Source organism: Mirounga angustirostris, unplaced genomic scaffold, assembly GCF_029215605.1.
Source record: "Mirounga angustirostris isolate CCGP_5_RB_7025 unplaced genomic scaffold, mMirAng1.0.hap1 SCAF_15, whole genome shotgun sequence".
NCBI classification, from domain to species: Eukaryota; Metazoa; Chordata; class Mammalia; order Carnivora; family Phocidae; genus Mirounga; species Mirounga angustirostris.
This window is the reverse complement of record NW_026991723.1, coordinates 44,614,046-44,752,912: the sequence shown is the minus strand read 5'-3', so window position 1 is coordinate 44,752,912 and position 138,867 is coordinate 44,614,046. Positions and strand designations below refer to the sequence as shown.

The 138,867-nt window shown below is 41.3% G+C and overlaps 3 protein-coding genes, 2 long non-coding RNA genes, 2 other non-coding genes and 2 pseudogenes across 12 annotated transcripts; 4 read left to right on the top strand and 5 right to left on the bottom strand.

Moving 5' to 3' along the window:
- Nucleotides 1-24,087: 24,087 nt before the first annotated feature.
- LOC129046039 (uncharacterized) lies at nucleotides 24,088-48,289 on the bottom strand. Its single transcript, XR_008506715.2, has 3 exons — nucleotides 48,101-48,289; nucleotides 36,942-36,985; nucleotides 24,088-26,379 (listed from the first exon to the last, which is right to left on the bottom strand). It is a non-coding gene; the product is annotated as an uncharacterized LOC129046039 (long non-coding RNA).
- LOC135362769 (uncharacterized) lies at nucleotides 42,319-46,529 on the top strand. The gene is made up of 3 exons (XR_010407941.1): nucleotides 42,319-42,740; nucleotides 46,007-46,215; nucleotides 46,410-46,529. It is a non-coding gene; the product is annotated as an uncharacterized LOC135362769 (long non-coding RNA).
- A 952-nt stretch (nucleotides 48,290-49,241) lies between the features above and the next one.
- Nucleotides 49,242-67,439, top strand: PLIN2 (perilipin 2). Of its 4 annotated transcripts, none has more exons than XM_045882471.3 (9): nucleotides 49,248-50,075; nucleotides 51,455-51,506; nucleotides 51,591-51,786; nucleotides 53,212-53,294; nucleotides 54,080-54,365; nucleotides 55,210-55,391; nucleotides 57,060-57,194; nucleotides 58,101-58,391; nucleotides 67,021-67,439. In XM_045882471.3, exons 2-9 carry the CDS (start codon nucleotides 51,477-51,479, stop codon nucleotides 67,162-67,164), a joined length of 1,347 nt encoding a protein of 448 aa, XP_045738427.1. In that variant the 5' UTR covers nucleotides 49,248-50,075; nucleotides 51,455-51,476; the 3' UTR covers nucleotides 67,165-67,439. The 4 variants fall into 4 exon arrangements, with proteins under 4 accessions (XP_064435469.1, XP_045738427.1, XP_045738426.1 ...); XM_045882470.3 differs by having other exon boundaries at nucleotides 49,249-50,071; XM_064579399.1 differs by lacking the exon at nucleotides 57,060-57,194 and having other exon boundaries at nucleotides 49,242-50,071.
- Nucleotides 67,440-71,845: 4,406 nt separating this feature from the next.
- On the top strand, nucleotides 71,846-121,784 carry HAUS6 (HAUS augmin like complex subunit 6). Of its 3 annotated transcripts, XM_045882467.3 has the most exons (17): nucleotides 71,847-72,215; nucleotides 76,113-76,208; nucleotides 78,447-78,525; nucleotides 79,745-79,877; nucleotides 84,650-84,797; nucleotides 87,103-87,168; nucleotides 87,633-87,681; nucleotides 90,709-90,879; nucleotides 92,650-92,843; nucleotides 93,999-94,125; nucleotides 94,796-94,898; nucleotides 109,550-109,631; nucleotides 114,579-114,645; nucleotides 114,904-115,089; nucleotides 116,925-117,060; nucleotides 118,560-119,606; nucleotides 120,883-121,784. In XM_045882467.3, exons 1-17 carry the CDS (start codon nucleotides 72,088-72,090, stop codon nucleotides 120,942-120,944), a joined length of 2,874 nt encoding a protein of 957 aa, XP_045738423.1. In that variant the 5' UTR covers nucleotides 71,847-72,087; the 3' UTR covers nucleotides 120,945-121,784. The 3 variants fall into 3 exon arrangements, with proteins under 3 accessions (XP_045738424.1, XP_045738423.1, XP_064435468.1); XM_045882468.3 differs by lacking the exon at nucleotides 87,103-87,168 and having other exon boundaries at nucleotides 71,846-72,215; XM_064579398.1 differs by lacking the exons at nucleotides 71,847-72,215; nucleotides 79,745-79,877.
- LOC123850203 (gamma-glutamylcyclotransferase-like) lies at nucleotides 74,633-75,232 on the bottom strand (annotated as a pseudogene).
- LOC123849672 (large ribosomal subunit protein mL42-like) lies at nucleotides 81,374-81,904 on the bottom strand (annotated as a pseudogene).
- On the top strand, nucleotides 114,327-114,457 carry LOC123850343 (small Cajal body-specific RNA 8). Its single transcript, XR_006792306.1, has one exon. It is a non-coding gene; the product is annotated as a small Cajal body-specific RNA 8 (non-coding RNA).
- A 4,115-nt stretch (nucleotides 121,785-125,899) lies between the features above and the next one.
- On the bottom strand, nucleotides 125,900-127,507 carry RRAGA (Ras related GTP binding A). The gene has a single exon (XM_045882469.3). It carries the CDS (start codon nucleotides 127,237-127,239, stop codon nucleotides 126,298-126,300), a length of 942 nt encoding a protein of 313 aa, XP_045738425.1. The 5' UTR covers nucleotides 127,240-127,507; the 3' UTR covers nucleotides 125,900-126,297.
- Nucleotides 127,508-130,958: 3,451 nt separating this feature from the next.
- On the bottom strand, nucleotides 130,959-131,089 carry LOC135362770 (small nucleolar RNA SNORA63). Its single transcript, XR_010407944.1, has one exon. It is a non-coding gene; the product is annotated as a small nucleolar RNA SNORA63 (small nucleolar RNA).
- Between the last annotated feature and the right edge of the window lie 7,778 nt (nucleotides 131,090-138,867).

Sequence of the window (138,867 nt, the reverse complement as noted above, 5' to 3'; positions counted from 1 at the left end):
TTGATAGGGGCCATGTTGAATGTGTAGATCAATTTGGAGAGTATTGACATCTTAACAGTATTAAGTCTTCCAATTCATGAACATAAGATATCTTTCCACTTATTTAGGTCTTTTAAATTTTCTTTCAATTTTTGGTTTTCAGAGTACAAGATTTGCATTTGTTTTGTAATGTATTCCTAAGTATTTTTTTTCTGTTAGATTTTATTTATTTATTTGACAGAGAGAGACACAGCGAGAGAGGGAACACAAGCAGGGGGAGTGGGAGAGGGAGAAGCAGGCTTCCCGCGGAGCAGGGAGCCCAATGCAGGACTCAATCCCAGGACCCTGGGATCATGACCTGAGCCAAAGGCAGATGCTTAACTGACTGAGCCACCCAGGTGCCGCCTAAGTATTTATTTTTTGTTGCTATTATAAATGCAATTGTTTTCTTTTTCCTCATTTCATTTTTGGATTATCCCTTTCTAGTGTTTAGAAATACAACTGGGTTTTGTTGTTGTTGTTATTATTATTAGTGATCTTGTCCCCTACAACCTTGATGATCTTATTTATTAATTCTAATAGGTTTTTCAGTGGGTTCCTTAGGATTTTCTATATACAAGATCAGGTCATCTACAAACAGATATTGTATTACTTTTTTTCCAATCTAGATGCCTTTTTGTTTCTTTTTCTTGCTTAATCGCCTTTGTTATAAACCCCAGTACAATGTTGAATAACAATGGCAAAAATGTCTTATTTATGATGTTAGGGGAAAAGCATTCAGTCTTTTACTATTAAGTATGATATTATATGGGGCTTTAGCTATTTTCTTTTTTTAGTTTTTTTTATACCTTTTTTTTTTTCCTTGAGAGAGAGAGAGAGCACGAGTGGGAGGAGGGGCAGAGGGAGAGGGAGAAGCAGGCGCCCCACTGAGCAGGGAGCCTGACATGGACCTTGATCCCAGGACCCTGGGATCATGACCTGAGACGAAGACAGATGTTTAACCAACTGAGCCACCCCGGCGCCCTTTAGCTATTTCTATAATACCAATACATACCCCAGTAGAGATGTTCAGGCTGAGAACAGAAACATAGAATAAAACTCAGAAGAAAGACCAGGGTTACATTTGGAAATCCTTAGTATTCATATATAGTTGAGGTTATCAGAATTAATATGGTGGTCCAGGCAGTGTGCATAGGATGAGAAGAAGGCTGGGGATAGACCTTTTGGGAAACATCAATTTTCAATGGACAGAGACTAAGAGAAACACTCAGAGCAGTAATTTTTGAGTTTGGGTCATTGAGAGTTACCTGCGGAATGTTATAAAAATACAAATTCCTGGGGCACCTGGGTGGCTCAGTTGGTGGAACGTCCGACTCTTGATTTTGGCTTGGCTCAGGTCATGATCTCAGGGTTGTGGGATCGAGCCCCGTGTCAGACTCTGTGCTGAGTGGGGCATCTGCTTAGGATTCTCTCTCTCCCTCTCCCTCTGTCCCTCCTCACATGTGCTCTCTCTCTGTCTCTCTCTTGCCCTCTAAATAATAAATAAATAATCTTTAAAAAAGAAAAGACAAATTCCCAAGTGCTATCTCAAGTAATTCTAACAAGGAGGGTTTGGCCTTAGTTCCACAAGTTAATTTGTTACTCTAACCCCTTTGATCTGGACCTTTGTTTTCAATACCTATTTTGCCTTGAACACCTGTTTGTCTTTACTGAGAAGGTGATAGGCTGACTCTTGAAGAATTACTGAGTTGCGAGGGCAGCATCAACCAATCAGCCAAACTAGAGACAGTTTGGAGGGTGGCCTAATATCTAAGTCATCAGATTGGTCGCCCAGTCTTGTCAGCCACACTAGGAATATCTCTCAAGTCTGCCTCCTTCCATTTTTCCCACTTCCTTAGTTATTCATCCTCTTGGTCCTGGTCTGTAGCATTTGCCTACTTGGTCTCCATCTTTCCTCTGTAGCTGCCTCTTTGCTGCCACCAAAATTATCTTTCATTTATCACATTATATTTGTTTTTTGTTTTTGGTTTTTTTTAAGATTTTATTTATTTATTTTACACAGAGAGAGCGAGCGAGCACAAACAGGGGGAGCAGCAGACAGAGGGAGAAGAAAACTCCCCGCCAAGCAGAGGATCATGACCCAAGCCGAAGGCAGCCGCTTAAGCAGCTGAGCCACCCAGGCACCCCATATCACATTATATTTGTGTTGGAAACCTTTGACTATTCCCAGTTCGGTGCAAAGGTTCTTCACCTTATTCTAGCACACCTTCCCAGCATCAGCTCCTACCACCTTTCTCCTTGTATCCCACAATATAAATGTATTGCCCTTCTATTGCCTTCTTCCTCATTCCTTGCACAATAATCTTTGATGTCCTTCAAGATCCCCCTTAGGTGACCTCTTCTATGAGGCTGCCCCTGATGGTCCCACAATGACTTAAGGACTTAGCCAAGGGAATAACCAATGTGATCCTTAGTCGATCCAGAAGGAAAAAACCAGAACTTTAATTCTTTTCTTACTCTTTTAAATGTGTGTGTGTGTGTGCGTGTGTTTGTGTGCATGCACGCGTGTATGTTTTTTCAATGCAAAGGCAGAACACTGCAGTGGATTCTGAAGCTAAGCTGCCTGGACTCAAATGCTGGCTCAGCCACTTGCTAGCTGGGTTTGATGTGATCAAGTTACTTAACCATTCTGTGTCTCAGTTTTCTCATCTGTAAAGTGGATATTGTTCCAACTACTTATCACTGCATTACAAACTACTGTAAGAGTTGGAGACTTAATACTTCATTATTATCTTCCAAAGTTTTGGAGGATAACTGGACTCTGAGCAGTTCTCATTTGGGATCTCTCATATGGTTGCAGCCATATGTTGACTGGGGCTGGAATTATCTGTAGGTTTCTTCACTCATGTACCTCATACCTGGGTTAGGAGGGCTTTAACAGCTGGGGCCACTCAGGTATTTCTCCAGTGTCCAACTTGTGTTTCTTCACATGACATCAGACTTCCCCTAGAACAAGGCATTTAGTAACATAACCTCAGAGGTCCCCAAATGTCACCCCTGCATTCTATTAACCAAGCAAGTCACCAAGATCAGGTCAGCTTCAAGGGGTGAGGAATTAGACCTCCTGATGGAAGGCATGTCAAAGAATTGCCAGCTATTTTTAGAACACCATGGGTATAATAATAGTACTTACTTTGGGGTTGTTGTGAGGGTTGACTGAGCTACTATTTGTAAAGCATTTAGAACCATGCTTGGTACTTGGTAGTGCCATATATATACATAGTTTTAGCTCCTATTATTATGAACATGAGTATAATTTATAGATACAATATACTTAGGTGAATGCTCAATATTTTTATAATGGAGACACACAATTTTGAAGACTGCTGCTTAGTGTCATTTACCAAATTTTTGTTATTGAGTATTAGTGTCCTTCTGAACCCACTCCTCTGTGAATTCCTCAAGGTCAGGGACTTTGTCAAAGTTTTTCTTTATTCTTCAGTGTCCAGTACAGTGCCTAGCACATGGAAATTGCTTAGTGATTTTTTTTTTTTAATTAAATGGGTGGACGGGTGTCTGGATGGCTCAGTCCTTAAGTGTCTGCCTTCGGCTCAGGTCATGATCCCAGCGTCCTGGGATTGAGCCCCACATCAGGCTCCCTGCTCTGTGGGAAGCCTGCTTCTCCCTCTCCCACTCCCCCTGCTTGTGTTCCCTCTCTTGCTGTGTCTCTCTCTGTCAAATAAATAAATAAAATCTTTTAAAAAATAAATAAATAAATGGGTGGAAAGAATGAATGGAATAAGGTGACATTGCCTGGAACCAAAGGGGTTCCCGGGACAGAGAACTTTCAGTGCTAAAACCAAGAAAATCTCAGGCAAACCAGAACAAATTGGTCACTTTAAGAATAAATGAATGAATGCATTTTCCAAAAGAGACCAAAGTTGAAACATAACGGTGAGGTGAGGTTCCTAGGCCAGCCCATTCAATCTTGGTAAACTCATAAACTCATAATCATAGTAAGATTAATAAATAAATAAAATAAATAAATAAACATAAAATCATAGTAAGACTTTTTTTTTTTTAAGGCTTCGAGTTTTGTTTCTATCTTTGCTTTTGTTTCTTCTTCTACTACTTCCTCTTCAAATGAAACCTTACTCGAGCACAATATATATAAAAGAGGCAAACTGGACACTGACTGATGTGCAGAAGGGAGCACCTGGGGTTTTGGCTTTGGCCTTCTCTTTCCTTCTGTCTCTCCCTTTAGAAGCCCCTAAAGCACCACTGAAAAATCCTAGGGCATTACCTTGAAAGCCACCTATGTAATGATTCATAGCCCCAGGGCCCCTGGAAGGGCCTGCAGTTTGACCGTTTGGCCCTTCTTAATCTTATATTCTACATCCTGCAGCCTCTGTCTGGCACAGTGGTAGGAGATGGGTGAGACAGGTGGACTGCCCCAGGGCAATAAAGGGGAGAGTGGGGGAGGTTTCTAGCCAAGGAAAGGAGCTGCGCCAGATCTTTATAGGCTCCCTCAGAAACAGGAACAGGAGCATTTATGAAAAGGAAATAGTATCGGCACCAGAGGGCTCAGCAGCAAGAGGAGAGAAGCAGAAGGGGCCGCTGGTTTGTGCTGTCATTTGCAAGTGAGGAACTGATTGACTTTATAAACATTCTATCATCCCTGACTATGTTTTTAAAGTTTTTTTTTTAATTTTTTTTTTAATTTATTTATTTGAGAGAGAGAGAGAGAAACAGCATGAGGGGGGATAGGGTCAGAGGGAGAAGCAGGCTCCCCGCTAAGCCGGGAGCCCGATGCGGGACTCGATCCCAGGACTCCGGGATCATGACCTGAGCCGAAGGCAGTCGCTTAACCAACTGAGCCACCCAGGCGCCCTGTTTTTTTTTTTTTTAAGATTTTATTTATTTACTTGACAGAGACACAGCGAGAGAGGGAACACAAGCAGGGGGAGTGGGAGAGGGAGAAGCAGGCTTCCCACGGAGCAGGGAGCCTGATGCGGTGCTCGATCCCAGGACCCCGGGATCATGACCTGAGCCGAAGGCAGATGCTTAACGATTGAGCCAACCAGGCGCCCCTAAAGGTTTTTTTAGAAAAATATATTTTATTTGTTTATTTGACAGAGAGAGAGAGAACACAAGGAGGGGGAGGGTAGTCAGAGGGAGAGGAAGAAGCAGGCTCCCCGCTGGAACCTGGGATCATGACCTGAGCCGGAGGCAGTTGCTTAACCGACTGAGCCCCCCAGGTGCCCCTTCATCCCTGACTATTTTAAGAGAACGAGCTCTTCTGTGTATTAAGACCCTCGTACACGTCAATAATCTTTGTCACAGTAAATCCACTTCTCATAATTTTCACTAAAGACACTCTCAGAAATATGTGCAGGGCGCCTGGGTGGCTCAGTTGGTTAAGCGACTGCCTTCGGCTCAGGTCATGATCCTGGAGTCCCTGGATCAAGTCCCACATCGGGCTCCCTGCTCGGCAGGGAGTCTGCTTCTCCCTCTGACCCTCCCCCCTCTCATGTGCTCTCTCTCTCATCTCTCTCTCAAATAAACAAATAAATAAATCTTTAAAAAAAAAAAAAGAAATATGTGCAAAGATATAAACAAGGATATTCACTGCAGTTTTTTAATAATAAAAGTCTCTAGGAGGACATGATAACTGAGCTGAAGGTAAAAGGGTGAATTGGATTTAAGTAGGCCTATTGGGAATACAAAGAGGAGAAGCTGTTCCATGGGTGGGGGTGGTTTGGGGAGAGAACAGCATGCACTAAGGTACTGGGATGTGACAGACTCCGGTGTATTGGGAAATTATAAGAAATTGGGAATGACAGGAGAAAAGGAGACATTGTAAATGGGGGAGGGGATGAAGCTGGAAAAGAGATCAGAGGCAGAGAGCAGAAAAAAAGTGTAATTCCTCTTGCAAAAATCACAGTACTTTTACTCGGGTGAAAAACAGTCTTCAGGTTGGCATGTCTACAGAGAGATAAGAACTCTACCTCTGTGTGCAGGAAATTCAAATCAAGGGAAGCAGTGAACTATCCTTGAGTTTAAATATTATTTGCAACAATAAAACAAAAGATGAATGATTATGTTACTTTGATGTTGTATGTAATCTTTTTTTTTTCAAAGATTTTATTTATTTATTTGACAGAGAGAGAGACAGCAAGAGCAGGAACACAAGCAGGGGGAGTGGGAGAGGGAGAAGCAGGCTTCCTGCCGAGCAGGGAGTCCGATGTGGGACTCGATCCCAGGACCCTGGGATCATGACCTGAGCCGAAGGCAGTCGCTTAACCAACTGAGCCACCCAGGCGCCCTGTTTTTTTTTTTTTTTTTAAGATTTTATTTATTTACTTGACAGAGACACAGCGAGAGAGGGAACACAAGCAGGGGGGAGTGGGAGAGGGAGAAGCAGGCTTCCTGCCGAGCAGGGAGCCCGATGCGGGGCTCGATCCCAGGACCTTGGGACCATGACCTGAGCCGAAGGCAGACGCTTAACGACTGAGCCACCCAGGCGCCCCTGTAATCTTCTTTATATATAATACATTGGTCAAAGTTCAAGAACTGGTTATCTTTATAAAAACATCTCTTTGCAAGATCATCGCGACAGTTCAAGAATTACTTGGGTAATAAGTTTTATTTCTTATGCAAAAAAGTTATGATTTTAGCCAAGTTGACTGTACAACAAAATTCTCTGTATCCTCAGTGGATTTGTGTTCATTTGCATAAGAAGAAATTGTTCCAAATTTGTCATGATCACATGACCTGCCATGATCTGCATCTTCTTGCTGCTTCTACCGCTACCTAATCATCTCAAAGGAAGCTTTTTGTCTTGCCACCTCCTACTTCATTGTTCTCTAACCACAGAGACCAAGACCAACCGTCACACTTCACCCCTCACAGCGTTTCTTGCATTAACAAACACTGGGCCAATGGCAGAACTGCTCACAGGTGAAAGTTTGTCAGACTCAACTGACCGATGAATTGAAACAATCCGCGTTGTAAAAAGTCCCTCTGTAGGCCTCAGATACCTAAGAGTCTCAGAGGTATGTAATGGGTTCTGCAGAAGCAATTCTTGAGGGGAGAAGTCTTGTAACGTGAAATCGTAAGATTATAAAGCTTTGGAGCTGTGTACTAGTGTGCATTTCAGAAATGATCTTATCCAGCTCCCTACGGATGAAACAGCTGAAGCCTGGGCAGGCAACGTGGTGACCTTGGGCGATTTACTTATTTTTCCTTGGCCTCGTTTTTCTTTTCTTTTCTTTTCTTTTTTTAAAGATTTATTTATTTATTTTTTGACAGAGAGAGAGAGAGAGTGAGAGAGGGAACACAAGCAGGGGGAGTGGGAGAGGGAGAAGCAGGCTTCCCGCGGAGCAGGGAGCCCGATGCGGGGCTCGATCCCAGGACCCCGGGATCATGACCTGAGCCACCCAGGTGCCCCTGGCCTCGTTTTTCTTATCTATTACATTGATCTGAGCGGTACCCACACCTCAGAGGGTTACTGTCAGGCATAAAGGAGAGAAGGCAAGTAACTTAGAATGGTGCTGAGCCCAGATACGTCATTCAATAAGTGTTTGTTGCTATGACAGTAGGTACAGCAACGGAACAGGATTTCCTGAATCTGCTATTACTTTGCAACCAGCTCCCCAAGTTCCTCCGTTTATCAATCTGTGAAATGAGGCTGGACTAAGTCTGGTTCAGGTTGTGCTGTGGGGCCTCAGGGCTCCTCCGAAGGACTGTAGGAGGGCCTGGCGAGCCTGTGGGTGGGGGCTGACTAGCCACTCTCCCTCAACCAAAGCTGTTATCTTTCCTCTTACTCCTTAGATTTTTTTGAATAAGAGTTCTGGGTGGCTCAGCCAGTTACGTGTCTGCCTTCGGCTCAGGTCATGATCTCAGGGTCCTGGGATTGAGCCCCCTGCATCGCTCTCCCTGGTCATCAGGGAGTCTGCTTCTCCCTCTCCCTCTGGCCCTCTCCTCAATCATGCTCTCTCTCTCTCTCAAATAAATAAATAAATAAAATCTTAAAAAAAAAAGTTCTGGGGCACCTGGGCGGCTCAGTCGGTTAAAGCGTCTGCCCTCAGCTCAGGTCATGATCCCGGAGCCCTGGGATCGAGTCCCGCATTAGGCTCCCCGCTCAGTGAGTCTGCTTCTCCCTCTCCCTCTGCCTTACCCCCGCCCCCCGCTCGTTCTCTCTCTCTCTCAAATAAATAAAATCTTAAAAAAAGAGTTCTGCTTAAAAAATAAGCAAATAACTCTGTAACAAGATAATCTTTAAGAGTCTTTCAGCTCGGGGCGCCTGGGTGGCTCAGTCGTTAAGCGTCCGCCTTCGGCTCAGGTCGTGATCCCAGGGTCCTGGGATCGAGCCCCGCATCGGGCTCTCTGCTCAGCGGGGAGCCTGCCTCTCCCTCTCCTACTCTGCCTGCTTGTGTTCCCTCTCTCACTGTCTCTCTCTGTCAAATAAATAAATAAAATCTTTAAAAAAAAAAAAAAGAGTCTTTCAACTCAAGATTCTATGGTTTTGCAACAATCACACTATGTTCTTCTGTTATTATAGTTTCAAAATAAAGACAAGGGTTTTAAAGTTTTAAAGATAAGATTAAGTTACGACTCTAGGCGCAAAGCTAGGACAGAACTCTAGGTCTCCTGACACTAAGGAAGAGACGTGATAATCTCTTGAGGCTAATGGGAAGGAGATTCTCAAATGATTAATGCTCAGTAATGGTTATGGACATTCTCATGTCTTGCTTACAGGGAAATAAATCCTGCATTTTTCTTCTTAGTTTCTTGAATCATTCAAGGGTATATATTCTTTTGGACAGGGCTGATGACTATCTGCTCTATGATTACATTTATTACCCAATCTTTTCTGAGTAAACTGAAAATTCAAGCTTGCTGAACTATAGTTTATTGAGAAAGAGGAACTTAAGGAGAGATTTGACCAGCACATCTACTCGGATTTAATTTTTAGAAGGTTATAGAGTGGTTTTGCCACACTACTAAAATATCCAGGTGAGGATTTGTATATTTCAGATGTAATTCCCTGATATAGTCCTAATTTTCAGTGAACCCACGTCAGTGTCAAAGCTCTAATCAGGGGCACCTGGGTGGCTCAGTCGGTTAAGCGTCTGCCTTCAGCTCAGGTCATGATCCCAGGGTCCTGGGATCGAGCCGTGTTGGGTTCTCTGCTCAGCGGGGGGCCTGCTTCTCCCTCTCCCTCTGCCGCTCCCCCCCGGGCTCCCCTCAAATAAATAAATAAATAAATTCTTCAAAAAAAAATTTTTTTAAGGGGCACCTGGGTGGCTCAGTCATTAAGTGTCTGCCTTTGGCTCAGGTCATGATCCCAGGGTCCTGGGATCGAGCCCCGCATTGGGCTCCCTGCTTGGCGAGAAGCCTGCTTCTCCCTCTCCCACTCCCCCTGCTTGTGTTCCCTCTCTCGCTGCATTTCTCTCTGTCAAATAAATAAACAAAATCCTTAAAAAAATAAAAAAATTTTAAGTTCTAATAAAAAAGAGATTGTAGTTATGTCAAAATATTAAATAAGTGAAATTTGTTGGCACACAATAAGCTTATAGTATATTTTCTATTGGGTTATTACAAGTAGTCTTGTTATCCCTACATTTCAGACTTTCCCAGGATAAAAAATGTTTAGGTTTACAAGTACTATATCAGATTCCAGTATGTAAATTCCAAACTGTCCTTTCTGCCTTGCCTTTTCAAGTGTCTCTGAACTAATGTTTCCATTGTATGAAATAGTTTAAGGGCATTGACTTTCATCAGATAAGAAATGTAACCCCAGAAAGTACGCAACTTTCTACTGTATAATTTTTTTTTTATTTTAAGATTTTATTTTTAAGTAATCTCTACACCCAAGGTGGGGTTCAAACTCATGACTTCGAGATCAAGAGTCACATGCTTCACTGACTGAGCCAGTCAGAGGCCCATCTACTGTATAATTTTAATTCTCATGTAGAACACACTTAGTTCAGACTGTTACAAGGTGTTGTAGTCAACATAACAGATCTAAATGTAAATGAAATAACATGCTTCTGCATTTTCATGAAGATTTTATTAAAACCTAAATTTCATACTAATGATTCTTACACATGCATTTTTTCCCCCATAGGGTGGAAAGTACCGTACATACAATGAAAAGAAAATCTTTTGTCTAACCATGACCCCTATCTCTCAGTTCCCCTACCTGGAGATGACCACTAGTCCCAGTTTCTTCTCTTTTCTTTTTTTAAGATTTTATTTATTTGTCAGAGAGAGAGAGAGAGAGGCAGACGGAGGAGCGATGCAGGCTCCCCACTGAGCGAGGAGCCCAGTTCGAGACTCGATCCCAGGACTCTGGGATCATGACCTAAACCAAAAGCAGATGCCTGAGCCACCCAGGCATCCCATAGTCCCAGTTTCTTATCTATCCTTTCAGAGATATTTAATGCATTTTCTAAAAGATTTATTTATTTATTTCAGGGGGTGCAGAAGGAGGGAGAGAATCTCAAGCTGACTCCCTGCTGAGCTTGGAGCCCAAGGCGGGGCTCGATCTCACAACCATGAATCATGACCTGAACCGAAACCAAGAGTTGAACACTTAACCCACTGAGCCACCCAGGTCCCCTTTTAATGCATTTTTCTGAGATAATCGTAGATATAAGAAAGCAAAACTTTAATATACCTTATTTTATTTGATCCAAAAAAATTTAACGGGTGCAGAGGATGTTTCCTCCTTGATCACAGAAGCATAAATGGAGGCTCAGAGAAATAAATCAAGCATTATAACTGTTCTATAATATTATTTTTTAAGATTTTATTTATTTATTTTAGAGAGAGTGGAGAGCAGGGTGGGGACAGAGGGAGGGAGAAGAGAGAGAGAATCTCAAGCAGACTCCCCACTGAACGGGGAGCCGGACATGGGGCTTGATCCCAGGAACCTGAGATCATGACCTGAGCCGAAGGCAGACACTTAACTGACTGAGCCACCCAGGTGCCCCCCCATTCTACAATTATTAAGTTGATCGCATAGTTAGGTCTTTATTAAGCACCTCTTATGTGTAATGGAGGATAGAAGAAAGGCAGGCAGGGGCTAGGGACCCTGTCCTACGAGGAAACTACCCTTAAAAGGAAAAGACCCCATCCTGTTATCGCCCAATAGTCACCACCCTGGAAGGAGCCCTCCACCCTCTCCCATGGGAACGACTACCTGATAGGTAGATGAGCGTGTGGACAAAAACCTATTTGGGTGGCAGGTACAGGGTTAATCAGATGAAACAGCCTGCCCACAATCTCATAAAAACCCCTAGACTTAGAAACTCCGATGGCAACCCTCTCAGGTCCCTTCCCTCTCCAGGAGCTTTGTATTATATCTCAATAAACTTTGCTTTGCGGCCCACCACTCCTCGTCTGGTCTACTTCCAAGCAGCGTGACCAAGAACCTCGGCCACTAAAGGAAAAGCAATCCTGAAACACATGTAAGCCTTGGGTTGAGGGGCAGAAATGGGACTCCCAAGTCCAAATGCACTGTACCTAGGGCTCTTTCTATCACTTGGAGCGGTTCTTAAATGCTTCCGTTTAAACAACAGAACGTTTTAAAACCAGGGGAGGCTTTTTTACAGTGTAAACATGTTTAATGAGAAATGTTAATTCACGAGAGTATCGTGTCCCCAACACCATTCCGCGACAGCTGAGGACAGCAGAAGGAGAAACGTGAAGGTTGGCTTTTGTAACTGTAGTAGCTGCCTGCCTCAGCATCGAGGTTTTCGTTTTAAGGATTTCTTAGGAAACCCCAACTCTTACAAGGAAGTGTTGTTTTTGGTTTAATGTTTATCCTGCTGGTGCGCTCCACCCTTAAATGATCTTAGTGACTAATAGGACTGGCAGCTCGCTCACTTAGCAGATGCGAGGTCGCCTTACTGGCTTGTTTTTTGTGCCTTCTGCTAAGTTGCAGTTGCAGACAAATCGAGACGAACTTCTTTAAATCAATGAAAATAAGCCACAATGCACTTGCTCTCTGATTTTCACGTTGGCCTGGAACGGGGGCCTCACCTACAAGTCATATGGTCAGTGAGTGGTTTTATGTCCCCTGACAGGGGGCCCTCCCCTGCCACCACAGGTGACTCAGAAGGCAGGGAACAGGAAGGCATGAGATTCATGTGACAAGCCATTGGCCTTCACCAGGACAAACAAAGCAGGTGGGATGTCTCACCCCAGCCCTCCAGCTTTATGTTGCATTTTGGAGATTTTTTTTTCCCCCTCCTCCAATTGCTTTGAATCTTCTCTTTGACCTAATTTCATCTGCGGAAAAATGCTGCCCGGAAGGGCCTGCTGAGATTTTGTCTGGGCCTGCCTCCCTGAGGAAGGCCAGCAATCTGTTTGCACACGAAGAATGGAAAAAATGTTTCTGTGCTTCAGAGATTACTGGCCGCACTCTTCCCAACATGAATCAATTCCTTCCAGCAGGGCTCATTTTCATTAGCTGGGAGAATGAAGCTGTCAGGATTCAGTAGTCGAGCTCGAGATTTTGAGAGACCATACTCGGTACTTTTCTCCGCCAGGTTTAAGTCTTTGTTTTGCAAGGTGTGGCCTGAGGGCCACCTACAGGAGGATCACTGAGATTAAGGAACGGTTATCTCTACAGAAGGACCTGGGTATCTGATTTTAACTAGCAGTGCAACTCGTTTGCATGCACAGAATGAACTCGGCTAAATCCGAGTGCTTTCATTAGCAACAGCCAGAGGGGGCAGTCCTAGGGAAGAGCTGTGTTGTTAATGTCACCCTGTCCTCACCTCTCTGTTTGCCCGTCCTCCTCAAAACGCCACTTGTGGGGCGCCTGGGTGGCTCAGTCGTTAAGCATCTGCCTTCGGCTCAGGTCCTGATCTCAGGGTCCTGGGATCGAGCCCCGCATCAGGCTCCCTGCTCCGTGGGAAGCCTGCTTCTCCCACTCCCCCTGCTTGTGTTCCCTCTCTCACTGTGTCTCTCTCTGTCAAATAAATAAATAAAATCTTTAAAAAAAAAAACAAAACCGCCACTTGTAACAGTGTAGTGTGTCCCTCTAGAAGGAAAGAGTGGAGAGAGGAGGAGCTAAGGAAACTGCAATGTTCTCTCTGGATTGTCCTGGTGTAGGAATGAGCCACCCAGGGGCCCCTAAAATAGGCATTTCTGAAAGGACTGGTTTTAGAAAGCAGTGGACCAAAATGCTCAAGAATCACTGAGGAAGGGGCACCTGAGTGGCTCAGTCGGGTAAGCGTCTGCCTTTGGCTCAGGTCCTGATCTCTGGGTCCTGGGATAGAGCCTGCTCAGCAGGGAGTCTGCTTCTCCCTCTGCCTCTGCCCCTCCCCCCGCCTGCACACGCGCGTGCTCTCTCTCTCTCTCAAATAAATAAAAACTTTTTTTTTAAAAGATTTTATTTATTTATTTGAGAGAGAGCACATGAGAGTGGGGAGGGTCAGAGGGAGAAGCAGACTCCCCGCCGAGCAGGGAGCCCGATGCGGGACTCGATCCAGGCACTCCAGGATCATGACCTGAGCCGAAGGCAGTCCCCCAACCAACTGAGCCACCCAGGCCCCCCAATAAAAACTTTTTTTAAAGTATGTTTTTAATAACATAAAGGTTGTATTTGCCTATTTCGTGCGTTGACTTTCGCACTCATTATCCAAAATCAATGTTGGGTAAAACTGATGGCCTGGGTAACTTAGTGGATAGTGGTGTGTTTACTGAGATAGAAAACATGGGAAGACTAGCCTAAGGGCAAGGGAAGACTTTGATTTTGGATATGTTGATTTTGCGGTGTCTGTGGGACATCCACATGGAGTTGGTATGAAGGCATTTATGGATAAGCTCAGCAGAGAGCTTTGAACTGGATGTCTGTACAATCAACTCTTCCCTATAGGCGAAACGGGTAGCAATTATGCTTCTTACCTACACCCTAATTCTCCCATGTAAGTTACATCTCTCATACATTCTTTTTTGGCCCAACGATACATAGTCAAGGATACACTTACCATCATGTAACCTTGGACAAGTTACAAAAGCCTCTGCGTTTCTCAATTTTCTCATCTATAACACGAGGGTAAAGAACTTTTATTATTGCTGTAAGGATTAAAGGACTTAATGCATGTTAAATGCTAAGAATAGTGCATGGGGGGTGTCTGGGTAGCTCAGATGGTTAAGTGTCTGCCTTCGGCTCAGGTCATGATCTCAGGGTCCTGGGATTGAGTCCCGCATCGGGCTCTCTGCTCCTTGGGAGCCTGTTTCTCCCTCTGCCTCTCTCTCTCTGTCTCTCATGAATAAATCTTTAAAAAAAAAAAAAAAAAAAGAATAGTGCATGGGACACAGAAGCACCTGTACTTTTCTTTGTAGTACTTAACACAATTGTTAGCATATAAAATGGTCAGGTTATGAGGTCTGTGAGAGTTTGGGTCTGCATCTCTGCAGTATCCCTGGCACTGGTACATGGTAGATGCTCAATACATGTTTATTTGATGAATTCATAAGTATATTTTTCAGAGTCATGGTTGCACCATTGTGAATTCCATTCCATATTTAAGCTGCCCTTGATTTAACTCAGATCAACAGGTTGGATAAGTTCACTGTGACTTGTTCTTTGCTTTGTACTGTGTTATTTCGTCCAAAATTCCTATGATGGCGCACATACACAAGGGGTCAGTAAGTGTTTGGGGGTTGGTTTATTGAATGATCCTGGACTCTTGTCCCAACTTTGCTTGTTGGCAGATACAAGGCAAAGAGAAAAATTAGGGAAGTAACTCGGGTTACAGAGGTCAAATCATTACTTGGACTTTTTGCAGTATAGTCTGCCATCCATTGGAACCTCCCTGCTTTTGTCCACCACTGGTCTGAAAAATCAGATAGCCCTAGGCAGGAGCCTAATGACCAGTAACTGACTATTTCATTATCTCAAGTACTATAGATAGCATTAAATTCCATACATGCCCCAAATCAGGTAGTAGTGTAATCAAAAGTATCTATTTCATCTTGTGTTCTGCACATGGATGGGTAAATATTCACTATTGTTTGTTGTGCCAAAATCATAACTATATCAGAGCACCAATAATTCACTAGCTGTGTAGCTTTGGGTATGTTATTTCTCTCTGGAAGTAAATTTCTCATGGATAAAATTAAGAGCTTGGATTCTGGTCTAAGGTTTCTTTCATTTCTAACATCTTTTTTTCCCTTCTATATACTTCAGTGCACCAGACCCCAAAATTATGTTTTGTTCAGCTTTCACCTCTATTCACAGGGGAAAAATAAGTTTCCATCTTTCCATATATCTGTAGGTAAACTTTTTTTTTATTTGCTTATGTTACTACAACAGACTTTTTCTTGAAAATAGAATACTGAAAATATAGACTTCTTTTTCTGTTTGGCCATTAGATGTCGCTCAACATCCAGGAAGTGTAAGAAACCAGGCGTGTATTCTAAAAACCCTTTTTGGTCCCCCAGGACCCACCCCTTCCCACGGTCTGAATCTATGGTTTGCTTAGTCATGGATTCGCATTTGTGCATCAGTGCCTCACTGTATGTAACCCCAAATCCCCTCAGCCACCCAGAAAACATGTTTTCCAACTGTCCTGATTTTGCCATTTCAGTCAACACAGAGTTGGTGAACATTTGGCTTCCTACATACCAGGATCAAGACACTCCATGGCCGAATTCCTTCCAGGCCTAGCTCACAGGTCAACTCCTCTGCGAAGCCTCATCTGACCCTCCTTCCTAACCCAGAGTACTGCAGGAAAATCTTTGTCACAATGCTTTTGTATTGTGTTTATTTACAAATCTCTGAAGGGATTCCAAATCTCCTTCATAATATCCAATCAATGTACATAGAGAAGCCATTTTTACCCAGGAGATTGACAAATAGCCACCATTTTGTTTTTTATTTTTAAGATTTTACTTATTTAATTGTCAGAGAGAGAGAGAGAAAGCACAAGCAGGGAGAGTAGCAGGCTGAGGGAGAAGCAGACTCCTCACTGAGCAGGGAGCCCAATGTGGGACTCGAGCCCAGGACCCCGGGATCATGACCTGAACTGAAGGCAGACGCTTAACCGACTGAGCCACCCAGGCGTCCCTCCACAGTTTTGATAATATACTTGGTTGAGGGTAACAGGCATTCTCATACATTCTTTGTGGGAGTGTATACTGGTTTATGCTTTCTGGAAGACACTTTGGCAATATCTGCCAGGATTTTAAATAGACAGCAATTCTTCTAGACATTTGTCCTAGTGATAGATAATACTTGCACACATGCACAAATATCTCTATAAGAAGATATACTGCAAAATTGTGGCAGCAAAAGACTAGAAATGACCTAAATGTCCATTAACAGGGAACTGGTTAAATTGTACATCTTACAGTGAATTACCATGCAGCTGTTAAAAGAAGGAAGTGTATTTATAGGTGTCAATATAAAATTATCTGCAAAATATATCATTACAAAATGGCAAGGGGGGGCGCCTGGGCGGCTCAATTGGTTAAGCATCCAGCTCTTGATTTCAGCTCAGGTCATGATCTTATGGGTCACAAAATCGAGCCCCACATGGAGCTCTGTGCTCAGGGGAGAGTCTGCTTAAAAGATTCTCTCCCTCTACCCCTCCCCAACTCATTCTAGGAAACATTCTCTCTCTCAAATAAATATTTTTTAAAAACCCTAGGAAGTAGGCATTTATTGTTATCACCGTATTACAGATAAAACTGAGGCAAAGAGAAGTGAAATAATTTGTCCAAATGCTAGTTATTAGAAGAACTGATATTTAAACCCAGATAGTCTTGATTTCAGGAGACTAGCTCTTAATCATTACACCCCATTTATGTGTTGTAGTGCAGGAGATCTAGGGGTGCTTTAGAAAAGCCTGGTAATGTGGGCTGTATCTGGCAGGAGAATTGGGAGCTAAAGACCAAGGATGGAAGAGAGATTTTCTTCCCATTCTACACCAGTGCTTCTCAGCCTTGGCTGCCTATTAGGATCACCTGGAGAGCTTTTTTTTTTTTTTAAGATTTTATTTATTTTTTTGACAGAGAGAGACACAGCGAGAGAGGGAACACAAGCAGGGGGAATGGGAGAGGGAGAAGCAGGCTTCCCATGGAGCAGGGAGCCCGATTCCAGGACTCTGGAATCATGACCTGAGCCGAAGGCAGACGCTCAACAACTGAGCCACCCAGGCGCCCCACCTGGAGAGCTTCTAGAACTCCTGTTGTCTGGGCCCGTTTCAGGTGACATAGATGATGAGACTCTCTGGGAGAAGGGCCAGGCACTGGTATTTTATTCAGAACTTCCCGAGTGATTCAAATGTGAAGTTGGCCTTAAGAATCACTTTCTTTACCTTTTTGTATCATTTGAATTAAAAAAAAAACAAAACATTTTTGGGGGGCGCCTGGGTGCCTCAATCGGTTAAATGTCCAACTCTTTTTTTTTAAGATTTTATTTATTTATTTGAGAGAGAGAATGAGATAGAGAGAGCATGAGAGGGGGGAGGGTCAGAGGGAGAAGCAGACTCTCTGCTGAACAGGGAGACCGATGCGGGACTCGATCCCGGGACTCCAGGATCATGACCTGAGCCGAAGGCAGTCGCTTAACCAACTGAGCCACCCAGGCGCCCTTTTTTTAAGATTTTATTTATTTATTTGACACAGAGAGAGAGCACAAGTAGGCAGAGAGGCAGGCAGAGGGAGAAGGAGAAGCAGGCTCTCCACTGAGCAGGGAGCCCGATGTGGGGCTCGATTCCAGGACTCCGGGATCATGAGCTGAGCCGAAGGCAGCCGCTCAACTGACTGAGCCACCCAGGCACCCCCAAGTGTCCAACTCTTGATTCTGGCTCAGGTCACAGGTGGTGAGATCTAGCTCTGCTTGGGACTCCGCACTCTCCTGCTCCCTCTGCTCCTCCCCCTGCTCACTCTCTAAATAAGTAAATAAAATCTTCAAAAAAAGAAAAAAAAAATTTAAGTAGGCTCCACACCCAAGGTGGGGCTTGAGCTCACAACCCCAAGATCGAAAATCACTTGCTCTACTGACTGAGCCAGTCAAGCACCCTTTAATTTTAATTTTACTTTTAAATTTTTGTGAGTAAAGCAATAGAAGTTTATTAAATGAAGATACAGAAAAAGTTCTCAAGAGTGAGAGGGGTCCCCACAGGGTGGCCCCAATTTTTTTTTTAAGTAAACTCTATGCCCAACATGGGACTTACATTCATGAACCCGAGATCGAGAGTTGCATGCTCTGCTGACTGAGCCAGACAGTGGCCCCTGAATTTTTTTTTTTTAACAATAGTGTTACTTTAAAAAGAATCTCACAAGGGAGCATTATGTCTTATAACACAGATCTCTGGCGAACATAGTTTCCTGGTTGACACACTTCTTTATTGTGCAAAAAATGATCTCTTTGAAATGTGATGTATTAGATGGGTTAATTTAGCAAAAACAAAACATTTAGATTTTTGCCAAAACTTCTTTATGTACATACTTCAATTGTCAAATTACCCGTAACCCGATATAATGGAGTTCATTCTATTTCCTTATAATAATATAAAAAGCCTTCTGGCCTGGGGCGCCTGGGTGGCTCAGTTGGTTAAGCAACTGCCTTCAGCTCAGGTCATGATCCTGGAGTCCCGGGATCGAGTCCCACATCGGGCTCCCTCCTTGGCGGGGGGTCTGCTTCTCCCTCTGACCCTCTTCCCTCTCGTGCTCTCTGTCTCTCATTCTCTCTCTCAAATAAATAAATAAAATATTAAAAAAAAAAAAGCCTTCTGGCCTAACATGTCCTTAATATAATATTGATTTGCAGGCTATATCTGTTTCTTACTAAAATAGTGACCATCAGGGGCGCCTGGCTTGTTAAGCGTCTGCCTTCGGCTCAGGTCATGATCCCAGGGTCCTGGGATCGAGCCCCGCATCGGGCTCCCTGCTCAGCCAGGAGCTTGCTTCTCCCTTTCCCACTCCCCCTGCTTGTGTTCCCTCTCTCGCTGTCTCTCTCTGTCAAATAAATAAATAAAATCTTTTTTAAAAATTAAACAATAAAAAATAAAATAGTGGCCAACAGAATTATTTAAATATATCTTATTTTTCTGTTCCTGGCATCTTCATTCCTCTTTCCTTCATTGTATTATTTTGCACAAAAGCAGCTTTGTGGTCTCATGTATAAAAGAGCAGAGGTGCCAGGGGTCCCTGGGTGGCTCAGATGGTTGAGCGTCTCCTTCTGCTCAGGTCATGATCCACAGGTCCTGGGATCGAGCCCCATGTCGGCCTCCTAGCTTGATGGGGAGTCTGCTTCTCCCTCTCCCTCTGCCTCTCCCCCGTTTGTGCTCTCTCTCTATCTCTCTCTCAAATAAATAAATAAATCTTAAAAAAAAAAAAAAAGAGTGGTGTCAAAAAGAAGTTAGCAATTTACAGATAAAATGCTTTCAGAAGGGCGCCTGGGTGGCTCAGTTGGTTAAGCGACTGCCTTCGGCTCAGGTCATGATCCTGGAGTCCCGGGATCGAGTCCCGCATCGGGCTCCCTGCTCAGCGAGGAGCCTGCTTCTCCCTCTGACCCTCCCCCCCTCATGTGCTTTCTCTCTCTCATTCTCTCTTTCTCAAATAAATAAATAAAATCTTTGAAAAAGAAAAAAAAATGCTTTCAGAAATGATTTAAGTTCGTTCGTCATAATTCGTCCTGTTGATGTATAACAGCTAAACATGGGCTTTCCAGAAAACTCCAACGAAGTAGGACACACCTTTTTTTTTTTACCCAGGGGTAAAAATTTCATGCCAGGTCAATAATTAACAGGTCTTAGGCTCATAAACTGAAAAGATTTGGGATGAGGCAGGATAATGGTAAGCTTGAGTGCATGTTTGGCAGGCTTGAGATGGGGAAGGCAAATGTTGGCCTGAGAGAAGACAGGTGGTGCTAAGCACGGCAGCTAGTAGGTAGGTGATCAAAGGCCCAGTGATACCCCAAGACCCGTGGGTAGTCCCTACCCCCTTACAGTAGGTGGCTTTTTGATCATTAAATTGACATTCTCTGAGGTATTTCTTTCTCCTCTTGGGAAAAAAATCTGGTATTCACCACTTCCACCCACTTTCATTCCTCAGAGTGTTGCTGTTTATACCTGAGCAGTGCTTTAAAATCACTTTTAACTGGTTGTGTATTTTACAATTTGCACAGGGAAACTGAGGCACGGTCGAAGACTGTCCTATGAAGTTGAGTGCTCCAGCCTAACCTACCACACATTTCAGTACAGAACCTTGAGTGTAATCATGGTCATGGTGAACTTTGGTTTCATCAGATGAAGACTGAATATCAGCACTGCAATTTGTGGGCGTGTGTGCGAGTGCGAGGTGGGGGGAAGGGTGGAGGGAGAGGGAGAGAGAGAATCTTAAGCAGGCTCCCCACTAGCGCAGAACCCAAAAAGGGGCTCAGTCTCACAACCCGGAGATCATGACCTGAGCTGAAATCAAGAGTCGGTTGCTCAACCAACAGGCCACCCAGGTACCCCTCAGTACTGCAATTTTTATTTAACCACAGGTGGATTACTTATTTGTTCTCTCACTTTTTTTTTTAAGATTTTATTTATTTGTCAGAGAGAGAGAGGGAGAGAGAGACAGAGAGCAAGCACAAGCAGGGGGAGTGGCAGGCAGAAGGAGAAGCAAGCTCCCCGCGTAGCAAGGAACCCGGATGCAGGACTCGATCCCAAGACCCTGGGATCATGACCTGAGCTGAAGGCAGACGCTTAACGACTGAGCCACTCAGGCGTCTCTCACTCTTTTTTTTAGATAAACTCTATACCCAGTGTGGAGCTTGAACTCATGACCCCGAGATCAAGATTTATATGCTCAGGGTGCCTGGTCTGGCTCAGTTGGTTAAGGGACTGGCTCTTGATTTCAGCTAAGGTCTTGATCTCAGCTCAGGTCTTGATCTCAGGGTCATGAGTTCAAGCCCCATGTTGGGCTCCATATTGGGTGTGGAGCCTACTTAGGGAAAAAAAAAAGGAAGAGTTAAAAAAGAGTCCCATGCTCCACTGACTGAGCCAGCCAGCTGCCCCCTTAATTGTTCTCATTTTTAAAAATTTATTTAAGTAATCTCTGGGGGTTGTAATCAAACCCAACATGGCACTTGAACTCACAACCCCGAGATCAGAGCCTCACACTCTTCCAACTGAGCCAGCCAGTCACCCCTGTTCTCATTTTTTAAGTTAAAAAAGCCCTTCAATAAGAGGCTCTCATTAACTTCTCGTAGGGTTGTTACCAGAAAAAGAGAAACCCAGTTATAGTCTAAATATTTCTTGCTACCTCAACAACAGATCTAAAACAATGGTGGGCTACAATAAAAATAGAATCATGGAAAATATGCAATGCTAATTTAGCACAGAACACTTATAACCAATTTATCTGATATGCCACCAGAGCAACTAAACTTTTATTGAATAAACGGTTATTGAATATCTGCCTTTTTGTTTAATTTTCCTCCTGATTTATAGTTAATAAATATATTTGGATACTGTGTGTCCTATGTGTCAGGCAATATGGTAGGCACTTTCATGTGTCACCTCATTTAAGCTTTCCTCTGGCTTCCCACTTGGATTCCCCTCCTCCAAACTGCCTTTTTCCTCCTGGTAGCTCATATTTTGCCTCTGACTCCTATTCCTTTCCTCTGTTATTTACTCTGTTCCCATTAGTTTTCTCTCTGTTTCACCACTCAGTCCTTGGACACTGTTATTTTTTCTGGGACCCCGCCTCCATGCCATCTTTTGCCTCTTTGCCTGCTTTCTGTGTATATTGATCAATGTGAAGAAAATTCATGGGAAAGTTACAAATAGGTTTTCTTAAAACACCTTTTTAAAAGATCTATCTATTTATCTTAGAGAGAGAGCGCACAAATGGGGGGAGGTGCAGAGGGAGAGAGAGAGAGAGAGAGAGCATCTCTAGTAGACTCCCCGCCAAGCACGGAGCCCACCGTGGGGCTTGATCTTAGGACCCTGAGATCATCATGACCTGAGCCAAAAGCAGGAGTTGGATGCTTATCCAACTGAGCCACCCAGGTGTAGAAGTTATAATTACCACCAACAATGTATGAGTTCTTGGTGTCCATATACTCGCCATTTAAAACATTGTAGCTGGGACGCCTGGGGGGTTCAGCTGGTTAAGCGTCTGCCTTCGGCTCAGGTAATGATCCCAGGGTCTTGGGATCGATCCCCTCATCAGGCTCTCTGCTTGGGGAAGCCTGCTTCTCCCTCTCCGTTTTTGTCTGCCCACCGCTCCCCCTGCTTGTGCGTGCTCTCTCTCTCTCTCTCTCTCTCTCTCTGACAAATAATAATAAACATTGTAGCTACTCTGCTGGGTATGTTTTGGTACCTCATTCACTTTTACGTTGCAATTTCCTGATGGCTAGTGATGTTGAGCTCCTTTTCCTATGCTCCTGGCCACTCACTTATCTTCTTTGGTGAAGTGACCATCCAAATCTTTTGCCTATTTATTTTATTTTTTTAAATTTATTTATTTGACATAGAGAGAGAGAGACAGAGAGAGAGCACAAGTAGGGGGAGCGGCAGAGGGAGAGGGAAAAGCAGGTTCCCCGCCGAGCAGGGAGCCCGACGTGGGGTTCGATCCCAGGACCCTGGGATCATGACCTGAGCAGAAAGCAGACGCCCAACGACTGAGCCACCCAGGCGCCCCTCTTTTGCCCATTTTAAAAATGAGGTTTTGTCTTTTTATTATTGAATCGTAGGAATTCCTTATATATCTTGGATACCAAACCTTTATCTGATACATGCTTTGCTAATACTTATTCCCCCATGTGTGGTTTGCCTCTTCACATCCTTAAGGGTGTCATTTGATGACCAGAAGTTTTCAGGGTTTTTTGTTTTTTTGTGTTTTTTTTAGATTTTATTTATTTATTTTAGAGAGCGAGAATGGGGGGAGGAGTAGAGGGAGAGGGTCAAGCAGACTCCACACTGACTGCAGAGCCTAACACGGGGCTCCATCACAAGACCCCGAGATCATGAACTGAACCGAAATCAAGAGTTGGACGCTTAACCCACTGAGCCAACCAGGCGCCCCTTGTTATGAGTTTTTCATTTTATTGTGCTGTGATCTGAGGATCTGGTTATATAATATTGATTTTTTTATTTTTGGACACCTTTTTGGGTGACTACATTGTCAGTTTTACTAAATGATCATTGTGTGCTTTAAAAGTATGTTTTTTTCTCTAATTGTTGGCTTCAGAGCTCTCTCCTAGTCCTTTGAGGAAGTGTTTTGTGTTGTACAAATTTCATACCCTTAAAATATTTTTTTGGCATAAGTTCTCATTTTTTGAAATACGTTGTAATCTCCTAGCTTGTCATCCTTGTGGGATGGCAAGGAGGCCAGTGTGTGACTCAAACACAATAAGGGGGAGAGGAGTAGGAGTTGAGGTCAAAGAAGCAATAGGGCCAGATCACGTCTTCAAGGCTCTGGATTTTACTATGAGTGAGTTGAGCCATCATTAAGGGTTGTGAGCAGAGGATTACACAGATGTGCTGAGAACAGAATAGGATGTGGGGGTGGGGTTCTGTAAGAGACTATTACAGAAGGCCAGACAAGAGAAGATGATGGTTTGGCTTAGGGTGTATAGAAAGAAAAGATGAGGGGCGCCTGGGTGGCTCAGTTGTGAAGTGTCTGCCTTCAGCTTAGGTCATGATCCCAGGGTCCTGGGATCGAGCCCCACATCGGGCTCCCTGCTCAGTGGGAAGCCTGCTTCTCCCTCTCCTACTCCCCAGGCTTGTGCTCCTACTCTCATTCTCTCTCTCTGTCAAATAAATAAATAAAATCTTTTAAAAAAAAGAAAGAAAAGATGAGGAAGGTCTGAATTCTGGAAATATTTTTTTTTTAAAGATTTTATTTACTTATTTGAGAGAGAGAGTGAGAGAGAGAAGGAGCACAAGAGGGGGGAGCGGGAGAGGGAGAAGCAGACCTGCTGAGCAGGGAGCCCGATGCGGGACTGGATCCCGGGACTCCAGGATCATGACCTGAGCTGAAGGCAGTCGCTTAACCAACTGAGCCACCCAGGCACCCCTCTGGAAATATTTTGATAATAATGCCAAGAGGCAACAGATTTTAGTTAATAGTTTAAATGTGGGGTGTGAGAGAAAGAGAGGATTCAAGGATGATTCTTTTTTTTTTTTAAGATTTTATTTATTTATTTAACAGAGAGAGACAGCGTGAGAGGGAACACAAGCAAGGGGAGTGGGAGAAGGAGAAGCAGGCTTCCCGCCGAGCAGGGAGCCCGATGCGGGGCTCGATCCCAGGACTCCGGGATCATGACCTGAGCCGAAGGCAGACGCTTAACCATCTGAGCCACCCAGTGCCCCTCAAGGATGATTCTAAGATTTTTGGTCAGAACTATTGCAAGGATAAAGTTACTGATTACACAGCAGGGTGGGGGTGAGGAGATATATATATATGTATGTTATATATATAAATAAATATAAATATCTGTATATATATCTGTATTTTTATATATATACAGTTGTGCAAGAGAAAAATGATATATGTATATATACAGATGATATATATACAGATATATATATATATATACAGATTTTATACATATGTATGTGTGTGTGTATATATATATATACATATCTGTAAGCTCTATACAGGAATAGCCCGTATCTTCTTTCTTTGCAACCTCTCAATAGCCTTCATTATCAGAATCCCAACAAATATAATAATGTTAACAGTTAATATGTATCCAGTATTTTTGTGCCAGGCACAGTACCATTAATGTAAATGTAAATTTAATCTTTTAATGTACATTTATATTTGATCATTTAATCTTTACACAAACCTAGGTGATAGGTCCTATTGTTATCCTCATTTAGACGTATGGACAACTGAGCCCTGTAAAAGTGAAATAACTTGTTCAAGTTTGCATAACTAGTCAAAAGGAAAGCTGTTTTCTTTTTCCTTTTGTAAATTTTCTCCAGATATAGCTCCTTACTTTTTCTTTAAAAACCATTCTTTGTCTTAATTTTTGAACAGATGACAGTTATGCAGTTTAAAAATGAAATGACAAGTTTCTCTTTCAAATGTTTTTTCTCAGCCATCCACTTCCCCTCCCCCTGAAAATCAATCTTATTAGTTTCTTGAGTATTCTTTCGGAGATATTCTATTTCCTAAACAAGCAGATATAAAATAGAACATAGTTTCATCCTTTTTGTGTTTTTCACAAAGGGTAACATCCTTTATACACTGCTTTGTACCTTGTTTTTCCACTTGGATAACTTTCTATGTGATTATACCATAATTTACTTAACAGGTCCCCTATTGGGAGACACTTAGTATACGTCTAGTCATTTGTTATTATCAACAGTTCTGCAGTGAATTACCTTGTATATATACCACTGGCCAGGGTGAAAGCTGGTACCAAAACCTTGATCTGTCTGACCTTAAAGCTACTTGACCTCCCACAGCGCACTGCCTCCCCATATGTTGCTGATTGATTCGAGAGGGTGATTCTTCTTAACTCCTCTCGATTTTATGAGAACATGTCTTCACCCCTGTGACTCTTGGCTCCCAGCTCCAGGTGTAAATGTTGGAGGATGGCAGGGTTCTTGTCTCATGAAGTCGAAGAATGAATCTTGCGGACACAAAAGGGTGAAGTGAAGTCAAAGTTTATTAAGTGAAGGTGAGAGCAGAAAGGAAAGAAAAAGCTCTCTAGAGTGCGAGGGGTCCCGGAATGGGTTGCCGCTGAGGGCCTTTAGGGGAGTCTTGTCTTGAGAACTGACTGGGAAGCTTGTGGCCTTGAGATTCTGGTGTCTTGGATGTTTTCTTATCTCTTGTTCTGCTCTGCGTCAGCGTCTCCTCTTGCCAGGAATAGTTCCAGAACCCAGTCAGGGGAATCAGGGGCCTCCTCTCTCTCTTGCCTAGACCTTCACCCCTTCCCTATCCTTCACCCCTTCCCTATTCAAGGGACAGGATGTGTGGGCAGAAAGAGCTGTACTGGGATTGTGAGGAGTGACTGTGTACTTTTTAATTAGTGGGGGTGAGGGGTAGCGCGAGTCTCCAAGGAATCTGGAAGCAAGATTTTCAGGACCCTGAGGGGCCAGCTGCTGCCAAAATAAGGTTCCTTTTAAACAGAAAGGTACGGGGCGCCTGGGTGGCTCAGTCGTTAAGCGTCTGCCTTCGGCTCGGGTCATGGTCCCAAGGTCCTGGGATCGAGCCCCGCATCGGGCTCCCTGCTCGGCGGGAAGCCTGCTTCTCCCTCTCCCCTCCCCCTGCTTGTGTTCCCTCTCTGGCTGTGTCTCTCTCTGTCAAATAAATAAATAAAATCTTAAAAAAAAAAATAAACAGAAAGGTACGAAGGCAGCCACGAGTTCTGGAAGAAGGTCACACTCTGCATGTTTCAGCTGTCTTTCAGTGGGCTGCAAGCTGTAAGGAGATTTTAATGTAAGCTACATTTCTTTTGCCTTTGTTTCCCTCATCATAATCACTTCTGAACACCTCTTACATTTATAAACTCTCAGTCTCCTCAGGGAACCCTCATCCACACTCCTATGACCCTGATGACAGAGTCTAGAAAAGGGAACTCATAAACTCAGAGCACTTGAGAAAGATTTTCTTTGCTTTTTGGTTTAAGGCAAATGTACTCCGGGACGTAACCCAGAGGCTGAAAATGTCTAGGGCAAATAACCTTTTCTAAAGTGAGACAGTGATCTGACTCCTGCAAAGACAGATTGCACATCAGTATCTTGAGCAATGTATCACATCATCCTGGCATTTAACATTCAACATTTTTCTCTTGCACAACTTTTCACTGTGCATGGGACTAACTTTGTTCCAGATTTGAGTCATTTCCTGTTAAGTTTTACATCCACCTTGTGGTGCTCAAAGGTTTCCCGGTCATATGAATGAATACCTTAGCAACTCTAACTAGCTCTGAACTTTGGTCTAGTTTGTGTTGCAATGACATGCACTCCTCTGTGAACTTTCACCTAGATACCGGATTCCCTGAAATTGTTAATAGTACTGTATATGGGCCTAATAATTCTTTTTAATACTGTATATTGATACTTGAGACAACTAAATACTACATAAATGTTATTAGCACATGCATTTACAGTTAAAAAAATTTTTAAAAACCCCAAAAATAAAGTTAAAACCACTCTTCCAAAAAATAAATAAATAAAACCACTCTTCCATCTCAGCCGTAGAAAACAGCACTTGCTTATCTTTTTCTTTCTTTCTTTCTTTTTCAGGTTTATTTATTCATTTTAGAGAGGGAGAGAGAGGAGGGGCAGAGGGAGAGGGAGAATCTCAAGCAACTCCCAGCTGAGTGCCGAGCCCCTCACAGAGCTCAACCTCCTGACCCTGAGATCATGATCTGAGCTGAAATCAAGAGTTGGACTTTTAACCGACTGAGCCACCCAGGTGCCCCGAGCACTTGCTTATCTTTTTCATTCTGTGGTAATAGTAATAAACAATATTTATTGAGCCCTTACTATATGCTAGGTACTGTAAGCCCTTTGGGTAGTACTCATAAGAGGTGGGTTCTATTATTATCTTCACTTTGTAAGCAAGGAAACTGAAATGCACAGAGGTTAAATATTTGCTTCAGGCTATACTAAATGGCTGTTAGTAGGGAAACTGAGATTTGGACCCCCTGTGGTCTGGTTTTGAAGACCATACTATTAACCACTCTGCCATGAATTTGTTGGGACTCAAAGCCCTCTATCTAATTTACTGCTACTGTCATTTCTTACCTGCCCTTTCTGTCTTTCTGTCCTACCTATCACCACCTCTACTCTCTACCATCTTAGCCAAAGAGTGGCGAAGCGGAGTTGAGGAATAAGTAACCCAATTTAGTGACTTACCAGAAAGTCATGATTCTCTGACTGGGAACTGGTTATATTACCAGTTCTCAACCTCTACTAGTTGAGAACATTCCAGTGAGTGCCATAGTCCTGTGTAGAGGCCAAAACACTGGTAAGGAAAGTCAAACCATGCTGTAGGATAGGTTTGCATTCTAGGGAGGGTCCAGGAATTACCCATGACCTTCAATGGGAGGTAGGTATAGACAAACTTTAGACTGAGAAACACTTGGTTTTCCCTAGAGATTTCAAACTTCAAGGTTTCCATGGGAGCAGACAAAACTAGCTCTTTCTTCTTTCAAAATAGCTGTCCTTCCTGAAGATTTCTTGATTCCTCCAGCGATCTCTCTGCAATCCATCCTTCACATTCCTGCCAGAAACCAAACAATCTCTTCCAAGGCCTCCCCAGTGTCGCTCTAAGAATGAAGTTTAAACTCCTGAGCTCATCACACCAAGCCGAAATGATCTGGTCCCTGCCTCTTTGTCTGCCACCCCCTCCAAATACCCCCTTCATTTCACTCCCTTCCACAACTGGAGTGGCTCACCTCTGTTCTAGTTCAGCCCCTTCGCATGCTTTTCAGGGATCTCCCAGATCTACCTTTCTAGACTCACCTCCTACCAACTTCCAGTGTACCCTCTGTCCCAGCCTCACCACACTAAGCTTTCCCCGTGCATGTCATGCACTTTGCTAATACGGTTCCCTTCCCTGTTCCTCACTTGTTCTTAAGGACCCTGCATCAGCACCGCCTCCTTTATGAGAGCTTCCTTGTAACTACCTCGCGCCCCAGCCCTAATTTGAGTGAGCTGCAGCGTCAGCTATGTCCTCAGGGTCTGAGTCTCTGTTTAGATTACACTGTATCTTCAACATAGTGCATTTGATTGTTAACAATCTTTTCTCCTCCCATAGATGGTAGGCTCCTTGAGAATGGTGAAGGACACTATTTCATTTCTGTCTCCTTTTGCAAGTTCTACTAAGGTACCTGGTACCTAGATCGCGTTCATTGTGTTGTGGTTTGGAGTGTTGTTGGGGTCCAGAGCTGATGGCCAAGAAAGAATTCTTAAGACGTCTTTGGTGCAAAAGGGTGGTTTTATTAAAGCACGGGGACAGGACCCGTGAGCAGAGAGTGCTGCACTGGGGTAGTGAGGAGTGACTGATTCTATACTTTGGAGTTGGGAGAGGTAAGGACAAAGGGAGGTACCCAAAAGGACTTTCAGGATGCTGGAGGCCTGGCTATTAGCAAGCTAAGATTGCTTTTCCCTCTAGCAAGGCATTAACATTAAGATGGTTGGGAGTTTCCTGGAGGAATGTTATAGCCTACCTACCTCAAATATTTGTCAGTGGGCTGCAGGTTATAAGGACATTTAATTCTATTTACATTCCCTTCTGCCTTTGTTTCCCACATCACTGTGGAGGGGAGGGTGATGTTAGGGCTCCAGGAAATTGAGTCTATGAGTTTCTAGATGTTAGGCGATTGATAAGATTGCTTTTTTCTTGTCAATCACTAAGACATTTGTAAATGATGGAGACTCACATCCTGCAGGACTGTGATCTCTATCAGTTAACCGCTAGTTGTTATTTTTTCACCCTTCCCTTAGTTTTAGGGCAGCCAGGAACACCTGGGGAATGTCACACAGATCCCCCTGAGAGTGGGGAGAGGGGTTTGTGGGGGGTCAGCTTGTGCTTTGCCCTCAGTTTGCCTTCTCCTCCCTCATCGACTGCAAATTCCCTGAATAGTCTATTTCTTTTTCTTGTTAAGATTTTATTTTTTATTTATGTTAGAGAGAGAGAGAGAGACCCTCACACAAGCGGCCAGAGAGGCAGAAGGAGAGGGAGAGAGAGAATCCCAAGCAGACTTTGAGCTGAGTGGAGCCCAATACGGGGCTCGATTCCATGACCCTGAGATCATGACCTGAGCCCAAATCAAGAGTCGGACACACAGCTGACTGAGCCACCCAGGTGCCCCTTGAATAGTCTATTTTTTAAAAAGATTTATTTATTTATTTTGAGAGAGCGAGTGCGCACGTGAGCACAGGGGAGAGGAGCAGAGGGAGAGAATCTCAAGGCACCCCTTGAATGAATAGTCTATTTCTTATGAGTAAAAGAAATGCCAGCATTTGATAAATCACCTGTTTATGAGGTGGGTCCAAGTAACAGGTGATGCTACTCTCTTCATAAATGAAGTGATATCTTGCAGGTGTGGCTGGAAGGCTCTAGAATGGCATTGTCAGATAGGATAATCATAGCCACAAGTGGCTAAAGGTTTATTATTTAAAAATAAATAAAATGTAAACTTCTGTTCCTTAGTCACATTATCCACATTTCAGATGCTCAATAGCCTCACGTGGCTAGTGGCTAGTACATGGTTAGCACAGATAGAGAATATTTCGATTGCTAGCAGAAATTTCTATTAGACGGCATCGATCTAGAAAGATAATTGATACAGATCAATGGAATCCAAATAAAGTTTATATACCATTAAAAAAATATTCTTGTGAGCACATTAGGATACTGACATTGTAATTTTAGAGAATATTTGTTAATTCTTTCCCTTTGGAATATCCAACACTTGGTCAGTGACTCGGGGTTATAGTAGAGAAATAAGGAGGAAAAAAAGAAGCCATGTGTTAGAAAATTGCTTTGAGGAAAATCTCGGCAATCAGAATCCTGTATCTTCAAAGCAACTAATGATTGTTAAAGGCAGATCTCTGTAGGCCTTTTCCAAGATGTATTGAGTAAAAAAAAGAAGCAAAAAAGATGATACAAAGTAAACCAAATATCTATTTTTATCTTAGAAATCTGGTCCCCTCAAAAGGCTGACAATTTTTAGTTCACCATCTTGACCCTTCAAAAAAGAAATCTTTCAAACAAGACGTAACGAAAGTCGATAAAAGCAATTTCAGAGGTGTGCTTATATAACATTTTTTCTTATAAACCGGTAATACAGGCACCTCTGGAAGTCCAGTTTGCTCTGAGTTCCTCCTGCCTGTAATATGCAGTCCCTGAAGGAAAAAAGAAAGAGTCTGTCTGCAGATAAGGCACGTACAGACCAGGATTATAAAAAGGTGTTCATTCATTTGAGTTGTATGGTGATTTTTCCTGACATGTATGCCAACTTAAAAAGTTGTATACACCTTTTTTTTTTTTTTTTTTAAGGTTCTATTTATTTACTTGAGAGAGAGAGCGCACAAGTTGCGGGGGAGGACAGAGGGAGAGGGAAAAGCAGGCTCCCCACTGAGCAGGGAGCCCAATGCGGAGCTTCATCCCAGGACCCTGGGATCATGACCTGAGCCAAAGGCAGACGCTTAACCTACTGAGCCCCCCAGGCCCCTGTATATGCCTTTAAATGAGAGAAGGAATCTACCATATTATTCCGGATATCTGATAAACAGCATTATGCACATTTCTTCTTAGGGAGGAGTTTGCATTTTAAGAATAAATATTAATGTCCTCAAAATACTGCTTTGAGGAAGGTCAAGAGAGGTATGTACAGGGGCATTTATACAGCGAGAAGCAAGAACATATCTGCCTTGTATCTTTGTCCTGGATTCCTAAGATGCAAACTCTTCAAGGCATTTGGAGGAGAGAGTATTTCAAATTTTTTCATCAAAAATGTTAGAAAGTCAATGGGTCATGATTTACTGGTACCAATGAGAGTTGGTACTTTTCCCAGTGATTTCTCCTGACTCTTTTGCCCAGCTCCTTAAATCTAGCTTTCCTTGAGGTTTACTCAAACCCTCCTTTCTCTTCTTTCTGGACTCTTTTCCTTGACTCATAGCCATATCACACAACTCCTAACTCCAATTAAATCCTCCAAGGTAATGACTCCTAAACCAACCTTCCCACCGTGAGCTCTGTGCGTATAGGGACAATGTGTGCAGGCCGATGCAACTGGTCTGGAGATCATACTTGGAATAGCAAGGTTCTAGATGAGGGGTTAACAATTGCTCTCTTCTGTTATTGTAGCATTAAAGCAGCTGCAGACAACATATAATCAAATGGGCAAAGCTGTGTTCCAATAGGATTTAATTTAATTTATTTATTTATTTGACAGAGAGAGACATAGTGAGAGCAGGAACACAAGCAGGGGGAGTGGGAGAGGGAGAAGCAGGCTTCCCGCCGAGCAGGGAGCCCGATGCGGGGCTCGATCCCAGGACCCTGGGACCATGACCTGAGCCGAAGGCAGACGCTTAACGACTGAAGCCACCCAGGCGCCCACCAATAGGATTTTATTTTAAAAAACAAGAGGCAGGCAGGATTTGGTTATAGTTTGCTGATTTTTTTTTTTAAGATTTTATTTATTTAGGGGCGCCTGGGTGGCTCAGTCATTAAGCGTCTGCTTCGGCTCAGGTCATGATCCCAGGGTCCTGGGATGGAGCCCCGCATCGGGCTCCCTGCTCGACGGGAGGCCTGCTTCTCCCTCTCCCACCTCCCCTGCTTGTGTTCCCTCCCTCACTGTCTCTCTCTCTGTCAAATAAATAAAATCTTAAAAATATTTATTTATTTATTTATCAGAGAGAGGGAGAGAGAAAGCACAAACAGGGGGAACGGCAGGCAGAGGGAGAAACAGGCTCCGATGTGGGGCTCAATCCCAGGACCCTGGGATCATGACCTGAGCTGAAGGCAGATGCCCAACCGACTGAGCCACCCAGGCACCCGGGAAAATGTGTTTCTTAAGATAAATGTTATTAACTGCTCTTTATTTTCACCTGGGATTTATCTGGCAAATTACATTGGCCTCCTTTTGAACTGTGGTTGAAGGGAGAGCGCAGTGGTCTGGCATGTGCATAGGAATCACCTGGTGATCCATTAAAATGAAGGTTGTCAGTCATTGGGTCTGCATGGGTCTGAGAGGGGATATTTATGATATAATGCTGCTGGTCCATGAACCACAGTAGCTGTCCATGTAGGCTGTTGACATGAAGGAAAATGGATGGGTCTGCTGGTCTCCCTGGTCTGCTTTTCTCACATGTGGAAAAGCTCCCGCACTTTTGAAAGAATGAAGTCAGCTACAAGAGGTTAAAGTCTGTGGGGAAGAATAGTAGCACCACGTGCTACCAAAGGGTAGGGAAATGATGAGGGAAAAAGAGAACTTGTGTTCTCTGGGGCTTATCTGCAGACCACATTCAGACAACCAGGGGAACTTTAATCTCTTTGGACTTTGCTTGAAATGCTGGACTAGAAAAGGAGTACATGAGAGGAGAGATGGCAGATGAGGCTTTTGCAAAAACCATTGACACCTTTATCCCCTAGCAAAGTAGTGTGATGACACGCATCGTCAACAGTGTGACTTTTATTAAGCTACGTGGACCATCTGACCATTTCCCCAGCAATACACTGGCAATGATAACTAAAGCAAATACAGCAAATTGTAGAATTAGATTGTAGAATTTAGGTGATGGACGTACAGATGTTCACTGAGCAGTTCTTTCTGCTTCCCTGCATGTTTGAAAATCTTCATAATAAAATACTGAAAAAAGGGGGTGCCTGGGTGGCTCGGTTGGGCGACTGCCTTCGGCTCAGGTCGTGATCCTGGAGTCCCGGGATCAAGTCCCGCATCAGGCTCCCTGCTCAGTGGGGAGTCTGCTTCTCCCTCTGACCCTCTCCCCTCTCATGTGCTCTCTCTCTCTCTCAAATAAATAAAATCTTTAAAAAAAAATATTGAAAAAAGTATGCTTCCTACCTCTCACGGTTTCCATAAGGTAAAAATGAGGTAAATTAGAACAGAGTAGATGTAGCTAAATAATGTTAACCTAGTCTGACCAGTGGGTACACTCTAAGGGACTTTCTCTTAGCAGTTTTAGAAATCATAAGCATAAATATACATAAAATATCTCTGAGGGGATACACGAGAAAATAATAACATTGGTGGCCTGGGGTGGGGATGGGGAAGTTTGTAGTTAGAGGACAAGAATGGAAGGGAGACTTCTCACTGAATTCCCTTTTGTAAGTTTTGTGTATCAGATTATATGTATGTATTACCTGTTCAACAATAAATAAAATAGGGGCACCTAGGTGGCTCACTCCGTTAAGCATCTGCCTTTGACTCAGGTCATGATCTCGGGGTCCTGAGATAGAGTCCTGCATCAGGCTTCCTGCTCAGCAGGGAATCTGCTTCTCCCTCTCCCTCCCCCTGCTCTCACTCGTTCACGTTCTCTCTCTCTCAAATGAATAAATAAAAAATCTTTAAAAAATAAATAAAAAACAGATGTAGAGCTCTCCAAGTCTAACAGTCTCTTTCCAAGTAGTATAATAAGTGTTAAATTACAGAACTTGCTGTGCATGGAAGCAAAGAAGTCAATGTCCAGCTGCATGAAGTGGGGCATTGTGGGACTGACTGACCTGTCAGCAACCAGCTCCTCGGTCTATTTGAGGATGTTTTGACTATGAGCCAAAGGTCTACATTTTCCATTCCTGTTTTCCTGGCAGGGCTGGGCCCAGGAAGTAACTAGGTTGGGTAGCCCCAAAATGAGGGGTTCAGGGGCACCTGGGTGGCTCACTGGGTTAAGCATCTGACTCTTGATTTCAGCTCAGGTCATGATCTCAGGGTCCTGGAATCAAGCTCCACATTGGGCTCTGTGCTCAGCACGGAGTCTGCTTGGGATTCTCTCTCTCCCTCTCCCTCTGCCCCTCTCCCTGCTCACACTCTCTATCTCTCTCTAAAAATAAATAACTAAAATCTTCAGGAAAAACAAAAAGAATGGGGGGTTCAGAGGCAGACTGGAGGTAGACCGCACTGCTGCAGACTTGCATTAAAGGAGGCCGACAGAGCTAAGAAGTGAGAGGTGCACCTCATGATTGGGGCAGAGTCCTGTGTAACTAATGGTTTACATATTACATACCTTACAGTTTACAGAGTGTTCATAAACACTGCTTCCTCTGAGCAACACAGCTGCCCTAGGAGGTGAGTACCGATTTTGGTCTGTTTCCCTGAAGAGGAAGCTAAGTGGGGTGGCCATGAGATATGCCTCTCTGATGTCCTTCCACCTGCAGGAGCAACTGACTGAGGGCCCCCCTGTGTTCTGAAATGCACCGATGTGTTTGAGCTAAGGCCATGCTGCCCATGGTTTCTTTTGTTGTTCTTTTTTTTTTTTTTTAAGATTTTATTTATTTATATATTTTTAAGGAAGCTCTACGCCCAATGTGGGGCTTGAACTTATGACCCTGAGATCAAGCACTACATGGTCTACTGAGTAAGCCAGCCAGGCGCCCCCCTATTGTTGTTCTTTGTTAATAATTTGCCCTTTACCATTCTTCATCCCCACTTTTCATTGTCCTTGTTAATGTTCTGGGGTTTGTAATTATGCTGGCCAATTTAGAGATTCTAGGAATGTACACAGGCCAGAAAAACTACTATTTGCAGATCACCCTTATGGTTTGGCAGAGGATGTCATAAACCCACAAATGCTAGTCTAAGAAGAAAGCTGTGTAAGTTCGTTGAAATGGTGTCACCAGAAGAATGGAGACATTGTAAGCTGTGAGCACGACACCATATAACATAGGGTAGGGAGGAGGCAGAAGAATCAGCAGGCTCTTTTCTAGGCTCTTCTTGGAATTGGCCTGCAGCAATCTGGTAGGCTGTTGGCATGAGTTCCCAGGATTCCACGGGGAGTTCATTCTGAATGGACAGAATGTTTTGTCAGAACAATTAGGGCTTCCTTCCTAAAGTGTGCTTGGCTGGGAAAGAAAGCAAGAACCCTTGAGGGGCCAGTGTTCTAGGAGTGGTTGGCCCTGAAATGATGCATGGAGGAAGGGCTACAGTATAAGGATGGTGGAAGGGATTTTGAGCAACATGAAAAGCCGAGTCTTGTGGAAGCAACCCTCATAGGCAAGCTGACCTGATCATTATAACGCTTACCTCTTGCTCATATATCCCTCAAGATAGGAAGTATGGCTGGAGAATAGGAGAGTACCAAAGCAAGAAAGGCCAAAGGAAAGTGAGAGCTTGAGAGGCAGAACTTGGTTTGGTGAAGAAATGAAGAACGTCTAAGGAGCTGTGTATGTAACCAAACTGGTGATGAGCAGGAATCTGTTCCTTATCTGTACAAGTGCTTGTGCACGCATGTGCCGTGCGCAAACACACACACACACACACACACAGAAGGAGCAATATTACCTTGCCGCTTTATAACGTCAGGATCCTCAGACATTAACTGTATTTGGAGCTCTCCAAGAATAGGGGTCGTGAATTTTCCATCTGTTACATTGGTTGCATGGCGGGGCCTCCTTGAATACATGTATTGTTCTTTCGGGTGTCATGGAAAATGTATCCTTGGCTCCCTGGCAATATGCATTGTGCTAATTGATTTGTATGCTTAAGAGCACAGAGGTTCCTTACCTCATCTGCAACACTGTTCATCTACACATTTTGAGAACTCTAGCTAACAGTCCAGGTTTTTTGTTTGTTTTTGTTTTTTAAGTAGGCTTCAGGCCCAGTGTGGAGCCCAACGTGGGGCTTGAACTCACCATCCTGAGATCAAGACCTGAGCTGAAATCAAGAGTCAGATGCGTAACTGACTGAGCCACCCAGGTACCCTCTTAACAGTCCAGTTTTAACACGTGTCTGACTAAGCATGAGGTATGTCATTGCCAACAGTCAGTTCTAGATTGGACCCCTACAGCCATTAGCTATTTTCTGAGAGACCTGGAAAATCAACTATAAACCAAAACTGGAGGATGAGGGGTGGGCTATTGGTGGTGATTGTGGTGGTGGTTGCTGGAGGATATGGGCAAGGACCTGAAGGAAACTGCTCATTCTGGCAGGAGGAGGATAGTGCCTGCAGACCCAAGACAAGGAGTCACAGGAAAAGGAAGTCTAGTGGGCTTCTACTTTTTCCAGGATTTCTGTCTGCCCAATTTCCTATGGATTCAGAGGATTGGTAAGGAGCTGCCAAGTCTTTTCAGGGACCCCACAGCTGCTTGAAGATTGTATTAGGGATTCTCAAAGATAGGCAGACTTCTTTCTGAAGTCTGAGCCACCCAGGCGCCCCAAAGACAGTTTTATTTCTTCCTTCCCAAACTGTTTACCTTTTATTTCCTTTTCTTGTCTTATTGTATTAGCTAGAACTTCCAGTACAATATTAAAAGGGAATGGTGGGAGGGGACATCCTTCCCTTGTTACTCACATTATGAAGCTTTTGGTCTTTAAATTTTCTTTTATGCTTTATACCTACAAAAGTAGAAATACAGGCTCATTACACATTTTCAAATGTTTTAAAAAAAATATGTAATACAAAAGTGGGAGTTTGGAGGCGCCTGGGTGGCTCAGTCGTTAAGCATCTGCCTTCGGCTCAGGTCATGATCCCAGAGTCCTGGGATCGAGCCCCGCATCGGGCTCCCTGCTTGGCGGGAAGCCTGCTTCTCCCTCTCCCACTCCCCCTGCTTGTGTTCCCTCTCTCACGGTCTCTCTCTGTGTCAAATAAATAAGTAAAATCTTAAAAAAAAAAAAGTGGGAGTTTTTTTTCCATCCCTAACCACCTACCTCAAGTTGCTATTGCCAGTTATTTGATATGTCTCTCAAGATGGCGTACTTTGTGGGGCACCTGGGTGGCTCACTTGATTAAGCATCTGACTCTTGATTTCAGCTCAGGTCATGATCTCAGGGTCATGAGATCGAGCCCCAAGTTGGGCTTGATGCTGGGCGTGGAGCCTGCTTAAGATTCTTTTTCTCTGGGGCACCTGGGTGGCTCAGTCCTTATGCTTTGCCTTCCGCTCACGTCGTGATCCCAGGATCCAGCCCCATCGCATCCAGCTCCCTGCTCAGCAGGAGGCCTGCTTCTCCCTCCCCTACTCCCGCTGCTTGTGTTCCCTCTCTCTCCATCTCTCTCTCTGTCAAATGAACAAATAAAGTCTTAAAAAAAAAAAAAAGATTCTTTGTCTCCCTCTTCTTCTGCCTCCCCTTCCCTGTGCACTCTCTCTAAAACAAAACAAAACAAAACAAAAAAACATACTTTGTGATTTTGAAGCAAATTGTGTGTGCCTTAACACATGATATCTCTGACAAAAAATAAATTTCACTGCAAACTGAGATTCCTTGGTAATTTGGACTATAGGTATTAAGCTACGTGTATGTTTGTGTGTAAAAGAGAGAAAGACAGGCAGATTGAATGTGATAAAATCGCCCCTACTCCTTTTCTGGGAAATGCTCTTCAGTTCTTGATTTTTATCTTTCATAGGAAATTGTGTTATGAGTTAGGTAGCCAGATCATTTATTTAACAAGAATATGTTAAAAAATTTTTTAAAGATTTTATTTTATTTTTTTTTTAAGAGAGGGACAGAGAGAGAGGGAGAGAGCACAAGCAGGGGAGGGGCAGGCAGAGGGAGAAGCAGGCCCCCCACAGAGCAGGGAGCCCGATGCAGGGCTCGATCCCAGGACTCTGAGATCATGACCTGAGCCGAAGGCAGACGCTTAACTGACTGAGCCCTGAATATGTTAAAATTTACTTCAGTTACAGAATTCCCTAATAAGAATTCTCTAAAATTAATTAAATAAATAAATAAAGTAACTGGTTATGAGTTATGACCCAAATATGTGCTTGCTCACCTGTTGGAGAGCTGTCAAGAACATGATGACCTGTGTGTGTCTTCTGCCCCAGGATCCTTGAAGTTCTTACAAATACATGAAGGGAAGGAGACATGTCTTAGATGCCTAGCAAAGATACCCTGGAGTAGAGACTTGAGGATTCTTTTTTTTTTTTTTAAGCTTTTATTTATTTATTTGACAGAGAGAGAGACAGCGAGAGCAGGAACACAAGCAGGGGGAGTGGGAGAGGGAGAAGCAGGCTTCCCGCTGAGCAGGTAGCCCGATGCAGGACTTGATCCCAGGACCCTGGGATTACAACCTGAGCCAAAGGCAGACGCTTAACCAACTGAACCACGCAGGCGCTCCAAGACTTAAGAATTCTTTTTTTTTTTTTTAAAGATTTTATTTATTTATTCATTAGAGACAGAGAGAGAGAGGCAGAGGGAGAAGCAGGCTCCCAAGGAGCAGGGAGCCCGATGCGGGACTCGATCCCAGGACCCTGAGATCATGACCTGAGCCGAAGGCAGACGCTTAGCCATCTGAGCCACCCAGGCGCCTGAGACTTAAGAATTCTTAAGGAAATGATTGGTTGAGAGACTTCTCCTGGAAGTGAAACCTTGTACCTTTGGGGATGCCCCGCCACCAAGCAGTTCCAGAGGTTGGTGCTGGCTGGTTGGGAATGCGTGTTGCTTGGAAAAGGCAGGTATAGAGACCTAAAAGGGGACTAGGAACGGGTCCTGTGATCCTGCTGCCACCTCTGCTCAGTTTGTGCTCCCACACCAAACTTTTTCAGAACATTTGAGAGAATATGCCTTGGTTCATGAATCAGACTTGCGATTTTGAGACTTCTTACACTTGATCTTAGCCAAAAGGCCAAGAAGCGATGGGAGACTTCCTAACTGGCCATCTCCAAGCACTATGGGACTTCCTGACTCAGGTACATGTGTAACGTTCACAGGTGGATTTCCTAGAACAGGTGAGCTGTACCCAGTTACTGGCTTTCTGTAACCAAGTTGCTAGGTACAATTTAACAATCATCAATGACTCCTATGGCTAGGTATTTAGTTTTTGAGCAGTAAGTACACTCTAATAAAAATCTTCATTAAAAAAAACCTTTTTATTCTGTCACAGGTAATATAGTTCATTGAATTAATTAATTAGTTTCTTATAATATAGTTCATTTTAGAGAACAGAGATAAACAGTATGAAAAAAAGAACTGTAATCCTCCCACCAAATGATAACTATAATTAACATTTTGGTATATTTCCCTTTAAAATACCCATACTTTAACAAACTTTCAATAAATAGACATTTTATACTTATATGAGAAAGTTTTCCTTCCTCCTTTTATTTTAACTTAGCGATAGCTACGATGTTTCTTCTCCTTTCTTTTTTTTTCAGAATTGCTATATTATTAGTATTTTTCAAAAACAGTTGACCACAGGGTGCCTGGGTGGCTTAGTTGGTTAAGCCTCTGCCTTTGGTTCAGGCCAGGATCTCGGGATCCTGGGATGGAGCCCCGTGTCAGGCTCCCTGCTTAGCAGGCAGTCTGCCTCTCTTTCTCCCTCTGCCCCTACCCCCGCTTGTGCTTGCTCTCTCTCAAATAAATAAATAAATAAAATCTTTAAAAAAATACAGTTGACCATGGATTATTTTTATTCATCCTAATGACAACCTTGGGTGTTTTAAATATCTGTATCTTTATATTCTGGATAGAGACCCTGAGAGCTATAATGTTTCTTTATGAAAGTTTTGAGAAGATAAACAATCAGTTTGCTTTGGTTATTTAAACACACATTCTGTTCAAATGGCATTCTTTTTTACTTACATTTTTTTAGGGAGGTTATGTTTAAAAAAGAGCTTTACGCTGATTCACAGACCAAAGTCCTTGGACCTCGGTTAGAATTGCTTTAGTTTGAACAGAAAAGACGCTTTAATATTTCTATCCTCTAAACTTCAACCTGGGTTGTTTCTTTATTTCCTCCTTGAGTGTTTGTAAGTCTTTTGTCTTCAGAGAGATTTATTCAACTAAAGAATCCTGTTACTCAGACTGGAGTCATGTGGGTAACCGGGTAAATGGGTAACCGGGTAAACAGCCAACCTGGACACACAACTGTAGAAAATTTAATGTTCACCATACATTTACTGAAAAAAGCAAGCTACCAAATAATACTGATAATATAAACCTACTTTTATGAAAGTATAAGATTAGATAAATACATTTACGAAGAACAAATACAGAAATGCTATAGTCCAAAATATTACCAGTGGTTCTCTCTAGGTGATAGAGTTATGGGTGATTATTATTTCATTCGTGTTTATATTTAAATTTTTTCTTCAAGAGGCATATATTACATGTTTTCATAAATTATTTTTATAATCAAACAAAACTTTATGGTAAGATCATAGTCTTTATTGGTCAAAAATAAAATGATAGTTCAAAAAAGGAAATCCCATTTATTTCCAACATATTCTCCCTCCCAATAACTCTCCTCCTTATCTAAAACATTCATCAAGCTAAGTGCTATGTGGTTTCCTCTCAACTCTGAGAGGATGATTTTGAGAAGCAGAAAATCTGTAAGAAGAGCAGAGTGGAAAGAGGAATAAAACACCAGCATGTATTACATGTATGACATTCAATTTAATTCAGCTGTATACTACCTAGGTACGTATGGATTTAATTATTTGTCTACATTTTCAAGATTGTATTTTTCAACCTGTAAAACCAGCCCGAAGCCCCTTAATGTGGGAGAGAGGGGAGCAGTGTTTTTGAGTCCATATTCCATTACCATCCTGTTATATCTAATCAGGATCTAAGTAATGAGTGTAAATGGTGAAGGGGAGGTGCATGGTGGTAGCTAACTGATCTGTATCTCAGTTTCAGAAACATTGTCTTCCCCTTCTCCTGGGACAGTAGATTAGAGTGGTTTTAGTTTGCTAAAGCCAAACATGAAGATTTCTGCAGTCTTGGAAAAGCAATGTAGCTCTCAGAGATGTGCACCAGCATAACTTTATGTCACATACTTTTTTTTTTATTTTTTTATTTCAGTGTTCTAACAGTTGAGGATCATCAAAGACAGATTGATTTTGGTTTGTTTGTTTTTACAGATCTGTTAAAATGACATCAGGATTATTCAACCCCAATATGGTCTTAAATTTTAGAAGGTCAACTCTGAATTCTTTTTTTTTTTTTTTTAAGATTTTATTTATTTATTTGACAGAGAGAGACACAGCGAGAGAGGGAACACAAGCAGGGGGAGTGGGAGAGGGAGAAGCAGACTCTCCGCTGAGCAGGGAGCCCGATGCGGGGCTTGATCCCAGGACCCTGGGATCATGACCTGAGCTGAAGGCAGACGCTTAACCATCTGAGCCACCCAGGCGCCCCCGCTTTTTGGATTTTTCTGTAATAAAATATTGAATTGAATGTAAAACTTTAGATAATTGGCTCAGATAAAAGGAATGACTCATCCTTGGATGACACAAATTGAACTTCACCTTGAGAGTGTGTCATTCTTCAGTTCAGAGAGTGGGATGATTCTGGAAGTGGCCCTGGCAGTGATTGGTAACGTCATGTTTCCCTAACTTTCTCAGTTGTTTGGTGAGTCATTAAGGATTGTTAATATTAGGGGCACCTGGGTGGCTCAGACGGTTGAGCCTCTGCCTTCGGCTCAGGTCATGATCCCGGGGTCCTGGGATCGAGTCCCACATCGGGCTCCCTGCTCCTTGGGAGCCTGCTTCTCCCTCTGCCTCTCTCTCTGTCTCTCATGAGTAAATAAATAAAATCTTAAAAAAAAAAAGGATTGTTAATATTAGCTTTGTCAGAAGCCAGGCAAGGAAAAGAATTTTTGCCAAATCACATTCCAGAGCTAGGATGTAGAACGAGGGTGAATATAATGGCTAAGTCACTCCTGAAACTTTTGGCTCAGCCATCGTTCCAAAATTAACATACTTAAACAAAAACCAGAAACAAATCACTCTTTTCCTGCCCCTACTTCCTACTTTGCTCTTGCCTAATAGGAAGACTCAGAGAAACGGAAGGATCAGGCATCTTAAAAATGAAAGCAGGCCACAAGGACAGGTTCCCAAGGGTGACAGGCCACAGCTTTGGCCTCCAACAAAAGATGAGGCAGCCATCTGAGGAGAAGGTGCTTGGCTGCAGATCTGTGCCTCAGGCCATTTTCATGCAACAGAGGCACAGAGACCCACTGAGTGAGATAGATATCAGTAGGGTTTCTTCCTGATCTGGAATTCTATGGTTGTCCTCTGGGCTTTGTGGCCACAAATTAAAATGACCTGATTACAATTCTTAATTCCCGAGAAAGAGCAAAAAAGATGTAAATGTGGTCACCACAGGTCTGATGTCCTTGGGGAACTGATTAAGCCTGGAGACTGACACACAGGTAGTATACGGGGTGTGTGTGTGTGGGGGGGTATGTGTGTTTGGGGCAGACTTTTTTTTTTTTTAAGATTTATTTATTTGACAGAGACAAAGTGAGAGAGGGAACACAAGCAGGGGGAGTGGGAGAGGGAGAAGCAGGCTTCCCGCCGAGCAGGGAGCCCGATGCGGGGCTCGATCCCAGGACCCTGGGATCATGACTGGAGCCGAAGGCAGTTGCTTAACCAACTGAGCCACCCAGGTGCCCCTTGAGTTATATTTTTGTATATATTGTGGGGAGGCCATGGAGCCAGTCATCTCAGGGTCTGGTTTCAACTCTACCAGCTATGGTGCCTTAGGCAAATCACTCAGCTGCTTTGTCCCCTAGAAGTCTGGCTGGAATGCAGTATGTTTCCCTTTTCTTGGATTACCTGCATCAGGATGACCTGAGCTACTTTTTAAATGTTTCTGGACTTTTTTTTTTTTTTTTAAGATTTTATTTATTTTTTTTATGTGAGAGAGAGAGCACAAGCGGGGGGGAGGGGCAGAGGGAGAGGGAGAAGCAGACTCCCCGCTGAGCATGGAGCTTGATATGAGGCTTAATCCCGGGACGCTGGGACTGAGGCACCCAGTCGCTCCTCTTTTTTTTTTTTAAAGATTATTTATTTATTTACTTATTTATGTTATTTGAGAGAGAGAAAGAGGGAGAGAGAGAGCATGAGCTAGGAGAGGGCAGGAGGAGAGGGCAGGAGGAGAGGGAGAGAATCTCAAGGTGACTCTGCCCTGAGCAAGGAGCCCATTGTCGGGCTCCATCCCATGACCCTGAGATCATGACCTGAGCCGAAATCAAGAGTCAGACACTCGATTGACTGAGTCACTCAGGTACCCCCTGGACTATTTCTTAAATTTGGTGAAAAAGAATCTCTGGGGATGAGGTCCCAGAATCTTTATTTTTATTTTTAAAGATTTTATTTATTTATTTGACAGAGAGAGAGATAGCGAGAGCAGGAACACAAGCAGGGGGAGTGGGAGAGGGAGAAGCAGGCTTCCTGCCAAGCAGGGAGCCCGATATGGGGCTCCATCTCAGGACCCTGGGATCATGACCCGAGCCAAAGGCAGACGCTTAACGACTGAGCCACCTGGGTGCCCAGAATCTTTATTTTTAAAAAGTGCCCCAGGCCATTGTCATGCACACAGGGACTCACTGGATGGGACCATCAGTGGGATCTCTTTCTGCTCCAAAATTCTGTTCATTCTCATCACCTGAATTTTACTTAGCTCTATTTTCTGTGAACAAAATGAAATTAAAAGGAGAAAGGCAATGACACTAGCTAAGAACCTATTATTTGCCTGGTGCTATGTTTGGGGTCTTATACTCATTGTCTTATTTTTCTGCACAATAATCCTTCGAGGTAGGTGTTATTGTTATCACACAGTATACATAAATTCCAAGTTGGAACTCTGTACAAACTTCCAACTATATGATGAATAAGTTCTGGGGATGTAATATACAGCATGATGACTATAGTAAACAGTACTGCTTTGTATATTTCAAAGTTGTAGAGAGTAGATTTTAAAAGTTCTCATCACATACACACACAAATTGTCACTATATACTATGATAACTAACCTTACTGTAGTAATCCTTTTTCCATATATATGTATATAAAATAACTGCATTGTACACCTTAAACTTACACAATGTTATATGTCTACTGTATCTCAATAAAACTGGAGGGGAAAAGTCAGGGTTCTGATTTCAAAGTCAATTTTTTTGTTGTTGTTTGTATGTTTGTTTGTTTGTTTACTTATTTTTGCCACAGTCTCATGCTATAGTAAGAAACCACAGAAGAACTTATTATAATTGGTAAGCTCTAGTGTAGCACCTTATCTTAATACAATAGATTACTATTTTAGGATCTGTTTCTTCATCCTTGTTAATCACTGAGCTTCTCCTATTGTGAATGTTAATTACCTGATTTGATGATGATAATATGAAAACAGTAAGCTTCACTGTATTCTTTGCCTTCTTTTTCTCACCTATTTAAAATGTATTCTTCTGGGGTGCCTGAGTGGCTCAGTCGGTTGAGTGTCTGCCTTAGGCTCAGGTCATGATCCCGGGGTCCTGGGATCGAGCCCCACATCGGGCTCCCTGCTCCACAGGAAGCCTGCTTCTCCCTCTCCCACTCCCCCTGCTTGTGTTCTCTCACTGTGTCTCTGTCAAATAAATAAATAAAATCTTCAAAAAATAAAATCTATTCTTCTTATAATCTATGCGTTTTCTGAGGCAAGAGGCAATCTAAGTCCTTTGTGTGTGATAGGGAATAAATTGGATATAAATAAATAACAAAAAGTAAGCTATATTATGAATTCATTTAATAATTGCATTCACTTAGGGGCGCCTGGGTGGCTCATTTGGTTAAGCAACTGACTCTTGGTTTTGGCTCAGGTTGTGACCTTGGGGTCGTGGAATCGAGCCCCATGTGTGGCTCTGCACTGAGCATGGAGTCTGCCTGAGATTCTCTCTCCCCCTCTCCCTCTGCCTCTCCCACGCCTATGTTCACGCTCTCTCTCTCTCTCTCTAAAAAATAAATCTTTAAAAAAATAATTGCATTCACTAAAATAGAAAAAAAATACATGAAGTTGTGATACCCCCAGGATAATTTCAGTTTATGAAATCTCAAACCTATAACTAGCTATAAGATGGAGGGAAAAGAAATAAATTAGACAAGACATGGATTTGAAATTTGGTGAGATCTATCTTTTGTATGCTTCTACTTATCTATTCAAATAGAGAAGAGAAGGGGCCCTGGCAGGCTAAATATGAAATCCTTTGAGAAGGATAAGGAGGTTGGTTTGTTTGGAAACTAAGTCAAGACAAAGGCCATGTGAAAGAGGAGCTGCCTTTTCCTCTCCAAGGTATTTGGAAGGGAATAAAAGAAGAATGGCAGTTTGGGCACGATTAGGAAAGTAGATGAATTGGGTTATCCGAGAAATTCTTCCTGCTGGTGACCAGTTTGCATGGAGTTTGAACTGGTCAAAACAGAAATCATCTGGCCTCCTGACTCATTAGTTGTGACCCATTATTTTTGTCTCTGGTTCATGAGAAAAGCAGTTTTATCTAATTTCCAGCTCAGATGAAAAGAAAAAAACATAGTATTTTTCTCCTGTGTTTGGCTGGGCTGTCTTATGATAAGGGAATAAGGAAAAGGCACCTGTCTGGTTTGGGATAATGTTTATAGGAAGAACATTGTAACACATAAACAATGTATTGTTCTTTTTTGTATTAAGACAATACAGCTGGAAGGAATGCTAGATACCATCTAACTCCTTCATATAGGCATTGAGGCCTATGAAGGTCAGGTGTATTCACTGCCTAAGAGCACACACCATAGATTTGGGAGCCAGACCTACTTGATTTGAGACTCGGTTCTGCCATTTACAAGTTTGTGGCCTTGGGGCTGAGGAGGACCTCAAAGAGAAGAGCTGTGTGGCACAGAGTGAGTAGTTTGCCAGATGGGCGAGAGACTGAGGGTATGTCCAAAGAGGGAGGGCTGGGAGGGAGAGAGGGCTGCATGGTGGAGTCAATGCAGGTGGATGTAGCTGGAGCATCCTGGAGTGGAGAGAATAAGCCAGGGAGAGAACCTGTTTTTTGTTTTTGTTTTTTAAAGACCTTATTTTATTTATTTGACAGAGAGACACAGCTAAAGAGGGAACACAAGCAGGGGGAGCAGGAGAGGGAGAAGCAGGCTTCCCACCGAGCAGGGAGCCCGATGCGGGGCTCGATCCCAGGACCCCGGGATCATGACCTGAGCCCAAGGCAGACGCTTAACGACTGAGCCACCCAGGTGCCCCAGAACCTGTTGTTCTGACTTTGGAAGAGGAAAGTTCATTGCCAGGTTTTTTTTTCCTTGCTATTTCACTATTACTTTGTATCAATTATATACTCAAAGAAGGCTGAGCTGCTACAAACTCTGGGATAGTTTTCTTTGTCCACAGGGTCTCCCAGTTTGTTGCTCAGGAAGAGGAGGCAGGGCTTGGGTTGTTGCTGGTCCTTTGGAGCCCCTTCTACTTCCCCTGTGAGCTGAGCTCTCTTCAGCCCAGGGCCCAGCATGGCTCTCTTGGACAAAAGAGCTCTGGGTGTGGTTATAAAACAATAATAGCTACCATTTCTAGGTATTTGGCATTATTCTGTTGAGTGTATTGATTCATTTAGTCCTTGCAAAACATCTTTTTTCTTTTCTCAACTTTTCAAAACTTACCTAGAGAAGTAGAACATACATGCAAAAAATATATAGGTTTAATATATGATACATATATCAAAGTATAAATTCATTTAAGTTTAATAAAGTTTCACAAAAAGAGCACAAACATGTCACTAGCTCCCAGCACAAGAAAAAAGTTAGCAGTGGGGCACCTGGGTGGCTCAGCTGGTTAAGTGACTCTTGATTTCAGCTCAGGTCATGATATCAGAGTCGTAAGATCTAGCCCTGCGTTGGGCTCCGTGCTGAGCGTAGAGCCTGCTTGGGATTCTCTTTCTCTTTCCCTCTCCCTCTGCCCCCGCCCCTCATTATCTATCTGCCCCCCGCCCCCCCGCCACCGCCGGCCCCGGTGTATGGTATGTGCTTTCTCCTACTCTCCGTCAAAAAAAAAAAAGGAAAGAAAAACTTAGCATCACTCAAAGGGCTTTCGCCGGCCGCATCCAGTCACTAGTCCTCCTCAGGCCCCAAAGCAATGGCCATCTTTACTTCTAACAGCAGAACTTAGTTTGCTTGTTTTGTACAGTGTTACTTGTCTGCAGTTTCTTTCATTTACATTACATTGTATATGATTACAGGTCCAATAATTTTCTTTCATTGCTACATTATTTCCTCTACCTTGTCTCTTGAAACATTTAAAGCCCCAGAAAAGTTGAAAAACAAGTACAGTGAACACCCATATGCCCTTTATTTAGAGCACGGAGGACTATTATTATTTCCACTTTATAGGTGAGGGAACTAAGGCAAAGAGAAATTAGGTAATTAACCTAGGTCATGCCTCTAGGATGTAGTCTTGCATAACTTGCTGCTTACCCATATGGGCAAATCCCATAACTTGTCTGAGGCTGTTCCTTCATTAATAAGATGGGTTTCCAGACTTTTGTGAGGCTGAAATGTGAGGAACATGTGAAAGTGCTATGTGAGCACTACAGGGGCTCAAAAAGGGTATTAAAAATGCAGGCTCCTGGGTCTCCCTACAGATCCTGGCTCAGTAGGTCTGGGGTAGGAGGCAGAATGTTTAACAAACACCCTAGGCTTTTGATTGAGGCTCGAATCCCCTACCACAGTATGAAAAAACACTTCTATAAAACAATGATTCCCAAACTTCAGAGACTATCAGAATCACCTTGAAGACTTGGACATTAATCTTGCTGCCCGCTCCACATTCACTGACTCTGGAAGACAAAAGAGGGTTGTAGGTGTTACCTGCTCTATCCTCTTGTGGGCTTGGCCTCAAGATTAGTCCCTGGAGCCCTCTCCCTTAGAGGCACAGAAAAACAAAAGGGGGCGCCTGGGTGGCTCAGTCGGTTAAGCGACTGCCTTTGGCTCAGGTCATGATCCTGGAGTCCCGGGATTGAGTCCTGCATCGGGCTCCCTGCTCGGCGGGGAGTCTGCTTCTCCCTCTGACCCTCCTCCCTCTCATGCTCTCTCTATCTCATTCTCTCTGTCTCAAATAAATAAATAAAATCTTTAAAAAAACAAAACAAAACAAAAGGAAGCTTGCTCATCCTTAAGGAGGACAAATGTCTCAAAAGGAAAAGCTGTTTGTAGGTGAAAGGGCAAGAGCGTTCTGTTGCAAAATGAGAGGTCAGATGGGAGGGAAGTAAAAAAAAAAAAAAAAAAGACCCATCGAGTCATTACTCAAAAGTCAATATTCTTGCCCTCTTACATCAGAGCAGGGGTTAAATTAACAACTGGCACACCAAACACGTGCTTACAGCCCCAAGAAACCTGGAACACCAAAAAGAAAAGAATAAAGAGAGAGAATTTGATTGCTTAAAGCATTGAAAATGTCAACATCGTGGGGTAAAACCTAAAAACCAACTCAGTACCTTTTTGGATTTTCTAATATTTATCTTAGGGTTTAGCACTGTGTTTTATTATGAATCACATGGTGCGAGAAGGAGGGAGACATACCGTATTTTCTCGCTGAGGGCTTCTAGATGTCTGAATCCGGTCTTGCATGAGGGATACATTTTTAATGGGTCAGTCTGGAGCTTTAAATATGCTCCCCTGCCACCTGCCAGCTGTCCCTTCCTTAGTTCCCCGTGGGAGAGTGTGAGGGGGTGAAGGCCGGCGGCAACAGCCCCTGGCTGGTCGGGGGAAAGTCCACGGAACTCCTACGCTGCCCGGGGCCGTTGCACAACTTGTTTGCTCAGATCATCTGGTGCAAGTCCCTGCATTTTTTTTTTTTTAAAGATTTTATTTATTTATTTGAGAGAGAGAGAGAATGAGAGACAGAGAGCATGAGAGGGAGGAAGGTCAGAGGGAGAAGCAGACTCCCTGCCGAGCAGGGAGCCCGATGCGGGACTCGATCCCGGGACTCCGGGATCATGACCTGAGCCGAAGGCAGTCGCTTAACCAACTGAGCCACCCAGGCGCCCAAATCCCTGCATTTTAAAGGCAAAAAAACTGGAACTCAAATGTTGGCGATTTAACTTCCTACCTCTCTTTCTTTTAAAAAGCACAACGTACAATTAAAAAAAAAAAAGCCACCTTGCATAATAATCAGCATAGACAGCTATCATCCTGGAGTGGTTGGGGCTTTTAAGTGTCGCTCAGAAAAAAAGAGGGGGACCAACCACGGTATTCCAAGGCCCTTTTTGGACAATGCGACTCAGCTTTAAATTAGAAATACATTCGAAGGACTGACTTTAACGACAGAAGAGCAACAAAAGAAGCTCTACGGGCCGTCATCGGGTTAGAATTGCACAAAACTTAAGAAGTGATTTACGTGCTAAAAATAAGTCTAGCAGCCAGGGTTTCCATTTTAAAGACAGTTCTATTCCGAGGACTGACGGGAATCAACAGGTTACCGGTCACTGGTGCGCGCGACTCCGCCGCCTCCGCCTTTGGCAAAACCCCGGAGCCGGGCTGCGCGCCGGCCGCCTCCGCCACGGGCCTCCCTGCCCCTCGGCCCCTCTCCCCTGCAGGGCGCCCGTCCGGGCGGGGCCTGGGGCAGGTTCGCGGCCCGGGCCGCCGGTCACGTGCTGCGGAGGCGCGGGCCGGGCGGGGTATATAGGCCGGTCGCCCGCGCCCCCGCTTGGAACGCCGCGCGGGACTCGCCGGACCGTGGTCTTTGCGCTGCTGTGGGTCGGTAGGTGCGCGCCCGCTCCGTGCGCCGCGGGCTGGCGTGGGGTGGGGGGGTCCGCGGGGCTCCAGGCTGGAACACGGTGGTCCCGGAGCCCGTCCGCCTCGCCGCCTCGCCGCCTCGGGGCGGTTTCCGGGTCGGGGCTGGGAAGGGGCGGTCTCCCGGGCCTGCGCTGTCCGCCTTTGCTGTCGGCCTTGGAGGCTCTTCTGCCCGCAGCTGCAGTGCGGGTAGAGCTTCTGGGCTTGGGTGCGGGGTAACAGTTTCCATTTGTCCCGCAAGTACGTTACTGGAAAGGAAATGAGCTAGCAAATTATGGGGTTCCAGCGACAGCGAGGCTGTGGATACTGGCGCCTGACTTGCGCCCTAAGAAGGGCTCTTACTCATTTCCTGCAGCACTGGGACCCTCGGCGGCCGGAGGGTGAGCTGCCCGGCTCTAAAGTGGCGGACAGCGGGCCGTGCAGGTTCTTCCTTCCCACTCTGCGGCTTAGCAGTGAGGCAGTTTTATGTGCGTGTATTCGGGTCGTTGGAGGCGCTAAATTTCCACTGAAAAGCCTCCTGGGTTGTTTCTCGATTTCTCGGAGCTGTTGCGCTTAGTTTCCCCTAGACGAGTTGCAGTCCTTTCCCCAAGGAAGGAATAAATCCCCCCAAAGTGTTTCCACTTGATAGTCCTGTCAAAAATGTCTTCTACTTGAGAGATCTCTCTCTCTCTCTCTTTTTTTTTTTTTTACAGATTTTATTTTATTTTATTTATTTCTTTTAAAGATTTTATTTATTTGAGAGAGAGAATGAGAGAGAGCATGAGAGGGAGGAGGGTCAGGGGGAGAAGCAGACTCCCTGCCCAGCAAGGAGCCCGATGCGGGACTCAATCCTGTGACTCCAGGATCATGACCTGAGCCGAAGGCAGTCGCTTAACCAACTGAGCCACCCAGGCGCCCTACAGATTTTATTTTTAAGTAATCTCTACACCCAACATGGGGCTTGAACTCACAACCCCAGGTCAAGAGTCTCATGCTCTACTGACTGAGCCAGACAGGCGCCCCTCTCTTTAAATTTTATAATGTGGATTTTAACTTGGTTCCAATGTTTTTGTGAACAGATGCTCCTCTTTGAAAGGCGGTGGACAAATAAGACCAACATCTCACCAATGCAATGTCTTTGCTTTTATCCCCCTCAGACCGTCTTTTCTATTGGAACTTTACCCATAATTTCTGAAAGCCGGCCTCAGAACATGTTTGCCCAGGGCAGAGCTCGGAGCTAGAGGGTGGGGAGAAGTGCAGAAGGCTACCTCATCTTGAATTTTTCTCTTCTTGAAATTCTCATTTACTTGGGTGGGGAGTGAATCTGAGAGAGTCTTATCCTGGTGTCCTGAAACCAGTTTCTCTTCCACAGATTTCTTTCTCCAAGAATAAAAATGGCATCTGTTGCAGTTGATCCACAACCGGTATGAATTTTAAATACGGTTTCTTGATCCCTTTCCCTCCCTGTCTGTTTTGAAGGAGTTAACACTTGCCCTGCTTGGTTGCAGAGTGTGGTGACTCGGGTAGTCAACCTACCGTTGGTGAGCTCCACGTACAACCTCATGTCCTCAGCTTACATCAGTACGAAGGATCAGTATCCGTGCTTGAAGTCTCTGTGCGAGATGGCAGAGAAGGGTGTGAAGACCATCACTTCCATGGCTGTGACGAGTGCTCTGCCCATCATCCAGAAGCTGGAACCACAGAGTGAGTTCTGATTTTTTTTAAAGATTTATTTATTTATTTGACAGAGAGAGACAGCAGAGAGACACAGCGAGAGAGGGAACAAGCAGGGGGAGGGGGAGTAGGAGAGGGAGGAGGAGGCTTCCCACTGAGCAGGGAGCCCGATGTGGGGCTTGATCCCAGGACCCAGGGATCACAACCTGAGCTGAAGGCAGATGCTTAACGAGTGAGCCATCCAGGCGTCCCTCATGACCTATTTTCAAAAGTAACCTCTTTGAGGGGCGCCTGGGTGGCTCAGTTGGTTAAGCGACTGCCTTCAGCTCAGGTCATGATCCTGGAGTCCCGGGATGGAGTCCCTGCTCAGCAGGGGGAGTCTGCTTCTCCCTCTGACCCTCCCCCCTCTCATGCTCTCTCTTTCTCTCATTCTGTCTCTCAAAGTCTTAAAAAAAAAAAAAGTAACATCTTTGAGATGTAATTAACACACCATACAGTTCACCCACTTAAAGTGTACTCAAGTATCTTTACAACTGATTTTAGAACCTTTTCATCACCTCGGAAAGGAACCTCCTACCAGTTTCTGTTTAAGATGATGAAAAAGTTCTGGAAATAATAGGATGATAATTGCTGCACATCATTGTGAATAAACTTAATGCCACTGAATTATGCATTTTATATACCTAGGAGTGGGATTGCTGAGTCCTCTAAGAACCATGTAAGCTTTTGAGGCACTGCCAGACTGTTTTCCAAAGCAGCTGCACCATTTTACATTCCCCCCAGCAGCGTATGAAGGGTCCCATGTCTTCATGTTATTAACTGCTTTTGAGTAAAGGTTTAAATCATTCCTCTAAATGGTTAGATCATGGACTTTCAGGACTATAAGAAACCTTTAGAGACCGGTTTTCCAACTCTGCTCCTTCCCAGATGAACTTGGTGTTAGCTTAGCGCTTGGGTCAGTCATCATTGGAAGGGAAGTTTAGACTAAAAACGGCTTGCTGGGCAGATCCAGGGTGCTGTTAGCATACTGTTCGCTGGTGACAAACCAAAATACGCTGCCACTTACGGGATTAAGTGGAGGTAGGGATTAAACTGGAGTGGAAATGCTAATTTTGAGAGTTTTCAGTTATCTCACTCCCGGAATGATGGTTCAGGTGAAGCCTGGCTTCTCTTGGCATTAACCTTAGATACCAGTTGATGAGGAAGAAGCTGCCTAGCCAGCTTCCTACCTGGCTTGTCACAGCCTCGCTGCTCCCTCCCACCCCCTTATTTCCCTGTCAGTAGAAGACAGTTGCCAGCAACCTGCTGCTGAGCTGGAAACACTAGGCAATGCATTGTGTAGTGAATGAAGATCAACATTCTTGCTATTCTTTAAGGCCAAAGGTTCAAGGTCTAATGTAGTATGTATTCATTCGTATCTGCACTTAACATTTTCCCCGTTTGTGCTTCTTCTAGTTGCGGTTGCCAATACCTATGCTTGTAAGGGGCTAGACAGGATTGAGGAGAAACTGCCTATTCTGAATCAGCCAACAAACCAGGTGAGCTTGGGCAAAGTGCTAAGGCTTGCCACTGCACACGTCTTCATGTTCTGTTTGGCACAGGCTGTGCATATCACAAACAGGAACTATTCTCTCCTCCTGGACGTATTTTTGGAAAGGCCACTCCCTCACTTGCTGAATTAGCGTCAGGTTTTGTTTAAGACGCAGACATGAACTAGCCACTTTTGGGCTATAATGCTTATGGTCTGATCTTTATTAATTTGTGGTTTTGCCTCTGTAGATGATATTGCTCTCACAAATAGCTGATTCCCATGTGGCATTAGAGAAATGTAGACGTGGTGTTTAGAATCTTTTCTCACTTGGTATCTGAGAGCACATCCAGTAGGAGGGAGAATAACCTCTCTGCCCCTGTGTTGGCCTTGTGGGGCTGTGTGCATCGGGCCAGCTGGGCATGGTACCTCTGTGTCTGCTCATAGGCATGCATGAGCTACTCTCACTGTAAGCATGTCAGCATGGAAAATGCCATTCTTTTCTACAGTACTCCTTCTGCCTTATTAACACATTCACCTGGTTTAAAAAAATACTAAAACAAATTTTACATCATTTTACCTCATTTGCTCCTCCAACAACCCTTGAGTGGCAGCAGGTAGGGCAGATAAGCTGCTAAGGAAATTGAGGCTTATCAACTCTTAGTGACTCGCCTAAGACCTAAAGCTAGAGAGTGACAGGGCCAGATTGCTTCCTTAGCACTTCAGCGAGGCTGCCTTAGTTAATACTTAGCCTGTACTGCTCCTCAGCCAAGCAGTGTGTTTTTCTATTTGTAGGTTGTTGCCAATGCCAGAGGTGCTGTGACTGGGGCAAAAGATGCTGTGACAACTGCTGTGACCGGGGCCAAGGATTCCATGGCCAGCACCATCACTGGGGTGATGGACAAGACCAAAGGAGCGGTGACTGGCAGTGTGGAGAGGACCAAGACTGTGGTCAATGGCAGCATTAACACAGTCTTGGGAAGTCGGATGATGCAGCTGGTGAGCAACGGAGTAGAAAATGCGCTCACCAGATCAGAGTTGCTGGTGGACCAGTACCTCCCTCTCACGGAGAAAGAACTAGGTAATTGGGGGCGCCCGGGTGACTCAGTTGGTTAGGCGTCCGCCTTCGGCTCAATCCCGGGGTCCTGGGATCCAGCCCCACACCAGGCTCCCTGCTGAGCGGAGTCTGCTGCTCCCTCTCCCTCGTGATCGCGCTCTTGCTCACTCTCAAATAAGTAAATAAAAAAATTTTTTTTTTTTTAAAGAACTAGGTAATTGGATTTTTGTCTTGAACTCATGGTTTATATCTTAAAGCAGTCTTTTAAAACTGCTTCATTGAGATCTACTTCATATGCCATAAAAGTCACCTGTTTGAGTCTGAGTTAGAGTTGCCCAGCCATCACCACAATCCAGGGGTGCAACGTTTCTGTCATGCCCGAAGACCCTTTGTGCCTGCCCGTAGTCTGTCTCCCTATCCTTTCCTGGGCAACCACTAATCTTTCTATCTCTGTAGACTTTCTGCTAAAGCAATCTTAAGTTTCACATTGAATTCTGCATAGTAAGTTTGGAAACCTTGGGGAGAAATGAATTCAGAGAAATTTTCTATAAATACATTGTCTTTAATGGGCTGCTTTACAGAAAATCGTTAAACATTCAGGGCCTACTGTGTGCCAAATCCTGTGTTGCCCAAGAAGCTCACTCTAACGGATTGAGACCTGTGTAGATAAAAATGTCAGATGCAGTGATATGTATGCGTTGGGTGGTCAAGCCCAGCAGCAGGCAGGAGCTGTCTTGGGCAAATGAGAACATAATTGCTAGGTGGGTAGGTAGAATCGACCAGGTAAGATCCAGGTTAGAGGCCACGCCTCATCAGTTTTAGCTGGGATCCCTTATGTTTTTTTGTCCCTTTTTTCCCCTAATTTCAGAAAAAGAAGCAAAAAAAGTTGAAGGGTTTGATATAGTTCAGAAGCCAAGTTACTACGTTAGACTGGGATCCCTGTCTACCAAGCTCCGTGCACGTGCCTACCAGCAGGCTCTCAGCAGGGTTAAAGAAGCCAAGCAGAAAAGCCAAGAGACCATTTCTCAGCTCCATTCCACTGTTAATCTGGTGAGTAAAACTTCATTTAAAGATAGCTAAAGTGAGGGGCGCCTGGGTGGCTTAGTTGGTTAAGCCACTGCCTTCGGCTCAGGTCATGATCCTGGAGTCCCGGGATCGAGTCCCGCATCGGGCTCCCTGCTCAGCAGGAAGTCTGCTTCTCCCTCTGACCCTCCCCCCTCTCATGTGCTCTCTCTCTCCTCTCATCCTTTCTCTCAAATAAATAAATAAAATCTTTAAAAAAAAAAAAAAAGATAGCTAAAGTGAGTTCATTTATCTCAAGGGCTGAGAGTAAATGTAGTCATGAAATCCAAGAATTTTATTTTTTTATTTCTTTATTTTTTTAAGATGTATTTATTTTATTTATTATTATTTTTTTTTATGTTAGTCACCATACAGTACATCATTGGTTTTTGATGTGGTGATCCACGATCCATTGTTTTCGTATAACACCCAGTGCTCCACGCAGTACGTGCCCTCCTTAATACCCATCACCGGGGTAACCAATCCCACCTCCCTGCTCCCCTCTAAAACCTTGTTTGTTTCTCAGAGTCCGTAGTCTCTCATGGTTCGTCTCTCCTTCCGATTTCCCTCCCTTCATTTTTCCCCCTTCCTTCTCCTAATGTCCTCCATGCTATTCCTTGTGTTCCACAAATAAGTGAAACCATATGATAATTGACTTTCTCTGCTTGACTTATTTCACTTGGCATAATGTCCTCCAGTCCCATCCATGTTAATGTAAAAGTTGGGTATGCATCCTTTCTGATGGCTGAGTAATATTCCATTGTATATATGGACCACAACTTCTTTATCCATCTGTTGAAGGGCATCTTGGCTCTTTCCACAGTTTGGCTGTTGTGGACAGAAATCCAAGAATTTTAATCTTAATGAAAAACCCAGTAGAGAAATGGGCAAAGAGTACATAAACAACTCACAGAAAAGCGAGTATAGATAGCTGAACCCTAGGAGGCCATGTTAGTCTCACTGTGAGGGGCCCAATTACAGATGTTTCTCTTGGCCTCTCACACTGGCAAAGCTTGGTGGCTTGATGCTGTGGGTAATGAGGTAGGGAAAGAGGTAGGCATGTACTTGTGCACTTCTGGGGGATACAGGGACAGTTCTGGGCAAATTACAAACACTTCTATGCCTTCAGCTGTTTTATTTTTGGAAATGTTTTCTATCCACACTTAAAGAAGTTCAGAGTTGCAAAACCCTATAAGCAATGCCTGTCAAGTAATAGGAAACTAAATTGCTACATCATAAAAGAGCTATTGTGTAGCCATTGAAGTTGCCAAGTTACAGAAGAGTATGTATCGTACTGCCATTAGAAACCAGTTTGGAAAGACATAGCTGGCAACAGGGAAGAGGAGGTTTTAATTCCTTTTCCTTGTCATTTTATCTTCTGTGAATATACGTATTAAATTTGAGTTGCCTTACCTGTGCTAAACTGGAGGTAAATTTGGAGACTGTGGTTTAATAGTTAAATAGAGGCAGTAAAGAACTACCATTACTTGGCTGATATACAAAAAACAATAACAACATGGATAGCAGAGGTCTCTCCTTAAACTCTCATGGAAATTCTTGTTTTTTATATTACCTGATTGATGTCCTAGATCTGAGAACAGGCTAACTTGAATGCCTGACTGGTTTGTTCCTTTGTGTTATCTCATTGTGTTCTAGATTGAATTTGCCAGGAAGAATGTGCATAGTGCCAACCAGAAAATTCAAGGTGCTCAGGATAAGTTCTATCTCTCCTGGGTGGAGTGGAAGAGAAGCGTTGGCTATGATGATACAGATGAGTCCCACTGTGCTGAGGTAAGACATTGGAGACAGAGTCCTCCCCTGTAGTTTCTGAGGATGTTCTTACCAAATTTTTCATTTCCATTTTCCCATTATTCCTCAGAATGCTCTTCTCTATCAAAAGTTTGAACAGTACTGTGTACCCAGGTTAAGTGACAGAAAACCAAAATGTGCAGACACACGTGTTGCCCGTACGTGTGGCAGTAATAACCTACAGACACACGTATTGCCCGTAACAACACTACTAAGTGAGAAACATGGGCCTTGCCCGCCTACTGGCTACAGATCGGACTAACGGGGGATACAAGCATTGGTACTGCTTTTTGACAGCATCAGTATAGTTGCCCTGAGAATACATAGGAAAGGAACCAACTCAGCCTTAGAGTAAGGATGGATGAGTCAGGTGGCGTCCTGGGAGAGCTCCGTGCTAAGCTGAGATCTGCGGGGTGAATAAACTAGGTGAAAGGGCACTAACATTCCAGACAGGACAGTAGCACGCTGTGGTCTTAGAAGGTGGCTCTTTGGGTTCCAACAGCTAGTATGCGTATCCCTGAAAAGTGCGTAGTACTGCTCTCAGCGTTCTTAAGAGGATTTTTTTTTTTTTAAAGATTTTATTTATTTATTTGAGAGAGAGAATGAGAGAGAGAGAGCATGAGAGGGGGGAGGGTCGGAGGGAGAAGCAGACTCCCCGCTGAGCAGGGAGCCCGATGCGGGACTCGATCCCTGGACTCCAGGATCATGACCTGAGCCGAAGGCAGTCGCCCAACCAACTGAGCCACCCAGGCGCCCCTTAAGAGGATTTTTAAAAGTCAAAGAAGCCACGTACGCAGTAGACACATAACCGGTTTACTGTAATTGAACTGATTTGTTAAACAGCACTGTTGGATCCACGGCTAATTTTTCAACTCCTTCTGTTTTTAGCACATTGAGTCACGTACTCTTGCTATTGCACGCAGCCTGACTCAGCAGCTCCAGACCACGTGCCACAGCCTGCTGTCCAATGTCCAGGGGTTACCACAGAACATCCAAGATCAGGCCAGTCACCTGGGGGTGATGGCTGGCGACATCTACTCAGTGTTCCGCAATGCTGCCTCCTTCAAGGAAGTGTCTGACGGCCTCCTCACTTCCAGCAAGGGGCAGCTGCAGAAAATGAAGGAGTCTTTAGATGATGTGATGGATTATCTTGTTAACAACACGCCTCTCAACTGGCTGGTAGGTCCCTTTTACCCGCAGCTGACCGAGTCTCAGAATGCTCAGGACCAAGGTGCACAGAAGGACACAAGCAGTCCGGAGGCCCAGCAGCCTGAGCACAGAACCTGTTAGAGCTGTCCTTGTCACCAGGACTGGGTGTGGCCAGCTGGAGGAGACTTTCTGTGATGTTGAAATTAACCTGCTAGACGACTCTGAATTGGGGAAGCAGCTAGCTAGAGAAAAGGTCCTCAGTTATAGTCATTTCTAACTGGATTAAGAGCTTTACAGTGTTTAGCATTAGTAGATGAGCTCTGCTTTTTTCCTGGCTGGTAAGAAAAGAATGCTAGGTTGGTCAGAGCCTGGCCAGGACTCCCAGAAAGTTTCCCTGCATTTATGGTGTCATCCATTGTTACCGCTGTTGCTGTTCGTTTGTCTTGAATAAAAACAACTTCCTGTGGGCTGTGGTGTGGGCTGGTGTCTGCTCCCATTTGGTCCTGTCACCGGTTGGTCGCACAGAGCATGCCTGTACAACTTTTTTTTTTTTTCATGAAGGAATGCGCCCTATGAATTCAATAAAATTCACTGCAGAATAGATCAACTTTATGCTGTGTGTTCCATGTGCTTTTGTATGTTGCTTTCATAGAGCTGCTTGGCCTGCGTGACAGGGTTATTAATACACGTAACGTGAATTCCAACCGGCCCTCTGGGGGATTTGGCAGAGCAATGCATTGGAAGGCTAGTGCTAAGAATGGAGTGTTTGATAACAGGTTTTCAACAAAATAAAGCTAATGTGCGTACAGGAATTTTTACGAGGTGGCAGTTACTGCCTTTATCTCTCCATTTATTTTTTTTTTAATTTTTAAAAAAGATTCTATTTATGTGAGAGCGCACGAGCGGGGTGAGGGGCAGAGGGAGAAGCAGACTCCCCGCTGAGCAGGGAGCCCGATGCGGGACTCGATCCTGGGATCATGACCTGAGCCGAAGGCAGATGCTTAACTGACTGAGCCACCCAGGCGCCCTTTTTCTCTCTCCATTTACTCAACCTCTTGAGAGGGGGTTTTAAGCCAGTAGAAAGCTGCTCGTGGCCGACTGCCTTGCTGAATGGGAATCAAAGCTGAAAGGAAGCAAGTGATAACGTGATAGAACTCCTAACAAGTTTCCCGTAAAGGCAGCAGGCCTTTCTTGCTAAAGGGCTGTTGAACGTGTGAGCCCTGAACTGCAACTAGCCAGTGTCCATTCTCAGCTGACTGGACTTGCTGTGTTGCCACTTTGGGAGAAAGTCACACTAGTTGGTGAGATACCTTTAGAAGACCAGGTGAGAGTAATTAGAAAGACTGGACCCTCTGTAGGAAAAGCTTAACTTCCTCCCTAGGGTGAATTCAGACTTCAGCCCCTCAATGTTGGTCAGCTCAGGAGGAAATTCCACAAATCTTATGACAAAACTGCAGTGTGCCGAACTGTTTGAAAAACAACTTAGAACTTGTAAAGTAGAGCTGCATGCTTCTAGCCATTCCTGCTAAATTAAGGTTAGCAAGGCTGCCCTTCGGCAGAACTGAAGTCTAAGATCTGTCCCCCCCCCTTTCTACCCAGGTTCCCCCCTTCTCCCCAAGAAAACAAGCAGCATATAACTACACCTTTGATGTGAGACCTATCCAGGCTTATGAAGTTACAGAACTAGATTTTTGCCCTTTAACTCCAGGAATCCTCAGATGAATTGGAAGGGAGGGACTGAGATGCTTGAAGCCAGGGGGCATCTGGTTTCTGGGAAGGTGGACTGCCATGATTCGTGGCTTCTAGGATGGAAGCTATCCATTCACACGCCTGTCTGCTCCCAGTAACGCATTTTCTAGAGCAACTGCCTCTTTACTATTCCTTAAAAAATTTTTTTAAATTTCTGAATCCAAGTTGAACATGCCCTTGCCCCTCTGCCTCAAAACTGCAAGGCTTGTATCTTGTGCTTTATTTTAATTGGTTGGAAAATCACATACCCTGGCCTATACATACTTTCTGAATCCTGAACAAACTGCGGTTTCCCCATCGTAAAAGTTGTGGTGCCAACTGAATTGCTTAAGAAAATGAGACTGTTCTCAAAGCTATTCTTTATGAGCCAGACAGAATATAAAGACTACTCTTAGCTTCCAGAAGAACACCACTGGCCCTCATTTTTTTGTCACGAGCTATGTGCACTTGTGGTTTTGTCTGTCCTTGTGTCTTGAGTCTGTGCCTGTGTGCATTCCATTCTGTTGTCAACATCAATATGTCTCAAAATCGTGTTCTTGCTTCTTACAGCTTTATTGTTGCATAAACTGGCAGTTTCGGTTTAACAGACTTTCTCCCAAGGAGAACGATTTTTGTGAGGAAAAAAAGCTGACTAAACACAGTAACTATGGAGGGTTTTTAAACATTTGGCTGCATGAAGGCTGGCATGGCATGCTTGAGTGTTCAAAGATGATTTTTTCTTTCCATGCAATAATAATAGTAACATGGACTCTGGTTAGTTCTGGGTAAAAAAATCAAAGGAACGGGCACCTGGGTGGCTCAGTCGTTAAGCGTCTGCCTTTGGCTCAGGTCATGATCCTAGGGTCCTGGGATCAGCCCCGCATCGGGCTCCCTGCTCGGCGGGAAGCCTGCTTCTCCCTCTCCCCACTCCCCCTGCTTGTGTTCCTGCTTTCGCTATCTCTCTGTCAAATAAATAAATAAAATCTTTAAAAAAAAAAAATCAAAGGAACATGGTGTACTAGCCATGAATCCCTTAGCCTTAGCTTTCTCATCTGTAATGTAAAATTAGTGATGCTTTCACAGATGGAAGTGAAGTGTTTGAGGATGGGATGTCTTTTTCTGTTTTGCACTTCGAGGCATGGGGACACCATCTGTGGGGCAGTGACATAAAGTATCTTTAACTTGCCAGTCCAGGTGTAAGCACATAATATCAGGTCAATATTAGGGAAATAAATCCATTTTGATAAGGCATTAACAGATACTGAAAAGCTAATGAAGTGAAAAAGAAAAAACTGAAATTTGGTCTATCTGAGCTATCCCTTTTATTTATTTGAGATAACGAGAGAGAGGGCCTGAGTGGGGGCAGAGGGAGAGGGAGAAGCAGGCTTCCCGCCGAGCAAGGAGCCCGATGTAGGGCTCGATCCCAGGATCCCTGGGATCATGACCTGAGCCGAAGGCAGGCACTTAACTGACTGAGCCACCCAAGCACCCCTGAGCTGTCCCTCTTAGAATACCATTTAGCTCATGGGGCTGGCTGGTGAAGGAGGAATACAGAGCAGGATAGATATTTGTGCATAAATCTTTAAGAAATGAAGTCTAAATGATGCCTGGAAGAGTAGATGTGGGGGTGTGGAAAGGAGGGCCCCTTGCCAGCCTGATCTCCCCGGGCTCTCATGGACTTGGGACTGCGCCAGCTCCATGAGTGACCTAGCATTGAGGTCTGCATGGATGATGGTCTTGTGAGATGTGTAGGTAGCTACATTAAAAGATTATTTAATTCAGTATTTGAGTTTCTAATAGTATAAAGTATGAACTCTGCCCTGAGGAGAATGGAAAGACCAGAAACTTTCCTCAAGAGATGTTTATAGTCTTAGGGGAAGCTTGTTGATGAATATTCAAGTAATATCCAGGTATAGAACACCACTTGTCCCTCACTCTGGCCCCCAGGCTGCTAATTTAAAGATTCCCTACCTTTATTACAAAATTAACCTGCAAAATACTACACTTCAGCATGAAGCAGTATAGGAATGGCAGGGCAACAATTTGGGTTTTCAGTTTTATTGACCAAAGCAAAAGAGAATGCTAACTTAGGGAATATTTCCTGTGTGTGTGTGGGGGTGGGTGGGTGGAGTTCTAATGTCTTCTAGAACTTAAAGTGAGGAAAGTAGTGGACAGTGTTGCTAACTGAGACTTTACAAAAATAATGAAGAGACTAACTGGTACCTTTATGTAGATAATGATGGAGAAATAGTTACCACTTCAATTATGTTTTCATTTCTCTTGGATTTATCCATGAGAGTGGAATTGTGAGTGGGTCATATAGTCACTGTGTCTAATTGAGGAACTGCCAAACTGTTTTCCACAGTGGCTGCAGCATCTTACGTGCCTACCAGCAAGGTATGGGGATTCTGATTTCTCCACACCTTCACCAACACTTGGTGAAGCCAACCTTTTTTAATTTTTTAATTTTTTATTCTATTTATTTATTTGAGAGAGAGAGAGCGAGAGCAGGAGCAGGGTGAGGGGCAGAGGGAGGAGCAGAGTCCCCACCAAGCAGGGAGCCCGATGTGGACTTGATCCCAGGACTCCAACCGTTTAAATGAAAATTTAGCATTAAAAAGAGTAGATGTTGTTTTATCTACTCTACACAGGCTAGGGCACAGGAAAACTCAGGTGAGGAGGTAGCTCAGGTATCTATCAGACTGACTCTGTATATAAAATAGCCCTAGTGAACTGTCTGCATGGATAACCTCACATCAGGGATCGTTCTCCTGTCCTCTCTGTCTATGCCGGGGATTATCAACTGGAAAGATTGATAAAATGCAGATTCCTGGGCTCCACATCCAGAGAATCTGTTTACTACGTCTGGTGGTAGTACCAGGCATCTGCACTTTTTAAAAGCATCCCTTTTAAAAAAATAAATTAAAAACAAACAAAAAACAACCTAAAAGCATCTCTTAAAAAAAAAGCATCATCCCTAGTGATTCTACCGCAGGTGGTCTACTAACTACTCTTAAGAGAAGCAAAGGAAACAGGAAACTACTTTAACCTGAGACAAAAATAGGACTAGGGTTACCTATAGTCCCTTCTCTCCAAATAAGACCCTCAGTGTGGGTTCCATAAAGTGTCCTAAGACCTACTCTTGATTTACCTGCTCAAATGAATGGAATACACAGGAGCTAGCAATGACTAGTTGAATGGTGTGCAATGGATACCAAGAATCACTTTAATTTTGTTGGGATCACTGCCAACCTGCTTCCTATGCTGAGAGTTCTAGCCACTTCCACAGACTTGTTAGCTAAGGACAAAGCATCAGGGTACGTTCTAGAGGGTGTTTCTACAGCAGGGAAGGGGATGTGCACCAGGAGATAGTACTCAACTGTACCAAACTGTTCAAGTAAAGCAGAACCAAGATGCTCCTGGCTGTCTAGCTTGTAAGCACATCAACAAGCCGCCTATGCAATCTAGTATGGATGGTGAGATGTTTCTGCTAAATTAAACCCTCACCAGGGTTTACCGTACATATTTGGTGTTAGAACTAATCGTTACCTCTTGCATGATCCTTTTATAGCCCTATATATCAAATTACTTTTAACTAACAAATTTCAGTTTTTATTTTCACTTCATTAGTACTTCAATACTTATTCTATTTCAAAATAAATCAATTTTCCCAATTTCTGTGTCATGTTTAATCAGCACTGCATGCTCATCTTTGCCAGCAAGTTACATTCCCACAGATGATGTTTTTATTTATTTATTTTTTAAGATTTATTTATTAATTTTGAGAGAGAGAGAGGGAAAACACATGCACAGGGTGGGGAGAGAGCGAGGGAGAATCTCTAACAGACTCCCTACTGAGCACCAAGCTGACCCTGGGCTCCATCCCAGGACCCCGAGATCATTACTTGAGCTGGAATCAAGAGTCAGACATTTAACTGACTCAGCCACCCAGGTGTGCCAATGTTTTTATTTCTGTAATAGTCTCACCTATTCAGGACCCCAGGCCACCAGTAGGCCACCTTGAGGCAAATTAGAAAATGGCACCTATCCTCAATATGTGTAGCGCCACCTTCTGGAAAGTTGTTATAGTAAATATGGGAATCAAAAGGTACACAGGGTCATAGGAATCCTAGCATGGTCACTTGGTTTTCTTGAAAAGGATGTGTTGCTGGCTTCCTGTCCTTTCAGGGAGGGACTGTAGTTATCTCATTAATTTCATAGTAAGTATCTGATTCTGAGTTTGGCCTCTATCCCTGAGGGGGCATTCTCTGTAAGAGACTCCTTACACTCCATCAATGGTCCAGACTACACTGGTTCATGTCAATGAAAAAGGGATTTATTTTATAGATGTGTGAAATGATTTCTCTTGTGCCACATTTGTAAAAAACCTCGTGTAGATGGTCAGGTACAACCACGACATTTTCCGTTAAACTCACCTTGGAAACTTGGTGGACTGTGACTACCTCTTGGTTGCCCCACCCTCTATTTTATTCACAGCCGCCAAGTAGGTTTTGCTGATAGCCAGGAACTTAATAGAAATTAGACACTCTGGATCATTCTGAATTTGTGGAAGGGGAATTATTCATATGGCTCTTCTTTTTTTTTTTTTTTAAAGATTTTATTTATTTATTTGACAGAGAGAGAGATAGCGAGAGCAGGAACACAAGCAGGGGGAGTGGGAGAGGGAGAAGCAGGCTTCCCGCAGAGCAGGGAGCCCGATGTGGGACTCGATCCCAGGACCCTGGGATCATGACCTGAGCTGAAGGCAGACGCTTAATGACTGACTCACCCAGGCGCCCCATATGGCTCTTCTAAAGCATCTCAGGTACTAGAGGGATTTTTTTTTTTACGGTAGTGCTGAAAACTTTTCTCCTAAAATTTTGCGAGTGGGATCACCAAACTTCTGCAAAAAATTCTGCTTTAGGCCAACAGTTATCTAGCCTATAGGTGACTTTGGAGGGTGTGTGTGTGTGTGTGTGTGTTTGTGTTGGTCTTTAAGGAACTAATGAAAATCAAATCTACTGTTTCTAGAGCACATTTTACAAGTTAGGCTCATTCTACCTTCATTCTTCATCTGTAACCAAATGAATTAGGTATTTTCCTCATGTGAGAGGTAAGGAACAGGTTGAAAAGAGAGGTGGTAGGATGGGGATTTAGTTTGATGTCTACTGATGTCAAAGGGCAAGTATTTTTTCTGTTCTAGCACTCTTTTTTTTTTTTTAGGATTTTATTTATTTATTAGAGAGAGAGAGAGAGAGAGAGCACAAGCAGGGGGAGTGGCAGGCAGAGAGAGAAGCAGGCTTCCCGCTGAGCAGGGAGCCCGATGCGGGGCTCCATCTCAGGATCCTGGGATCATGACCTGAGCCGAAGGCAGCCATTTACCCAACTGAGCCACCCAGGTGCCCCCCCTAGCACTCTCTGATAGGAGAAAGTTGCAGCTTGCCTCCTTGTTTGGGGACCCAAAATTTCTCTGCCTGAATCTTCTTGTGTTGTAGCTTCCTGTTCTATTGCATATTTGTTTAAAACAAATAAAATGATATTTAATGTTAAAACATACAATTAGTAGAGATAGTTCAGAAGAGAGAAAGTCAGGCATATCTTTTAACTAATAAGGCTAAACTTGCAATAGTTGGCTTGTCTGGCTGATGTTCTGAATGAATTTGTAAAAGCATTATTGGCTTTGTGGATGTCAGGTTGCATTGAATATTTGCAAAGTCAACATCCATAAATTGCTAGAATGCAGTTAGATCTGCCCAAACTGAGAGCCTCAGGAACAAATGGTAGAAGTTTGTACTCAGACAAGACATTTCTCTGAGCACCTGAGTTCGTAGGGAAAAGTACAATAAACAAGATTCCCTCTTATTGTCTGTTTTTCTTCTTGTTCTGTTTTTACTATTTAATTGTGAGATATACACCACATCACAGTTACCATTTTAGCCATTCTTAAGCATACAATTCCATGGCATTAGGTATCTTCACCATGTTGTGCCATCATTACCACTTAACGTTTCTAGAACTTAATCGTACCAAGCATAACTCTTACCTATTAAATAATGACTCCTCATTACTTCCCCTCTGTCTCTGTTTTGATGCATTTTTGTTGTTAGTTATTTTGCCTCTTTTAGGGGATTAGCTAACCTTTTTCTCTGCTGTCAAGCTTCCAGCCTTTAGTAATTTATTAGACCTCACTAATTTTCTGCTTCTAATCTGCTGTTGGCTAGGAAACATCACTTAGCTTATCAGATTTTCAGGTAAAGGAAGAGTTAATAGAACTTCTTATCCCTGAAAGCCTTGCCTCTGCAGAGAATACTAGGACTCTGTGATGGCTACTTCAACTATTAAAATACCTTTTCCTTCCTCAGTTCCTAGACATTTCCCAAAGGTTTTATGTTTGTAAGTCAGACTTATAAGAACAGTGGAGCATTACTGTTTTTAATAGAATAGTAGATTAATAGATGAATAACCAGAAAGGCTTGATATTTTGTATTTTCAAAAAAGCTTTCAGGGGCGCCTGGGGGGCTCAGTCGTTAAGTGTCCGCCTTCAGCTTGGGTCATGGTCCCAGGGTCTGGGATGGAGCCCTGCATCGGGCTCCCTGCTCCGCAGGAAGCCTGATTCTCTCTCCCCCACTCCCCCTGCTTGTGTTCCCTCTCTCACTGTGTCTCTCTCTGTCAAAATAAATAAATAAAATCTTTAAAAAAAAGCGCTTTCATTTGGTAGGTTCCACACTAGTTAGTTTCCTTTCAAAGAGAAGTTTCCCCAGTGCTTTTATAGTATGAGTGAATTGTGGGAATAAGACTATAAACACCTTGTCAGAAAGCACGTCTATGGAGAAAGTAAGGTTCATTCACATGCAGTCGTGTCTCCATGAGCTGGACCTGACAGCACACTTCATTAGTGTTTGCTTTAATATCCAAGATTCTTCTTTTTCAGGCATTTGATTTCACTGCCATAGACTTGACATCTGAGACTGATGAAATTCCAGATATTATAGCTTTGGAAGAAGAGGATGGATCATCAGATCACTCACATGCTAATGGCCCTGAGTCCTCTCAGGGCAAAACGCTGAATAACTAACAGGAAAATACTTTTGGCTGAATACACAATTCGTGTCACATTAAACTTCATGCTTGCTCATGTGTTTATTCCTGAGGCTTTGGGGATTAATCTCTTGTGGGTTACAACCTTTTCTTTTTTTTTTTTTGGCTACTTGGTCTTAATTGTAATGAAACTCCTATTGGTCTAAACTTTTGTAAGAGATCCTAGTCCTGCAGCATATGTAATTTCATGTAATTCTTCAAAATTTAATCATTGAAATGCCTATAATAAAAATTATGCTGTATAATCTTGAATCAGAATGATTTTTTTTTTTAATACTGATGTAGTGGACACTTTTGTTTTTATTTTTGGCCTCCCAGGATGGGGGTGTCTCAGTAGGTCTGCAGGTTAGGGTTTTTTTTGTTTGTTTGTTTCTTCTAGTCTAGGGGTGGGCATCTGATTGAAAATAGGTCAACTAGGAGAAGTATATCACAGTGAGTAAAGACTGTGGGTTCTAATCTTGGCTCTGCCACTTACTAGTTGTGTGACTTTAAACAAGTTACTTAATTTCCTTGTACCTCTACTTCCTCATCTGTAAAATGGGTATAATAGTAGGGTTTGTTATGAAGAATAAACAAATTAACATTTGTGAAAAGCTTAGAGCAATGCCTGGCACATAATAGTGTTAAATAAGTATTAAATAAATTGTAGAAACAATGGTTGACCCAGTAGTTGTGAGCATCCCTAGTGTCCAAATAGTAGTTTTGAAATGCCTTTTCCCACTAAAGAAATTAGGGCTTCTTGGAGAAATGGCTGATTCCAGGTTTGAGGCAGAAAATATACAAGATGATCCTTGAATTTCTTGCTATTCCAGATGACAAGAAAACCAATTTGAAGAGTTTCCCATTGTCTAGAGATAGGACAATTTGAACTTCTATAAGGACAATAATTGCCATAGATTGAACCCCCCTTAAATGTCCAAATATATCATTATACATATAAACAGTTTAATTGGTCACCTTCAGGGGATGACAGCAAACCCTGTTAACTGTTAAATAAAGGGAAAGAATCAACAATTTGTCCTTCTTTATATATATAGTAAGATTTTATTTATTTATTTTAGAGAGGGGGCGAGGGGCAGAGAGTGAGACAGAGTCCCAAGCAGACTCCGCACTGAGTGTGCAGCCTGACACTGAGATCAGACATGAGCAGAAACCAAGAGTTGGACTCCCAACTGCCTATGCCACCGAGGTGCCCTATTTTTCCTTATATATTTACCACTAGATAAAATAGTAAATGAGGGAAAATTTCTATCATAAAAACATTGCTACTAACAGAAGAAAAAGAAATAATATCTTGGTCAGTTTGGACTGTTATAATAAATTACCTTAGACTGAGTGGTTTACACAACAAACATGTATTTCTCACAGTTCTGGAGGCTGGAAGTTTGCGATCAGGGTGTCAGCCTGGTTGGGTTTTGGTGAAGACCCTTCAAGGTTGCAGAATTCACTTCCCTTTGGATACAGAGAGGAAAGAGCAGAAAGTAAGCAAGCTCTCCTGTGACTCTTGTAAGGGCATTAATCCTGTTCGGGGAGGGTTCCACCATTATGACCTCATCTAACCCTAATTAATTTCCCAAGGCCCCACCTTCTAATACCATTACATTGAGGAGTAGGGTTTCAACATAGGAATTGGGGGGAGGGAGGCACCAACGTTCAGTTCATAACAAATAGTAAATTAGAATTTTGACATTTTGCAATCCCCAGTAAATTAATAGATCTAGGCACTTAGCATCAATGCCTGTCAATAGCATAAATAAAGCTTTGTGCAGCCTGATGAAACAACATACGCCAACCATCACCTCGACTTGCCAAAGGGATCATACCTGAATCTTATCAATCCTCTGGATCCAGGTGCCGATTTGAAGGAAATACAGAGGACAGAGACAGAAGAACATGCTGAACTGCAGCAAAGATGCAATCAGTAGAACCCAGACTAAGGGATATTATTCAGGTCAAACAGCCCCAGTTCCTCAATAGAAAAGTTGTAAGAAAAAAAAAGGAGTAGGGGAGGATGGAGGAAAGCCTGTATATTAAATGATATTATTATTATTATTATTATTTTTTTAAAGATTTTATTTATTTATTTGAGACAGAGAGAATGAGAGACAGAGCATGAGAGGGGGGAGGGTCAGAGGGAGAAGCAGACTCCCTGCCGAGCAGGGAGCCCGATACGGGACTCGATCCAGGACTCGATCCAGGACTCGATCCAGGGACTCGATCCAGGACTTGATCCAGGGACTCCAGGATCACGACCTGAGCCGAAGGCAGTCGCCCAACCAACTGAGCCACCCAGGCGCCCTTAAATGATATTATTAAAAAAACAAACAAACCAAATCTGGGAAAGACTGAAAAAAAAATGAAGGAGGCAAGGCAAGTATAAAAAGGGTAAGACAACTATAGTGTCTAGAGAAGCACATTTAAGTGGTAAAACTATAAGACAATGCAAAGAAGTGGTTACTATAAAAGTGAGAATAGTGGTTCTTTTCTTGGGAAAGGAGTGGTTTCTGGGATGGCTGGAAAAGTTTTATTTCTTGTCCTTGGTGGTAGTTATAAGGGCATTCACCTAGAATAATATATTAAGCTATTTTTAAAAATGTAAATGAGATTGCTGGCATATAAATCTTGAGTGGAGTGGCACATGAATTTGCCATTTTCTGAACCTTATTCTCTGGCCTTCGCATTCTTTATTTATGCTACTTAATACCCATCGAATAAAGCCCCCTCAGAGGCAGTTTTGCTGCTTGCAACTAAAGAAACTAATTGATATAAGTAGCCTTGGCAAGTTACTATTAGTGGTGAGGTGGGTATAGAAAAATTTTGGGAGAAAATTTTTTTTTTAAGATTTTATTATTTGTCAGAGAGAGAGCGAGAGAGCGCACAAGCAGGGGTAAAGGCAGGCAGAGGGAGAAGGAGGCTCCCCGCTGAGCAAGAACACTTCCCCCTCCCCCCACCTTGCAGGGCTCTATCCCAGGATTCTGGGATTATGACCTGAGCCAAAGGCAGATGCTTAACTGACTGAGTCACCCAGGCGTCCCGGGAGAAATTTTTCTGTAATAAGAAATGGAATAGTAGCTAGAAGGCATTGGGGTCAAAGGAATTATTTTTCTTTAAACAATGGAAGATAGCATAGCATGTTTGTATATTTATGGGAAGAATTGGTGATGCAGGGCAGAATAAAGGACAAACGCTGGAGCAAACTCTTTGAGTAGGAGAAAAGGAATACGACCCATCGGATAAGTCAGAGGACTAATCTTAGGGAGGCACATCTTGATTGACCTAGATTATAAGAGAGAAGGAAGACTATATGGGCAAAGATATAGGCAGGTTGGTAAATTGTTGGTAGAAGGTTTTTTCTGGAAGCATCTATTTTTTTTTTAAAGATTTTATTTATGTATTTGACAGAGAGACAGTACAAGCAGGGGGAACAGCAGGCAGAGGGAGAAGCAGGTTCCCCGCTGAGCAAGGAGCCTGACGCAGGGCTCAACCCCAGGACCCTGGGATCAGGACCTGAGCTGAAGGCAGACCTTAACCGACTGAGCCACCCAGGTGCCCTTGGAAGCATCTATTAAGTAGGACAAAAGACACTGAGAGGAGGGGAAAGAAGTATTGGAGTAAGGGAAGAGAAGATGTATAATTGTATGGAGAGTGAGATTTAGGAAAAACATGGTGGAGAGGTCAGGCCTAAGATCCCATGTGTCATAAATTTTGAAATGACAACAGGCATCATGATCGTGTTTAGGGGCTAAGTTGCAGGTGTGGGGTAGGCAGAAAACTGGATTTAATAGGGATTTGGGTTCTGCCAGATAAATCTGGCAAGGAGAGAAAGGGGCTAGAGAGCTGAGAAGAGGTGGAGGAACTGAGAGGCCAGGGCATTGAAATGTCACCTATGGATATGGAAATCACCAAAAATTACCCTAAGAGGAATTATGGAGAAACAATTAAGTCTAAATCTTCCGAAAATGAGGTCCAGCACCAAATCTTAATACATAACCTCCGAAAGCAAGAGTTGTGGGTGAAAACATAAAATTCAAAGGAGCTGGTTTTAGGGAAGCAGTAATTGCCAGAAGTGGCAATGAGAAATGCGTAGGCTACCTACCCCATTTCCAGGCCCTGTTGTGTATGGGGTGCGAGAGAGAAAACAGTCGTCAGTGGAGAGGGCTGCAGGGGGAAGTTGTTTGCTTAGGGGAGAGCCAGATTACTTACAGCATGAAGATGAAAGGAACATCCAGCATTTGAGGGCATACAAGATTTTATTATACAGACCTGGGGCTTAGTGGTTAGATGTCGTTACATCTCACAGCTACTGAGACAGGTTAGGATGGAACCCAATGCTTTTTCTACTACACCGAGCCACAGTCCTAAAGCTACATTTTTTTATCTGACGAAATCGACCTATAGGAGCACAAGGAACCACAGACACAAGACATCAGAAAGCGCGAAACCGACGGCCTCCAGCAAGAGAGTGCTTAAAGTTACGCAAGCGCAAAAGAGTTTGCTGGCAACGCAATGCACTGTGGGTTTTGTAGTTTTTCGGCTGGGCCTGACGGGAAGAGATGGAGAACAGGGTGCATTGCATGGCGGGAAATATAGTCGGCCGTAGAAGTCCCTCCTCCACCGGAAGCCAGGCAGCGCCGGCGCTTACCGCTTTTCCGGACGCGCGGGAGTCTTGCTTTTGTAGGCTTCGCTTAGGCAGCTGTACCGTAGTACCGTTAAAGGCTCCGTTTCCCTGAGACTTTACGGCCATTTGAGGCGATATGGCTGCGGGCGAGAGAGGAACAGGTGGTGGCAATGGAGGGGCCACCGCTACCTCAGGCTGCCCGTAGGGAGGGAGCCTGAAGGCCCTCTGAGTCGTTTGGGCCTGTGCTTACTTCCTTTGCAGTGATACTGCCTAACGGCGAAGATGAGCTCGGTCTGGGTCACCTCTTTCGAGAAGCAGCATCTCTGGATGTATCTGCAGGCGCTCGGTTTCGAGCCAGGCCCGGCCACCACTGCCTGCGGAAAGATCGTGGCGCACACGCACCTCGGAGTGTAAGGAACCCGTGCTGATGGGGCGGGGGAATCCGAGCGGGGCCGCGCTGCTGTGACCCACCCTTTCGCGGACCTCGCAGGGTGATGAATCAAGTAGTCCAACGGTTATTGTGTGCCAGCACTGGCTACAAAGCCCTTGCTTCTTGTGGCTGCCAGCCTGGTGGCAGGAACGGTATCAATCACGGAACCGTGCCGGGAACGCTTTGTAAGGGGTCGTGTCTGCAATTCGGGCAAGACTGGAGGGACAGCTTAGTCCTGCTTTAGTGGTGATGCTGGGTGGTCTGTGAAGTCCAGGGAGGGATGGCGAGTTAGTCGTGGAAGGATGTGAACGGCTTTAGGACTCAAGGAGCCTTTCAAGGTGGTGGTTCTCTAGTTCACAGTTTTTACTTTTTGAATTAGCAAACTGAGCCATTCCGTAGTTCAGAAAAAAATAGTAGAAAAGGGTATTAAGATGGAAAGTAAAAATCCCTTCTTGCTTTGTCACTAATATAATAGTTATGATCATAAATTTAGATACTTGTATGTATTTATGTATCTAAACTTATCAGCTTAGGGAGTATTATCTTTCCCGCTATAGCCCAAGAGAAATTTGAGATACATAGGCTATTTCCTGTTCTCCGTCTTTTGACTTTTCTGATTATTTCAGTTCTTCAAGTAGCACTGTTCTAATAACGTGCTTAGACGTCTATTTCTTTTTTTTTTTTTAAGATTTTATTTATTTATTTGAGAAAGAGAGAATGAGAGAGAGAGAGCACATGAGAGGGGGGAGGGCCAGAGGCAGAAGCAGGCTCCCCGCCGAGCAGGGAGCCCGATGCGGGACTCGATCCCGGGACTCCAGGATCATGACCTGAGCCGCAGGCAGTCGCTTAACCAACTGAGCCACCCAGGCGCCCCTAGACGTCTATTTCTTGATGTATCAAAGGATCTCGTCATTCCCCACTGTGTAATTTCACAATGAAAGAAGCTGTTATTTATAAGATAATTCATTAGCTCACCCACACTTCCCTGCCCTCCCCTACCTTCTTCTTGACTTTTTTCAAATGTATGCTGTTTTGGGCGCCTGAGTGGCTCAGTTGGTTGAGCGACTGCCTTCGGCTCAGGTCATGATCCTGGAGTCCCTGGATCGAGTCCCACATTGGGCTCCCTGCTCGGTGAGGAGCCTGCTTCTCCCTCTAACCCTCCCCCATCTCATGTACTCTCTCTCTCTCTCATTCTCACTCTCTCAAATAAATAAATAAATCTTAAAAAAAAAAATGTATGCTGTTTTACTGTCAAAAGTTAGAGCCCCTTTTTTTTTTTTTGGTTAGAGCCATAATTAAGTTTTACTAGTTAACTATTTGTTTAGAAGTTATTATTTACATGTAGAAGTGCTTTGTCTAAAAGCCTATTCTAAAAATTGACAACCAATGGATAGCATTTATAAAATTATAATTAATTTATATTTATATGTATATATGTATATAATTAATTTATATTTATATGTATTAATAAATAGTCCAGTTATTTCACATCATTTAATTGCCCACAGTATAGTTTCATTTTCTCTGTACTGGCAGAGAAGCTTGAAGCTTCTCCAGGCTTCCACTGAGAATGCTTACCATTGTCATTGCATCCTTCTGTCCAGTGTTTAGCAACTTGAGTTTTCTCTCCAATGCAGTCTGTTTTCTGCCTTTGAAAATTAGTTAAAATCTGTTAAGTGCTGGGCTCCCTCCTCCCCAGCACTGTCATAGATTATCCCTTAGAGTCATTTCATTGGGTTGTTGGGAGGGATCTATCATTTTGAAACAGGTGTCCTCTTTAAAATGCTTCAGGCATGAATGTATTGTCAAATTTACTTAATTCTTTTTTAGATTTTTAAATTAACATATATATAATTTGGGTACGCAGTGGTGAACAGAATGGACATAAACTTTCCCCTTGCAGGACTTCAGTCTGGCGGCTGAACAAACCTTCAACAAATACCTTATTAAAAATTGTAGTAAGTGTCAAAGCGAAGACAACAGGATGCTATGTGAAAAAATATCAGGCTTCAGAGATGATAAGAAGGAAGGATCTTCCTTTGTGTTTGTTGAGGAATAGAAACATTTCAGGGACAGGAGTTGTTTGACTTATGGATAAGCATGGGAACTTTAATCTTAACTCTTTTTTTTCAACTTGAGAACAAAGCTTCATCTGTTCAAAGGAGTACTCCCCTATATTTTGTTGTGCATTCCAGTGCCTTACAGATCCTTTTTTAATTGTCTAACTCCTAAGCCAGTTTCTTTTTAGAGTCTGAAAATGAGGAATCACCCAATTGAGCTATCCCTACAGATAATTGTTGAAAATGTACTGAACATGGAAATATCTCAGATCTCTGTTCTAAGTATTAAAAATATTTTATATTAGCACATTGAGAGAATATCCTTAGATATATTCTATTATGTTCTAATGAGCTTCCCCCCGCTCTTTTTGATAATGTCCTCAGTTTCTTCTGAGACCTTTTCTTTATAGTTATTTGCTTCTTTTAACTTCTTTTGATACTCCAGTGGTGAACTATTCTGTTTTGCACCCATGCAGGTGACCTTTTTATACTAGAGTAATGGGGGAGGGCTGTTACAGTTTTTTATCTGATAACTTTGACAGGTTATTTCTTTTCCTTCTTGAGTGTAAACTTTTAACTTCTTTTGGGATCTTTGCTCCATTTTTATCCCCTTTTCACTTATACAGAGAACTTAAATTGCTTTTTTTTTTTCCATTTCCCCTACCACTACTCATACTTCACTGCCAGGACTTTGAAAAAATGGTGGCTGTATCTCTGTGCCAAGTTTGACTTGTTTTGCCTTGGGAATTGCCAAAGTGTAGCTTAAAATCCTGCAGGTGGGCCATGCAGCAGAACATGATATCTTGAGGTGGATCCTTTTCATCAGCAGGTTATTGCTGTAGATGAAGTTCAGAAAACTCTCCTCCTCCAGGCTCTGGCAGTCCCTGAAGCCTGAATTTTCTGTCTTACCAGACACAGGGGTGTGAGGAGTGGACATCCATCTTAGAACAGTGGCTGATGACTCTCGCCCTTAGGTTAACTCTTGATTCCTTATAGCTGTGTAGTATTTCTTATAAGGTTTAGTTTGTTGTTGTTGCTGTTATTTTTAACATAATTGTATTTTTTTAGGCTTGTCTTGATTAGTTAGGAAAATCGGAACAATCAAAACTTTAAAAGAGTTGGTAGAATTACATTATATAGGGGTGGTTCTGGGGTTAAAATGTAATGGTAAAGACCCTGGACTCTGGGGTCAGATGACATAGTTCAAATCACTGCTCTTCCACTTCCCAATTATATGATTTTGGATAGTTTTGGCAAATTATCTAACCTCTCTAAATTTAAAAATTTCTCACCTGTATAATGAGAATAATTAAACTACAATCTGATGCCATTAGAATAATCCATAGTAAAGCAGCTAGCACAGTATTTAACTTCATGATTGTGGTGAAGAGTAGATGAGTTATTGCCTGTAAAAGGCTTAAAATAATAGCTGGGAAATGATAAACTATTGGTAGCTATTTTTATTGTTATTTGGTAAATGTTGGTTTGTATCATCTTTAGCATATCATAGGCCACGGTTTTCTCTCCACCTAATTAGGTTTTCCTTTTCTTTTTGTAGAATGTTCTCATTGTGATAAAGGAGGTTCTCCCAGTTTTCTGTTTGATCAGTATTACTGGAATCAGAAAATAAAAGCTTATTGTTTTTCCTAATGATTTGTAAAAATGTACATGAATAAAAAAGTAATTTGCTTTGACCTCTTGAAGAGAATGAAAAATACTAATTTGTGTTAACTCTTACACAGCTTTTGATGCTGTTTAGTTTTATTAACCATTTTCCTTTTTGTTTTCCCTGCTTCTATTTCTTTTTAAACTACTAGGAACATGTTTGACAAGTTGAACCGTGATGCCTTTCAAATCGTTTCTTATTTTTTGTTTCAAACACTGGACCAGTCTCTCACTAAAGAAGTTTTCAAGTGAGTCAAATTATTTTATTTTCTTTTGTAAGTAGTCATTTTCAAATTTGAAAAGGGAGTATGCTCTGATATAAGCCAGAATTTCAGCTTTGACCTTTCACTAGTATGAATGGATGTCACAATAGTCAGGTTTGAGTCTTACAAATTTAGTGTTTAACCTTTGTAAATCTGAGTGATTTTTCTTTGGTACTTATCTTAAAATCATATATTTTAAAATCATTGATTATTTTATAGATAAGACTTTTGTTTTATAAAATTAGTTCCTAACGTTCTTCTTAGTCACAATTATTAGGCAGAACAGTTAATTGGTACCAATCTATCTATGTAGTTTTGCATTACTTTTTTTTTTGTTTTTTGCTGATTGCCCCCTGCCTTACTCCTTTTCCTGTAGGCAATGTTACTTGTTTTGTCTATTTTTACTTTTTAGGTGTCTCTAAATCCTTATTTTTGTCAGTGATACGTAAAAGTGTCAAGTGCTGTAGGTGAAAATCATTCCTATTAAGTTTAGTCTAATGTTAGATACTGTTGAGTATTAAATAGTCAAAGGAGGAGATAAAAACATGAATACCACTAAACCTTGGTTCCAAGTTATTTTGCATGTGATTTTGGGCTTCTACCACCAGAAAAAGTGTTAAAATTTGTTTTAATATTTATATTGTGCTATTATCCTCTTAAATAGAAAAGCACAGGGTCAGGGGCGCCTGGGTGGCTCAGTCGTTAAGCGTCTGCCTTCGGCTCAGGTCATGATCCCAGTGTCCTGGGATCGAGCCCGCATTGGGCTCCCTGCATCAGGCTCCCTGCTCAACAGGAAGCCTGCTTCTCCCTCTCCCACTCCCCCTGCTTGTGTTCCCTCTCTCACTTCTCTCTCTCTGTCAAATTAAAAAAAACAAAAACAAAAAAAACCCTTAAAAAACAAACAAACAGGGTCTGCTTGAGGATTCTTTCCTTCTCCCTCTGCCCTTCCCCCCACTTGCGCTGTCTCTAAAAATAAGTAAATCTTAAAAACCAAAGAAAAGTAACAAGTAAATGCATTGTTTAGGCATTGTTATTTTTGATAATTTATTCTTAATATTTTGTGTCCAGTTAAAGCTATGAGTGACCAGGAGAACATGTGTATTTAAAACATCTTTTTTGGAAATCTCTATTATTAAGCTATAGGACTTACTCTGCCCAAATAAGAATTGATTTTCTCATCTTTTTTCCCTTTTTCTGATTATAAACAAAATACAGTTCATTTTAAGTAATTCAGGAAATACAGAAAGATGTAAAGAAGGAAGTAAATAGGGACGCCTGGGTGGCTCAGTCGTTAAGCGTCTCACTTCAGCTCGGGTCATGATCCCAGGGTCCTGGGATTGAGCCCCGCATCAGGCTCCCTGCTCAGCGGGAAGCCTGCTTCTCCCTCTCCCACTCCCCCTGCTTGTGTTCCCTCTCTCGCTGTCTCTCTCTCTCAAATAAATAAAATCTTTAAAAAAACAAAAAAAAAAGGAAGTAAATATCATTCCTAAACTCACCAATCAGAAAATACCACTATTGACATTCCAGCCTTTTAGTCCTTTTTTTCCATGCATACTTAATTTTTTATATGACTATAGAATGTATGTTATGACGTAGAAATATTAAAAAATGGGGCCCTAAACAAATAATTATGCCTCAGAATAAAAATTTATCAGGGGAAACAATAGGTAAATTTTAAGTCTATTATTTTTGACTAAAACAGAGGCAAAACTTTCCTTTTTAATCATTTTATATGTTGTCTATCGACAAAACTGTAGCACACACTGACTATGATATGGGTTATCTCTAGGAGTTCGAAGCTCTCACGTCATTCCTTCTGTGCTCTTCCTGTGCAGCCATTTATGTTTCTCTCTTTCTCTCTTTTTTTTCCCCAGGCTTAACATACTAATTTATTTATACCATCTTTTTGCATTAGTCCAGTGAATCCACTGAGAGTGTTGTCTTCTTTAGCTGATTTGTAGTAATTTTAATGGTGATTCGTTCCTTCATTTAACATATTATACACTGATGATTTGTGGTAAACTGAACTCAACCTTTTAGTAATTTATAAAGAAAAAGACCCAGTTTCTCACAGGTTGGTGTCCTTCTTTAGTTGAAATCTACAAATGTTAGCCTTGGTTCATTTAGCATTAATGTTTCTAGTATAGGACATAAGTTTCACATCTAAAAATTTTGCTGAGTTTTTTTGTTCATAATTCTAATGCTTTTATATCTGTTTTTAAGGCTTTGTTGGCCTCCATTTGACCAAAAGAGTGACACTGAATTCCGGAAACATTGCTATGAATGGTTAAAAAAGATTTCTGTAAGTATTCTCTTTCTGGAAGATGTAAACTTGAAGTTAAAAACTACATCAAATTTTATTTTTGGCTTTATTGAAGTATAATTGTACATTAATTTTTTGGAGGTGAAAACTTTTTAATGCTTTTATGCTAACAGTATAATAGCAAGGAACTATTTGTTACAATAATATTTTTGATGGTTTTTGGTTAGGATTCTGCCTATTTCTAGGAAACCATCTTTGCTGCCTAAGATGCATTGGAAATAGGTTTTGAGTTCTTGGGGGTTTATGTCATAGTTTTTGTTTAAGGAAAACTTTTTTTTTTTTTAATTTTATTTATTTATTTGACAGAGAGAGACACAGTGAGAGAGGGAACACAAGCAGGGGAAGCGAGAGAGGGAGAAGCAGGCTCCCCGCGGAGCAGGGAGCCCGATGCGAGGCTCGATCCCAGGACCCCGGGATCATGACCTGAGCCGAAGGCAGATGCTTAACGACTGAGCCACCCAGGCGCCCCTAAAGAAAACTTTTTTGATGATAGAATACTTTAGCTTGTGTCCCCATATAGTATCAATAACTGTGGCTTTATATTATTATTATTATTATTATATATATATTTTAAAGATTTTATTTATTCATTTGAGACACAGAGATAGAGAGAGAGAGCATAAGCAGGGGGAGAGGCAGAGGGAGAGGGAGAAGCAGACTCCCTACTGAGCCAGGAGCCCAATGGGGGGCTCGATCCAGGACCCTGGGATCATGACCCAAGCTGAAGGCAGATGCTTAACCATCTGAGCCACCCAGGTGCCCCTATTATAATTACTTTTTTGTGACCAAGTCCACTAAAAGTTTAGAAAGATTCAAATATTCCACTTCTGGTTCAAATGGAATAATCCTACATAGGAATTATGGCTATTATTATTATTTTTATTTTTATTTTTTTTTTAAAGATTTTATTTATTTATTATTATTATTTTTAAAGATTTATTATTTATTTGAGAGAGAGCATGTGTGAGGCATGGGGTAGGGGGAGGAGAGGAAGAGGGAGAGAGATATTTTAAGCAGACTTTGCTGAGCGCAGAGCCGGAAGCAGGACTCGATCTCCTGACCCTGAGATCATGATCTGAGCCAAAACCCGAGAGATAACTAACCATCTGTGCAGCTGGGATGCCCTGGAATTATGGTTATTACTGAGAAGGTTATTATTGATAAGATCTTCAAATCATCTGATTTCTTTTTTTCATAGGTGGAATGTGGAAGTAGCTTTCCTCAAGTTGTTGGGTCCCTATTTCTTTCTCCTGGTGGTCCTAAGTTTATTCATCTGATGTATCATTTTGCAAGATTTGTTGCAATAAAATATATAAAAACCCATTCTAAAAGTAAGTTAAATTTTTAATAGGAATTTTTTTGTTTTGAGTTTTAAATTTTTACTGTTTTTCACGATTTGTAATTCATAAAGAGATTTTAATAAAGCAAGGTAAGATAAAAACATTAAATTACCTCACAAGGTAATAGTTAATATTCTACTGGAACTGTAGTTTGAAAGCCTCTAATGAACGTAAGTAACTATTCAGATAATTTTATTATGTTCTAATACAGGGGTGGGAAACATTTTCTATATAAGGTCAGATAGTAAATATTTTAGGCTTTGTGGACTATATAGGGTCTCTTTCACATATACCTCTTTGTGGGTTTTTTTTTTTTTTTTTTTTTAAATATAACCCTTTAAAACCATGGAAAGCATTCCTAACTTGCTGACCTCACAAAACTGGCCAGAGGGCTAAATTAAATTAGACTTGCAGGTTATAGTTTGCATCTAATACATTGTATTAAATGTTGTGTTAGGTTTACTTAGGCTACTGTCAGTGTGTTGGAATTTTTTTGTTAGAAATTGCTGTTTCAAAGGGGTTTGATCTGTTTCCTAATTCATAGAAACAAAGTATTTGATTTTTAAGCTGAGACTTAAAAGAATGCTCTTTGTAGTTTATTGAATATGCTATTTTGTTTGATTGGTTTATGCTAGTAAAACATGGATAGGCAAATACAGAAGAGTTGATGCAGTAAAGCCCCATCCATCTTCCAATTTCTAGAAGCAACCATTGCTGACATTTTGGTGTATTTTCTTTTAGTTTTTTTTTTTTTTTCCTGCACATACTATATCTATACATATTTATTATTTTAAGTAAGTAATATTTTTCATGATTCAAAAATCAAGAAGTGAAAAAATTCTCCACCTAACTTCCCTTTATGGAAACAACCAGTGTAATCAAGAATACAGGCAGGGGCGCCTGGGTGGCTCAGATGGTTAAGCGTCTGCCTTCGGCTCAGGTCATGATCCTGGAGTCCCGGGATCGAGTCCTGCATCGGGCTCCCTGCTCGGCGGGGAGTCTGCTTCTCCTCCCTCTGACCCTCCTCCCTCTCCTGCTCTCTGTCTCTCGTTCTCTCTCTCTCAAATAAATAAATAAAATCTTTAAAAAAAAAAAAAGAATACAGGCAAATCTATTTATCTATATATATTCTTTTTTTTTAACCTTAAATGGTGACATACATTGGGTTTTGATTCTTGTGTTTTTCACACAACAGTATATATTGGAGATCATCTCATATTAGTTCAGAGAGCTTCTTCTCTGTCTTTAGAACTACGTATTTAAATGGATATACCATAATAGGTTTTTTTTTTAATATTTTATTTATTTATTTGACAGAGAGAGACACAGCGAGAGAGGGAACACAAGCAGGGGAAGTGGGAGAGGGAGAAGCAGGCTTCCCGCCAAGCAGGGAGCCCGATGTGTGGGGCTCGATCCCAGGATCCTGGGATCATGACCTGAGCCGAAGGCAGACACTTAATGACTGAGCCACCCAGGTGCCCCAAGATAACATCTTTTTGATTCCTGAAAACCTCAGTATCATCTGTCTTTTGGAGGATCCAGTTTCCTACGACGTCTATGATACTGTCCATGAGGATACTGGTGGTGCTTAGTAGTAAGGAACATTTTGCTAAGTTGTTCTGTCATGGGTCCTTGCTCAAATTGCTCATTTTTTCCTTCTAATCTGGTTTTCAGCACTTGGTCATGTGTTTCTTCATTATTATGCACAGGATCTGGCCGAGGAATAGGTTTTGTATGTTCATATGGAATGTCCACAGAAGGGTGGTAGCCTACTATTGTCCTGCCATCCGATGTCAAAGCAAGCTCTACTTTGCAGTTATAGTCCTCTGATAGAGAAGAATATGTAGATTTATGACAAACACAATGTAAAGCTCAGTTTTGAATTGGAAATAAATGTTTCCAGATAGTTCTGTTTGATATTGCCCATTTTACTGCTGCTAACGCCATGGTGAATCAAGATGCTTATTAGGTGGTGTGAAAGAAGATGATTTGAAGAGAAACTGATTTTAAAATCTTCTTCCAGGGGCGCCTGGGTGGCTCAGTTGTTAAGCATCTGCCTTCGGCTCAGGTCATGATCCCAAGGTCCTGGGATCGAGCCCCACATCAGGCTCCCTGCTAGGCGGGAAGCCTGCTTCTCCCTTTCCCACTTCCCCTGCTTGTGTTCCCTCTCTTGCTGTGTCTCTCTGTCAAATAAAAAAAAAAAAACAACTTTATAAAATCTTCTTCCAGGTATACCTATTTTCATCCCTCAGTCCGGGTCCTCAACCATAATAGGTTTTTTTTAACCAGTCTTTTGTTGACCAACATTTGGCTTCCTCCCCCACTTTTTTTTTTTTTTTTGTTACAAATACAATGCTACAGTGATAAGCTTTATATATATATATGACTTTGTGTGTTCAAGTATATATACATATATATGTACACATATATACATTACATACATACACACATACACACCATATATATATACACACATAGATACACACACACGTATATGTATATATGGGGTGTGTGTGTGTGTGTATATGTAATTCCTGAAGACTATTTGCTTGGTCAAAGGAATTGTGCATTGTAATTTGCTAGTTTTTATCAGAGTATTTTCTGTAGATATTGGACAGTTTATACCTCTATCACCAGTGTATGGAGAATTTCTGTTTTCCCAAAGGGTCCACAACATTGTGTGTGGTCAGACATTTTTATCTTTTTAATTTAGGTTAAAGTGGAATCTCAGGGTGGTTTTAATTTGTATTTTTCTTATTTAGTTGTAATGAAAATTGTTCATATATTTAAGAGCAATTTTTTTTTTTGTACTCTATATTCATAATTGTCCATTTTTCTCCTAAGTTATTGCTTTTTTCATTTATAGGAGCTCTTATTTATTACTATCCTTTCTCTATGATGTGATATGTAAACATTTTTTTCCAGTTTATATTCTGTGCATGATTTTTTTTTTTTTTAAGATTTTTATTTATTTATTTGACAGAGAGACAGCGGGAGAGGGAATGCAAGCAGGGGGAGTGGAAGCGGGAGAAGCAGGCTTCCTGCTGAGCAGGGAGCCCAGTGTGGGGCTCGATCGCAGGACCCTGGGATCATGACCTGAGCCGAAGGCAGCCACTTAATGACTGAGCCACCCAGGCGCCCCATGTGCATGATTTTTAAAAACTTATACATGTGATCTTGCTGTATAAGTATTTGCATATTTAAAATTTAATGCAACATAAGCATTGTTACCAGTTTTTCTTTCCAAAGATGGTCTACTCCAATTACACGTAGCCCAAAGTATTTTATATGAAATATGTATGTTTGGATTTAGCAAGAGTTTGTTGTGTTTAAGGCTGCTTTTTTTTTTTAAGATTTTATTTTATTTATTTATTTGACAGAGAGAGATAGCGAGATCAGGAACACAAGCAGGGGGAGTGGGAGAAGGCGAAGCAGGCTTCCCGCTGAGCAGGGAACCCGATGTGGGGGCTCGATCCCAGGACCCTGGGATCATGACCTGAGCCGAAGGCAGACGCTTAATGACTGAGCCACCCAGGCACCCTGTGCATAAGGTTCCTAAGCATGGGTTGTCCTATTTCCTATTTCTGATTTAAAACAATTCCGGTCAACATGTTTAGTCTCTAGATTACTTCTACATTCAGTGAACTCCTCCCCGGTTAAATATTTAGAATTTGTGGTTTCTTTGGGGGTAGCACTGGGACCTGGATTAGTAATGTTTTTTTTTTTTTTTTTTTTTTAAGATTTTATTTATTTATTTATTTGACAGAGAGATAGCGAGAGCAGGAACACAAGCAGGGGGAGCGAGGCAGAGGGAGAAGCAGGCTTCCTGCGGAGCAGGGAGCCCGATGTGGGGCTTGAACCCAGGACCCTGGGATCATGACCTGAGCTGAAGGCAGACGCTTAACGACTGAGCCACCCAGGCGCCCCTGGATTAGTAATGTTAAGTGCAGTGGAGTGGTCCCTGTTTTCCAGAATATCAGTCTTTATTGTATTGAGCTATCTTTTTTTTTTTTTTTTTAAAGATTTTATTAATTTATTTGACAGATAGTGAGAGCAGGAACACAAGCCAGGGGAGTGGCAGAGGGAGAAGCAGGCTTTCCGCTGAGCAGGGAGCCCGATGCGGGGCTCGATCCCAGGACCCTGGGTTCAGGGCCTGAGCCGAAGGGAGACGCTTAACGACTGAGCCACCCACGTGCCCCTGTATTGAGCCATCTTAAAGTAGGATTTATTACAGCTAAAAATGTGGACTCTGAAACGTTTGGATGGATTGTTGTCAGGGTCTGCTTTAATCATTAGTAACACAGGCAAGAATTACTTGAGAAGTGGAGAGTGGTTTTGTTTGGTTGTCCTATTGGTCTTACTAGATAGAAAAATAAAATGATGGCAGCAAAGGAGGTGTTGTGATCTCACCTTATCTCTTTTAATTGATTTTCTTCCTTTTTTGTGAAAAGATCCTGTTAAGTTGCTTGCGTATAACCATGTATTTGTTCATGGATATATCAAGCTTTGATAATAAGAATTATTTGGAGCAGATAGACTTCACAGTTTTTAATTACGTAAAACAACTTCAGATACCGTTTTTTAGTTGCCTACTTAAAAATAGGTTTCCTTGCTTTTGTTAAAATTAGTTGTATCTGTTTATGTGGCGTATCAGTTTTTAAGGAGTTGTTAGTTGTATGAGTTGTTAATCTCTTAAAATTATTTTCACATATTTGATGTTTGATATTTGATAATTTCTATGATCTCATTTGTTTTCCATGTAGATTCTTGTATACGTTCTACCGAGACATTTAATGTAAAGCCACAAGATATGCACAAATGCATTGCCAGATGCCATGTAGCACGTAATAGATTTTTACATGTTTTGCAAAGAGAAGACTGTGTTACCCGAAAGTATCAGGAAAATGCACAGTAAGTAATACATTGATAGAAAATGAAAATTCCAGGGGTGCCTGGGTGGCCCAGTTGGTTAAGCATCTGACACTTGGTTTTGGCTTAGGTCGTGATCTCAGGGTTGTGAGATCTAGCCCCGCTCAGGGCTCTGCACTGAGTGTGGAGTCTGCTTAAGATTCTCTCTCTCCCTCTCCTTCTGCCCCTCTCTCACGCTCTCTCTCTCTTTTCCCCCCACCCCTCCCAAAAGAAAATGAAAATTCCTTTCTTTTTTTTTTTTTTAAAGGTTTTATTTATTTATTTGACACAGAGAGAGACAGCGAGAGCAGGAACACAAGCAGGGGGAGTGGCAGAGGGAGAAGCAGGCTTCCCGCCGAGCAGGGAGCCCGATGCGGGACTCGACCCCAGGACCCCGGGATCATGACCTGAGCCGAAAGTAGACGCTTAACGACTAAGCCACCCAGGCGCCCGAAAATTCCTTTCTTCTTGAACAAATGTCATTAGTGTACCTTCAGTGGCAGTAATCCTTGCCTACCACAAAACCCCTTCGTGTCCTCTTTTCATTTGAAAGCCAGATAACTTCTTTTTTTTTAAAAGATTTTATTTATTTATTTGACAGAGACACAGGGAGAGAGGGAACACAAGCAGGGGGAGTGGGAGAGGGAGAAGCAGGCTTCCCGCCAAGCAGGAAGCCTGATGCGGGGCTCGATCCCAGGACCCTGGGATCATGACCTGAGCCTAAGGCAGACGCTTAACGACTGAGCCACCCAGGCGCCCCAAAGCCAGATAACTTCTGAATACGGTATTTTAAAACTGTGCATACTGTATGTGAAACTTTAGAGCAAAGGAAAATATTACTTTAGTTTAAAAATTCAGTATCTTAGGTGTTTTGCTTTTTTTAACATGGATATATATTTTTAAGCTGTAATTGTGCTCATTCTATTTTGTATTCTTTTTTCTCTTCATAGTCTGTAAATTTTTCCATATTGCCATAGTATAATGCTTTTATTAAAAAATTCAAAATTATTTTTATTTTTAAAATTTTCTAAAATATATTCCTTTTACTATCTACTTAATAGTCTGTTGAGTATCCATTAAGTAGATATTCCATCAAGTAGGTATTCCATAGTTTCTTTAACCATCTCATCTAATGTTATGTTTAGGTTCCTCTTTTCAGCAATTTTTTTTTCACTTTATAAAATTTATTAAGAAGTAGGCACAAAACAATCCAGCCTATTCTAAGTATGATGAAGTTCATACCCAAAGGAAGATTCATCGCATTTGTGACTACAGGATTAGTCAGTCTTCTAGTCAGATGAGACAATGGGAGTCTTCCTTTGTCGGAGGAGGAAGCCAACCACACCAAATGGAGCTCTATGTCTAGGGAATGCCTCTGTCCAGTGGTACTTTTCTGTGATAATGGAAATGCTGTATAACTGCATTATCCAACATAGTAGCCAGTAGTCACGCATTGCTACTGAACATTTTAAATGTATCTAATATGACAAAGGAACTGAATTTTTTATTATTTTAATTTTAAATATAAATAGCTGTATGTGGTTGGCATTGTCAGCAATTTTTTTTTTTTAAAGATTTTATTTATTTATTTGAGACAGAATGAGAGAGAGAGAGAGAGAGCACATGAGAGGGGGGAGGGTCAGAGGGAGAAACAGACTCCCTGCCGAGCAGGGAGCCCGATGCGGGACTCGATCCAGGGACTCCAGGATCATGACCTGAGCTGAAGGCAGTCGCTTAACCAACTGAGCCACCCAGGTGCCCGTCAGCAAATTTTTTTTTGAGTTGTTTCTGTGTGCCAAATATTGTTTAGGCATGGTCCTACAGCATTAAACAAGACAGGCAAGGTTCCTACTCTCAAGAAATAGAGTGTGTCTGATTTTATATGATTATAAACAACTACAGTAAGACAACTTTTTAAATGTTGTGTCATCGATTGTGAAAACTAGAAAATCCTTTGAAATCACCTTGAAACTACAATGTCGCCTGTCGTAGGTAGCATTTTAATTTATCCCCTAAGTATGTGTGACAAGGATAAGAGAGCAGAGTAGTCTTACTTCCAGCATTTTTATTTGAAGACAGTGTATATGAGCCAAGAAGTCCTGGTCCATTTCAGTAGCAACCTATATATTAGATCACTCCTTTAACTCCTGAAGGAAGTCTGGACTCCTTTAGCTGGCTGCTGGGTGTATTTGGAAGAGTAGTCTTTAGAAGCCTAAGCAAAAATAAGAAATGGGGGAAAAATATCAAAGTGGTCTATACCAGTTAATTGTAATGGAATTATAGTTGTCATTTATATGTTTTCTTACAGACTGTCAGTTAAACAAGTACGAAATTTGAGATCAGAATGTATGGAGCAGCAAAACCAAATAAAAAAGTAAGTGACTTTTAGATCAGAGCTGGAAGTTGCCTTAGTGCAGCTCCTGCATTTTACCAGTAAGAAAACTGAGTCCCATAGGATTAGAACATAATTCTGATTCCTAGTCCAGTTCTTCTAATTTATTGCTTTCAGGACGCCTGGGTGGCTTAGTCGGTTAAGTGTCTGCCTTCAGCTTAGGTCATGATCCTGGGGTCCTGGGATCGAGCCCTATGTCAGGCTCCCTGCTTGGTGGGGAGCCTGCTTCTCCCTCTGCCTCTCTCCATTTGTGCTCTCTCGCTCTCTGTCAAATAAATAAATGAAATCTGTAAAAAAAATTTATTGCTTTGAGTTTGTATTTTATTTTTGTTTTTAATTGAAATGGTTATTAGTGGGTAGATTTATAGATCAGTTTGCTCTTTTGGTGGTAAATTACCATGAGATTTTTAAAAAATGACTAATGAGATCATTTATTTTTTAACTAGAATGGAACCCTGTGATGACCAAAGTAATATACAAGAGAAAATCCAAAAGGTGAGGTAACTTTTATATTTCTATTTCTATTTTAAAGGAGAAATTTAATCTTTCTTACTTTTGTGATGTGCAATGTTGACTTACTTAATTGGACTCTTATATTCTCTGTTTTTGTCATTTTTTTGTAAAACTTACTTTTTTTTTAAACGCATTAGTAAGTGATATATAAAGGTATCAGTAGGGTGCCTCTAAAAAGCGTGAATAAAATGGAAAAATTAACTTATAAGACTAAATATATAGAAAAGCAGTTTTAAATATGGTTAAAAGTTCAGCTTGATTGTAACTTAATCAGTAGTATTTATGTAAATAAAATATGTTAACTGAAGGGAGATGGTAAATATGGAAGAAAAATGAGAAGTCACATTGAAGCTGGCTTGGCAGTAGGGAGGAATCTGGCAGACATAAATAATCTGAGGTTTGGGGTGCCTGGGTGGCTCAGTTGTTAAGCATCTGCCCTTGGCTCAGGTCACGATCCCAGGGTTCTGAGATCGAGCTCCACATTAGGCTCCCTGCTCGGCGGGAAGCCTGCTTCTCCCTCTCCCACTCCCCCTGCTTGTGTTCCCTCTCTCACGGTCTCTCTCTCTGTCAAATAAATAAGTAAAATCTTAAAAAAAAAAAATAATAATCTGAGGTTTTCAGAGGATGGCTTTGATGTGAGATTGGAGTGTTTTCTTAGGCCTTTGTTTTTAGATGAAATCTCTCTCAAGCTCTTTGTTCTGTTTTTATGATCACTGAGCTGCTTTGAGTGTTAATTTGGCTTCCCAGGCAGTTTGTCACTGGAAAAGGTGAGTCCCCTCCTCAGGAAATAATTATTTATCCATTCAGTGAATTTTTATTGATCACCTGCCATGTGCCAAGCATTCTAGGTATTAGAGCTACAGCAGTGAGGAGGCAAAATCACTTCCTTCATGGATCGTCCAGCTTCGGGACTATGAATACTTCTGTTACTGAACATAGTATCTTTGATTGTCTATTTAATAGGTTGATGTGAAACCTGTTTAGAAGTTTTCACATTGATCTCTCCTGACTTTGGTTAATGTTCACTTTCCCTGAGTCCGGTCAATTTTTTTATCCATTGACAAGATAAAAGTAAAAATCTGAGAACAAAAAAAAATCTGAGAACCAGATCCTGGATCTTTGTCCACCAAGGAAATGTCATCCTGTGAGACCTGTAGACTCCTAGCCAATGAGTCTTCTTTGGGGACAACTTTACCTTGTACCGTGGGAAGACACAAACACAAACATGGGTATAATTATTGTATTTCCCTGCCCACCTCCCACCTTTATAAATTCTTTTAAGGCATCGCATATATACAAAAAAGTGCAAAAGTCATAAGTGTATAGCCTGATAAAATTTCACAAAGTGAATAAACGTATGTAAGCAGCATAGAGTTTAAGGAACAGAACATTAGCCCAGAAGCCTCAGGCCCCCTTTCATTTACAACCATTTCCCCCCCAAGAGTAAATACTTTTCTCCCTTCTTATATTAAAGATTAGTTTGCCTCTTCTTGAACTTTATATACAGGGGAGTATATAGAATATATTCTTTTGTGTTTGTCTTCTTTGACTCATGCTGTTTTATCTGTGCTGTTGTGTGTGTGGGTTGTAGAGTGTTCATTCCCAATGCTGTATAGTGTTTTATGAACATAGCACAAACATTTTTGTTTTTTTTTTTACTCTAGGTAGATGTTTGGGTTAATTGCAGTTTTTGACTATTACAAATAGAAATGCTATGACCATTCGTTAAAAATTTTTTTACTATTTTAATTGAAGTATAGTTGGCACACAGTGTTATGTGAGTTTCTGGTATATGGCATAGTGATTGGACAACTCTTTGTTATGCTGTGCTCACAAGTGTAGCTACCACCTATAAACATTCTTACACATGCATTTAATGAACATAGATGGGTTAGTATATGCCTAAGATTCTTTGCTTTTAAAGAAGCATGGTTTTTCATATTTTAACCTTTTGAAACTTGAATGACTCTTAAAATTGATGTGTGGTGGTTTTTTTTTTTTCTCCTCCGAAAATTTTTTATTTCTCCCTGAAAAGTTTCTTTTTCTTTTTTTTTTTTTAAGATTTTATTTATTTATTTGAGAGAGATCGTGAGCTGGGTGGAGGGGCAGAGGGAGAGGGAGAAGCAGGCTCCCCGCTGAGCAAGGAGCCTGATGTGGGACTTGATCTCAGAACTCTGGGATCATACCTGAGCCGAAGGCAGATGCTTAACCGACCTAGCCACCCAGCCGTCCCTGCCTCCGAAGTTTCTGTTAGATTGGTGGCATGTCAAAACACAGGAAATGGTAATTCCATCTTGGTAGTATGAAGTTTCTTAGATTTGTTTTGAAAACCATGGTGGGCTTAATTCTCCTGAGAAATTATTATTTTTTTTCTCCTGAGAAATTCTTTAGTTTGAAAACCCCTTTGGAAGTAGTATCAGTGCTTTCATTTTATTATTTTTTTAAAGATTTTATTTATTTATTTATTTATTTATTTATTTATTAAAGATTTTATTTATTTATTTGACAGAGAGAGACACAGCGAGAGAGGGAACACAAGCAGGGGGAGTGGGAGAGGGAGAAGCAGGCTTCCCGCAGAGCAGGGAGGCCAATGTGGGACTCGATCCCAGGACCCTGGGATCATGACCTGAGCTGAAGGCAGTCGCTTAACCAACTGAGCCACCCAGGCGCCCAAGATTTTATTTATTTATTTGACAGAGAGAGACACAGCGAGAGAGGGAACACATTTGGGGGGGAGGGAGGGAGAAGCAGGCTTCCCGCCGAGCAGGGAGCCTGATGCAGGGCTCGATCCCAGGACCCTGGGATCATGACCTGAGCCGAGGGCAGACGCTTAACGACTGAGCCACCCAGGAGCCCCAGTATCAGTGCTTTTAGACAGTTAATTAATTTTCTCACCAGAAATCATTACAGGAATACTTCACTTGTTCCGGAGAGTGAGCATATATTTGTATTTTACATTTCTTTGATATATGTACAGATTATGTGTAGACTTTGTCTTTGTTTTCAAAGGTCCGCTCTTTGTGGGCTTCAGTGAACGAAACACTCATGTATTTGGAAAAAGAAAGAGAAATTGTTAATGCAGTCCTTAATCTTGTTAACCAGCATACTTTAGATGGAACTAATGTTGCTATCAATATTCCAAGGCTCTTACTTGACAAAATTGAGAAACAAATGTGTCAGGTAAGCATTTGATACTAAGTAAACTGTTGAGAAAACTCTTTATGTAATTATTACATATAATGATAATAAATACATGTATTCAACATATAATTAATATATAATATGTAAATATAAATAATATATATTCTTTTTCTTACAGTGTTTTTCTGTCTTCAGAATTTATTTTTGTGACTAGATCTAGTAAAGCATTCATCAAGAGGGCTATTGTTAATTGTGTATATATTATATATAACAGTGTATATGTTTGTATACATTAGCTTTCATTAATTGTTCATCCCTTTTATGGTGCTACATCATACAGTGGAGAGATGGAGGAGGTTACTTAGTAGGAAGATGATATGGTACTGGTTCTTTATAAGCACTCAGGGAGAGCAGCAGTGATCTCCTATTTGCTGCATGTCTTATTAAAATGTCTCTACCCTGTGGTTTCTCTTTCATCTTGATGCTATTAAGTATTTTAGTCTTTTCTTCCATTAGCTTTTGTGACCTCAGTGTCTTTGCTCTCTTGTGGTTTTTCAGACTGCTGTTCTCAGTTTTTTCTACTGAATCCTTTTTCTCTAACTTTCAAATGAAAGTGTTTTCCATGGTTCCTTTAGTGCCTACTTTTCTTTCCCACAATTAGTCATCTGTATTTTCTTAATTCTGTGTTTTCATCAGTGTCCTATACAGTAGTATTCCCAAATTGGTATTTCCAGTCTCTCTCTGTCAACCCAACTCCATCGAATTATTTCCACTTGCTTATATGACATTTCCATCTGGATAACCTGTATTTTTTTTCTTAGTGAACTCATAATCTATTAAGTATCTGCTATTAAGTATATGCCAGGCATTAATTATAGTATAGGGGAATACAAAGGTAAAATAGTGTTGTGATGGCTGAAAAGCTTTCACTGTAATAGGTAACATGCCAGGCACTGCAGGTTCCTGTAAAAATCAGAGTCTGCAAATTCAGATTCCTTGAATCCTTACCCCTTTTGTTACACACAATTAGCCTATATTACCTATCTGGCCTCTAAAATAGAGGCTATTCCACAAATAGCCTATAGGCTAATTGTGTGTAACAAAAGGGGTAAGTGATGAGGTCTTTGGGAAATAATTTTTATGTGAAATCTAAGATTTTTGGTTGATTGGCAACAATTCAAATGATTTTAAAATACTGGAATTGTGCAGGCCAAATAAACATGTCTCAGTTTGAATTCAGCTGTTATGGGCCATCACTTTGCAACTTTTTTTTTTTTAAAGATTTTATTTATTTATTTGACAGAGAGAGAGAGAGGCAGCTAGAGAGGGAACACAAGCAAGGGGAGTGGGAGAGGGAGAACCAGGCTTCCCGCGGAGCAGGGAGCCCAATATGGGGCTCCATCCCAGGGCCTTGGGATCATGACCTGAGCCGAAGGCAAATGCTTAACAACTGAGCCACCCAGGCACCCCTCAATTTGCAACTTTTGTTAAAACATGAATTCATGATCTTTCACCAAACTTGCTCTTTCTCCTCAGTCTTTACTTTGCTTTCCATTTATTTGCATTTCTTTTAGTCTAGCTTGCATCTTCTTTGCATAATATAAAAATATGGCACGACATGTTAAATTCTTTCACAGTAGTTTTCTTTGGACTAAAATTATTTACTTGGTTTCATTTTTGGGTAGACATTTGACTTTTTTCACTCTTCTTTAAGGTAACCTTTTTATATAGTAGTAAAAAACATAAATATATTTACCTAACAGTTTATTATCTTAAGAACCACTTTTTTTTCCCCCTCCGAATCCTTAGTTGCACATTGGAAATGTTTATGAGGCTGGAAAATTGAACCTGTTAACAGTTATTCAGTTATTAAATGAAGTCTTGAAAGTAGTGAAATATGAGCGTTGTCAGGCTGACCAAGCAAGACTGACAATAGACCTTCACTTCCTTGAAAAGGAGACCAAACTTCAGAGAGAGAGATTATCAGATCTGAAGCATATGAGGTACTGTAGAAAGATCTTTTGTTACATTATTGGGGGAGGAGTAAGGTGTTTTTGATAATTTCTCAGCAGAGCTCATGTAGTTGATAACTCTTTAGCCTTGGCAAACAAAAGGTGAACATTTTATTAGAGCTCAAAAACTCCCGGAGAGACACATTTTAAGTAGAAAGGACAATTAATGTAGTTTTCTTTTTGTCTAGAATACAATTATTTGCCCTTAGTGATAATTCTTTGTGGAGTAATTTTCACTTTCTCAAGTTTTTCTTTGGAGTCTACTTAATAAAACTAAGCCTCAGAAAAATTTGTTATTTGAGTGGAGTAATTGGGATGTATGGGCTGCCTTTAAGAGTGGACAGAGAATAGGTGTAGAATTTTTTTTTTTTTAAAGATTTTATTTATTTGACAGAGCACAAGCAGAGGGAGAGAGAGGGAGAAGCAGGCTCCCTGCTGAGCAAGGAGCGTGATGTGGGACTCGATCCCAGGACCCTGGGATCAATAGGTGTAGAATTGGACTTGAGTTCAGAACTAGGGAAAAAGAATATATGTATATTTTTTATTATGTATGTTAATCACTGTACATTACATCATTAGTTTTTGATGGAGTGTTCCACGATTCATTGTTTGTGTAAAACACCCAGTGCTCCATGCAGTACGTGCCCTCTTTAATACCCATCACCAGGCTAACCCATCCCCCCTCCCCCCTCCCCTCTAGAACCCTTAGTTTGTTTCTCAGAGTCCATAGTCTCTCATGGTTCATCTCCCCCTCTGATTTTCCCCCCTTCATTCTTTTCCTTCCTGCTATCTTATTCTTTTTTTTTTTTTAAACATGTAATGTATTATTTGTTTCAGAGGTACAGGTCTGTGATTCAACAGTCTTAACACAATTCACAGTGCTCACCATAGCACATACCCTCCCCAATATTTTAAAGATAAATGGAGTAATAGATGTATGATTGCTTTCTGGTCTTAAAAGGAAATAAGTACTTAGGCTTCTGAATGTTCATTATAAGAGTTTATTCGGTTTATATGTGCTCTACTGGTTGAACTTCCAGTTATGTTTTTTTTCCCTTTTTCTACAAACTGTTGTATTCTTAAATTTTACTCAGTACTTTCATATATTCATGTTTTGAATTAAGTTCTTTTTTTATGCTATCATAGTTGTAAAATAAAAGAAGATCTCACCAGTATGAAACACTCTGTTGTTGAAAAACAAGGAGAATGGCATAAAAAGTGGAAAGAATTTCTTGGTCTGTCTCCTTTCAATCTAATTAAAGGTTGGACTCCAGTAAGTAATGTTGACTTGCCTTTTGGAGAGTAGTTTAATACAGGGCAGTCTTGATTTATGTTACAAATGATCTAGGAATGCTGTGCATGTGTAAGTTGTCATCTTTGCACTTGAGCCTAAAGTTTAAATGTTTTGGTTTCTGTAATTTTTCTTTTTCTTTTTTTTTTTTAAAGATTTTATTTATTTATTTGACAGAGAGATAGAGAGAGAGCACAAGTAGGCAGAGAGGCAGGCAGAGGGAGACGGAGAAGCAGACTCTCCACTGAGCAGGGAGCCCGACGTGGGGCTTGATCCCAGGACTCTGGGATCATGACCTGAGCCGAAGGCAGCCGCTTAACCGACTGAGCCACCCAGGCGCCCCATGTTTCTGTAATTTTTCTAAGTGCATATTAGAGTATTCATCCAGCTGCTTTATGATTTATAGTTCATATTTTTAGATTTAGAGGATTATATTAAAAAGAAAATGAGACATTGAGGCACAGTTGGAGGACAGAATAGTCCCCTTGTTCTAATATCGTACTCCTTGGTTTAAAAGTAGTTATAAGATAATTTACATGCTTGGTAATTCTGTCTTCATTAGGGGGAAACAATCATCCATTCATAGATTATCTTAGTAGTGTTATGTAAAAAAAAAATGTGTATTTCAAAATGATGAATTCTGTGTTTTAAGGCTGTGGATCTTTTACCACCAATGTCTCCTCTGTCATTTGATCCTGCCTCAGAAGAAGTATATGCAAGGAGTATTCTTTTGCAGTATCCTGCTTCACTTCCAGGTTAGTTATTTGTTTTTCTCTCTCTTAAACCTCCTTCCCAGCAGTATTTCTCACTATGGTATCAGCTTCTTTACATTTTTGTCTTGTTCCCCCCGCCCAGTCATTTTTTATTGTGGTGAAATGCACATAGCATTTTAGTCACTGCAGTGTACAACTCAGTGGCATTTAGTAAGTTTACAAAATTGTGCAACCATCACCACTTTTTAGTTCCAGAATGTTTCTATTACCTTAAATAGGAAATCCTAGGGGCTCCTGGGTGGCTTAATCAGTTAAGCATCTGACTCTTGTTTTTGGCTCAGGTCATGATCTCAGGGTCCTGAGTTTGAGCCCGCGCTCAGCGCAGAGTCTGTTTGTCCCTCTCCTTCCCCCTCTGCCATCCTCCCCCACACTCTTGCTCTCTCTTTCTCAAAACTAAATAAATCTTTTTAAAAAAAAAAGGAAATCCTGTACCCATTAAGCAGTCACTCCCCATTTTCCCCTTTCCCAATCCTTGGCGACCACAAATGTACTTCCTCTATCTGTGGATTTGCCTGTGCTGGATATTTCATATAAATGGAGTCATATACTATGAGGCTTTATGTGTCTGGTTTCTTTCACTTGCAGCATTTTTCACTTTGCACAATATTTTTTAGGTTCATTCAAGTTGTAGCATGTATCAGTACTTCATTAATTTTTATGAATACATTCTATTGTATGACTAAAGCATATTTTGCTTGTCCATTCAACCATTGATGGACATTTGGGTTGTTTCCACCATTTCACTATTATGAGTAATGCTGCTATAAACATTTGTTTACAAGTTTTTGTGTAGAAGCCCACAACTCTTTAACATGATAGTACAATAATTACTTGAATACCCCCTGTTTTAACTATCAACATCTGCTACATTGCTTTATATGTGTATGTATGTGTTTTTGCTAAACCAAGTAAGTTCTAGACATTGTAACACTTCACTCTAAGTGTTTCAACATGCATTCCCATAAAAATAGACTTTTCCTATGTAACTACCCTAGTAATGTCACATCTAAAAAATTATAATAATTCTATAATACCTTTTTCCTCAACTATTATACCACTGTCACACCTAAAAAATTAATTTCTCTACAATATCTGATAATCCATTTTATATAAATATATAAATATATTTTTATTTATAATCCTTTTATATCTTTATATTTTATATACATTTATATTTTATATTTATATTATATATTTATAATCCATTTTATAGTTAATTCAGTTTCCCTAGTTGCCTAGTACTTGTGTACAAGTAATTGTTACTGAGTTCAGTAGATGTTAGATAAATAAGAGGAGGAATAAATGCATTAAAAAAACCTGTGAATTATGTAGCCAGGGACTGGAGCATGTAATAGATGTAGGCCATAGTTGAGTTCATGGAGGCCAAAGGTCATGGCAGTAGTTAGCATAGGACCTAGGAAGAAATGGGTGAACATAGCTGGGATGGGTGATTGGTTTGGGAGTGAAGTGTACATATGGACACTGGTTAAGAAAGGTCATAGATTAGAGAGCAAGGCTCAGGAGAGGCACTAGCAAAAGAGTAGACATAGAAAAGACTGCATGGTTTGATGAATGACAAAGAGCTTCAGAAAGAGCATTATTTAGGATGATAGAATGACTCTTAGAGCTCTTGGCATATTTGATTGGCATTTTGTTTTCACTTCAACATAAAAAGGGCCATTGCCCTCTGGCAAGACTTAGGTCCTATGAAACCATAAATTAGTCTTCGTGTCCATTCGGAGATTTCTATCTGCCTTGAAAGTGAGGGCATATTTGTGTCTGTTTAGGAAGTGCAGTGGAAGTTCACATTTTAGAAGCGTTTGAAAGGGGCGCCTGGGTGGCTCAGTTGGTTAAGCAACTGCCTTCGGCTCAGGTCATGATCCTGGAGTCCCGGGATCGAGTCCCGCATCGGGCTCCCTGCTCGGCGGGGAGTCTGCTTCTCCCTCTGATCCTCCCCCTCTCATGCTTTCTGTCTCCCATTCTCTCTCAGATAAATAAATAAAATCTTTAGAAGCGTTTGATAGGTCCTTTGAGGTAATGCTGTCCTCCAGACATTGTAGAATTTGTACTCTTAGGATTCCTTTTTTTTTTTTTTTTTTCCCCTTAAACAAGTAGAGCTTTGATCTGAGCTGGGGGACCTTAACATTATTTTATGCTTTTTGTAGTAAAACAACTTTTTTTCCTCCTACACCTTACATATTACATCTTACTTGAAATTTTCTTTTAAATTTTTTTTAAAAAATTATATTTTGGCATATTAAAAATTCAGGGAATAATATAAATAACCTCTTCACCAAATACTTTTTGTCAAAGTTTTGCAATATTTTAGGATTTTTAAAAAAGATTTTATTTATTTATTTATTTGAGAGAGAGAGAGTGAGAGAGCACAGCAGGGGAGTGGCAGAGGGAGAGGGAGGAGCAGCCTCCCTGCTAAGCAGAGAGCCTAACACGGGGCTTGATCCCAGGACCCTGGGATCAGATCTGAGCCTAAGGTAGATGCTTAATTGACTGAGCCACCCAGGTGCCCCTTTAGATACTTTTTAGACTTTATTTATTTTTTAGAGAGAGAGAGAGAGAGCATGAGCAGAGGGAGGGGCAGAGGGATGAGCAGACTCCCTGCTGAGTGGGGAGCCTGACTTGGGGCTCAATCCCCGGACCCTGAGATCATGACCTGAGCTGAAGTCAGATGCTTAACTAACTGAACCATTCAGGTGTCCTGCAATATTTTAGGTTTTTTAAAAAAATATATATGTAGTTAGTCTTCGGAGATCCACCTTTCTTGACCCCATTCTTCCTGCATTTGCAGATGTGACCACTATCCTGAATCTTAAATTTATTCTGATGTACGTTTATAAAAATAATTTTACTACATGTGTATGGATCTAACTATATACAAGACTCTTCTGGCATATGAATAAATTCTCTTATTATACTCCAAAATGTCCTGTGTAAATGTTTATATTTTGCACTAGGATCTAAGGAGGGTTCATTCATTGCTTTTGGTTGTTTTGTCCTCTTACTTTTATTCTAGAAAAATGCTCCCGCCCCCCTTTTTAAGTGACATTGTTAGAAATTGTTTTTAATAATCGTTGTGTGTTTAGATTTGCCAACACATTTACTGTTTTTTTTAGGTCCAGATTACTACTTTTATTCTCAGAAGTATATCTCAAAGTATATATATTTTTTAAAAAATTAAATTAAATTTTATTTGTTTATTTATTTATTTATTTATTTATTTATTTAAATTTTATTATGTTAGGTTAGTCACCATACAATACATCATTGGTTTTTGATGTGGTGATCCACGATCCATTATTTTCGTATATCACCCAGTGCTCCATGTAGTACGTGCCCTCCTTAATACCCATCACCGGGCTAACCAATCCCACCTCCCCCCTTTCCTTTAAAACCCTGTTTGTTTCTCAGAGTCCATAGTCTCTCATGGTTCATCTCTCCCTCCGATTTCCCTCCCTTCATTTTTCCCTTCCTTCTCCTAATGTCCTCCATGCTATTCCTTATGTTCCACAAATAAGTGAAACCATATGATAATTGACTTTCTCTGCTTGACTTATTTCACTTAGCATAATCTTCTTCAGTCCCATCCATGTTGATGTAGAAGTTGGGTATTCATCCTTTCTGCTAGCTGAGTAATATTCCATTGTATATATGGACCACATCTTCTTTATCCATTCATCTGTTGAAGGGCATCTCGGCTCTTTCCACAGTTTGGCTATTGCGGACATTGCTGCGATGAACATTGGGGTGCATATGGCCCTTCTTTTCACTACATCTGTGTCTTTGGGGTAATACTCAGGAGTACAATTGCTGGGTCATAGGGTAGCTCTATTTTTAAACTTTTGAGGAACCTCCACACTGTTTTCCAAAGTGGCTGTACCAACTTGAATTCCCACCAGCAGTGTAAGAGGATTCCCCTTTCTCCACAACCTCTCCAACATTTGTTGTTTCTCTCCCTGTCCATTTTGGCCATTCTAACTGGTGTAAGATGGTATCTCACTGTGGTTTTGATTTGAATTTCCCTGATGGCTAATGATGATGAACATTTTTTCATGTGTCTGTTAGCCATTTGTATGTCTTCTTCAGAGAAGTGTCTTTTCATATCTTCTGCCCACTTTTTGACTTGATTGTTTTTTGGGTGTTGAGTTTGAGAAGTTCTTTATAGATCTTGGATACCAACCCTTTATCTGTAGTGTCATTTGCAAATATCTTCTCCCATTCTGTGGGTTGCCTCTTTGTTTTGTTGACTGTTTCCTTTGCTGTGCAGAAGCTTTTTATCTTGATGAAGTCCCAAAAGTTCATTTTGCTTTTGTTTCACTAGCTTTTGGAGATGTATCTTGAAAGAAGTTGCTGTGAGTGATGTCAAAGAGGTTACTGCCTATGTTCTCCTCTAGGATTTTGATGGATTCCTGTCTCACATTGAGGTCTTTCATCCACTTTGAGTTTATCTTTGTGAATGGCGTTAGAGAATGGTCGAGTTTCATTCTTCTGCATGTGGCTGTCCAATTTTCCCAGCACCATTTATTGAAGAGACTGTCTTTTTTCCATTGCATGTTTTTTCCTGCTTTGTCAAAGATTATTTGACCATAGAGTTGAGGGTCCATATCTGGGTTCTCTATTCTGTTCCATTGGTCTATATGTCTGTTTTGGGGCCAGTACCATGCTGTCTTGCTGATCACAGCTTTGTAATATAGCTTGAAATCGGGCAACGTGATGCCCCCAGCTTTGTTTTTCTTTTTCAACATTTCCTTGGTGATTCAGGGTCTTTTCTGATTCCATACAAATTTTAGGATTGTTTGTTCCAGCACTTTGAAAAATGTCATTGGAATTTTGATTGGGATGGCATTGAAGGTATAGATTGCTCCGGGTAGCATAGACATTTTAACAGTGTTTATTCTTCTGATCCATGAGCATGGAATATTTTTCCATCTTTTTGTGTCTTCTTCAATTCCTTTCATGAGTGTTTTGTAGTTCCTAGAGTATAGATCCTTTACCTCTTTGGTTAGGTTTATTCTGAGGTGTTTTATGGTTTTTGGTGCTATTGTAAATGGAATCGTTTCTCTAATTTCTACAGTTGCGTTGTTAGTGTATAAGAAAGCAACTGATTTCTCTGCATTGATTTTGTATCGTGCCACATTACTGAATTGCTGTATGAGTTCTAGTAATTTGGGGGTGGAGTCTTTTGGGTTTTCCACATAAAGTATCATGTCATCTGCGAAAAGAGAGAGTTTGACTTCTTCTTTGCCAATTTGAATACCTTTTATTTCTTTTTGTTGTCTGATTGCTGTTGCTAGGACTTCTAGTACTATGTTGAACAATAGTGGCGAGAGTGGGCATCCTTGACGTGTTCCTGATCTTAAGGGAAAGCCTCTTAGCTTTTCCCCACTGAGGATGATATTCACTGTGGGTTTTTCCTAGATGGATTTTATGAACTTGAGGAATGTTCCCTCTATCCCTATACTCTGAAGAGTATTAATCAGGAAAGGATGTTGTATTTTGTTGAATGCTTTTTCTGCATCAGTTGAGAGGACCCTATGGTTCTTCTCTCTCCTCTTATTAATGTGTTCTATCACATTGATTGATTTGTGAATGTTGAACTACCCTTGCATCCCGGGGATAAATCCCACTTGGTCGTGGTGGATGATTTTTTTAATGTATTGTTGGATCCTATTAGCTAGGATTTTGTTGAGGATTTTGGAATCCATATTCATCAGGGATATCGGTCTGAAATTCTCCTTTTTGATGGGGTCTTTGCCTGATTTGGGGATTAAGGTAATGCTGGCCTCATAGAATGAGTTTGGAAGTTTTCCTTCTGTTTCTGTTTTTTGAAGCATCTTCAGTAGAATAGGTATTATTTCTTCTTTGAATGTTTGGTAGAATTCCCCAGGGAATCCATCAGGCCCTGGACTCTTGGGAGGTTTTTGATCACTGCTACAATCTCGTTACTGGTTATTGGTCTATTCAGGTTGTCAATTTCTTCCTGTTTCAGTCTTGGCAGCTTATAGGTTTTTAGGATGGCATCCATTTCATCCAGATTGCTCAGTTTATTGGCATATAGTTGTTGATAATAATTTCTAGTAATTGTTTCTATTTCCTTGGTGTTAGTCGTGATCTCTCCCCTTTCATTCATAATTTTATTAATTTGGGTCCTTTCTCTTTTCTTTTGGATAAGTCTGGCCAGTGGTTTATCGATCTTATTAATTCTTTCAAAGAACTAACTTCCAGTTTTGTTGATTTGATCTGTTTTTGGTTTCTTTTTTTTTTTTTTTTTAAAGATTTTTATTTATTTATTTGACAGAGAGAGAGATAGTGAGAGCAGGAACACAAGCAGGGGGAGTGGGAGAGGGAGAAGCAGGCTTCCCGCCGAGCAGGGAGCCCGATGTGGGACTCGATCCCAGGACCCCGGGATCATGACCCGAGCCGAAGGCAGACGCTTAACGACTGAGCCACCCAGGCGCCCTGTTTCTGGTTTCTAATTCATTGATCTCTGCTCTAATTCTAATTATTTCTCTTCTAATGCGTGGCTTAGGCGTCGTTTGTTGCTTTTTCTCTAGTTCTTTAAGGTGTAGAGTTAGTTGGTGAATTTGGGATTTTTCTATTTTTTTGAGTGAGGCTTGGATGGCTATGTATTTCCCTCTTAGGACCGCCTTTGCAGTATCCCATAGGTTTTGGACCGATGTGTTTTCGTTCTCATTGATTTCCATGAATTGTTTAAGTTCTTCTTTGATTTCCTGGTTGACCCAAACATTCTTGAGCAGAGTGGTCTTTAGCTTCCAAGTGTTTGAATTTCTGCCAAATTTTTTCTTGTGATTGAGTCTTAGTTTTAAAGCATTGTGGTCTGAGAATATGCAGGGAATAATCTCAATCTTTTGGTGTCGGTTGAGACCTAATTTGTGACCCAGTATTTGGTCTATTCTGGAGAAAGTTCCATGTGCACTCGAGAAGAATGAGTATTCTGTTGTTTTAGGGTGGAATGTTCTGTAAATATCTATGAGGTCCATCTGGTCCAATGTATCATTCAAAGCTCTTGTTTCCTTGTTGATTTTCTGCTTAGATGATCTGTCCATTGCTGAGAGTGGAGTATTGAGGTCTCCTACAATTAACTTATTGTTATCAATATGACTCTTTATTTTGGTTAACAGTTGGCTTATGTAGATGGCTGCTCCCATGTCGGGGGCATAGATATTTACAATTTTAGATCTTCTTGTTGCATAGACCCTTTAAGAATGATATAGTGTCCTTCTGTGTCTCTAATTACAGACTTTAGTTTAAAATCTAATTTGTCTGATATAAGAATTGCTACCTCAGCTTTCTTTTGAGGTCCGCTGGCATGGAAGATGGATCTCCATCCCTTCACTTTCAGTCTGAATGTATCTTTAGGTTCAAAATGAGTCTCTTGTAGACAGCATATGGATGGGTCCTGTCTTTTTATCCAATCTGCAACCCTGTGCCGTTTTATGGGAGCGTTTAGGCCATTCATGTTGGGAGTGATTATTGAAAGATATGAATTAATTGTCATCATGTTGCCTGTGAAGACGTTTTTATACATTGTCCCTGTAAATTTCTGTTGTAGATCACTCTTGGGGTCTTTCTCCTTTTATAGAACCCCCCTTAATATTTCTTGCAGGGCTGGCTTAGTGGTCACATATTCTTTCAGTTTCTGCCAGTCATGGAAGCTCTGCATCTCTCCATCCATTCTAAATGACAGCCTTGCCAGATAACATATTCTTGGCTGCATGTTCTTCTCATTTAGTACCCTGAATATGTCTTGCCAGGCCTTTCTGGCTGGCCAGGTCTCTGTGGATAGGTCTGACGTTATTCTGATGTTCCTCCCTCTGTACGTAAGGAATCTCTTCCCCCTAACTGCCCTTAAGATGGTTTCCTTGGTTCTAAGATTTGCACGTTTTACTCTTACATGCTGGGGTGTTGGCCTGTTTTCCTTGATCTTAGGAGGGGTCCTCTCTGCTTCTAGGACACAAATGTTTGTTTCCTTCCCCAGATTAGGGAAGTTCTCAGCTACGATTTGCTCAAATACATCTTCTAGTCCTCTCTCTCTCTCTCTCTCCACTCCCTCCGGATTCCAATTATTCTGACATTGGAACGCTTCATGGTGTCACTTGTTTCTCTGATTCTATTTTCATGGATTCTGAGTTGTTTTTCCCTGGCCTCCTCTTTTTCCCTTTTTATCTATTACATTGTCCTCCAGGTCGCTTATTCGTTCTTATGCCTCACTGACCCTAGCTGTTAGATTATCTAGATTGGATTGGATCTCATTGATAGCATTTTTAAGTTCTGCCAATTCACCTTTCATTTCTGCCCTTACAGACTTTATGTTGTCATTAATTGATTTCTCCATTCTAGCCATTGTCTTCACAAGTGCTAGCCTGAATTCCATCTCCAACATCTTGATTATATCTGTGTCCATTTGTAAATCTGCAGCATAAATCATAATCTCTGAGTCTTTTCTATTTTGGGGGTTCCTCTTCCTAGTCATTCTATTGATGGGTGTTTGAGGGAATGTATAGAGTCCAAATTATTGACCAGAACCCAAGCAAGATGCACCTGTTTTCTTGGGACCTTAGGGTTGCTGCCCTCTTGTTTTCCCAGCCTGTCTTCTGGGGAAGGGGCCTGCAGCGCTGTTACTCAGGCAACCCTGTTTGTGCGGAGTTGCCCTGCCCCCCTGTGGCGGGGGATGCGCTCAGTGGGAATCAGTTTTTGGGGCTTTTGTTCTCTGGCGGCTTTCCTCCTCTCCTCTGCAAGTCGAAGCAGAAACCATTTCCAATCCTCTGCCTTGGAGCAGAGAGACCGCAGTCTGTTTTTCAGTGAGCTCTCCAGGCCACACCGTCTCCGTTTCTGTCCGTCTGCTATAAACTGCAGCGTCCTGGGTTGTGCGCCCCTCCACAGCGCTCCCAGTCCTGCCTCCAGGTCAGGGCACATCTCTGCCCTTTGTGCTTCTAAAACCGCCAGCCGCTCCCAGTTCACCCGCGTGACCCCGTTGCTCCGGTTCCTGACCTGGGGGCTGCCCTAAAATCCTTTCCCCGCCGCTACCGGTCTGCGAGTCTGTGCCCCATCCGCAGCGTGCGAGGCTGTCGCTCACCGGCAGTGTAGGATCCCCACGGCCAGGCACCCTCCCCCTGCCGTTTATCCTCCGATATCTGCCGGCGGAATCAGGGCTCCCCGCTCTTACCTCAAAACCAACAGCCTGTGATATTCTGTTTGTAGAGATCCAGATCTTCTTACATCTCAGGCTGATTTCTTGGGTGCTCAGAGTGGTCTGGTAGATATCCAGCTCAATTCCGGGGACCAGTTGAAATAGGGTCCCCTACTCCTCTGCCATCTTTCCTTCTCTCAAAGTGTATTCTTTAAATCTTTTTGTGATGGACACTGGATAGTAAAATCCTCTTAGTTTTTTCTGTGAAAATGTCTTTATTTTCACTAATTTTTGAGTGATAGTTTGGCTGAATATAAGATTCTAGATCAAAGCTCAATTTTCCTACAACTTCAATGATATGATCACATTGTTTTCTGCCTTCTATTGTTTCTGAGACCTCTCTGTTGTCAGCTTAATGGTCATTCATTTGTAGGTAATTTTTAATTTCTGGTTGTTTTTAGGACTTGTACTTATTTAGCTTTGTATTATGCAGGTTCATTTAGATGCGTCTAAATGTGGATTTATTTTTATTTAAACTTTGGGCCTGTGTGTGCTTATTTAATGTGAAGGCTCATATTTTCTGTTTTGGAAACTTATTCGCTAATATCACTTCTAACACTGTCTCAGTCATTCTTTTGATGCTTTCTTTCTGGAGCTCTTGTTGTTGGGACTTCTGATTCTGTCCTCCATATATCTTAAACTTCTCATTTGTATTTATAATGTCTTTGTAGCTCTAGGCTTATTTGGTTAACTAATTATCTTTTTAGTTATATTTAATCTCTTTTTTGACATGTCCATTTAGTGTTTGGCTTTCATGGATGTGCTTTTTTTTTTTAACAGTGTATTTTTTTAAAAAGATTTTGTTTATTTTTTTGGCAAAGAGAGAGACAGTGAGAGAGGGAACACAAGCAGGGGGAGTGGGAGAGGGAGAAGCAGGCTTCCTGCTGAGCAGGGAGCCCGATGTGGGGCTCGACCCCAGGACCCTGAGATCACGACCTGAGCCGAAGGCAGACAGATGCTTAATGACTGAGCCACCCAGGCGCCCCTCATGGATGTGCTTTTAATTTCTTTTCATTTGCATCTTTTTCAGAAATTGCCTTTTGTTTTTCATGGTATCATCTTCTTGATTCGATCTTATTCAATTTTTTAAATATCCTTGTGTTTCAGATACTTCTGTTTCTGTATGTTCTACCTACTCATTTTTTTTTTTAATTCTTTTTTAAAATTTTATTTATTTGGCAGAGAGAGGGAGAGAGCACAAGCAGGGGGAGTGGCAGGCAGAGGGAGAAGGAGAGGGAGAAGCAGGCTCCCTGCTGAGCAGGGAGCCCAATGAGGGGCTTGATCCAGGACCCTGGAATCTTGACTTGAGCGGAAGGCAGATGCTTAACCAACTGAGCCACCCGGGTGCTCCTGTCTGCTCACTTTCATAGTTGTTTGTTTCCTATTAAAATATTTGATTGTGGGATCGCCTGGCTGGTTCATTCAGAAGAGCATGCGACTCTTGATCTTGGGGTTGTGAGTTCAAGCCCCATGCTGGGTGTAGGGATTACTTAAAAATAAAAATAAAAAAATTTTTCTTTTTGATTGTGACCTCAATTTCAGTGGACCCACCTCTGAAGGAGTCAACCTGGGCCCTGGGTTGTAGAATGGTCTCTACATGATGGCCTAGGGTCCAAGGTATTTCCCTTGAAGTAGGCAGTTAATGTCTTTGGTTTCGGATTCCCACAAGTAGCCAATATAATTTTGGATTTCATACCTCCTTTTGAGTAGGCTAGGTAGATTTAATATTTCTTTTTTTTTTTAAACCCAGGACTCCAGGTATACAGGCTTCCCTGTTACTTCCCTGGTTAAGTTGGCAGAATTTTTTATAATCTTTTCAGGGGCCGAGCAGCCTTTCCAATGTTCTGGCCTTATGGCAGTTTCTCACATTCCAGCCTGAGTGACCTGAGATGATGTTTCTCATTATGTAGGCATTAAATTTCTATTGTTCAGCCCTGGAGTCTGTCATTTAGCCTTTGTGTCTCAGTTTGAGCTTAAATGCTTTCCATCTTGAGTCCTGGCATGTGATGATTTTTATTTGTTCTTCTGGGTATTCCTTTCTTTTTCTTAAATTTTATTTTACAGTTCTAGTGTATTTATGGTAGGAGTCATTGTCACTGCAGCTTGGTTTGCTTTGTTCTGGAGAGTTCAGTTTTGTTTTTACCTCCTTATTACCTTGTGTCCGTCCCCTCTGTTCTCTTCACATCTTAAGTGCTGTAGTTTGGTTTTCTATTTCTTGCCTTTAATTGTGTTCTAACTAGCTACTCTGCTTCCATATTCTACCTATTCCGTGTTGCAAATGGTTATCAGTGATCCTTCTATAGTGCAAATACGAAAATATGATCCTTTTTATCTCTTGGTGTAGTACACTTCAATGGCTTTCTGTCACCTTTAGGGGTGGAAATAAACTCTAGGTGCTTTTTCACTTAGCAGTTTTTAAAAAAAATTTTTTTATTGTTATGTTAATCCCCATACATTACATCATTAGTTTTAGATGTAGTGTTCCATGATTCATTGTTTGTTCACTTAGCAACTTTTACCTTACAAACTTTCTTACGTACTAGAACAAATGTGCATCATCTCTGCCTACCACCACCAACTAAGTGTTTATGGTTGTGCCTAATTATTTTATTGTTGTCTACTAGTTTTGTGATACAGTTTTTGTATTTGTGCTCATTTTTAAAATGTTTTATGAATATCAGTAATTCCATCATCATTAGTAGGTGCAAAAGCAGAGGGTACTGAAAATGTTTATAATATAGCATACTATTATGGTGGATAAAAGGAAAAATTCACATAGTATACACATTGGTTTCTTATACAGTAACACTTTGGACACATATATAAATAGGGAAAATCTTTCAGAAACTAACATGTTGAAAGAAGAGTAGTTCCTGGAATAGCAAATCCTCTGTAATGGAGCCATGGCTTTCTTCACCAGTCTTGTTTCCTACCATGCTTCCATTCAAGATACCCTATGCTCTAGCATACTGAACTTGTACCTTATTCTCCCAGTACCTTTATGTCCTCATCACATTCCCCATTCTGGGCCAGATGCCTTTCTGCTTCCTTACATTCTGTGCATATTTCTCTCCTAATACTATAGCATGCCATCATTCTCTACTCATCAGTAGTCTTTTTCCTAGACTGACTCCTTGAAGCCAGGGTCTCCACCTTTTCTTTCTTCCTCTTTGTTAGTATTAGCAGTGGCACATAATTACTGATGCGTTGAAGAATAAATAAGTAAATTGATATTATAGATGCTGGGCTGAAATATGCTAAATAGTATAATCTTTTGGCTTTCCTGATTTACGTGGTAATTGCATGATCTGTGTACCAAAACAAGAAGCATGGCTATATCATGCTGGAGAACTATGGACTGTCACTTTTTTTGAAATTTGGTTTAGTATAAACCTGTCACTTGAAAAAAAATTTTTTTTATTTAAATTCAGTTTAGTTAACATAAAGTGTATTATTCATTTCAGAGGTAGAATTTAGTGATTCATCAGTTGCATGTAATACCCAGTGCTCATTATATCACGTGCCCTCCTTAATATCCATCACCCAGTTACCCCATCTCCCCAACCCCCTCAGCTCCAACAACCCTCAAGTTTGTTTCCTTTGATTAGGAGTTTCTTACGGTTGTCTCCCTCTCTGATTTCATCTTGTTTTATTTTTTCCTCTGTTCCTCTATGATCCCCCTCTGTTTTGTTTCTTAAATTCCACATATCAGTGAGATCATGTAATAATTGTCTTTCTCTGATTGACTTATTTCACATAGCGTAATACCCTCTAGTTCCATCCATGTCATTGCAAATGGCAAGATTCATTTTTTTTTGATGGCTGAGTAGTATTCCTTTGTATATATATATACACCACCTCTTCTTTATCCATTCATCCGTCAGTGGACATCTGGGCTCTTTCTATAGTTTGGCTGTTGTGGACATTGTTGCTATAAACATTGGGGTGCAGGTGCCCCTTCAGATTACTACATTTGTATCAATGCCTATTACTGCAATTGCTGGGTTGTAGGGTAGCTCTATTTTCAGCTTTTTGAGGAACCTCCATACTGTTTTCCAGAGTGGCTGCACCAGCTTGCATTCCCACCAACAGTGTAAGAGCGTTCCCTTTTCTGCATTCTCGCCAACATCTGTTGTTTCCTGACTTGTTAATTTTAACCATTCTGACTGGTGTGAGGTGGTATTTGTATTTCCCTGATGCTGAGTGATGTTGAGCATCTTTTCATGTGTCTGTTGGTCATTTGGATGTCTTTGGAAAAATGTCTGTTTATGTCTTCTGCCCATTTTAAATTAAGATTATTTATTTTTTGGGGTGTTGAGTTGTGTAAGTTCTTTATATAATTTGGATACTAACCCTTTATCAGATATGTCACTTGCAAATATCTTTTCCCATTCCTGCTGGTTGCCTTTTAGTTTTGTTGACTGTTTCCTTTGCCGTGCAGAAGCTTTTTGTCTTGATGAAGTCCCAAGAGTTCATTTTTGCTTTTGTTTCCCTTGCCTGTGGAGATGTGTCTAGCAAAAAGTTGTCACAGAGGTTGCTGCCTGTGTTTTCTAGGATTTTGGTGGATTCCTGTCTCACATTTAGGTCTTTCATCCATTTGGAGTCTATTTTTGTGTATGGTGTAAGACAATGGTCCTGTTTCATTCTTCCACATGTGGCTGTCCAGTTTTCCCAACACCATTTGTTGAAGAGACTGTCTTGTTTCCATTGGATATTCTTTCCTGCTTGTTCGAAGATTAGTCGATCCATTTCTGGATTCTCTATTCTGTTCCACTGATCTGTGTGTCTGTTTTTGTGCCAGTACCATACTGTCTTGATGATTACAGCTTTATAATACAGCTTGAAGTCTGAAATTTTGCTGCTTCTACCTTTGGTTTTCTCTTTCAACATTCCTTTGGCTACTAGGGGTCTTTTCTGGTTCCATACAAATTTTAGGGTTGTTTATTCCAGCTCTGTAACCTATCACTCTTTTTATAAGAGTTTATTCTAGATATTCTCTATCTGTTCTATTTGTACATGTAGCAATTGAATAGTTGTCTTTTTCTTTTATTTATTTTTATTTTTTATTTTTTTTTTAAAGACTTTATTTATTTGACAGAGAGAGAGCACAAGTAGGCAGAGTGGCAGGTGGAGGGAGAGGGAGAAGCAGGCTCTCTGCTGAGCAGGGAGCCGGACATGGGGCTCGATCCCAGGGCCCTGGGATCATGACCTGAGTCGAAGGCAGATGCTTAACTGACTGAGCCACCCAGACGTCCCATTGAATAGTTGTCTTTTTCTATTAGCATTTGTATTAGTCTGATTTTTCTGTTTTCTTCTGTTCAGAAGTTTTTCTAGAATTTCAAGATATCCCTGGATATTAGAATATGCAAACATAATTTAAGAGTAATTAATGTTTATTTTCCTTTAGATACACCAAAGCAACAAAACCAAGAAAATGATTGCAGGAGAGCTAGTGATATATCGGGAGCTGTATATGATCTAGGCAACAGGTAAAACAAATGTTTTGATACTGACTTTTTCCCTCCTTCATTAATTTAGTTTCATCTTATTCTAATTGCCATGCTTCTCTATGATGGGGTCATCTGTAGTTTTCTTCTCGTAACCAGAGAATATTTTTCCACTGTGGGTCTGCATTTTCAAGAAAGAGTCAACACTTCTGATACATAGGCATTTTTTCCCCCTTCTCTTGTTTGTCTAAATGTTGGGATTCATAGGGGATTATCTAATATTTGAAGAAAAAAAGCATGTATGCTTTTTTAGATAAATAAAAAATTATCTATAAATAAAAAAATAAAAAATTATCTAATGCAAGCTTGGGAATTTTGCCTTTTTGTGTCTGTGAACTTCTTTGAAACCACTTGTGGCTGTTGACAATCTTAAGAGTTTAAGAGCTTTTGAGATCTAGTCTCCTAGTTTTCAGACTGTTCTGCAGCGCCCTCTGGTGCCGTGGATGAATTTAATTTAGCCCGTCACTGGTCTAATCCTTATTTATTTATTTATTTATCTATCTATCTATCTATTTATTTATTTATTTATGAGATAGAGAGAGCATGAGAGGGGGGAGGGTCAGAGGGAGAAGCAGACCCCCCGCTGAGCAGGGAGCCCCACGCGGGACTCGATCCGGGACTCCAGGATCATGATCTGAGCCGAAGGCAGTCGCTTAACCAACTGAGCCACCCAGGCGCCCTGGTCTAATCCTTTTCCATTTCAACCTGAGCAGCTAGTTCTTTTATCTGTATATGTTGGGGGTTTTACATGCTATTTGATAAAAAGAGTTCCATGCTTTAAAAAAAAAAAAAATAGGAAGACTTCTGATTCAATCTAATCCAAAAATTTAACATATGAAAAAACTAAACCTTAGTTTATTATAATATCCTTCAGGAGTATTCTTATTTTCTTTACTGCCTGTTTTCTTTATTATCCTGTTTTGGCTCTTAAAACAGATGCCAGATTATATAAGCAAAAATCTAAATGTATATAATCTATCTGGGGAATATATTCTTTTTGGAAACTGAGCATTATTAGGTAGCAGTCAAACACACTGAATGGGGTGTTCTGTTGTTTTTTTGGTTTCTGACTACCTTTGACCTAAATAGGGGTCTTTCAGTCCAACTTTCCCATGTAATTGAGGCACAGATATGGAAACAATTTACTTAGGATAATTCTAAAAGAAAATTCTAAATTTTAAATGAATTGAAGTTCTCTTCCTTCTATATACTCTTAATAAGTTAATAAGTTCAAACAGCATAAAAAGAGTCAAAATTTATATGTGAAATTGAGCTATTGGTGGGACGCCTGGGTGGCTCAGTCGGTTAAGCGTCTGCCTTTGGTTCAGGTCATGATCCTGGGATCTTGGGATCGAGCCCCACATTGGGCTCCCTGCTCAGCCGGAAGCCTGTTTCTCCCTCTGCCTGCTGCTTCCCCTGCTTGTGCACGTGTGCTCTCTCTCTGACCAGTAAATAAATAAAATCTTAAAAAACAACAAAAAAAAAGAATTTGAGCTCTTGGCAGTTTCCTGTGCAGTAATTTTCTGATTCACAGGAAGTCAGGATTACTTGTGGAATATTTATATTTTTATTCTTAGATCTGGATGTGATGTTGATTTTCGGAGTACCTAAAGAAAAATAATGAAATCTATTGTGAAGACTTGACATTGACGAGATAGTGAAGTTACTGGGCTTCACTGTTTTACCCCGTTATTTATCACTGTTGTTCTTAAAGCATGCTAGAGGGGAATAGTTGCTGCTTCCCAATCTCAGTTATGTTTTTGGTTTGTCTTTTCCTTGAGAGAGCAAATGAAATATTTGATTAAGGTCTCTTGCTGGACTAAAGATTGATGGAGTTAGTAGATTGATTCATAGATCAGATTTTATTTATGAACTTCATTGAACTTCAAGAATCTTTCTTGAAGCAGAGTTTTGTACTAAGATAAACTATCAGGATTCAATAGGAGCCAGACACATAGCCCCTAAGAATTTAGTTCACATGGAATTCTCTTAATATAGGAAAAAGAGGTTGTATTAAATAAACTTTGATTTCCAGATTTATACTCTTCCAAGCCGTTAGATCTTTTAATTATCTTCTGATACTTTAATTATAGGTTTGGGATATCGAAGGGGGGAGGTGTAGGGGAAGGCTATTGGTGGTAAGGGACAAATAAGTGTTCAATGGGCTATGAATGATTATTGCTGCTTGATAGCAAAACAGAAGAAGGGTGAAGAATTGAGTCACGAGGAAAGAAGCTTGTTGCTCAGAATTCTTTATTGTAAAGGTATTTTGTAATAAAATGTTTTATTGGAAATGCATAATGTAGGTAGACTGTAATACCCTTTTCTTAACGTGTAGTTCAGCTTTTATTTGTAGTGGCATCATCTTAATGTCAGTATCAATGTAGTTAATTTGGAAATTCGTATGTGGATATGATCAATAACAGCTATTCAATTAAAAAACATAGAAGGCATGTAGTTTTTAGCATAATTACTGTGTGTTATTAGCCCTTTCACATGCAGTTGTCACCCACGGGTACCAGAATAGCTGTTGTCTTCTCCATAAATCTCATGGCTGGTTTTGATCAGAGTGAGCTCATGGAGGCTTTACCGTACTTAAAACCAGAATTCAGTGATTGGTGGTGGTACCTTTGCTGTACACTCTGGGCACTACCTTTCTTTGCAGTGGTTTCTGGAAGGGAGGGTTCCATGATATTTCTAGTGGTGGCAATGCAGTTCTAGACTTTTAGCTTCTACAGTTCCTCCTTTATTGCATTTCAGAAATAGGGCAGTATGATCTTGCATGCATGCCAACTAAATATCCTTAGTCTTAGAAATTGAATTCTAATCGCATATCTTTCTCTTTTTATAATTTGTTTGTTATATCTTTAACTGTAGATATATTGTTTTTTTTTTTTTTTTTTTTTTTTAAAGATTTTATTTATTTATTTGACAGAGAGAGAGAGAGAGAGCAGGAACACAAGCAGGGGGAGTGGGAGAGGGAGAAGCAGGCTTCCCGCCGAGCAGGGAGCCCGATATGGGACTCAATCCCAGGACCCTGGGATCATGACCTGAGCTGAAGGCAGACGCTTAACGACTGAGCCACCCAGGCGCCCAACTGTAGATATATTGTAACAACAAAATAAAAATGAAGAATAATTAGCTAAAATTTCTAACGAATCACTTATTAGACTTTTTTCACAAGTTGTTTTTTTGGGCTTTATGTACAAACATATAAATTGAATCCACTCAAAATTTTCTAAACATTAATATCCATAAGTACAGTTTTTGTGTGTTTGTTTTCTTAATAGTATATTACTGATTTTTACTTATAATGGCTTTGTAACATTTCATTTATTTTTTAGACTCAGATTTTCCTCAATTTCTTTTACTACTATAAAAAGCATGTTGTTTCTTATTTTCTTTTGGGTGTACTCTTTCCTTAGGATAAATTCCCATAATGGGAGCGATACTCTGTTTACAGTGCTAGGATTTTGTGGGCCTCAGTTTTGGCATAGGAAGCAGATAGGGAGTAAGGGCTGAGCCAGGGCTGCTTTAAAGTTGGCTTGGATTGAGATGTTAGCAGGGCTGATAGCATGTTGCCAATTCAGAAAAGGGAGAGAGGAAGGGAGAGAATATGTTTCCAGTTTTGTCTCTTATGAGCCTTGTAAGAATGATCGAAATAGAAAAATTTGGTGGCATCTATCCATAGAGCCTCATGCTCAAGTGATGTTTATTCGTTGATTCAGTCAATCCATCGGTTAGTTACAAACATGTATTGCACTGCCAAGTACCAGGCACTGTGTTAGTTCCTGGCAACAGCCAGGAAGGACATAGTCTTTGTCCTCCAGGAGCTCACAATCTGGTGGTGGCATCCTAGTGGCATCTTAGATTGCTAGCCCTGTTTCAGAGGGCTTTTTGATCATTTTAATGTTACTTTTTGGAAAAATTAAGATACAGTCACAGTAGATGATTAGTTTTTTTCTTTTGACATCTAGATTATATTCTGTCGAGGCAGAGTTGAGCCTTGAAGCAGTTTCAGTGATCTTGAATTCTGTTTGGAAGGTAGATAAAGATTCCAAGAAGCTCATATTTGAAAAAGTTTGAAAAAGCATATTTGCTGTTACTTGAAATGTTTTAAAGCTATTAATTTTGTACTTCTGGCTGTGAACAGAAAGCAAAGCACCAACATACTTGATATTGAAAGTGGTCTCCGTGGTAATCTTGACTTTTGTATTACCTGGAGTAGAAAAGCTTTGACCAGTGAGCAGACCCCATCCATGACTGAATTTGAAAGCTCTTTCAAGATAAGATGAAGTTATCATTGCTTTGATGGCTTTAAAAATTTAATTACTTATTTTGTAATTGATGTGTAAGGTTTTTATGTTTATCCAAAGGGGCGAGAGAATCTAAGAGAGTAAGGAATGCTATGTGTAGAATGCAGCAAACTGAAACTGAACAACCTTATCACTTGACTGTAAGTGTAAGTAATGTATGTGCTATCACGCAAGATTCAGCATAAGAGAAACTGATTTTGGACATGAAAGATCAAGTCTCTGTTACAATGAAATTCTGTGATCTGAAGCCTAAGGATAATATAATATAATAATGCGATTCTAGTGTTAATCAAGTCATTCAACCTTATAAAGAATGTTGTTGACTTAAAATATATAGTGGTTAAGGAAAATGTTTGTCATGTGGGAGGCTGATACACAAATGGGGCCGAAGTACTGCTCTGATTGTCACCATCCCTCCCTAGAATAAACTGCCTTTCGATGACCGGGACGAATTGAGGGAAATCGTAACGGACAGATACGGGGCAGACAGTTTCTTTATTTTTTTTTACTTTTTATTATTTTTTTGACAGTTTCTTTAAATTATTCAGATATAGCAAGTGAATGGAATTCTTTCCCGATTATAATTTGGATTTATTATCTTTTTTCCTTTTAGACCTGCTTCTTTCCTGTCACAGCCAGTTTCATCATCAGATAGAAACAGTGTTAGATTACTTGAAAAGGTATATTTTAAAACAATTTTTAATCTGATCAAACTAACTTATGGTAAAATATTATTTTTGCCGCTTTCCCAGTTAATTTGTATTTACATATATCCTATTGCTTCTAAATGGAAATATTGGAATTATTTAATTGTGCCAGTGAACATATGATTTCACAATAATGTTAGCCTTTTATAGGTTTGTGATAGCTCAAGAACCTCTAATTGAAGATCAGCCACAATCATTAAAGTTTCAACATTGCATGTCTGTCTTCTTCAGGACATGAAGATAAGAACTCCTAGAGAAGAAAATGAAACACCTTCTAAGAAGACATCAAAATTTGAAACTAAAGACTGTCTATCATCAGATACTGCAAGGAGTACAGAGAATACTGCATTTACAGGGTCTCTGCCAGCTAAAAATAGGGATCCACTCCAAAAAGAGCAAGATCATCTGGTAGAAGAGGTTAGAAAAAGATTATAATAAGTACACTGAAATATCTATTATTTTCTCATTGGTGTTGAGATTATAAGTGAAGTTACAGTTAATTATTGATTAACTGGTGTTAATTTGGGAAAGGAGGACACAGATAATGAAAATCATGGTTAAAGCAAAATTGGTTCTCCCCAAAAATAGAAATAGATTAATATAAACTTATTTAACATTATATCCATGGTTTAGAATCCATGTCCCATTCTATAAGTATCATCCAAAAGTATAAAAATAACACAGGTAAGGTATTTTTGGAATTAACCATTACATAAATTGCTAGATAAATATACCCAATGATTATACTCTATTAAAATAATCTGCTTTAAAAAAAATAATCTGAATGTTGCTGTTGCTTAGCCAAGCTTCCTCTTTTTTTGAATGTTAGCACAAAGACTATGCAATATCATATTATCACTAAGCATAGTGTTTATCCTTCTGCTTTCTAAATATTTAAAAAGTCATTAAATCCATCATTGTTCATGATCTTGGTTTTCCTGACAAGTGACTTTTCACTGGCAAGTGACTACATAATGCTACTGTTGCTCGATAGTAATATTGTACTATTTACTGCAGAAGTTTACACAGATTCTCAAGCCATTCTCTCATGTTATTTTTATTACATTTCCCACAACATCCCTTAGCATTGTTTGAATTTGGATAAGGAGACTGAAAATAAATCAGCTACTTTATATTCCTGAGAGACTGAAAGAAAAATTTGGTTTAGTGCATATTGATTCAGGTATTGGAGTTCCCTCCTTTATCTCAGTCTTGATCAAAGTAAGTGAACAATGTCCAAATAAGAGAGCTGGATGTCAGTCATTTTCTTGTTTGTAACATGAAGAGGTTAAACCCTTTTCATGGTCTATAAATACTTAAAAATCTTTCAGGTTTATATTATTTCTCTTTGTTGGTTGATGAACTCCACATAAAAGATGTTCAGTCTGTTTTTCTTTCCTGATATAGAAGGAAAGACATTTGCAATTAAAAGAATTTATATTAGCAGTAGAATGGGATGGGATGGAAGGGGAGAGTCCTAAAATCTCATAAAGCTCTGAAAATAAAGTGAAATTAATTTTCTTTAGTAGTGTTCGTGACAAGAAATATTTAGTGTTTGATTCTAAGACATCTTCTGTTTTCATGGGGGAGGGTAAATGGGAGTCTATTTGATTATGGTTCTAGGACGTTTATTTTTTAGGGCTCTTGGGGCAGTGTTTTTAATGTGCATGTTTTTTGTTTTCCAGTTTTATTGAAATTGTACAGTGCTATTTTCATATTGTATACTGTCTCTATTTTAAAATGTACTTCTATGCCTTGTTCACTAATTTATGTCTCATAATGAGGTTTCTGGCAAAGAAGTATGTTGTCAGAGTGTATTTCATTTGTTAATAGAGGTGTTACTGTGCAAGTGGGTTATAATTAAGAAAAAATCTGCTTGCTTTAAAACTAGCTACTTCAGCTGATACAGAATTGTCAAGTTCAAAGATGTGGCAGATAGTAGCTTAGGTCACTGTGTAGTCAGGATTATCTCTGAATCTTCTCAGTTATAAAGATTTTTACCTTTCCTTTATAATGGGATATCCAGTTAAGAGAAGAAGGGCGGAAACAGTTTGATGTTTTAAGTTCACCTTACAGGGCTGTGCCTAGATAGATGAGACAGAGCGGCTGCGAGCTATGTTTTTGAGCGGCTTTTTGTGCCATCTGCTGTGGTAGGGGCTGCTGCCTGGCAGGTGCTGATTTGTTCTTATCAGGGCTTTTGTTGCATTCCACCAATGGATGTGGTAATTTTTGCTTTACCTTTTCTGTTTTAGGTTGCCAGGGCGGTTTTATCTGATTCACCACAGTCCTCTAAAGGAAAAGAAGTAAAATTAGAGGAACTATTTGATTCTCTAGTGTCTAACCCATTCTTAACAAGGAACCAAATTCCCCGAACGCCAGAAAACTTGAGTAAGTTAATAATGATTTCTATCACTTTCTTTCTTAGACATTACTACTGTTAGAACCCTGATCTGACATATCTTCTGAAAACTCACTTTAAAATTCTTTTTCAGTTTAGTGGCAATGGCTCTTTATTTGTTTCGATGTAAGGACTTTTATTGAAGTATTAAATGTGGGTGTTCTCACCGATACGGCAGTTTGTAAGCACTATTATTTTGCCGTGATACTCTACAATTTTGTTTTTGTTGTTTTACTTGTCTCTTTCCTAGAAAATATTTCAATTGACTACTTTTAAAACACCTTCTGCCGGGATGCCTGGGTGGCTCAGTCGGTTAAGTGTCTGCCTTCTGCTCAGGTCATGATCCCAGGGTCCTGCTCAGTGGGGAGCCTGCTTCTCCCTCTGCCCACTGCTCCCCCTGCTTGTGCTCTCTCTCTTCCTCTCTCTCACAAATACATAAAATCTTTAAAAACAAAACAAACAGGGGCACCTGGGTGGCTCAGTTGTTAAGCGTCTGCCTTCAGCTCAGGTCATGATCCCAGGGTCCTGGGATCGAGCCCCACGTTGGGCTCCCTGCTCCGCGGGAGCCTGCTTCTCCCTCTCCCTTTGCCTCTCCCCCTGCTTGTGTTCCCTCTCTCGCTGTGTCTCTCTGTATCTCTGTGTCTCAAATGAATAAATAAAATCTTTTAAAATAAATAAATAAAAACAAAACAAACAAAAAACACCCTCTGCCTCCACATCTGACCTGTGCTCATCATTTATAGATATATAGGCTGTGTCCTTCCAGTCAGCACCCAGCAACATCAGCCAAAAATTGTGTGTATAGGAATCGTTTCTACCCCTCTCTAGCTAGCTAGACTGCCCAGTATTTTTTTCTTATAACCTATAATCTGTGTTGGCAAAATTCTGATTTTGTTGTCCGTATGGCACATCATCCTGGTTGAATTCATATTTGAAGTAAAATTGATTCAGTTCAGGTTGAACCTAGCCACAATCGAGATCATTGGTCAGCAAACTACAAGCTGTGAACCAAATCTTGCTTGCCCTGTGTGTTTTTGTAAATAAAGTTGTATTGAACACAGCCTTGCTGATTTGTCAACATACTGTTTATGGTTGCTTTTATGTTATAGTAGCACAGTTGATAGTCACCACAGACTGATGGCCTACAAAGCCTAAAATACTACTATCTGCCCTTTACAGAAAAATTTTGCTGAATCCTAGCTTAGACGGATGAGAAAACATCTTTCTAATACCTGTAATTTGTATGTGCTGTGTGGAAGTATATGCACATTTCAGGGACAGCTTTTGTTATTTGTGTGTGATCAGTTGGAGAAGGAGTTCTTTCATGTTGTTGGTCTTTGCTTTGTTGTGGAGTCTTGTCATCCAGTGGGCATATCTGTGTAACATATACTGAGTCGGTAGCTTTATGTTGAGTGCTAGAAATGAAGTTTTTAATTTCATGCTCTATTTGGGAATATTAATAAATTGTGTTCCCCCTTCCCTTAATTAGTAAGTGAAATTAGGAGCTCATGGAGAAAAGCTGTCGAAATGGAAGATAACAGAAGTACAGAACCAATTCAGGTGGATACTGAACATAGAGAAGAAGTATTGCCAGAATCCTTACCTGTGTTGCATAACCCAAGAGAAATTAGCAGGACCAGCTTTCTCTCAGCAAGCACTGTATCCAATTCTAGCCATTCCCATTTGCCTGAAGAGAAAGTTGTTTCAGATTGCCTCAAGTGTGTGCCTCAGAAGCATGTGGTGACCAGTCACATAGGTGGACCATTGACAGAAAATCAGTCAGATTTGTTAAGTAAGAAAATAATGTGCAAGCAAGGTTTGGAGTGTGCAGAATTACAGAACAAGCTTTTAGACACTAGCCAAACAGAGACAGTCTCCCCTACTGTAGGGACTAGGAGACTTGTAATGGGTAGCAGTGAAGAAGAGTCTTCTCTTGACCACTTGCAAGCTTCTTACAAGGAACCTTTCATGCATAAAAGTATGTTATGGGACTCTTTTCAAGTATCAGGTGGAACTAGTTCCAGGAGTTTAAAGGATATTGATTTTGGCATATTACATGAAACTCTTCCAGAAGAAGTTGGTAACTTAAGTCTTAATAGCTCCAGTAGTACAGAAGCCAATTTTAAACTGGAGCCAAATAGTCCTATGCACAGTGGCATATTTCCAGAAGATGTTGTGGGAGAAAGACCAACTACTCCAGAATCGGACTGTAATTTACAGGCTATTTGTCGTAGATACGAGGCTCTGAAAAAATCTCTATCCAAGAAAAGGGAAGAAAGTGACCTTTCTAATCCTGAAGCACTTGAAGGACACAAACCAGAATTGAGCCCTATTCCCACAAACATGCAAACAGATGATATGCTTGACTTTTTGGGTACTCATGATTTGCATGTTGACTATACAAAACCATCTTTACGCATGTCCCTTGGTGAAAGGAAACAGTCACTTTCACCACTAATTAAGTTTTCTCCAGTGGAACAAAGATTGAAAACCACAATACCATGTAGTCTTGGAGAACTTCTACCTAATTTAAAAGGTAAGATTTAACTAGACCTGTGCGTATTGACCTATTGAATTTTTCTTTCAACCTCTTGTAACAGGAGTATGCATTGAATGTTGCATGATCTTTATTGTTAATGTGATAAAATTAGTTGTTCCTTCAACTAGGATGAGAAGAGTGAACTTGTCACTTCTATGGGTACTTCCAGAATCTCAAGTGATGGGTATATAGTTTACAGTTAGTGTGGGACAGGGGTGGAAAATAAAACCAAAACCCTGAAACCTATTGCTTTTATAATACAAACAATCAAAAGTAAATCTCGTCAAAATCTTGGCTAGTGGAAGATGGTTCTAAAAATGTTGAGTAACACTATGTATGTTAAATATCATTCTTGTAGTAATAATAATATCTGTAATTTGTTTTGAAATAAATTTGAGGGGGATGGGTGACAAAACAAGATAGGTTAGTGTATTCGTTTCCTGGGGCAGCCATACAAAGTACCACAAACCAGGTACCTTAAAACAACAGAAATTTATTGTCTCTGGATACAATAAGTTCTGAAAGCTGGAATCCAGAATCAAGGTGTTAGCGGGGCCGTGGTCCCTCTGAAGCCACCAGAGGAAGATCCTTCTCGCCTTTCCCAGCTTCTGGTAGCCCCAGCTGTTCCTTGGCTTGTGGTAGCACAGCTCTAATCTCTGCCTCCATCTTCACATGGCTTTCTCCTCTTGTGTGTCTGTGTGCCTTCTTTATAAGGCCACTAGTCATGTAGGTTTAAGTGCCCACCCTACTCCAGAATGACCTCATCCTGATTATATCTTTAATGACCCTCTTTCCAAATAAGGCCGCATTCTGAGGTACTGGGTTAGAAGTTCATCATGTCTTTCTAGGGTACACAGTTCACATAACAGTATTAATTACTGAACTGGATAATGGATACATTGGGCTAATGATAATTTTCTTTATTTTTGTATGTTGAAAATTTTCATTATAGAGATTAAGAAAAAAACCCTGTTCTTAAAGCGTGTTAGAGTAAACATAGATCTGGTGATATAGATTCATTATTTATCACTCTGATTTGCCCATGATAATTAAACACTGGTATATTAAAAAGTATTCTAAGAGGGATGTATTGATACTCTCTGGAGAAAAGGTACCTCAATGAGAATAATGGTAATTTTTATTGTAGTCATTCGCATGTGAACATTTTACTTAAGAAGACTGAAATTTGCTACTATTTGGAATTTGTCCTGTTTAATTTTTTTCTTTGTAATGTTTGATTATCCTTTTCTCTTTTTTAAAATCACCTTTGCAGAAGAAGAAATCTTGAATAAGAGCCTTGATGCAAATGAATTTCCATCAGACTTGAAGAGATGAAGCAGAAGCCCAGTTAATTTAACTCTGATGTACTTAAATTTCAAGCAGTGTCACAGGATAAAAACGGATTTATAATTTAAATACATGTTGGAAGTATAACTCTTTTTCTAGGTCTAAAAAATCCTAAATAATGCCTTTTACCAAACTTTAGTTTTTAGGTAAAGAGTATGTTTGGATTTTTCTCCTTGTATGGATCTGGGGTTAAAAAATGTGAAGTATTTGGGAAGCAGACATCAAGTTTTGTGAAGCCATTTTGATTCCTTGAATAATTTGTAAGCATTAATAGCAAAGTATTAGTTTATTATAATTTCAGTTGATTAACAAACATGAGTGGTTTTTGATATACTTTTATTAACTGGTTAACATAATAACCATTGAATACTGATCTTTCATTTTAGGGAAATACATAACTTTTATTGTTTCTTTATGGAACACTATAGTACTAACCAAAAAAAGTGAGAAAAGTAGTACCTTGGGATGTGTAGTCAAGGTGAAAAAAGTTCAAGTTTGGGAAAGCTCTAAACAGGCTTAATGATTATTTAAGTAGTATGTTGGTCCTGGAAAATGTTTGATGGAATAAAGTGTATGTGATGATAAGTGAAGACTGGGGCAGAGTGAATTTAGAAAAAAGGAAAAAGATGGAAGATGACTAGACACTTTTAAGGAACACTGTCAAACTATAAATCCATTCAATGGGTTGCACAGCAGATTTATATTTAGTCTAATTTAGACTGAGAATTTAATTTAACCCTAGTTTTATATTTTAACAGAAAAAAATGTAAATTAAACATTTATTAGTTTCTGTTTACTGTTGTTGGTTTATTTGGGGGGCATGTTTTTTAGGGAAAGCAGGTGATTTTTATTGTTTTACTTTCCTTCTCAAAAACCATTAGTATGCCACAGCCTATGAATAGCTTCAAAATAACTTGAGAAAACTGAATTCGGCGTACTTGCTCAGTGTCACAGTTAAGTCAGTGGTAAAGCTAGGATTTGACCCTATTTTCCTTACTTAATATACCACAAGACCTTCTAGAAGTAACTAAAAGGCTAGGATAAAGGATATGGCCACAGGAGTTGGCCTCTGATTGACCTTGTGGACTGAATGGGAGTCAGGTGAGGCCTCCCTTACGGTAACGTGCCTCACTCTGTCGTGACCCTTGGCTGAGAAAATGGCTCGTCGCCACCATCAAAGTGTATACATGCCGTTGCCTTCTGTGAACCAGGAGCAGTGAGCATGCACTGGAAAGTTGATAGCACTTATGGTGCCCCTCTGCCTAGCCCAGTTCTTAACCATCAAAACCTTGTCCGTTTGTCTGGAAACTGGTAAGGAGAGGAGAGAAGTTGAAGGGGCGAGTTCTGGAGGTGGATGGGCTTAATTGTTCATCTTCCTTCACTCATTTTGCGCTTTTGCTAAATGGTTTGGTCCCAGTTTGAGGGCCAGTCTTTTTGTGAGAAAAAGAAAAGCACATATAACTTCCTTATTTTGCAGTGGAAAAGAAAGAGGAAGAGTATCTTCTCCTAGGGTGCTATATTCCTTTATTAGTTAATACAACAAATGAGGGACTGTAGATCAACTGGAAAACTATCCTCTAGTCGGCCATAAGAAAACCCACTAACCTGTAAATCCAGAATTAACGTATTAGGGAGGAGGTAGGACTGTTAGCTTCCACAACGTGCCAGGGCCATTCCTAGACATTAATACATGTTTTATTCAGTTGTCATAACTCTACTGTTAGACAGTGGTTATTGTACCTATTTCACAGTGATACTGAAGCTAGGGAGCTTAAACGACTTGTCTAAGGTGGACTCAAGGAATCATTTGGGAAACATCCTAAAAGCTGTAGATTCTGTAGGTCTAAAATGGGGATTAAAAATCTACATTTTAAAAATGCTTCCCTGGTGATTCTTAGGTTCAATAATAAGATTGAGAAGCACTGCTGGGGGATATAGAGTCACATTTAGCCTTGGGGTACCTTAAAGAAGCAAGTATATTATTATATATGTACTGCTTTAGAGGTTAATTGATAAGGTAGTGCAAGTTCAACAGTAAGGGCGGGAGGCCCTTAACTACTGAGAATCAAAAGATCAAAATGTCTCTGGACAGTATGGATTTACAAAAACCACATTGTTAAGTGAGTCATACCTGGAATAGGTTGGGAGTTTGGCATTCTTTCCTGTCCTTTATATGCCAGTAGTATTAATAAAAATATCTCTGATTTATCAGTTTCTCCTAAACCATTGTGATTATGACGTAACTGCCTTCAGGCTCTTCCCGCTCCAGTGTTGCCTGCAGAGCTACCTTTTGACTTTAGGACTGTTTTGATCACTTAGTTTAAAATTCCATTAATGGTTTATTGCTAATTCCAGAATAGAGTTAAAATTTAAAGGCATATCTGTCCCCTGTGTAGATTCCTCTATTCCCCTTCCACTATCATTTCTCATTTTTTTACTGAACTGCTTTTGTGATCGTGGTTCTTTAGAAATCTTAATTCACAATTCTAGCTGTCCTTTAGGGCTCAGACCGAATGTCACTTCCACCTTGAAGTCCTCATTTGTCCCTTCCATATTCATGGATTTAGCTCTTTAAAATCTGTAGTTTATCTTTATTCATTTAGTATTTTTCACGTAGTGCTTTTATCGTATTTTTTCATGGTTGCATGTGTGTGATCTTTCCAGTCATACTGATGATACACATATGGACATAATGTACCTTTGTAGATGTGGGAGGTGTGTGTCCACACATACATATCCTCAAGGGCCATGGATCATCTTTAGCAAATACTTAAGTATTGGAATTGTTTTCTTTGCCTCCTATGTGATGGGATTAAAATAATGGTAGAGTGCTAATTATTGCTGTACTTTTTCTCATTACATTCATCTTAGATGATACAGAATGTACCTCGTTTTATTCACTATTTGTAAGATAAAGGTGTGTAATTGACTTCTATGTCAACTTGAAACTTTAGTAACGAAAGACAGAATGTCCTAATTGTTTTAAATGTTTAAAGAGGACAAGCATGTAATATTTAACATGAAAAATGTTACCAAGTGGAATAAAGAGTATTTGAGGCCAAAAAAACCCCCCCAAAACGCAAAAAACATTTGGGGGGAATTTAACTGAAAAAATACAAGTATTTTGAAACCATTTTTTACCATGATCTATGAAGTCAGTTTTATCTAAGGGAGAAAAACAGGAATTCTTGAGAACTTTATAAAGGAAACCTTATTTTTTTTCCTACTTAGAATTCTAAATTAAACAAAATAAATGTTTAAGGAAATTTTCCATAATGTAAAAGTAATGGAAATTTTCCATAATGTAAAATGCAAAGGTAAAATTCTTTTACATTATCTTGCAGATACATAGTTGCTTTCACCTTAGGCACTGTGCCAGTCCACATGCTATATTTAAAATATTTGTGAGTCCTCTATGGGACTATTTGTAAATATGTTCTCTTTACTATAGCCTTGAATAAACATTCAGTATCATACCACCTGGCTCTGGAATTTCCTATATAATATAAAAAAGAACTATGCCCTGCACATCCTAGAATGATCACATATAAAGGTCTACCAGTAATTTAATCAACCAAAGAAATTTGAGAGGTTAAGTGATTCAGATAAAAGTATTTTGTTACTGCCATTTTAATTAGATTTACTAAATGCGGTATTTTAAAAAGGAAATCTTAAGTTTTTAACATCTGGAGCCTTTTAACTTATTGCCAAAGGCCCTATGTAGAAGAGTTTAATAACTTAGATCTGAATAGTTTCTTGCTCTTCATGGGTAGGGACTTTGTCATCCACAGCTGCTGCTATAAAGGTCTTGGAAAAGCTAAGGCTCTATTCTATTTAATGTCTGTATTCAAAGGTAATGCGTCCTTTGTAAAATGGTGAGAAGACTGTATCAGAGAGGTCTCCTGGCTCTAAAATACTTAGATTTCATTTAAAAGCATAAGGCAGTTGGAATAGGACATTTTAAGGGTTTTCTGACTTCACTGTACCACACTGACAATCCAAATTAGGAACCTTAGAATCCTTCCCTAAAAACTGGCAGTCTTAAGACTCTGATTCAGTATTAACTGATTTCCAGATAGATAAAGATGGGGAAGTGAGTTTGCCCAAAGTGAACGAAACACTGTTCTTTGAGAAGTCGCTTAACTTTCTGGGCTGCAGTTTACTTAATCTGTAAAATTAGGGGAATTATATGAAGGCGTAGTGTACACCTGAAAAGCTAAGATTTTTAGGATTAACTTTTGTTAATGGAGGAAATAGTGGGGAGTAATGGTCAAGAAAGGGGTAGGTCTGTAATCATACTGCCTAAGTTCAGCTGTATGACCTTAATAAGGTCGTATCAGTTTTCTCACCTATTAAGAAATAAAAGTAATCTACCTCAGGCTGTGGATTAAAGAATACACATCAAGTATTTAAGAGTACCTGGCATTTAGCAAGGGCTCGAACATTTAGCTAGGCTTCAGTAATTTGGGAGTAGGCATTTAAGGGGTGGGTGGGTAGGTGGGGAGAATGGCTCAGGTGGTCGTACTGATAGCGGACATGTAGTACTGAGTATGTCAGGCACCATTCTAAATGCTTTCCATGTTGCTTTGATTTTTTTTTTAACAATCCTAAAAGTAGAGCTACTCTTACCCACACTTCACAAATGAGGAAACAGCAGAATGAAATTAAGTACCTTGCCCAGTTCACAGAGCTAGCAAGTGAAGGGACAATATGAACTCAACTCAGGTGGTCTAGCCTCAGAGCCCCTACTCTTAGTTGCTCTGCTTCCAGCTGCCATTCACTATTGCTAAGGTGATGGGGACTAGATCACAAAATTAAAATTTACCAGTTAAGCATTACTTGCGGGCAGTGAGAATCTTTGTTTACACATTAGCCAAAGTTATTTCAAGTAAGACCATATTTTAAATTGCTAACAGCAATGTTTATTCATGACTGAAGCCAAGAAGGATTTATAAATGCATTTTAATACCTTGCTGATAAAATAGTAACATTCCATCTTTGCAATCTTGTAAGGAATACAGGAAGATACTGTAAAGGCTTTAATGTGTGTATCTATTATAACCAGGTAATCAGAACGCGCACACGCACGCGCACACACACACCACCTACTTTAGTGTTACACCATACCAACTTTTCAGAAAGGCCATCTTGAAGCTCTACTGGATAGCTGAGTAAATAGCGTCCAAGGTTCAAAGACGAGGGAGTAGGGGAGAAAGAAGTAAGCAGCACACATGTCAAAGCCCACTTTAAAGCACAGGACATCATGAATATTAAAAAAAAAAAAGATGCGGGGGAGGGGGAAAGGCAATTCAGCATTTTCAGAAGGGGCATTTGGCAATATTCAACGCATCAGGAGGCTGTGCTTGGGACCATCCACTCTCTCCAGCTTCTCAAAGTGTTTCCTGGCATTGCGGATGTTGATCAGAGTAGCTGCAGAAGGGATCGACGGATCCGACATAACAACCATCACGTACGTGTTTGATGTGAAGATGTCGATGAAAGCAGCGAAGTTAGAATTCCGAACTTCCATGCTCTGGAAAGAAGCGGCTAATTTACTGCAGCTCAGCTTGAACTGCTTAATGATGTTGCTGATCTTCTCAAACCGGTGGACATCACGCTGCTCTTTGCACTGGTAATGGGAAATGACCAAGAATGTAGCTCTCTCGAACAGCAGGACTTCGTCGGCCTCAATAATTTGGGCAAAATTCCTTAGGTTCATCTCCAGCTGCTGAACATTGGGAATCAGCTGATAGACAATACTGGACCAGGCTTTGTAGAGCGTTTCGTCCCAGATGGAGGTTCGAAAACAAGCGCATTCCAGTGGGCGAGACAAACGCCTCAGGTCTTCCTCTCGCTCCTTAAAAATCAGGTCACGCTGATCCTCCTGAACCAGATCCATTTTGTGCACCAGGCAGAAGATTTTGGCATCGGGAGAGTTCTGGAGGATGGCCTCCAGACAAGACTGGTAATAATGCATGTCCTTTTCCAGTTCGCGGCTCTCCACGTCAAACACGTAAATCAAAACCTCGACGTTCCGGAAGATGTTGTCCCGCTGGCTGGTGAAGTAATTTTCCATGAAGGTGTCCTGACCGCCACAGTCCCACAGGTTGAGCACCAGGTTGCCCAGGAATCGGACGTGGGAGTGCTCCACATCAATGGTGGCACCCAGGCGCCGGGTGTCGCGGGCGATATAATTTGCAAAGATAATCGACCGCATGCTGGTCTTCCCCGACCCGCTCTTCCCCATCAACAGCACCTTTTTCTTCATGGCTGTATTTGGCATCACCCGCCGGAGCCGCCGCGGACTGGGCCTCAGGGCGCGGCCTAACTGCAGCGCGGAGGGAGGGCGGGGTCGGGGCTGGCGGGCTCTCCGCAGGCCGGGCCGCGCAGCTGTGCGGTCGGCGCCGCCGAAAGCGAGAGATCTGGGCTGGAAAGGCCGCGGCAGGGGCGAGCTCTTCCTCGGAGGCGAGCGCCCTGGGTGAGACGGCTGCAGCGCTTCGGAGAAAAGCTCCCCTTCCGGAGAACAGTGCCGCGGCGTCTCGGCGGCCACCCACTTCCGGCGGCGATCTCGCGAGAGCGCCCGCGCTCGGCGCTCAGGGCCCAAGGCGCTTTGAGAAGCTGCTCTTTCAGTGAACCCGAGCTGGGGCCACCCGAGAAAGATAAAATGGAAGGGGAACCCAGCAGTCGGGTGTCGGTTTTCCTCTCTAAACTGGGTTTACGGTTGCAAGGTGTACGTGTGCGGTCGGTTGGGAGAATGCTGCCATCTCGTGGCCAAATGTCCCCCCACCCAGCACAGCACAGCTCGCTTTCGGAGCGCCGTGTGCTCGGGTGGGTTTCGGTCAGGGCGGCGGGCAGGTGAAGCGGAGGAAGGCCGGACTTCACAGCCCAGCGAGGCCTCCTCGGATTCCCTGGTTTGCTGCTTACGAGGGCACGATAAATGAACACTGCAGATGAGGAAAGTGAGACCTGGGAAAGTTAGGTGACTGCCCAGTGCTACACGGTGAGATGGTAGGAAATCCCCACTGGGAGGTGGACTGACTCCCAGTTAGTGCTTTTTCCACTTGGAAGCAAGTTCCTTTCTCACAGCTCCTTTTCCGGTAACCTCAGGCTTCAGAATTTATGATCAGCGTCCCAGAGCTCGAGGAAATTACGGTATAGAACCTATGCAGTGGCTCAGTCCTCACGAAAACCCTATGAATAAACAACCCTATTTTCAAGTGAGTAAATCCAAGCTTAGAGGGGCTAAGTAATTTTACCAAGTTACACACCTATTAAATGATGCAATGCAATTTATCTATTTTTAAAATATAAATTGTATATATTTAAGGTGTACAACGTGATTTTGATAGTGAAATGATAACGCAGTCAGACTAACATACCTCATAGTTCTCTTTGTGGTGAGAGCACGTGAAATCCACTCTCAGCAAATTTTCAGTGTTCAATACAGTATTAACTATAGTCATCTTGTGGCAGGTTAACTCTCGACACTTACTCCTCCTGCATAACTGCAACTTTGTACCCTTTGACCAATATCTCCCCATTTCCTCCACCTCCTTGTGCCCGGAAATCACCATTCTACCCTCTGCTACTATGTACTTGACTTTTTAAGATTCTACATAGTTGAGATCCTGCGAGCTTTTTTCTTTCTTTGTCTAGCTTATTTCACTCAGCATAATGTCATCCAGGTTCATTCATGTTGTTGGAAATGACAGGATCTCCTTTTTTTTTTTTTAAGATTTTGTTTATTTATTTGAGAGAGAGAGAATGAGAGACAGAGAGCATGAGAGGGAGGAAGGTCAGAGGGAGAAGCAGACTCCCTGCCGAGCAGGGAGCCCGATGCGGGACTCGATCCCGGGACTCCAGGATCATGACCTGAGCTGAAGGCAGTTGCTTAACCAACTGAGCCACCCAGGCGCCCCCCAACTGATATTTCTTTTTATTTATTTATTTTTAAGATTTTATTTATTTGCGAGAGAAAGAATGAGAGACAGAGAGCATGAGAGGGAGGAGGGTCAGAGGGAGAAGCAGACTCCCCGCTGAGCAGGGAGCCCGATGCGGGACTCGATCCCGGGACTCCAGGATCATGACCTGAGCCAAAGGCAGTCGCTTAACCAACTGAGCCACCCAGGCGCCCGACAGGATCTCCTTTTTAAAGGCTGGATAATGTTTCACTGTATATACAAACCACCATTTCTTTTTTAAAATTTTCATTATTTTTTATTGTTTTTTAAAGATTATTTGTTTGAGAGTGAGAGAGAGCACACAAGCAGGGGGGAGGGGCAGAGGGAGAAGCAGGCTCCCTGCTGAGCAAGGAGCCCTATGCCCTAATCAGTCCCAGGACCCTGGGATCATGACCTGAGCTGAAGGTAGAAGCCTAACTGACTGAACCACCCAGGTGCACCTCTTTTTTTAATTGTAAAATTTTATTTTGATTTTGTTTAAAACAACACACTTTCAGTTTAATGAGCCACCAAGAATGTTCTCTAACACTATATTCTACAAGTAGATATTAACATAGATTTTACCTAAAATATATCAATAGTAGATATTCCTCTCCTCCCTTAGAGAAGTTGAAGATTCTTTATTATTAGCATTCGATTTATTTAAATTCTTCTAGTATTTATGTTGGACTGTAGTGATAGTTTTCCCCCCAGTTTTACTGACATATAGCTGATGTGTAACACTGTATTAGTTTTAGGTGTATGACAATGATTTGATATATGTGTATATTGTCAAATGATTACAATAAGTTTAGTTAACATCCCCATCACCTCAGGTAGTTACAAGCCCCCCTCCTTTGGCCGTGAGAACTTTTAAGATTACACTCTTGGTAAATTTCAAATATACAATATAGTACTCATAACTATTGGCACCATGTTGTACATTACATCCCCAGAACTAATTTATCTTACAATTCAAAGTTTGTACCTTTGACCACCTTCACCCATTTTTCCCACTTCCCAATCCCTGCCTCTGGCAACCATCAATCTATTTTCTGTATCTATGTTTGTTTTTTTAGATTCCGCATGTAAAGGAGATCATACAGTATTTGTCTGTCTTTGATTTATTTCATTCAGCATGCCTTCAAGATCCATTCATGTCACAAATGGCAGGATTTCCTTCTTTGTTTTGATGGGTGAATAATATATATTCTATAATCATATGATTTAATCTATATATCACATAATATCATAATAGTTCCTATATGACATATTCTTTCTTCATCCATTGATGGAGACTAGGTTGTTTGCATGTCTTGGCTACTGTAAATAATCCTGCAACGAATGGGGGAGGGGTACAGATTATCTTTTCCAGATAGTGTTTTCATTTCCTTTGGATATATACCCAGAAATGGGATCATTGAGTCATACGGTAGGTCTGTTTTTAATTCTTTTGAAGAACCCCCGTACTGTTTTCCATAGTAGCTATACAGTTTGCATTCCACCAATAGTGCACAAAGTTGCCTTCTTTCCCACATGCTCACCAACACTTATCTCTTGTCTTTTTTTGTTTTTTAAGATTTTATTTATTTGTCAGAGAGACCGAGAGAGGGAACACAAGCAGGGGGAGTGGGAGAGGGAGAAGCAGGCTCCCCACTGAGCAAGGAGCCTGATGCGGGACTCGATCCCAGGACCCTGGGATCATGACCTGAGCTCAAGGCAGACACTCAACAACTGAGCTGCCCAGGTGCCCCATCGTGTATAATCTTTTTGATGTGTTTTTGAATTTGGTTTGCTAGTATTTTATTTTATTTTATTTTATTTATTTATTTATTTATTTTTTTTTTAAAGATTTTATTTATTTATTTGACAGAGAGAGACACAGCGAGAGAGGGAATACAAGCAGGGGGAGTGGGAGAGGGAGAAGTAGACTCCCCGCTGAGCAGGGAGCCCGATGTGGGGCTCGATCCCAGGACCCTGGGATCATGACCTGAGCCGAAGGCAGACGCTTAATGACTGAGCCACCCAGGTGCCCCTCAAGTCAGTGTTTTACTTGGTAAACATGTCTGAGACCATGCATCCCTGGCTGCTAAGCACCATGGCGGACAGGGCTAGAAAGGTAACAGCTTTAGTTTGAGCAGGGGGCAAAGACAAGGCAGCACTTTACAGCTACATTGTAACTAGATCCTGCATCGGTTTGCTAGTATTTTATTGAGGATTTTTGCATCTTATGTTCATCAGAGGTACAGGCCTATAGCTTTTTTGTTTTTGTTTTTTCCTAGTGGTATCTTTACACTGGCCTCATAAAATAAGTTTGGAAGTATTCCCTTTCCTTTAATTCTTGGAAAAAATTTTTTTTGATTTTTTTTCTTTTCTTTTTTTTATTCTTATGTTAATCCCCATACATTACATCATTAGTTTTAGATGAAGTGTTCCATGATTCATTGTTTGTGCATAACACCCAGTGCTCCATGCAGAATGTGCCCTCCTCAATACCCACCACCAGGCTAACCCATCCTCCCACCCCTCTCCCCTCTAGAACCCTCAGTTTGTTTTTCAGAGTCCATCGTCTCTCATGGTTCGTCTACCCCTCCAATTTCCCCCGCTTCATTCTTCCCCTCCCGCTACCTTCTTCTTTTTTTTTCCTTAACATATATTGCATTATTTGTTTCAGAGGTACAGATCTGAGATTCAACAGTCTTGCACAATTCACAGCACTTACCAGAGCACATACCTTCCCCAGTGTCTATCACCCAGTCACCCCCATCCCTCCCACCCCACCCCCCACTCCAGCAACCCTCAGTTTGTTTCCTGAAATTAAGAATTCCTCATATCAGTGAGATCATATGATACATGTCTTTCTCTGTTTGACTTCTTTCTTTTTTTTTTTTTTTAAGATTTTTAAAATTTATTTATTTGAGACAGAAAGAATGAGAGAGAGAGAGCACATGAGAGGGGGGAGGGTCAGAGGCAGAAGCAGGCTCCCTGCTGAGCAGGGAGCCCGATGCGGGACTCCATCCAGGGACTCCAGGATCATGACCTGAGCTGAAGGCAGTCGCTTAACCAACTGAGCCACCCAGGTGCCCTCTGTTTGACTTATTTCACTCAACATAATATCCTCCAGTTCCATCCACGTCGTTGCAAATGGCAATTCTTGGAAAATTTTAAGAAGGATTGGTATTAATTCTTATTGGAATCTTCGGTAATTTTTAGCAGTGAAGCCATCTGGTCCTGGATTTTTCTTTGTTGGGAGGTTTTTTTAAAAATTTTTTAAAGATTTTATTTGTTTATTTGACAGAGCACAAGCAGGGGGAGCGGCAGGCTGAGGGTGAGGGAGAAGCAGACTCTCTGCTGAGCTGGGAGCCCGATGTGGGGTTCGATCCCAGGACCCTGGGATCATGACCTGAGCTGAAGGCAGATGCCTAACCAACTGAGCCACCCAGGCGCCCCTGTGGGGAGGTTTTTGATTGCTACTTCAACCTCCTTATTTGTTATTGGCCTGTTCAGTCTTTCTATTTCTTTTTGATTCATCCTTGGTAGATTATATGTTTCTAGGAATTTAGCCATTTCTTCTAGGTTATCCAATTTGCATGCATATAATTGTTCATAATAGTCCCTAATGTTCCTTTTTATTTCTGAGACACCCACTGTAATGTCTCCTTTTTCATTTCTGATTTTGAGTCTCCTTTTCTTCTTAGTCTAGCTAAGGGTTTGCCAGTTTTGTTTTTTCAAAAAAACCCAACTCTTAGTTTTATTGATTTTTTTTTTTTCCTATTCTCTATTTGATTTACTTCTGGTCTGATCTTTTTATTTCTTTCCTTCTGCTAACTTTGGGTTTAGTTTATTCTTTAAAGATTTTTATTTTTATTTATTTGAGACAGAGAGAATGAGAGACAGAGAGCATGAGAGGGAGGAGGGTCAGAGGGAGAAGCAGACTCCCTGCTGAGCAGGGAGCCCGATGCGGGACTTGATCCCCGGACTCCAGGATCATGACCTGAGCCGAAGGCAGTCGCTTAACCAACTGAGCCACCCAGGCGCCCGGTTTAGTTTATTCTTTTTTCTAGTTTCTTGAGTTGTAAAGTTAGGTTGTTTCTTTCAGATCTTTTTCTTTTTCTTTTTTTTAAAGATTTTATTTATTTGACAGAGAGAGACACAGCGAGAGAGGGAACACAAGCAGGGGGAGTGGGAGAGGGAGAATCAGGCTTCCCGCGGAGCAGGGAGCCCGATGCGGGGCTCGATCCAGCATCATGACCTGAGCCGAAGGCAGTTGCCCAACAACTGAGCCACCCAGGCGCCCCCAGATCTTCTTTTTACATATAGGTGTTGATCACTATAAACTTCTCTCTTAGTATTGCTTTTGCTGCATTTCGTAAGTTTTGGTAAGTTGTGTTTTTGCTTTTGTTTGTCTCAAGATATATATTTTTAAAGATTTTATTTATTTATCTGTCAGAGAGAGAGAGATAGAGAGAGAAGGCAAGCAGGGAGAGCAGCAGGCAGAGGGAGAAGCAGGCTCCCCATGGAGCAAGTAGCCCGATGTGGGACTGGATCCCAGGACCCTGGGATCATGACCCCAAGCTGAAGGCAGACGCTTAACTGACTGAGCCACCTAGGCGTCCCTCAAGATATATATATATATTTTTTATTAATTTATTTGAGAGAGAGAATGAGATAGAGAGAGAGAGCATGAGACAGGGGAGGGTCAGAGGGAGAAGCAGACTCCCCGCTGAGCAGGGAGCCCGATGCGGGACTCGATCCTGGGACTCCAGGATCATGACCTGAGCCAAAGGCAGTCGCTTAACCAACTGAGCCACCCAGGCACCCCAAGATATTTTTTAAATTCCCTTTTGATTTCCTATTTGATCCAATGTTTATTCAAGAGTGTGTTAGTTTCCATGTATTTGTGAACTTTCCGTTTTCTTGCTGTTATTGACTCCTACTTTCATTTTTTTGTACTCAGAAAAGATACTTGGTATGATTTTGATCTTAAATTTGTTAAGACTTGTTTGTGATCTAACATGTGACCTATCCCAGAGAATATTCTCTGTGTGCTTGCGAAGAATGTGTATTCTTCTGCTGTTGGGTGATAAGTTTTATGTATGTCTATTATGTTCATAGTGTATATGTTTGGTATATAGTGTTGTTCAAGTCCACTGTTTATTGATTTTCTGTCTGGATGTTCTATTATTGCAGGTGGGGTATGAAGCCTACTATTGTTGTATTGCTGTCAATTTCTCCTTTCAGGTCCATTAATATTTGTTTTACATATTTAGGTGCTTCGATATTGGATATATATTTGTAATTGTTCCTTTTGAGTTGACCCTTTTAGCATTATGTAATGACCTTTGTCTCTAGAAACAGTTTTTTTCTTCTTTTTTTTAAGGGGGGGGCAGAGGGAGAGAGAGAATTTCAAGCAGGCTCCACGCACAGCATGGAGCCCAATGCAGGGCTCGATCTCATGACCCTGAGATCATGACCTGAGCTGAAACCAAGAGTCCCAGGCTTAACTCACAGAGCCACCCAGGTGCTCCTCTAGAAACAGTTTTTAAATTTTTAAAATTTTTAAAAAATATTTTTATTTATTTATTTGAGAGAGAGAAAGAGAGAATGAGAGAGCACAAGCAGGGGGAGTGGCAGAGGGAGAGAGAGAAGCAGACTCCTTGCTGAGCAGGGAGCCCAATGTGGGGCTGGATCCCAGGACCTGGACCATGACCAAATGAAAGGCAGACGCTTAAGTTACTGAGCCACCCAGGTACCCTACAAACAGATTTTGACTTAAAATATACTTTGTCTAAGTATAACCATTCCTACTTTCTTTTGACTACCATTTGCATAGACTAACTTTTTCTATCCCTTCACTTTCAGCTTATGTGTGTTCTTGAATTTAAAGTGGGTTTCTTGTAGACAGCATACAGTTAGATCTTGATTTTTTTTTTTTGAAGATTTTTTAATCTATTTTTTAACAGAGAGAGAGAGAGACAGCGAGAGAGGGAACACAAACAGTGGGAGTGGGAGAGGGAGAAGCAGGCTTCCCGCGGAGCAGGGAGCCTGATGCGGGGCTCAATCCCAGGGCCCTGGGATCATGACCTGAGCTGAAGGCAGACGCTTAATGACTGAGCCACCCAGGTACCCCTAGATCTTGATTTTTTATTCTCTTGGCTACTCTGTATCTTTTTCCTGGGGAATTTAGTTTATTTACATCTAAAGTAATTATTAATAGGGAAGGATTTACTGTTATCATTTTTTAACTGTTTTGTTTGTCTTGGAGTTCTTTTGTCCCTCTTTTCTCTCTTGCTGTCTTCCTTTGTGTTTTTTTGCTTTTTTGTATTGTTAAGTTTTGATTCTTTTCTCTTTTCCTTTTGTGTATCATCCAGAAACATTTTCTTTGTGGTTACCAAGGGGCTTACCTAAAATCTCTTAGAGTTGTAACAGTCTATTTTAAACTAATAACAATTTTACTTGCATACAAGAACTCCCACATTATATGCTACTGATGTCATAATTTACATCTACTAATACTCTGTATCCATTAACATAACTTAGAGTTGTTGAAATGGAATTTGAACTCATAGTGTAACTGCAGGATCTACTTGCCAAACCTAGGTCACAGTGACTCTCGCCCCTAAAAATATAGTATGGTTCTGTTCTTGGTCTCCAAGTAGATGGATGAATCAATGTTACTCAGTATCATTCATTCAGAATAAACCAGTTTTATCATGATACTGAAGCTTCCTAAGTTAGGATACTCTATATCTATCATAAAGGCCTTTTCAGAGGGCTATACTGTACAAAACAGGTACTCTATTCTTCCATTTATATAAAAAATATTTATTTATTTTTAAAAAGATTTTACTTATGAGAGAGAGAGAGAGTACAAGCAGGGGAAAGGGCAGAGGGACAAGCAAACTCCCCACTGAGTAGAGAGCCCAATGCAGGGCTCGATTCCAGGACTGAAGATCATGACCTGAGCCGAAGGCAGACGCTTAACTGACTGAGCCACCCAGGCGCCCCTATTTTTTTTTTAACTTCAAAAAGCTTTATTGAGGTATAATTTACATATTACAAAATTCATCCATCGTATATAAATATATAATTTCATCACCACAACTCAGTTTTTAGAATATTTGTCAGAAGACTGACAAAGTTCCATTGTGTCTGTTTGTAGTCAATTTCTGCTCCTACCCTGAGACCCAGGCAACTACTCTTGCCTTCTGTCTGAATATATTTCCCTTCTCTAGAAATCTCATGTAAATGGAATCACGTAATAACATAGTTTTGAAAATATCTGGTTTCTTTCTCCTAGCATAGTTTTTGAGGTTCATCCATATTGTAGCATGTATTAGTACTTTATTTTTATTGGCAAATAATAGCCATTGTATGAATATGCATGACTACATTTTGTTTGTTCATTCTCTAGGGGATGGAAATTGGGGTTGTTTCCAGTTTTTATGTCACTGTTATGAAAAATGCTACATGAATGTTCATATCAAAGTTTTTGTGTAGATACGTATTTTCATTTCTCTCTTTTTTTAAAGATTTTATTTATTTATTTGAGAGAGAGAGAGAGCGTGAGCATGGGGGAACGGCAGAGGGAGAGGGAGAAGCTGACTCCCAACTGAGCAGGGAGCCCAACACAGGACCCTGAGATCATGACCGGAGCCGAAGGCAAGTTACTCAACCAACTGAGCCACCCAGGCTCCCCTCATTTCTCTTGAGGAAATACTGTTAAAAAACAAAATTCAATCAAATAAATTTGAAGATCTAACTGGTTTTATTAAACAACTCATGAATTATGCAGCATTCCATCTAGCTAGTTGGGAACTAACTTGTTGCCCAGAATGGAAGGTTTTTATAGATGGAAGGTGGGGGCAAGAAAATTATTAGCAAAAGAAAAGGATTGTTCCAGATGATGCTGTTTGAGAGGGGCAGGGAGCAAGAGGTCTTATCTCGCAGATTATCTTATCTTTCTTTGGGGGTTAGAGAGGATCCAGGGGACAGACTCATGGGCGCTGCTGGAAAGAAAAAATTTCCTCACTGATCAGTTGAGGCCCCATTTCTGGGGAAGGTTGAAACTGCAGTTAGATTGGGTAGTAAGCCCCGGTTTGGGACCTTGGTTTAAGTGACACCCTGTTGGGCTTGCAGTTTTCTTTTTAAAACAATACTTAAGAGTGGAATTGCTGGATCATATGGTTAAGTAGATGTTTAACATTTTAAGAAACAGCCAGACTTTTCTCATCTCAAGCAGCCGTACTATTTAACAGTCCTACCAGCAATATATGAAGGCTCCACTTTTTTCATATCCTTGGCAACAGTGTTGAATTATAGCCATTTTACTGGATGGGGAGTGGAATCTCATTATGGTTCTAATTTGCATATCTCTAATGATTATTGACATCATGCCTTGTGTTTGGGGTCCTTTTTAAAATTTTATTTATTTTATTTTTTAAAGATTTTATTTATTTGACAGAGACACACAGCAAGAGAGAGGACACAAGCAGGGGGAGAGGGAGACTTTTTTTTTTTTTTAATTTTTATTTATTTGACAGAGAGAGACACAGCGAGAGAGGGAACACAAGCAGGGGGAGTGGGAGAGGGAGAAGTAGGCTTCCCGCGAGCAGGGAGCCCAATGTGGGGCTCGATCCCAGCACCCTGGGATCGTGACCTGAGCCGAAGGCAGATGCTTAATGACTGAGCCACCCAGGTGCCCCGCAGAGCCTTTTTTTTTTTTTTTAAAGATTGTATTTATTTGAGAGAGAGAGACAGTGTGCACAAGTGGGGGGGAGGCGCAGGGGGAGAAGTAGACCCCCTACGAGCAGGGAGCCCAACGTGGGGCTCGATCCCAGGATCCTAAGATCATGACCTGAGCTGAAGGCAGATGCTTAACCACCCAGGCACCCCTTGTGTTTGGGGTCTTGATGGCTACCTCCAGGTTCCATAATTTGCTAGGAGGACTCACAGAACTGAGTTTGAGATCATACTCACGGTTATGATTTATTACAGTGAAAGGACTCACAGCAAAGTTAGCAAAGGGAAAAGGAGCAAGGGGTGTGATCTGGAGGAAACTGGGTGTAGATTTCTGAAAGTCCTCTCTCAGTGAAGTCACACAAGATGTACTTAATTCCCCCATGAGCTGGGACAACAGATGTGAAATGTTGTTTACCGGGAAATCTCATTAGGGTGTCAGGGCCCAGGGTTTTTACTGGAGGGCTCACCCTGTAAGAACCACCTCCCTCACATGTACCAAAATTCCACGTTCCCAGAAGAGCAGGTGTTCCGCATAAACCACATTGTCTGCACACAGTGAGCCTTTATTATCAGGGAATGGTGGGAATGCGCCTGAATTCCAAGTTCTTAGCCAATCAGTGGTAATCCTCACAACAAGGACTTTTCTAAGGATAGCAGTTCCAGGCTTTCTGTATTAACTCCTTGCGCACAAGCATCGTTTCACGTGCTTATTAGGCATTCATGTGTTTCTTTTGGTTAAATATCTCTTACAATCCTTTGTTGTTGTTGTTGTTGTTGTTTTTAATTGGGCTGTGTTGGGCTGCCTGGGTGGCTCAGTCAGGTAAGCGTCTGACTTTGGCTCAGGTCATGATCCCAGGGTCCTGGGATCGAGCCCCGCAGTGGGCTCCCTGCTCTCTCCCACTCCCCTTGCTTGTGCGCTTACACACTCTCTCAAGAGAAAGAGAGAGAGAGGAGCAGAGTGAGAGGGACAAGCAGACTTCCTACTGAGTGCCGAGCCTGACACGGGACTTGAGCTCAGGACCCTGAGATCATGACATGAGCCAAAACCAAGAGTCAGATGCTTAACCAACTGAGACACCAAGGCACCCCCCCCCCAAAAAAATTGGGCTGTGTTATCATGAGTTGTGAGTTGTGTATTCTGGATGCATTTCTTTATTAGATAATGGAGATGCAAGTTTTTCTCCCAATCTGGTACTTGTCTTTTCATTTTCTTAATGGTCTTTGGAAGT

Coding starts and splice junctions, on each gene's coding strand:
- PLIN2 (XM_045882471.3), top strand. CDS start 51,477: ATGGCATCTGTTGCAGTTGATCCACAACCG. Junction 51,787..53,211: donor CCAGAAGCTGGAACCACAGA/GTGAGTTCTGAT, acceptor TGCTTCTTCTAG/TTGCGGTTGCCAATACCTAT. Junction 54,366..55,209: donor TCTCACGGAGAAAGAACTAG/GTAATTGGGGGC, acceptor CCCTAATTTCAG/AAAAAGAAGCAAAAAAAGTT.
- HAUS6 (XM_045882467.3), top strand. CDS start 72,088: ATGAGCTCGGTCTGGGTCACCTCTTTCGAGAAGCAGCATCTCTGGATG. Junction 78,526..79,744: donor AATGGTTAAAAAAGATTTCT/GTAAGTATTCTC, acceptor TTTTTTTCATAG/GTGGAATGTGGAAGTAGCTT. Junction 87,682..90,708: donor TACAAGAGAAAATCCAAAAG/GTGAGGTAACTT, acceptor TTGTTTTCAAAG/GTCCGCTCTTTGTGGGCTTC.
- RRAGA (XM_045882469.3), bottom strand. CDS start 127,239: ATGCCAAATACAGCCATGAAGAAAAAGGTGCTGTTGATGGGGAAGAGC.